Here is a 144,179-nt window from a genome sequence, read left to right as displayed (position 1 = left end):
ACACATAAATTGAAAAGAGGCGAGTGAAGAAAAAAACACCCAAGAGCAGCCTAGGCCTATTGCAGCAACTAAGGAATGGTTCAGGGTCAACTGATCCAGCCCTAACTATAAGCTTAATCCAACAGGTAAGCTTTAAGATTAATCTTAAAAATAGAGAGGGCGTCTGTCTCCCGAATCCAAGCTGGAAGCTGGTTCCACAGAAGAGGCGCCTGAAAGCTGAAGGCTCTGCCTCCCATTCTACTCTTAAGTATCCTAGGAACCACAAGTAAGCCAGCAGTCTGAGAGCGAAGTGCTCTATTGGGATGATACGGTACTATGAGGTCTTTGAGATAAGATGGAGCCTGATTATTCAAGACCTTGTATGTGAGGAGAAGGATTTTAAATTCTAGATTTAACAGGGAGCCAATGAAAAGAAGCCAATATGGGAGAAATCTGCTCTCTCTTTCTAGTCCCTGTCAGTACTCTAGCTGCAGCATTTTGGATCAGCTGAAGGCTTTTCAGGGAGCTTTTCGGACGGCCTGATAATAATGAATTACAATAGTCCACTCTAGAAGTAATAAATACATAAATTAGGTTTTCAACATCACTTTGAGACTGGATGCTTCTAATTTTATAGATGTGGGGCAAATCACAAATGTAAAAAAGCTGTCCTACATATTTGTTTAATATGTACATCTCCTGGTCAAAAATGACTCCAAGATTTCTCACAGCGTTACTGGAGGCCAAAGTAATGCCATCCAGAGTAAGTATCTAGTTTGACACCATGTTTCTAAGATTTGTGGGGCCGAGTACAAGAATTTAAGTTTTATCTGAATTTAGAAGCAGGAAATTAGAGGTCATCCAGGCCTTAATGTCTTTAAGACATTCCTGCAGTTTAACTAATTGATGAGTGTCATCTGGCTTCATGGATAGATAAAGCTGGATATCATCTGCATAGCAATGATGCCATCTAATAATACTGCCTGAGGGAATCATGTATAATGTAAATAGAACTGGTCCTAGCACAGAACCCTGTGGAACGTAGAGTCTGTTAGATAAATATGATCCAAACCACTGCAGTGCAGTACCATTAATGCCTATGGCATGCTCTAATCTCTGACAGCTGGGTCAAGTGATGGCTTTTTAAGTAATGGTTTAATTACTGCCACCTTAAAAACCTGTGACACATAGCCAACTAATAAAGACAGATTGATCATATTTAAGACTGAAGCATTATTTGATGGTTGGACTTTGCTGAACAGTCTAGTAGGAATGGGATCTAATAAACACACTGATGGTTTGGAGGAAGTAACTGAAGTTAACTTTGAAAGATCAATCAGAGACAAAGAGTCTAAACAAATACCAGCAGTGCTGAAAGCAGCCGAACATGCAGATAAGTCTTTGAGATGGTTATGAATAATGTCATGTATCGTCTGTGTGGCAGGCAGGAAGGAGGACCCCAATGCAGGACATGCCAGGCACAGGTAAAAGGTAATTCAACTTTATTATCAGGTGCACAACAAAAGGCCGGACTAGGCAGAGCTAGTGGCAAAACACCGAGCAAAATAAGAAGGCAGAACAGGATACACAGCAGGAGACATAGACGAATACGGGACCACGACGCGACAACAGGCACTGGAAACACAAGACTTAAATACACAGGAGGGCTAAAGAGGGAGGTGGAAACAGGTGGTAACACAGGTGACGCTGATAATACTGACTAGACCAGGGGAAGCAAACTAAACACAAGAGACTGGGACTGGACAACTATCAAAATAAAACAGGAAGTAACACGATGGAACAAAAACGCAGACCTGACACAATATAGAGAGAACACCAGGGACTAGAAATAATTAAACCTCACAACCAAAAGAAATCCCAAACAGAACAGACAAAACGAAGCAAAACAAAAACACACGGGGTCCTGTGGACCCCGGACCATGACAGTACCCCCCCCTCAAGGGACGGCTCCAGACGTCCCAACCGAAACAAAAAAAGCAAAACAAACCAGACCAGGGCGGGAGGAGGGGGAACCGGACGGAGGGACCGAAACAAACCAAACCCGGGAGACAAAACAGAAGTCAAAAACAGTTCAGGGGGTCTGCCAGGGAAGTGACAAGGTCCAAAACAAAACAAAAACACAGGGCAAACCAAAAATCGGCGCCACCAAGCCAGAAAAAAAACAGTCCAATAAACAGTTCAGGGTACGAGGACAAAGATGGCCGAAGCAGTCCAGGGAACCAAAACAACAAAACACAAGGAACCAGAAACAAAAAAACACAGGGCCCAAACAAAAAACAGCACAAGGCCAGAAACCAGTCCATAATGTTCAGGGGGCCGCCCGGGCCAAGGGGCAGAAATCACAGGCCAGGAAAAAGAAGGGTCCTCAGGAGGCCGACCACGCTCCCAGCGACGGCGACGATGGATGACCTCAGGTGGGCGGCGAAGAGACGAGACAGGAGGCCGGCCGCGCTCCCAGCGGCGGCGGCGACGAAGAGACAGGACTGGAGGCCGACCGCGCTCCCAGCGGCGGCGGCGACGAAGAGACAGGACTGGAGGCCGACCGCGCTCCCAGCGGCGGCGGCGACGAAGAGACAGGACTGGAGGCCGACCGCGCTCCCAGCGGCGGCGGCGACGAAGAGACAGGACTGGAGGCCGGCCGCGCTCCCAGCGGCGGCGGCGACGAAGAGACAGGACTGGAGGCCGGCCGCGCTCCCAGCGGCGGCGGCGACGAAGAGACAGGACTGGAGGCCGGCCGCGCTCCCAGCGGCGGCGGCGACGAAGAGACAGGACTGGAGGCCGGCCGCGCTCCCAGCGGCGGCGGCGGCGAAGAGACAGGACTGGAGGCCGGCCGCGCTCCCAGCGGCGGCGGCGGCGAAGAGACGAGACAGGAGGCTCGGACTGAGCGGGACCCTCCAGCGTGGGCTCTGGATGTGCAGGCTGGGGCTGCTCTGCAGGGCGCGCAGTCGTCCCCTCCGACGGCTGGGTCTGCTTAGGGCATTGTTTGGGTGAGTCCGATGGTGAGGTTGATGGTGACAGGGGAGCTGACTGGGACTCTGACTGGGAGACTAGGGACTCTACAGCAGCTGACGGGAGAGACTGGGGCTGAGACAGGGAAGCTACTGAGGCTGACACCAGAGGTGCTGGCAGAAGCTGAGGGGTAGTTGCAGCTGACCAAGACTGAGGGGAGACTGCTACAGCTAACATTGACAACTGTGAGGTACCTGGTAGTGCTGACACTGGGGACTTTGACTGCGTGGAAGCTAACTGAGTGCGAGGCAGAGCGACTGGAGCAGAAGCTGACTGAGTGCGAGGCAGAGCGACTGGAGCAGGAGCTGACTGAGTGCGAGGCAGAGCGACTGGAGCAGGAGCTGACTGAGTGCGAGGCAGAGCGACTGGAGCAGGAGCTGACTGAGTGCGAGGCAGAGCGACTGGAGCAGGAGCTGACTGAGTGCGAGGCAGAGCGACTGGAGCAGGAGCTGACTGAGTGCGAGGCAGAGCGACTGGAGCAGGAGCTGACTGAGTGCGAGGCAGAGCGACTGGAGCAGGAGCTTACTGAGTGCGAGGCAGAGCGACTGGAGCAGGAGCTGACTGAGTGCGAGGCAGAGCTACTGGAGCAGGAGCTGACTGAGTGCGAGGCAGAGCTACAGGAGCAGGAGCAGACTGAGTGCGAGGCAGAGCTACAGGAGCAGGAGCTGACTGAGTGCGAGGCAGAGCTACAGGAGCAGGAGCTGACTGAGTGCGAGGCAGAGCTACAGGAGCAGGAGCTGACTGAGTGCGAGGCAGAGCTACAGGAGCAGGAGCTGACTGAGTGCGAGGCAGAGCTACAGGAGCAGGAGCTGACTGAGTGCGAGGCAGAGCGACTGGAGCAGGGGCTGACAGAGACTGGAGGGAGGCTGGAGCTACAGCTGACAGAGACTGGAGGGAGGCTGGAGCTACAGCTGACAGACTGGAGGGAGGCTGGAGCTACAGCTGACAGAGACCGGAGGGAGGCTGGAGCTACAGCTGACAGAGACCGGAGGGAGGCTGGAGCTACAGCTGACAGAGACCGGAGGGAGGCTGGAGCTACAGCTGACAGAGACCGGAGGGAGGCTGGAGCTACAGCTGACAGAGACCGGAGGGAGGCTGGAGCTACAGCTGACAGAGACCGGAGGGGAGCTGGAGCTACAGCTGACTGAGACCGGAGGGGAGCTGGAGCTACAGCTGACTGAGACTGGAGGGGAGCTGAAGCTACAGCTGACTGAGACTGGAGGGGAGCTGAAGCTACAGCTGACTGAGACAGAGGAAGAGCTGCAGCTGCTGCTGCAGGCGGCTTGGTGCGTGGCTGTGGCTTGGGGCCTGCTGCTGCAGGCGGCTTGGTGCGTGGCTGTGGCAGCGGGGGCTCTGCTGATGCAGGCTGTGGCAGCGGGGGCTCTGCTGATGCAGGCGACGGAGACTGAAGCTGGGGCAGATGCTCTGCTGCTGCAGGTGTGGACGGCTGAAGGCGAAGGGTGGTGACCAGAAAGTCCTTTACTAACCCGTGTAAGGAATCCAGAAGCCAAGGAGAGTTATCAACCAGCCCTTGAAGCTTGGCTGCAATGGCTTTCTGTTCTTCCTCACACGGGTCAGACAACAGTTCAAAACACAGAGTGTCCACTCTCCGAATGATTATTGTTTTCTTTTCCTCAAATAGGGCAAGAGCCGCTGAGTCCATAGCTTCACGGTATGATATGGTTTCAGGTTTGTCCATGTGAGCCTTGCTAACAGTTTGTGGTTTAATAGTTCCTTTTGAACCCAAAACAGACTGACTCACTGTGTTGGTGGGCTGAGATACTGGTGGTGCAGACGGCGGGGAAACCTGCGGCAGCGATGGTGGCGATGAAATCCGCGGCTTTATACCGCACGGCGCCGGAGGGGATCCTCTCCACCGCTGCTGGGAGTCTAGCTGCCTGCCCTCCGGAACAGGCTGAGGCGGCAGTGAAGAGAGTGAACTGGGTGGCCAGGGACCTTTATATCCCAGGTACCGGGAAAACGCTTCCTCTGGCGTCATCCCACTTGGCTCCGGAGAAAACTCCCTCCGCTGCCGCCGAGAATTCCTCTTCCTCCGTTGTTGCTCTGACTGCGAGAGGGAAGAGGGGCGAGTGAGCGGAGAGGCAGGTGCGGGAGCGGCTGGAGCCAAAAACAGTCCGTCCCCACGATAAACCTGCGGCTTAGGCTGTAGAGGTGAGCGGCGTTGTCGGGGACCCTTCCAATATTCGGGTCCCCCCAGAGCCAGGCGAGAGCCGCTGTACACCTCCATATCCGCGGGGTCCATTCGGGTCGCGTCGTTCTGTCATGTATCGTCTGTGTGGCAGGCAGGAAGGAGGACCCCAATGCAGGACACGCCAGGCACAGGTAAAAGGTAATTCAACTTTATTATCAGGTGCACAACAAAAGGCCGGACTAGGCAGAGCTAGTGGCAAAACACCGAGCAAAATAAGAAGGCAGAACAGGATACACAGCAGGAGACATAGACGAATACGGGACCACGACGCGACAACAGGCACTGGAAACACAAGACTTAAATACACAGGAGGGCTAAAGAGGGAGGTGGAAACAGGTGGTAACACAGGTGACGCTGATAATACTGACTAGACCAGGGGAAGCAAAACTAAACACAAGAGACTGGGACTGGACAACTATCAAAATAAAACAGGAAGTAACACGATGGAACAAAAACGCAGACCTGACACAATATAGAGAGAACACCAGGGACTAGAAATAATTAAACCTCACAACCAAAAGAAATCCCAAACAGAACAGACAAAACGAAGCAAAACAAAAACACACGGGGTCCTGTGGACCCCGGACCATGACAAATAATTTTTTTTCGAATGTCTAAAATTTTATTTGTGAAGAAATCCATGAAGTCACTACTAATTAAAGTGAAAGGAATACTCGGCTCTACAGAGCTCTGACTCTTTGTCAGCCTGGCTACGGTGCTGAAAAGAAACCTGGGGTTGTTCTTATTTTCTTCAATCAGTGATGAGTAGTAAGATGTCCTAGCTTTACGGTGGGCTTTTCTATAGAGTAACAAACTCTTTTTCCAGGCTAAATGAACATCTTCTAAATTAGTGAGATACCATTCCCTCTCCAGCTTAGGGGTTATCTGCTTTAAGCTGCACATTTGTGAGTTATACCACGGAGTCAGGCACTTCATATTTGAGGCTTTTTCAGAGGAGCCACAGTATCCAGAGCTGTACGCAGTGAGGATGTAAAACTACTGACGAGATGATCTATCTCTGAGGGAGTAGAGTTTAGGTAGCTGCTCTGCATTGTGTTTGTACATGGCATTGAGGAAGATAATAATGGAAGAATTAGTTACAGCACTTTCAGAAAAACTTCTACTGTAATCAAATTTATTCCCCACTGCTGCAAAATCCATTACTGTAAGTGTAAACGTTATTAAGAAATGAATGACTACCATCAACCCATGTTTATCTCATTTTTATTTCATTTGGCTTTAAATCCGGATTTTTTAAGGCTACTATTAAACTTTTTTAACTTCACACCACCCTTTGAGTTCTCGGGGGATGAATAATCACACTTATGTCAAACAAGTGTGATGTTAAAGGTCCAGAGAGCTGTCAGTGTGTCAGCTGGAACCTGGACTGCTATTTCTGAGGCTCTGCAGCTGTGGAAGAAAAGTGGCAAGAAAGTAAGTTAATGATTTGTGTCAACTATATTTGCTTCACTGGAATGCGACACCAGTCACGCACGAGCATAAAAGTAGAATTTGACCCATGAACTCTCTGTCTGAGGTTAAGAAAGGCACTGTGGACAGCAAGCTCACACACAGGTGCCTGCCTGAGAAACAGACTTGGCTGAGCGTTACATGTTTCCAGGCATATTTCTGATACAAAAGGGGTAAATACATGAATACAATAAATGTCAGGAGATAAAGGAAAGTGTACAAATACAATGCCTGCTTTTAACACTGAAGAGGATTAAAGCTCAGCTGTTATCAAGTTCCTCCAGCCACCTCCAGGCTTTCTGTTTGTCTCATCAGCAGGTTTGGCTCAGCTTTTGATCCACAGAAACAGAGCTCATGATGCTCTCGCTCCCTTTTTATTCACTGGCAGCTTTCTATTTCAGTGTCCCACTCTCTTTTCAGGAGACAAAGGCCTGTCGCAAACAGATTTAATTACACCCTGAATTAAATGCAAACAAGAAACTGAACGAAGGCCGTTTGGTGCACATATTACATCAATAATGAAGTTTGTTTAAACCGGAAAAAAAGCAGTGAGGAGTAATTAATTTCAACTTGCTGATATTGCTGGTGAAAGTTTACATTTATTTATGATGAATTAATTTTGTTATTATTGGGATTCTTGAAGTTTTCATTCTTCTAAAAATATAGAACTACATATGGATAAAATGAAACTCATATCTTTTCTCTCCACTTTTTAGTGAAGGTAAAATGGCTCAAAAGTTCATTAAAAATATTTTAACATATAAATTGCTACATTTTGTATCAATATTCAACAATCTTACAAGTTCTTTAGTTTATTGTCTGACTAAAACATTTACTTTTCTGACTTTAAGTTCAGACTGTTTGACTTTTTTGGCCTGACAAACAAATGCATGTACAATATCTCTGTTAAATATTCAACATGACACTTCATTTTGCAGATGACTGCCTGCTGCAGATGTAGTAGGACAGAAAATGTGACAGCGCCCAGTTCTGCTGCTGCGCAGGAGGTCTGGACCTACAGACCACCGGGAACTGCTGAATGCTAGACAAGACCACAGTGCATTCTTCATCTTCTTATTAATTTTCAACTTCTTCTACTTCTTCCAATTTATAGTAGTATGAGAAAAGGTATTCTGTCATGTTATTTCCAAGTACATGTATGGATTATTGTAATGTTCTGTAGAGCATCTATAATTGGCTGTAGCTGGGTGAAATGGGTCATAGAGGGTGCTGCAGCAAAACTGTCCTTGTGATGCTTTAGTCACAAGCAGACTGACGTGGTCGCCTGTAATTTGCGTGGAAGACTCCAACTTGTGGCAAGCCTGTGCTAACTAAGAGCAGAATGGTAGTAAAACTTTAAAAAGTGCAATGCAAAGTATAAACGGAGCACATTTGCCTTCAACATGAAAGTTGTTGTTCTCTAGGCCTGTGTGAGTGGGATTTTATTCACTGGTCATGTGGTTAGTGGTCATGTGACTGGTTTGGTTCTGGGTTTGAGGCATAGCTAGAAGAAAATATGGATGCAGCCACTGTGACATCACCTACTGATTTTGGACTCCACACTTTGAAGCTACAACATTAGCATTACCTGGGAACCTGTTGGCCATGTCCCAAAGTTAATTATCTAATTGGTGGGCTCTCACCCCTCCCCCACAATTAATTGGATAGGTTTTCAAGAAATTGGATGGATGGATGGATATTTGATACTGAAAAAAAAAAAAAAAAAGAGGCTGTCATGCTGTATTTTGTTGAAGGGCAGTTATTGTCTGCATGATGAGTTGTTTGCTGAATGCACAACCCTAAAGTCGGTAAGCTTTAAGTTTTTCTTGTGCTTTTCAGTGGGAGGTGTCGGGGATTTTTCCAGTTCAGTTGATGACTTGCGGTGGTAGGCCATGAAAGGTCACACTCATGATCTAAAAAGTGTCCTCCGCCATGTTTCCTTGCCCTCACCTTTTTCATATTTGTTTTGAACACCTGGTGCTTTTCAGGACCCTGTTATATTAATAAAATTTTACTTGCTGCTGATTACTAATTTTCTTTTTAATTTTAGTTTTCCAAGCCAGAGAAAACGGGCGCTGTGGCTGTTGAGCACAGCAGCAGGGAACAATGCCAGTTCAATCTCTAATCAGTTTTAAAAAAAAAACAACAGTACAATATGACCTTACGACTCCCTAAATCAACCACCGATAAACTTTTTCCGGCATTGCAACAGCTTAACAACTTTCTGACAATTCACCCGTGTGCTGGAGCGATTGAAGAACTCTCAAGCTTTTCCTGTTTCTGCTGCAGCAAATCCTGCAATCCATCACTGGCTTCCTGTTTGTGCAGCGGCTCAGTTTACATGCTTCCTGTATAGGCCAGAGGACTTCCCTCACGACACTCTGGATGCTCCGAATCTTTCAACAGCTTATCTGCAGAGCACAGTGTGACACAAACACAGGCTCAAGATTCACTGGTGACAGATGCACACACCTCAAAAGAAAGACATGTTTAACAAAAGAAATGAAGAAGAAATGAGTACTGGTTCAAATACAGGACACTCATCATTATCCAGCATATGTTTTTGACAGAAAATAGTTTTAAAATGACCTTTTTTTTTTTAAGTCATAATCTGTGACGAGGCGCTAACAGATTCTCTCATTCATTCAACTGTTTATTCAAACCTGATTTCAAGAAAAACATCATCTTATATTCAGGACAAATGAATCACAAGCTTTCATTAATATTGTTGTGACCTCTTATTCTCTCCCACTGTCAGAGTGATTTCTCCTGCATCTGTTGGTGCTTTACCTCTGTGTTGACAGAACTCTTCCGGTTTGGGCTCTCTGTTTACTTCTCTCACTGATCACTTGCCATCAATTGGGACCCATCAGGAAAAGCTGCAGGCACCTCCACCAAAAACACACTCTGTCTGGCAAAGTCTCAGTGAGAACAAAGAGAGAAGAAAGTGTGCCAAAAGTTAGTGTGTGGTATAAAAGTGCTGATCTTGTTTGTTAATCGGGGGGGGGGGGGGAAGAAGTGCTGAGGGTGCTCATAAAGCCTAATGGTTCAAATCAGCCTCAGGATGCATGGTAGTGAGTTATAAATACCACATCTGCTAAGATGATGCAACTAAAGTGCTACCCCTGACTGTAAAGTTTTGAGACGCTTGTGCAGACGGACCCAGCTGGTTGTCGACTGATAGCGAGGTAACACTCCCTCTGGGCTTTAATGGCGCAATGTTTAATTCATCGAGAGGCCATGACTCCCGCCGATGCTTTCATGCTCAAGTTAAATGTATCTAAGCAAAAAAGCAACTGTCTTACTACATACCAAAATGTGTGTGCCTCAATTATTTAGGACTACAGGCTGATGACAAGAGTGCAGAGCAAAAAAGTCTGTTCAGAAAAAAAAATACTGTTAAGTTGACACCATTATAATGGTAGAGGGTTTTTTTGTACACTGTCCATGAGCACTGATGTTATTCAGCTGCTGCACTTGGCCTGAAAGCACGTGAAGTGGTGCTTCACACGGACAGGTGATCTGGCAGGTGTAGGTCTTCATCAAATTCCCAGGGCATTTGCCACACTTTTCAGGGAGGGGCATGTTCAGCCAGAGCATCACTGGATTGGACAGCAGCAACATGAATTTGGGAAATTCAGTTTCATTACTGATAATTTGGGCAACTTGGAGGCAGAAAACAAAGAGAATGACTGTTAGCCTTGACACTATTTTAATTTCAGGGCCTCCAGCTGTTATTTAATACAGCAACTGGCAGCAGTTCAGTGCTTTTGGAGCTGCAGGCAGGATGAAAAGCGGAAGACCTCACAGGAGGATCCTGGACGCAGTGAAGGAGAACATGCAGATGGTTGGTGTGACGGAGAAGGATACAAGGGATAGGTTAAGACGGAGGCAGACGATTGGCTGTGGTAATGCCTAAAAGGGAGCAGCTGCAAGAAGAAGAAGAGGAAGAAGAAGACACCCAAGCTATCCAGAAGAGAATCTCTGAGCTCAGCAGCAGACATCTACACCAGGTGTCACTTCTGTGAGCTAAGAACAGAAAACTGGGGCTACAATTCCCATGGGGTCACCAAAATTGGACAAAAACATTGCCTGGTCTGATGAGCCTTGATGGCATAAACAACATGAAAGCATGGATCCATTCTGCCTTGTATTAACATTCAGGCTGCTGCTGGTGGTGCTATGTGTGGGGGAAATTATCTTGGTAGTCCTTGTGCCTCTTAATACCAAGTGAGTATTGATTAAACACCACGGTTTGCATGAGTATTGTTGTTGACCATGTCCTTCCCTTTATGACTGCACTGCACTCATCTTCTGATGGCTGCTTCCAGCAGAACGCACCATGTCACAAAATTGACATCATCTCATGAATTCATTGTACTCAAATGGCCTCCACAGTCACCAGATCTCAATCCAACAGAGCACCTTTAGGAGCACACTTGGCATCATGGATGCGCAGCTGACAAATCTGCAGCAACTGTGTGATGCCATCATATAAATATGGACCAAAATGGAATGAAAACTCTGTTACTCAGTCTGTTCAGCCCCTCATTTCTTCCATTTTTGGTTCTCTGGTGAATGTTTTCTTTTAATCCTGTTGTTTAATGGCCAAAACTATCAGCCTTGTCACAGTGAATGCTGATGAACCTCTTGTCCTAACACAGTCCCCTCCAGTGTTACGGTTTGCAGAGAGGACCCAAATGCAGGACTCCAGGCAGGCTTCAAATTCAAATCATCACAGAAAGACACTAAGACAAAGACTGAGGGGAAAGACAGCACTATACACACAGACTGAATGCTAACTGGGAATTGGGAACAGAGGGAAACGAGATATGGGTGAAAGTAATCAAAACAATCACAGGAAAGAAGTAAAACTGAAGAAAAGACACACAGAGACGGCTCGCTATCAAAGTAAAACAGGAAATAAATCAAAAGATAAGCATGAAACACAGAGACAAGAAACTCACACTGAACATGATACGGAGGAACACCGAGGAGGCAGGAACGATAATAACCTAAAAACGAAAAAGCAAACGCAAAAGGTAATAACATCGCAAAACAGAAAAACATTACAAGGATAATAAAACCAAGGCAGGGACCCCACATAAAACTAACATAAGGATCCAGACTACAAATATTAGAAAACAGAAGAAGCTTCAAAACAGTCCATGGTGGTTACATCCATCATTTATATACAGCTTGTGGTCTCATGTAAATCCTGATCACAGTGTATTTTTTTCTGTTTCTTTAGTTTTGATTGGTGATTGTATTTTTTTCAGAGAGTTGCTGATAGGCTGATAGGATAGGTGTAACTGAACACCACTGAGGGGTGAAAGAAAATGTGCTTAAAAGCCCAAAAGCTGCAGTGTTGGGTAAAAATTATCATGAGTAGCTTCTGCAAAATTAATTAACCTTGTTTTTTTTTAACTTATTAATAAAGGGAAGAGCTTAATACCTTTGTGTTTATACTAGAGCACAGCATAAACTTATTTATACCTCTTTATGCTGTTTTAATGTTGCCTTTTTAATCAGGTCTCTGTTGGAAAGAGACTTTTAAATGTAAGGGGAAAAAGCTGCCTATTCAAATAATAACAGTGTAACTTTAAATAAATACTCTTATTATTATATTATTATCATCATGTGGCTTTCTTTACTTTTGGATGAATGCATAGCAGATAGCTTATGACCCTGCAACTCCAAGTTATATTCAGGATTACCTGGAATCAAGTTGATTTCAAAATTGCAGGTGGGGATTATGAGATCAGAGCATTATCTCCTCAATCCCAATTCTGATGTTCAGTATTTAACCTGCAGATTATAGGGACACGAGGCTAGCACGGAACCTGCAGTGAAGTGTATTCATCTGAGGTCAGCGGCCATGGGACCAGCAGTTTATAAATCTAATTTGCATCTGACACGCGATGTGGTTTCCTCGGGGAAAATCAAATCTGTCCCGAGTGAAACAAATGAAGACTTGAGGTACTCCCCATTTTGGGTGGGGATGTTTTGTAAGACATATGGCTGTTTCCCCTGATGAAAGACTTTTTCTTATGTTGTCAAAACTGCTGCACAGCAGCAGGGAGAAACCCCCCACCCTGCACGAATCCAGCAGGGATCAAAGGTCACTGCCCTTCCTGCCAGTCAGAAGAGAGGAGTGTTAACAGAGGACTCAGTCCATCTGTAGGCTGAAATCAAACCAACAGCTTATGCTACGACTTCTTATCCTCCCTCCCTGGTTCCTATTTATCAAACAGAGCTGCTTGTTTAGAGTGGCGGGCAGGTGCTACCCGGAGTCGCTATTTTTGAAATATTTCCACTCTGCTCTTCTTGTGATGGTTTTCCTGCAGAGATGCTTTGTGCTATAAGAATTTGTATATGAGGCTTGTGTTTGGGTGACAGCAGAGAGGAGGGGCTGAATGACAGGCAGAATACTGAGACATCTTCTTCTACCTCTCATCTATCTTTAGTTCATCTGTCGCCACAAAGCTCATAAAGACAGTTCATGACCCTCCCTCCGACTTTGGCTCCTCCATCTTCAGTTGTCTCGGCTCAGCTGGCAGATTTATACCCACTCAAAGTCATTATGTTCTTATTGCCCTAATTTCTTCCCACTTTTTGAGGTAGTACACGCAGGTTTGATCAGGAACTAGTTGAGAGATACAGTAGGTTTCCTGTTTGAGTGGGAGAGGATGTCCTCTACTTCTGTGGATGTAAGATATATCTGTATCTGTTCTTCTATCTAATGGTGTTAGAAACAGTTGCTAACTGCATTAAGGATATCCATCCAGAGATCTCACCTAATCACCTATATACTCATACGCACGCACGCACACACACACACACTGATTTGTTTGTGTGTGTGAGGCTGGCTTTTTGTAGGGTTACCAGGCAGAGTAAATGCATTACCTCATGGGTCATTATGAAGCCACCACAGTAACGGTTGGTTGTATTTATTCTAACTGGAGTCCACAAATGAGGAGCTAAAAAAAAGATGTGATGATTACGCATGATAAGAGTAATACCAGCTGTAACTACAAAAACAAAACAAACAAACAAAAAAAAAAACTTGGATAATTGCTAAAGGGAAAGTTATCGACTGACTCAAACAAACAAACAAACAAACAAGCAAACAGAGGCTGATTGGTCCTCAAATGACCACTTCAGGTTGGCTCCAGACAGGGAATCCCCAAAGACAACAACCTAAACACTGTAGTAGAAATGAAAATGTTTGCAGCCTGCAGCTAATTTTGCTCTTTGTAGGAACTGCACAGGGCTAAAATTTTCTTTTAACTCATGGAGCATTTTCAGTAAAATTAAGAATGCTTGCTGCATGATTAATCCTACTAATAAAGCACCTGTGAAGTCTGCGCTCCAGTTTTGGTGAGTATTTTCTTTGGTTGTTGCTTGTTAGCAGGTAGTTGTGTCTATGCATTCAACCCAAACCGTTTATGGATGATGCATGCTAATCCATGCTTGCTAGCATTAGCTGATAACTTGAGAGGACTTGTTACCTTCTTGTCCAAATATGGTCACTTCTGGCTCAAAAACAAACAAACAAACAAACAACACATGGCTGTGGCCAGATGTCATATTTCTGTCTGTGTTTTTGCAGACATGTGACCGCTAACCACATGTCATTAACGTCTGTGTAACATCTTCAGGAAATAATCATTCATATTCAGCTTGATCTCACTTTAATGACCCAGCAGACCAACATGCACACATAACACTGTACGAGCGGCAGACATCTTTTTTTTGGCACGCTTGTTCTACTCAAGAACACAGTTACAACAATGCTTATAATAGTCTCAGTCTGCCCCCTACTGGGCTCAATGTTACTGCAGCATTAACACATATTGCTGACAACATCAAATAACAAATACTCGTGCAGAAAGCAAATATGTAAGAACAATTAAACATCTACGATACCACATCTCCTCCCCTTCAAGTTGACAGCTTGTACTTGTCTGAAACGTTAAACAGTGGCAGTATAATAGACACCAACATAGAACAATATTATATATATTTTTTCTTTTTTTTTTTTTTACTACAAAGAAACATCTGTGAACTTAGAGCACATAACTTCTCCAAGAAAAAAGTCTCTATCTAACAAAGTCTTTGAGATGCACAGGTGAACGTCTCTCTCGCTGAGAACGTCGCACCTCAGGCGCAGCTGGTGCATCAGGATGCATCTGGATGTTTGGAGCAGGTGGCAGCTCCTGAGGATCACATGACAAGGCTTGTGAAGTTGTGTCCATTATGGTGGGTAAGCAGTTGTGGGAGCCCGAGTCTGTGTCAGGTCCCGGTTCCCCCTCTGTGTCTAGTTCACTTGGGACAGTGTCTTTTAATCTGGATCTCACCTGATCCACATGTCGTTTCAGGGTTTGACCATTTCCAATGGTGACAGTGTATGACACAGGACCTGATGAGCTCAAGATAACAGCTGGGATCCACTTTGGACCGTAGGAGTAGTTTCTGATGAACACCTTGTCTCCTGGTGCAAAACTTCTCAGTTTCTTCTTTGTGTCATGACTCTCTTTCTGTTTCAGTTGTTTTTGCTGCACTTTGGTTTTTACATCAGGCATGAGCAGGTCAAAAGCTGATCTGAGTCTCCGAGACATCATCAACTCCGCTGGTGACAAGCCTGTTGTTGCATGCGGCGTAATGCGATAACTGAACAGAAATCTTGACAGTCTTGTTTGCAGTGTGTCACCTTTTACTTTCTTCATCCCCTCCTTGAAGGTCTGGACTGCCCTCTCTGCCAGGCCATTGGAAGATGGATGAAAAGGTGCTGATCTCACATGATCAATTCCATTTCGCTTCATGAATGTCGCAAATTCAGCACTTGTGAAACATGTTCCATTGTCTGATACCAACATTTTCGGCAGACCGAACACACTGAAACTCTGTCTCAGTTTCTCGATGGTAGCCTGTGATGTAGGCGATTTCACTGGGTAAATGTCCATCCATTTAGAATGAGCATCCACAATGAGGAGAAACATTTCACCTAAGAATGGCCCTGCATAATCCACATGAATCCTTGACCACGGTGATTCTGGCCATTCCCAGGGGTGTAATGGTGCAGTGGGTGGTGATTTGTGGTGTTTTTGACACTCGTCACATGACTGTACCTCTCTTTCGATACTCTCATCCATCCCCGGCCACCATACATATGACCTTGCCAGGCCCTTCATCTTTGACATGCCTGTGTGAGTCTGGTGCAGAAGTTTCAGTATTTTGTCTCTGCCTTTGGTGGGGATAATTACTCTAGCTCCCCAGAGCACACATCCATCCCTCACACTCAGTTCCATTTTTCTTTATTGATATGGTTTGAAGCGAGTATCGGTCTGTGCCGGCCAGCCCTTTAAGGTATACTCATGAACTTGGGACAAGATGATATCCTTAGCTGTCCAGCGTTTGAGCTGTGTGGTGTCCACAAGTGTGTCATCTAATACATCCATCATTAAGACTTGTTCTGTCATCTCTTTTTCAGGGGCCGTGTCTGGTACAGGTAATCTGCTAAGCGCATCTGCATTTGCATGGTGTTTTCCAGGTTTGTACACAATGTGGTACTCATAGGCACTCAATGTCACAGCCCATCTTTGCACTCTTGGTGAGCCCATCTGAGGTATAGGCTTCTTCATGTTGAAAAGAGAAATCAGGGGCTTATGGTCTGTATAAATAGTGAAGACTCGACCATACAAATATTTGTGGAATTTCTGGATGCCAAACATTACAGCCAAACCTTCTTTGTCAAGCTGAGAATATCTCTTTTCAGCTGGAGAGAGTGTGCGTGACATGAACCCCAGGGGTCTTTCACTGCCATCATTCATCTTGTGTGACAAAACGGCGCCCACACCGTATGGAGATGCGTCACAAGAGAGAATTAACTCTTGGTCTGCTGAGTAATGAACCAACACATCTGCTGAGTTCAACAGAGCCTTTGATTTCTGAAAAGCTTCTTCTTGCTTCTTTTGCCATGTCCAATGCATGTCCTTCCTTAAGAGTTCATGCAGGGGGGCCAGCAGTGTTGCCAGATTGGGAAGGAACTTGTTGTAATAGTTTAGCAAACCTAAGTATGCTTTGAGTTCTGTGACACTTGTAGGAGTAGGAGCGTCCATGATGGCTTTAACTTTCTTTTCTACAGGGTGCAGCCCCTGTGCATCCACTTTGTGCCCCAAGTACTCCACGTCATTTTGCATGAAGACACACTTACTTCTTTTCAATCGTAAGCCTGCCTCTTTCAACCTGACCAACACCTCATCCAGGTTCTTTAGATGATCTGCCTCATTCACCCCGCTCACCAAAATGTCATCTAAATACACAGCCACTAGGGGTATCCCTTTCAAAAGGCCTTCCATGGTCCTCTGGAAAATGGCTGGAGCAGAAGCCACTCCAAAAGGCAGTCTGTTATATGTGAACAGCCCCCGGTGTGTGTTCACTGTCACATACTTTTTGGACTTGTCATCCAGGAGTATTTGCTGGTAAGCGTGGCTCATATCCAGTTTTGAGAACTGCTTTCCTCCAGAAAGTGCAGCAAACAGGTCCTCCACTCTGGGTATTGGATACTGTTCCAGAGAAGCTACTGTGTTTACAGTAAGCTTGTAGTCTCCACACAACCTTACTGTCCCTATAGGCTTCAGAATCGGCACAACAGGTGCCGCCCATTCAGCATATTTCACAGGTGAGATTATGTTTTCTTTTAGCAGTCGGTCTATTTCCTCATCTACTTTTGCTCGCATGGCAAACGGAACTGATCGTGGACGGAAAAATCGTGGGGTAGCATCCCGTTTTACATGAATGGTTGCTTTTGTGCCTTTCAGGGTGCCCAACTCCTCTTTGAACACATCCTCATGTTTGCTTAAAACTTGCTGTAGTGTGTTATTTTCTGTTGTCTTTACCTGGTGCACCTTCTTAGCTTTGTGTTTGTTTTTGATTTCTCTCCAGTCCAGGTGTATTTCCTCTAGCCAGCCTCGTCCTAGCAAGCTGGGGCCATCCCCTTCGACCACCACAAGGGGCAGTGTTTTCCTCTGCTGCTTGTACCTGACTCTGACAGCTGTTACACCAATCACCTTCACAGGATCCCCTGTGTATGATTCCAGCTTGATTTTGGCAGGCCTCAGGCTGGGGAGTTTGCAGCATTTCCAAGTCTGTTCATTTGTAACTGTTAGGCAGCATCCAGTATCAATTTCAAAGGTTAAAACTTGATCATTAAGTTCCATATCCACAGTGTAGGGGTCTACTTTTCTCAGGTGCACTGCACTCCGGCGCCCTAATCTGTACAGTTTACTCTGATGCTCTTGGATACACTTGATACAGTTAAGTGTGAATGAGTCCTCTTCTGAGCTCTCACTTTTACTTCCATCACCTATCTCATGAACTTTGTGAGAATGGTAGTGTGAACTCTGCTTTTTGTCTGTCTTTTCAGTTTTTAGTCCATACTTCTTCTGGTTCTGTTTAGCTTTGTTCCTACATGCTCTTGTTATGTGGCCTACTTTGCCACAAACATAACATTTTTCTTGTTTGTACTTACAGTTGGCTGCTGTGTGATTGGTTCCTTTGCATCGATAACACTCTCTGCTTTCTCCTTTAAATGTACGAGCCTCCTGCGACCCTCGGGTGACGCTGAAACATTTTGCTGTCGCACCTGAGGTCCGTAGGTCCTGGGCATTTTTATTTACGGTCTCCAGTGACACAGCGATTGACAGAGCCTTGTCAAACGTGAGGTCTGTTTCTGACAGGAGACGCCTCTGAATTCTGTCGTCATTAATTCCGCAGACGATCCGGTCTCTCAGCCTCTGTTGCAACGTGTTGCCATAGTTACAATCCTGCGCTAAGCGACGCAGCTCGGCCACGTACTCCATGACAGTTTCACTGGGCTTGCGGTTGCGGGAATCAAATTTGTACCTTTGCACAATTTCACTGGGCTTTGGTTCAAAGTGGTTTTTCATCAGAGTTACAAGCTCTTGGAAAGTTTTGTCCTTTGGCTTGGCTGGGCTGAGAAGGTTACGCATCAGGCTGTAGGTCGATGCTCCAACGACACTTATTAATATTGCCTTTTGCCTGTCTGCGTTAGTAATCCCATTAGCTGCGAAAAACTGCTCCAGTATTTCACTGTACTCATCCCACGTTTGGCTTTTGGGATCGTACGGTGCCAACGTACCGATTGTAGCCATGTTTCCTCTTCGTATCCCCGCTCTCTCTCCCTCTGTCTTTTAGCCAAACCTGTCGCAGGCTCCCGTCACTCTTTTTGTTTTACTTCTCTTCTGAGTAATCCTCGTCGTCAAAAAGATGTAACATCTTCAGGAATTAATCATTCATATTCAGCTTGATCTCACTTTAATGACCCAGCAGACCAACATGCACACATAACACTGTACGAGCGGCAGACATCTTTTTTTTGGCACGCTTGTTCTACTCAAGAACACAGTTACAACAATGCTTATAATAGTCTCAGTCTGCCCCCTACTGGGCTCAATGTTACTGCAGCATTAACACATATTGCTGACAACATCAAATAACAAATACTCGTGCAGAAAGCAAATATGTAAGAACAATTAAACATCTACGATACCACAGTCTGCTATTTTGGGCATGTGATAATTATAGTGATGCAAGATCAAGTGAATAAGGCCTCAGTCACAAAGGCCTAGAGACTGGTTAGTGACCTCCTGGAAACCACCGGTTTCTAAGGAAAAATGTAGATTCCCTTACTTGTTGACTAAAACCTCCTTGTGATTATTTTGGTCATCCATTTTCTTTTCCTTATCCAGTTCAGGGTTGCAGGGAGGTGGAGGCAGGGTAAACACCTATGGTCAATTTAGAATCACCAATTAACCTAACGTGTATGTCTTTAAACTGTGGGAGGAAGCCGGATAACCCAGACGGAACTCATGCAGAAACGAGGCGAACATGCAAACTTCACACAGAAAAGCCCCAGTCTGGATTTGACTCCCAGGCCTTCTTCCCGCAAGGTAACAGTGCTAACTACCACACCACTGAGCTCTGCCGCGATTGCTTTGGTTGCTACCAAGTTGCTGTGGTCACCTGTAGTGTGCATGAAACTTCTTGACTTGCCAACAAACACCAGCTACTCTCTGAGTTGTAAAGAAACTGTGAAAAGTGCGACACAAACCAAAACCATTTGCTTTCAAAGTAAAAGTTAGCCCTTTGAAAGATGCTGCAGTTCTGAGGTGCAATTTTTACTCTGAAGGTGAACAGGGTCACGCCCTATCCCAGCTGTCATGGGGTGAGAGGCAGGGCACACACTGGACAGGTCGCCAGTCTGGTGCAGGGGTAACACAGAGAGACAGATACAGTAATGATTCACAATCACAAATTAATCTAACCCTACTAACTGCATGCCTTGGACTGCGGGAGGAAACCCACGGGGAGAACATGCAAACTCCACCCAGAAAGGCCCAGGCGAATTTGAACCCAGGACTTTCTAACTGTTAGGCATTGCCGGGGGTGGGGGGCACTGACCGATCTATAGGCGTGTGTGACTGCAGCTTTAGCATTCATTTTCCTAGCGACCACCATCAAGGGAATACTCGTTTTTCCCTCACAACCAGTAGTTTCCAAATGGTTGCAGACTGGTTTCTAGGCTTGTGTGACCGGGGCCTTATTCGGTTGATCCTACACAATCATTGTTACACATACAAAATGGCTGATCCGTTAACATCACAAGGTCACGTGTCTACAAAACCTCAATATCTCCCACATCCTATGGGGACCTTTTTATAAAAGGAAGGAAACATCAGTTACACTGAGTGACACAAAAATAACACAACAGTTGTAAAACTCCCCTTTATTAACAATTAAACATTTACCCCCCTCCCCCTCAAGTTTAATTAAAGAAAAAAGAAAATCTGATTAAGTTCAGAAAAACATACACTGTTTTTATCTGAGTCTGATTCCCTGTATCTACTTGGTTTTTTTGAATCTCTTATGAGGATTAGTCAGAGTTACAATGATAGGGTTTCTGGTGAGAAACGTTGGTGCTGAATTTTAATGATGTAGTCAAAGTCTTTTTACTTTCACTGTGGAAAAACCTCAGACAATAAATCTCAGACTATCTGCATAGATAGCATCCACATCTTCACTGTTATTGTGGTGCGGTTGAATAGACCTTCCAAAGTCTCGTGCTTCACGTTGCAGAACAATAAGTCTGAGATGTGAACGATCATATTCATATTTGCGTGCCAAACTAAACATATCCACCTCTCAGTAAGATCCCACGCCAGCCACTATTAACTGTGCCCTCCTCCACATGCACATCCTGTCAGTGTGACACTGTTACAGATGTATATATGACTTGATAAGACAGCACTAATATTACCACAGCAGAGCGTGTCTGTATCTAAAGGAACGTGATGGAAATGTGAGACAGCACGGCTGACGTTTTCTTTGGGTGACTGGTAGCGACACACACTGTAAGGCCTCGGTGACTGAGATAACACATCATTATCTATTTTCAGTTGGCTTTACTGCCTAGTCTGTCATTATGTATGCAGCGTGGAGATGTGGAGGAGAAGGGTTATAGACAGGAATGTGACACAGTTGTAGTTGTTTGGTTGTCACAGAATGTTAAAACTCCACTTGAGTGTTGATCACATCATTTCTATCTTTACAGATTTATACAGATTTATATCAACTTTACAGATTTAGTCTGGACTATAAATTACTTTTTCATGACAGCAACATTTCTGACATACTGATTTGCCACTAACAGAAACAGCATGTCCTAAGACCAAACCTATTACCATATCCAGATGTAACTGAGAAAAAAAATCTGCTTTTTGCATGAAATTTTGTTTGTAATTTGAGCAAAAGTGACCTTTTTAAAATGCGTTCAAATACTTTAAAACAGTTGACTGATTTCAGCTCAGGCAGGTAAGATCTTCAGTCTTTTTAATGGCGGCTTTGAGAGCAGTTTGAAACTGGACACCCAGCGTTGCACTTTTGTCCCCTGACACAAATTCTCACAGCTCTCTCCTCCCGCCTCTTTCACTGGAGTTTCGCGGCACCCCTGTTTTATCGAATTTGTCTTCAAAATGTGGTAATAAAAAGTAGGAAAGCACCGTGCAGTTTCGGCTCCATTGTATGTGGGATTTGGGATCGGAGCCAGGCCTTCTCTCAACAGGGAGAAGCTGCACTAATAAATGGTTCTCATGGTTTATCATTGGTGGCACATGCTGCAAGCCGCTGAACATGGTTTGAACATGGTTTAATGTTTTACTTTCCCCCTGCTGTGAAAGTCTGCGTCCATATAAATGGAATGTGTGAATAACGCTGAGCAGCTCCGACTGTGACACGAAGGACGCCGGAGTCACTGCAGTGTGACATTAAGTGCGGTGCAAACTGAAACATGAGGTCAGTTTGCAAAGTACACACAACCTCATTAAAGCCTCTGAGGATTTCTGAAGTGTCCTTGAGCAAAGTTCTGCACCACTAACCCTGTGTTTGATCTCTTGGAAGAGAAACTAAGTTTGGGATACTGTGAAATCGTTTCTATTTTGAAATGAGTTGGAAGGCACCAGAGTGATAATGAATAACAGGTTGATGCATATTAATATGGCTGACATATTAAAATGAGGACATTTTGTATTAAATATTAAGAAACAAATGGTTTCTTTAACAAAGCACTATTTTTGTGTTTACAGTTGGGCAGAATAAGTCAGGTGTAACGTGAAAAGCTCTTGTTCTGTATTGTTTAGTCCCACAACTGCAAACTGGATGTTTTTTTTAATCACCATAAATATGATATTTATGTATTTGTTAGTTGTTTTTAATAACATCAGCAAAATACAAATCAAATATCACACCAGAACAAACTAAAATGCAAAAACACATACACTCACATACACTCACATACACTCACCGAACACTTTGTTAGGTACACCTTGTTATTTCTGGGTTGGACCACGTTTGCCTTCAGAACTGCCTTTGAATTCTTCATGCCATCGATTCAACAAGGTGCCGGAAACATTCCTCAGAAATTTCAGTCCATATTGACATGATAGCATCACACAGTTGCTGCAGATTTGTCAGCTGCACATCCATGATACAAATCTCTCATTTCACCACATCCCAAATGTGCTATGTTGTACTGAGATCTGGTGATTGTGGAGGCCATTTGAGCACAGTGAATTCACCGTCATGTTTAAGAAGCCAGTTTGAGATGATCTGAGCTTTGTGACATGGTGTATTATCCTGCTGAGAGACGCTATCATGAGGATGGTACGCTGTGGCCTTAAAGGGATGGACGTGGTCATCAAGAGTACTCAGGAAAACTGTGGCATTTAAATGATGCTCAGTTCATACTATGGAGCCAAGAAAATATCCTACACACCCTTACACCAGCAGCAGCAGCCTGAACTGCTAATACTAGGCTGAATGGATCCATGCTTTCATGTTGTTTCTGCCAAATTGTGACCCTACCATCTATATGTTGCAGCAGAAATCGAAACTCATCAGACCAGTCAGCGTTTTTCCGATCTTCTATCATCCTATTTAGATGAACCCATTTGAAAAGTTGTCCCAGGTTGCTGTTCTTAGCTGCCAGGTGTGGCAGTTGGTGTGGTCTTCAGCTTTAAGGTTTGACGTGCTGTGCATTCAGATGTGCTCTTCTGCATATCCTGGTTGTAACAAGCAGTTATTTGAGTTACTGTTGTCTTCCTATCAGCTTGAAGCAGTCTGGCCATTCTCCCCTCACCTCTGGCATCAACAAGGCATTTTTGCTCTGAGAGCTGCCACTCACTGGATTTTTTTTCTCTTTTTCAGGCTGTTCTCTGTAAACTCCAGAGTTGGGTGTGTGGGGAAAATCCCAGTGGATCAGCAGTTTCTGGAATGCTCAGACCTTCGAGTCTGGCACCAGCAATCGTGCCACATTCAAAGTCACTTAAATCAACTGATGCATGAATTGATTTGAACTTCAGCATGTCTTCTTACATGTCTAAATGCACTGAATTGTTGCCATGTGATTGGCTGATTAAATATTTGCATTAACAAACAGCTGAACACATGTACTTAATAAAATGGCGGTGAGTGTAGAAGTTCGTCTGCTCCACTACTTTCAGTTTGAGGACACACAGCTGAAACAATGAATGAGCCTTTGCCTTTTTCCCCAGATGCTACCTTCCCAGCACCAAACATAAGTCACCACCTAGTGTCGAGTAAATAGTGGAGTAAATATTGGACTTTTGCCAGAAACACGTGTCCAAATGAATTCTCATGTCGCTGTGCATCAACTTTAGAAAGCGATAACACGTTGCTTATTCATTTGTAGTCTGCAGCTGTTCCAAGAGGAAAGGTAAACTATGAGAAAGCAAACTGCAGCACATAAGCTGCGGTTTGCTCCTGATGAAATCCGTCCTCTCTTTTAGAGCGGGTGCTAAATTCCAGCAGCATTCCTCAGACTGCTTTAGTAAACGAGCAACCTCCTGCAACAACAAGTCTTGAATGTACATTGTGTTTATAGAGAAAACAATACGGGACCTCCTTAACAGGCCGGTCACTAGTCAGACTGCTGGTTGACGTCGCCTTGGTAAAGTGCCACATGAGCAAGATAATCCACTCCATGTGCTTGAAACCCGACACAATTACTGAGAGCGGACCTTTAGGTGATGGACGACTCCCCAGTGGCCCATCAGGGTGACACAACACTGCCTGATGGCTTAGATTATTATAGTTAAGCAAAATTAAACTAAAATTAGGAAGAAAAAATGTGTAAATGAAATTAAAAAAGCTGAAAGCCATGAAACTCGGTATTGAAATGGGGCATAGGCACTAAACTGCTTATGACTGTCATTCATAGTTGAGGCAGCGTTGAGGACAATGGGGCGGAGGAGGAGGTCACGTTTCAGTTCCCTGCAGCCTCCCTCTCAGCCGTGCTGCAGAGCTTTCCTCCTCCTTTTGGTTGTGTTGAGCAGTCCTTCACAGGGAGAGACTGAGCACATCTGGAGCCACAGCCATGGGGCCAAACACGGCGCCAGCCCAGCTCCCAGCCCAGCTCCCAGCCAACACCACACACACACACACACACACACACACACACACACACACACACACACACACACACACGTGTGTGTGTCCCACAGAGTGATGGCACTGAAGAGTTTGTTTCTCACTCATCGTTTGTGCAAACAGGCCCGGAGTACTTGATATATATTTTCATTAATGCGGGGAGAAGTTTTTATTCGGCTCAACAAAGCAGGCAAAGAGTTATTCTACTTAAAAAAAAAAATCCTTCCCACTGAACTGCCCTTTAAAAGCTTCTTAAATTAATCCAGAGAAATTAACATAAGCAGATACCATTCCTTTCTCATTGAGGCAAAGCAGACCCTCATGCACGTTAATTGTTCACAGCTTTTCTAATCCAGTCTTGCACATGTGGGACCTGATCCAGTCTGCCTGTTTCTGATTAAGACTAGTGGGACAAGAGATGCTGAGAGCGGGATCCAAGCTACATTTTTCTCGGTTTGTGGGATCCGATGCTATTGTCTTGATTGGTCAGCTGAAGCGTCTCTGCTGTGCTCAGAGTTGTGATTATTGCCGATTTAACCAGCTGAATGAAAATGATACGTGCCAAATAAAGCTGGGTAATTACATCTGTGGGCAAGGCGCACAATTGGTTGATTAAAGATAAAAAGTACAAAATACCAGGCCTGAAGATGTAAAAAAAGAATCTACCCTACAGCAGAAATATGTACAAAACGCTCAAAAACTAATTTATAGGGGGATTCTGCTTACACAGCATATTTGTGCAGAGCGAAACATCTCAACACTACGATGGATTGCCATTCAATTTTGTCCTCACATGATGATCTACTGAATTAACCTTACTTACCTGGTGCATGAGCAAAGGATATTTCCCTGCCTGGCCCACAGGCTTTATGCTGCAAGGATGCCAAAAAAAGGAGAACAAATTTTTTTAGGTTCCTGGCAAATTTCAGAAATAACTAAAAACAAAGCGGCTCCCTCTAGAGAGGAAAGGGGAAGCCCGTGCAGACGTTTCTTGGAAAACTGGGATGTTCTTGCGAAGCTGACTTAAAATTCCCACAGAGCCCCATATTAAAACAGGGAAACAAATGCATTTACATTGCTTGCATCTGCAGTTTTTATATAACTTGCCATTTGCGGTGTATGGAGACTTAAAGATATGCATAACTACAGGCTGCTTTGCTGCTTTGAATAACAGCTGGGGGTAGATTCATCTCCAAATATGCTTTTACTGCACTGGTAGCATGTTTGGGATCATTGTTATGGTGAAAAATGTAACTGTTGCCAGTCAGATGCTTTTCTCCTTGTTTCCCTGCCTTAAGAATGACGTTTCAACATCCACCCTTCCACTGACACCAATGAAGCTTTGATGAACAGTAGATGGAGCAACTGAAGGGCCAGAAACCATCCATCCATTCTCTTCCACTTATTCTGTTCAGACGAAAAGTCAGTTTTTTTTTTGGGCAATCTAAGTAAATTTGTATACCCAATTAAAAATTTTACCAGTGTGATTGGATTGCAAATCTGCAAACATCCATTTTTCTCTGAGACTGAATAAACTACCAAACCAGAGTAAAGTGGAATATTCTCATCTAACTGCCGCACCGACCTCGATGGTCATGAAGCAAATTTAAGCAGATCCTCGTTGTCTACATGAGCAGAGGGCTGTCAGGTGTGCTGTAAATCAGCCAAACTGGAAATGAATTGTTTTTATCATATCAACCCCCCCCTTATTAAGGACCAAATATTGCTGATTTACATATACAATTAGCAGCGCCTAAAGGGTAAATTTCAGCCTGACAGTTGTTGTCATGGTCCAAAAGAGTATGTAATTAGAGGCCATTGTTCAAGCACACCAGCCCTGCTCAATTACTCGTGTGCAGCTGACAGTAGCCGCCTGGCTGTTTGAGATGCACGACTAATGAATGACATCAGGACATGCTGCCACACTGCATTACTGCACAGCTGACTTTATATACACACACAAACACACAACGCAGAGATTTCTTTGCAGCAGACAAATGTTCACTCGTTTCTGCTGAACGAGTGAATTTGTATTTTCTTGGAAGTTCATGTGCAGCATGACCCAGTAAAATGAGAGCAGAAGCAACAAAGTTTTATATTCACATCCAGAGGGCTTTCATATGAAACTTCACTGTTTTACATGCAACGGGAAAAAACAAAACAAAAGAGTCTTTGCTGAATATGTTTCCCTGCTCACACCCAGCTTATTAAAAAAATAGAAATAAATGAGAATACTTAGAAGAAAGTGAAACCTTAGTGGGAAATACTGAGCTCATTGTTTTCAGCCCTTTTGCACAAAGTTGTCATCATGTAGCTTCACGCAGCCTGAAATCACAGAGGGACAGAGTTTTATTAAAAACAGGGAGGAGCTGTTTGTATGAACTGTTCTGATTTAATAAAGGATGCAGGGGAAAATAACCGTGTGGCACATATTACAAAACTGAAATGCACACTGTGTAGTTTTGTTTGACGTATTCAGCTGAATTTAAGTGATCTGTTATTTTAATAAAGAAAGGGTCAGAGCAGCATCTGTATACACTTAACAGCAACATTTGTAGCTGGTTGTTTCACGAGCTTTGATGATGAAAAGACTGCGTACCACAGGAGCTCCAAGCAGACGAGGCTCCTTCTTTCTTTATTTGGCAGGCAGCCATCAGTAATCAATAACTAAGTTTATGCTTACAGACAGGGACAGTTCAGCTGGTGCGTCTCTTTACGATGGGTGCAGTTCTCGCTGTTTTATTTGACAGCAGGGGCTCCGTCCGCTGGTTGAACTGGAAAATCAACTCAACATTTAAATAATTCGCCTAACAGCTGTTAGCATGTCCTTCCTGCCTTTAACAAAGGAGGTCAGGCCTTTGGTGCAGGGAAAGTTTATTGACTAAAGGTGTTTATGTTGTTTCGTCAGGCTTGAATACAAAGCAAAGTATGCCTAAAAACAATTACTAAACTGTACTGCAGATGAACTCTGAGTTACTTGGCATTGCTGTTATGTATTTATATTTTAGCCTAATTGCTAATTTACTGCACTGCTGCAAATCCCAAAAGATACATTTAGTGTTGAACAAAGAGCTTACAATACTACAATATACAGTACTTTGCCAAAAGTCTTGAGTCACCCCTCATTTCTTTATATATTGCAAGGAAAATGGGAAATAGGTGCAGCGTTTTATTGAAACATCAGCAAAAACACATGGAAATGCAGAATATGAGACAAAAGCAGGGTTTATACAATTCTAACGAGCTTTAAAGTCACCTTTATTTTTCAGCACAGCCTGAACTCTCTGAGGTGGCTTTCTTAACATTTCTTTAAGCAGACTTCAGGAATAGTTCTCCAGGCTTCTTGAAGGACATTCAAAGCTCTTCTTTTAGTTGCTTTTTGTTCTGTTCTCTGTCAAGATGATCCCACACTGCTCCCATCCAGATGCTGTGTCAGGTCTTTGCTGGGTTTTTTTTTCTATTTCTTAACCACATGACCTTCAGATACTGTTCATCTGCTGTAGACAGCTTTTTAGGCCTGCCACTTATTCTTTTGTTCTCCAAATGTCCGGTTTCCTTGCATTTTTTTAAGGACACACTGCACACCATGCCGACAAACACCACGTATTTTGGCTAATAGTGCTTTGGTAATCACCTTGTTGGTGCAAAAATACTATTTTCTGCCCATCAAACTGTGATTTTTTTCTTTCACAAATTCAGTTAAAGAATTTGGAACAAATTATATATTTGTGACAGGCTGCCAGTAACAAAATGCCTAAAGATAGAATTTGTTCTTTGCTAAGTTGCCTGTTGCATGTAGGCACAACACTGGTTCTTCACTTTTCTATGCTTGAATGATTCACAGGTCAGTGTTTAATGGCCCAACAAACAAACAAAAAATCCTCAGGTATGAGGATTGGACTGAAAATAAGTGAAAAAGCACTCAGTGTCCAAAGAAAAACTTTGAAAGACCTTCAAAACGCTAAAGTTGTAGCAAAGGTCTGTAAATCTCATAGTTATTTTGAGTGAATGCTGCTACAAGTATCTCACAGCTACAGTCACATTCGTCCATTTTCTCCCACTTTATCCGTGTTTGTCCCGACGACCTCAGCCCAGATTAACACTGTGGATTAACATTTTACATACAAACTATATGAAAACATTATAAAATAGGCCATTATATTGCAGATTAAATTACAATGACCTCTTAACCCTGAGTCGAGAAGGACCACGGGTAATTGATTTTATGGCCAAATGTGTAGTGAAAAAAACCACGCACACATACACATAAAGGTTGTTATCAAAATGTTTTGTTTTTTATTTGTTTTTTTTTACATGTTAATAAAACTTGTTTCTGTCCTTTTAGAGAGAGTTTTTGTGTGTTGTTTTCTTGATGGCTGAGAAAAATTCAATGCAATTCAGTTAAAATAGTTTAAATACACTGAATTAATGTACAATTTTGTTAGGTGTTTTTGTTTTGTTTTGTTGTTTTACTTTATAATAGTCAAGAAGTCCCATAAAAGCATGAACACCAATTCACTCAAACCATTTTCCAGAGACTCAAAAATAATATTATTATTTGTAGATCTATTTCCCAAATACCTGAAGTGCCCAGACTCTTGTTTACTCGTTATGAACTCCACTGGCTGTGCCCTAAAACAAAGCTAATCTTTTTGGAGTCTATGCAATGCACCGTAATAAAGGAAAATGTCGCCCATTTCAAGGTCCAATTCTGAGCGCTGTGATTTTTCACAATAGTGGGGCAAAATAAGTCTTTGGATGGATTGGCAGTAACTTTTATAGAGAAATAGAGGTTATAGAGAAAGTCGCCATATTCATCCTTCAAAACATGATTAATTTAAGAGACTTTCAAAATAAATGTTTAAGAAGTAATATAAACATAAAAGGTTTCTCTGTGTTACTCGTGTACAAAGTTTAAATGATTGAAATTTATCACCAAATACCCCAACCCCACAAAAGTGACTTTTTTTTTTAAATCTGAGATGTTTGCATTTAGATTGTCACCTGCAGAAAGCCATGTAAAAAAAATTGATGCACACTATGTTGGTAAATATAAGATTTGTCATCCTTCTACTCCAGGTCACTAAAATCCTGCTGACACATTATTCCAGTTGGGTATATTTTGCTGAAATATTTGACATTGCAGTTCTAAGAGGCTTTTACGTTAGTAATACATCACAGTGGTACAGACTATCTACTGGATAGTCCATCACTTGAATTAATTTCTATGCAGCATAAATGACCTTATTTACCACCTTTGCAAACCTGAGGGACAATCTTGTAGCTAATAAACATAGGCTTTGTATCAGGACAGCTTGGCCCGGCAACAAAACATCAATTGTTTCCAATTGGCAGAATCTCTTTTTCCTCAGTCGTGGCTGCGACCAATCAGAGGCTGGCTTCGTGGAAACGGAGCACGTTCACCGTGGCAACCGCGCCGCTCTACCTCTGCTCGCTGGCAGTCCTCACACCCTCCTCTCTGCCTCCATCAGATGGCCGAAATAACACCCACTGGTGCACTGACACCGGCCTTTCCAGCAGCTCAGGGTGAGGTAAATCCTAACGTAGCAGAGGACGGGGACATGTGTGTGTGTGTGCAAAATCCCACTAAAGCACACTATACTCTGCTTTTTTTCTTCCTTTTTTTTTCAAACCATAAATTCAAAGCTTAAATGCTAGTATTTCACATTAATAGGCAAGAGTATCTCCCAAGACTGAGGGTGGTGACTTCCAGTGAGTCTGCCTGCAGCAGATGCTTGTGGGGGAAGCAGTGATATTTGAACCACTGCACAGATGTGGGAATACAACTCAAGACAAGTGTGGGTGGTGCTGTGTGTTTCAATGCAGCCAAATACAAAAGACAAACCACACTTGTTTGAGTAACCCTGCGCTGACACCTGTACACGGGAACAAATGTACACAGCCAGAGAGACCTGCTCGACAGAGAGCGGCGAGTGTTTACTTTGAAATGAAGGTGATGTCGTGAGGAGCTGAGAGAGGCTGGGAAGCCACGTTTAGAGGATAATCTTGGTCAGACCCTCTGGTCAAGAGTCTCTGTGTATTTCCGATTTCCTGTTTTATGGATTAAAAAGACAAAAAGGGTCTTTTTTGTGAGGAGGCTGATTTTATTTGATTTAGGTCTTCAAATGGATAACTGAATGACATTTGTTAGAGGTCAAGCTTGTGTAGCATCTCAAGCCAGTGTTGAAATACTGTATATATATATAATCTATACTTAAAATATTACTGATCACTTCCAGTTGTATCGGCCCATCTGGATGCTTCAGCAAGCCCATTGCCCTCCCAGTATAATCGCTGTTGACACAGGAAATTTAATCTAGATATGTTGGTGATTATGAAAGTGGATGTAATAGGATTAAACTTGGGCTGACAGGAGTGTGACATCGCTACTACAGGGCACTACTTCATAAGTACACCACTGCTGATGGGATAAAATATGGCTCGGCTCAGGATCTGCCTCGTGCCCAGGGCTATACTGATGTGAAACTATAAATATATCTATTATATTTTTCCAATTTAGAGTTGATATTATGCCCCCAGGAAGTATAGGGGATGTGGGGGACATACTGTAACAATACAAGTATCTGGGTGAGAAAGGAGACAGAGGAACACAAGGAACAGATTTATTAAAATTAAAAATGAAGGAGGCCATCAAACTGCTATCACCACCGGAAATAAAGAAAGCCACAAGTCAAAAACCTACTCTTTCACAAACAGGAGTAAAAGGGCCCTTATGGTTGGTCTTGCACACTTACTCATAAATTTAAGTTTAGCATTATTAAGTCTAAAGTTTGAGATAATAACCTAAAATTTCAACTTAGCTATGCCTAATGTATAAGTTAGCATCACAGGTCCCATGTGAAGGTGGTGGCTTTTGTCTAGAAAACATTTTACATGTCTCACTCTCTCTTTAGTCATCATTGTTAAAACTTAAAATGAATGTACAGTAAAAATACACATGTAAATCCATACTAAAAATTAATTGCACATGTCTAAACGGACTACAGTGAGTGCTGTTACTGGCATTACTGTGCATGAGTTCAAATGTCCAGTCAGACCAATGCCTCATCTGTGGAGCAAGAGGTTTAGGATGAATGGATGTGTAAGAGAACAGCTTCATTGTGTTCAAAAATAATTTCATACGCCATTTTTAGTAAGACGATACCTTCTAGTTACAGTTGTGTGCAATTATACTCCAAAAATGGGAAATAAAAATAGCCCAAAGACCATAAAGTGTATTTTATTCTGGACTAAGGATTTGAAAGTCTTTTTCTCTGCTCATGTATCTGCCTTTGTGGCCTGTTACCATACGACCAGATTATGGGTTGCATGGTTCGACCCACAAAAAGCCATTACTTAGGAGCTAAAGGCTGGAGTTAACATTATCTGCAGGCCTCCAGGCCAAAGAGATTTGTTTCCACAAACACAAAGCATCAGTGTGTTTAGTAGTGAGAGGATTCTGGGGTTGCAGCAGTTAAATCCAAGATTAGGCTAATTCTGGCTGATGGGCATTTTGGTTGAATTTCTGTGGAGATCCAATAACACTGAATGTGTTTGAGCCTATAGAATTCAATCACTTCAGCACACTGCAACAGCTAGCTTTTAGTTTAGGTACAGCTGTCAGTCTAAAGGAAATTAATGAGCTTGTTGCTGGTTACAGGATGGTGGAAGAGATGGAGCATGAAATAAGTACAGTACACTTAAAGGCAGATGTGCCATGCTTTTCTTAGCGTGAAACACTGTCATGTAACACATTCCTTTTAAAAGCAAAGTGACCCAGCACCACCAACACCACCTGCCAGGGAGCGTGAAGGGGCCCCAGCAAAGGAAGAGAGTACAGACTGTGGCGTGTCAACGAAATTCAGCAACTTTTAGCATTGAGGTGGAACAACTGATAGCACTGATAGACTTAGTAAAGCCGTGACCACATATAAAGCGATTAGCTCTTTGCTTTGTAGCTGACAGTTAGTTGCTGGTGAACATTAGAGGCTAAGGGTCTGTCTGTCTATTTAGCTTCTGCTTATATGTCAGTCAGTTGGTAGTGGCTTCAAACACCTCAAAGGTGAGAAATGTTTAAATGGGACCTGCCCACTTCAATCGTTATTGCTTATTGCCACGGTGTCTGGTTGCTACTGCTAGTTTCTTCCTGTGAGGAACCCCATTAACATTGGGAATGAAAAAAAAAATTATATGGCGTATGATGGTGTGGTGTGTTGCATAACCCAAGCGTGCTTGTCCTTAAGGATTTTCTGGTAGAAAGCAGAATTCATGGTTCCATGATTCATGGTTGTCCAGGTTCTGCAGCAGCAAAGCAGCCCCAGACCATCACGCTATCACCACCATGTTTAACTGTTGGTATGATGTTCTTTAATGAAACGCCGTGTTAGTTTTAGCCCAGATGTATCAGGACGCAAACCTTCCAAAAAGTTCAACTTCTGTCTCGTCAGTCCACAGAATATTTTGGGGATCATAAAGACATTTTTTTTGGCAAATATGAGACAAGTCTTTGTCTTCTTTTTGGTCAGCAGTGGTTGTCCCTTGGAACTCTCCCATGGATCCCATTTTTGCCCAGTCTATTTCTTATTGTTGAATCATGAACACTGAACTGAGGCAAGTGAGGCCTGCAGTTCTTTAGATGTTGTTCTGGGTTCATTTGTGACCTCCTGGAGGAGTTTTGATGTGCTCCTGGAGTAATTTTGGTAGGTTGGCCAGTCTTGGGAAGGTTCACCACTGTTTCAAGTTTTCTACATTTGTGGATAATGGCTCTCACCGTGGTTCACTGGAGGCCCAAAGCCTGAGAAATGGCTTGTAACCCTTTCCAGATTTATAGATGTTAGTGACTCTGTTTCTCATATGAAGCTTAGGCGTAAGTTCAGTAAGGAAGATTTGTTTTCACTTCTCTGTTTGCTTTCCTGGGTATTTGGTTGCAACTTTAGTCTTCCCATCACTTCTGCTTTTCCATGCTGTCAAACTCAAAGGTGACATCATTGCTCTAGTCCAATCATCTTTCTGCCCGTGTACTCCAAGCCAATCAGTCTCCACTTTGCATACTTTAAATCTCACTGCTTATCTGTCATTCTTCCTTGCAGACTCATTCATGCAACCCACCTCCTCCCCATCTCCACCTCATCCAAATCAGTCACTGTGCCATCCAAGTCTACATCTTTATCTTTACCGCCACCAGCGTCTAGACTCCTGTGGGGTCCTGCCCTGATTCCTATCATTGCTGGAATTCCATTCTAATTAGATGGGCCATCGGAGTCTAACCACCCAATAGATTAATTGAATTCTGCATATCAATAAATAATCAACTTTTTCAAATGATCTCTCTTTATTGAACTGTTCTTGAGTTTCTTTAGATCTTTTAGCCTACTCCAGTTTGTCAGACAGGTTCTATTTCAGTGATTTCTTGATTCAGCTTGTCTGACAGTAATCAGGCCTGGGTGTGGCAAGTGCAACTGAACACAAAATGTGGTTAATCACAGTTCGGTGATGATTTAACAAGAGGGGCAATTACTTTTTCACACGGGACCAGGTAGGTTTGGATAGCCTTTTTTTCCCCTTCTTCCCCTCATTTTGTATTTACTCAGTTTATCTTTGTCTAATATTAAAATTTGCTTGATGATTGGAAACATGTGTGACAAGTATGCAAAAAAAAAAAAGTCATCAAGAAGGGGGGAAATACTTTTTCACAGCACTGTACATTAGAGCATCACAGAGTTGGCAACCGGGTGTCCACTAGTAACTAGCAATCAGCTACATAGCGGTGCACATCTCGTGAATTGCTTTACATGTTCATTAAAGTTGTCTTGTATGCTTCTGTCATAATTATAGTCTGTAACTAACTATATACACACACACACTTTACCTCAGTTTTAAAGTTTAATTATATATACTTAACTCTTTAATCACTCAAATTTGCCTGGGGAGTTTAATAACACATTTCTCTGCTAAAATACACTCAGAACACATTCATCACTGCTTTATACAGACCTTAAAACTACAACTGCATTAAAACTCAGGCTGGGTTTAGGACTGCCCACTCTGAATGAGGAACGCCCATGGGTATTCCTCCTGATGCTGACTAGCTGACACTTACTTGAAAGAAAACACAGCTTGTGATGCTTGTACACTTAACATTTAAACTATAGCTATAAAAATGTATGAGTGCAAATCTTTAAAAAAAAAAGGATTAAGTTGAATCTATGTAACCAGCATACTTGACTTTCATCTACTGCTAAAAATACCCCACTAATCACAAAGCCTTCTAACGAGCATTGTATTGCATTGTGTAATGAATGAAATTCAACAATAACAACAGTTATGCAGGACAGAGTCAAACAGTTTGTATTGCCAAAAATCCTGAGTAACCATGCATCATTGGCCTGGTGCACTGTGACTATGACGTTGTTTTTAATCCATTTTTGTAATTATTTCTGAGAACAAACTGTATTTGAGTGTTTGTCATATTCATGTTCTGCACGGGGTTTCGTTGTTGATAATTCTGCTTAAGTTACTCAGCTCTCATGATGATAAATCACAAATATTCCTCTATGTTCTCTTCTGTAAATGTGTTAATCTGTGGTTCATCACTACAAACGGCCCCTTTCACATTGCCCTTTTGTTATTAGAGGACTATGGCAGTTTTAAACTGCTTTATATTTTGCTATGTACGAGGCAATTTCTTGAGTGATAACCACATCTGATGTGCTTATCATTGTCAGTCGATATCTTCAAAGTGGAATTCTTTAAAAAAAAAAAAAAGTACTTTATGACTGCAACATGTTGAAAATCTGGAAAAGTCTTCTGTAAAATACGGTTACAGTAAAAAAAAACACATATTTTAGTCATTTTGTTCTAAAACTACAAATGTATGAACTGAACACAGACAGCTGTGTACTAGATTTGTAGCACATTTATATTCATCAGCCAGAGATCTCTCTCTTTGACACGAGTGGGTGAGCCCCTCTAGGTTCCTCATCCAAAAGCTCTTGTTTTATTTTCCAGTAATCAAGGCCAGTAATTGATCCACGCTTGGCAGCAGTGTACTACTGGAAGGTAGCCACAGTAGGTCTGACTGACCTTCGGCCCTGGGTCACTGCTCCTGGTTTTATGCAACTGGCTTTAAAAAGAGATGAAATCTATCAACCAGTCACCAGATGGATATTTATCAGATGTATATCTGACCTCTGACAGAGGCTGCACAAATGCAGGAGAGGCTGTCTTTTTTTTTTGCTCTCCACATACTAAATCATGCAGCTGTATTGCACTGGTTTATCAGATTCTGTTGTATCCAGGTCGTGGTCAGACGGCCTTATCAAAACATGCAGCCTGAATTTCAAGAAGAAGCCGGGAACATCATCACTGGATTTTTCACAGAAAAATACATTTAAAAGAAATCACACCTCCACAGAAATCTTACAAGCTGTTAATCAGGTTTACACATTTAGCTGCACATACAAATAATGCAGCAGGATTTAGCCAGAGTGTCTGTCACTGAATTGCATGAGTCATACGTGGTGAAGCTCACAGGCTGAGTGTTTTAAAAAATATTGTAATGGTTTGTATATGAGATGTGTGTTCGTTATACATTCGGAACAAGTCACAGGTCTGCACCTTTGCATTGCTTCCAATTTAAAGATAAGTGGGATTATATCAGTGACTCACAGAGGGAGGAAAGGGGTGGGGCTGCCTGCTTCTGATTTATAGAAGATTATATTATGGATTACCAAAGACAGAACAAGCATGAAGGTCAAATTAGTTATTCTGACTCTGAATACTCAATACTTCTTAGTCGTTCTTAATAACTGTTGGAGGGTATCTTTATAAAGGGTTTGCCCTGGAAATATTTACTGAGCTACTTATGAATTATTGGGTGCTGCAGCATACTTGTTTAGAATAATAAAAATGGGTGAAATCTGTTTGAGATTCTGATAAACTCTGACATTATATTATATGTATTTTAGGCTTGTTAATAACAAAACAACGTGGTTGCTGTCAGCTAATTTATGGTGGCTAATTATCACACATGCTAATGCTAATAAATCAGTCCTAGATGTTACCAAAGTTTAGCCTATTGGGCCTCTGTATTGTGACACTGGGTGCCAACAAAATATTGATGTACATTCTTGTTAAAATGCTTTCACAGGACTCCTGTGAAAATTTAAATAAACCCTGTGATTCAGTAGTTTGTAGAACCACCTTTAACAGAAATAACTTGAAGAATTGTTTTTTTGCATGACTTCATGAGTCTCTAACATTGTTGTGGAGTAATTCTGCCCCACTCTTCTTTGCAATGCTGCTTCAGTTCATTGAGTTATACAGAGTAATTAATGGTCGACTCAGTGACTGCAAGGTGCCCAGGTCCTGTGGCTGCAAAACAAGCCCAAGTCGTCACCCCTCCTCCACCGTGCCTGAAAGTTGATATGAGGTGTTTGTGCTGATATGCTGTTTGGTTTTCTCCAAACATGGTGCTGTGCATTATGGTCAAACATCTCCACTTTAGTCTCATCTATACAAAGGGCATTGTTCCAGAAGTCTTCAGATACAACTTTGCAAACCTAAGCCATGCCGCCATGTTCTTTTTAGCGAGAAGAGGTTTTCTCCTGACAACCCTTTCAAAAAAGCCATGCTCGCTCAGTCTTTTTCTAATTGTACTGTCATGAACTTTTACATTTAACATGCTAACTGAGGTCTGTAGAGTGTGAGATGCACTGTAGCTCCTGGGTTTCTTGCAGTTTCTCTAAGAACTGCGTGGTCTAACCTTGGGGTGCATTTGCTGGACTGCTCACTGCTGGGAAGATTGCAGCACTGTGTTAACGCACACCTGAATGCTCCAGACCAGCAAACTGCTTTTATAGAGGTGGTCACACTTTCTGATGATCATTTAATCAAATACATCTGATTAGCAGCACCGGGTTGCAGTAAGCAATAAGGGTGTCCTTTGTTTTTCACAGGACTATTGGAATTCTAGTCTCCTCAGTAGTAACGTTCTATACACAAATGTTTTACTTTATTTTTGTATTCTACAGCCCTTTGAAAAGTTTATAGATCAGCTAAAACATTAAAATCAATACTCTTTTTTGTGTCTTTATGCCAGATATAATGGTCTTTCCCTATAAATATTTAACAGAAGTTAAGGGTCTACGTCCTGTTCGCGGGTCAGTGATGAACTGTCATGCATACACAGTGAGAGTCGTGTCTGATGATTTATCTGACTCGTGAGGAAACTCCTGCTGTGGAGCTCAGATGTTTACTTCTGCTAGGAGTTTTTTTTTTAGCTGCTGTAGGACACCATCTTTCTCATGTACCACCCCGGTTCAGTTCCTGCACTGTGAGCCACGATTGTTTAACTTCAGAACGGGGCACGACAGCATGGCACCGCTTCATAAACCACAGCTCCTCTTTGATGTGTTATTTTTTATGGGCGAGGAAAGCTTCATGGGTTGGGCTCCTCTCCGCCTTCACCACAAACTCCTCCTTTGGCCCAGATGGCATCTGACTTTTAGCATGAGTTTACTAAAGGTTAGGTGAGCTCACCAAACAGGAATGACACTGGTGTATATGAAAACGTGAACGTACGTATAAATCATTAACCAAGGGAGGTGAGGGTCAAAGTGTGCTGAGCCAAAGGGCTGCACTGTACACCAAACTGCACATGAGTCTGTGCTTCATGGGAAGCATGGAGCCTGCTAACTTGTAATTAGCTGTTACTATTTTGATCGTGCATCGCCCTGAAGCAGCACAGTGTTGTTGGTTGTCCACTCTTTGCCAGGAAAGTCTGAGGCTGTCATATGGCTTTTGAGTCTTATAGTCCTCTGACATTATTTATTATTGAGGAGAGGACCCCTTCACTCTAAATGAATGACTCTATATCTTAAAACACTATCCTGAATGAAAAGTAAGCTTACTTAGGAAGTGGGGTTTTTAATTTAAGATTATTGGCAATTTCCTCAAAAAGGCACAGAAGCAAAGGAAACATCATGCTGTGCTCTTTAAACAGATGTTGTTTTCATTCTTAAGAGAAGAAAAAAATGTCGACTCAGACAGTTGATATTATGGGTTTTTAAAAGACTTTGGCCAACTCCTGTACTGTAAGTGGAAAGGAGAACTGTCCTCCTGAGGGACCTCTCAGTGACTTTGAGGATAAAAGCTCATTTTCCTCTTCCCTAAATCCTGCCGCACTGAACATCATCCAAACTGCAAGCTAATGCAAACGCCTGGCAGAACTTCAAAGCAGGGCTGGTGTCTGCCTCACTTCCTCTGCCCCCTTTCCTCCTCTGCTTTACCCCCCTTCAACTCCGACAAAGTAACAGCAGAGACTTAAAGAAAGACACTATCAAAACCAAACTGATCCCTGACCTAGAATTGAAGAAATGGCTCTGTTTGGACTGAAGTTCAGTCATGTTGGTTCTAATAAAAGAAGAACTGCATTTAAAAAGCTGAGGTGGATTGATGGAGTCCAATGAACAAAATTCTGCTGTTTTAGTTTTGAATATTGATGAGCAGAATAAAAAAAAAAAGACAGAAGGCGAGTTTGCAAAATGTGAATGTTGAGATGAACTTTATAGCTTTTTAGTGTCATTAAGTATTAATGGTGCTAATATATTTCATCAATAATTAAGCTGTTTTTAAAGTATGAGCATATTTTAAATGCAAACAGTATGAATCTTCATTCCCAAATCACATTAAACTAGAAAGACACTCAGAGGGTGAAGCGCTCTGCCAAGGTCAATGCACTTAATATTTCAAATAAAGTTTAATGGGTTTTTCCTTTGCCCAGTCTCCATCTCTCCATAAAGCTTAATGACATTCAGCCTAGCAGTTTTTTATGTAATTGTGCTGACAGACAAACAGACAAACCAACCAACATCTTCGAAACAGGCCAATGCTTTATCCCCAATTGTTTTTATTACCAAGAAAATGATCTAGAGTGTTTGCCAAGATTTTCTTCCTTTGGCCATGCTCCACCTCTCCACCAAGATTCATGAGCTTCAGCCAGTTCATTTTTGCATAATCTTGCTGACAGACTGATAAATAACACTGAAAACATGCTCCAGCTGAGACTCCAGAACTGAAACACACAATTTCGCTTTCAAATCGTAAATTCTTTCATTACTTGTTACCAAAAAAGGTCATTTCAATGCTGTAACTTACCAATCATGGATATGTGAAGAACTGGATGCAGAATTATTATGTGGCTCCCTTTCATTAATTGAAATGAAAGTAGCTCAGTGGCTTCCATAATACTAGGATGCACCACATGGTTCTGCTATTTTTGGGCCAACAGAGCATGCTCAGCAGCTTTCCTATTAGTCCATACTTAGCATGGACTAGCTGGCTGACTTAATATTGGCTCCCCACACATATGAACAGTGCTAAAATGAAATTATCAGTGGCTTTTCATGATGTTTCCAGATGTTATTGAACCCAATGGATGACACAATAAGTCTTGCTAATGCTAGAATATTTAAGTAGTCGCTGTGGAATAAATTCTACGCTCCAATCACGCAGGCCTAGAGACCAGTCAGTGGCCCTATGGTAATTCAGTTACTAAAATGTGCATTCCCCGACTGGTTGCTGATGATTGCTTGCTGTTGCTGAGTGAAATAGATTACAAAAAGGTAAACAGTACTGCACTAAAAACCTACTTGTGATTGCTGCAGTCGCCTGTAGTTTTTCTGGAAGATGCCAACTTGTCTTCCAACTACTCCCTAAGTGGTCGTGAAACTGTTGAGAGTACAATGCAAACCAGAAGTGGAGCAAAGTTAAGTAAAAGTTATGCCTCACCACTGCAGCCAACAGCTTTCAAAAAAGTTCACCTTTTACTTTGAAGGCAAATTGTTCTCTTTCCGATATGCATCACACTGCTGCTCACTGGCTAGTTAACAAGTGTTTGCAGACAAGCCAGATTCTTCTGTGCAAACTAAAGAAGACCGCAGCAATCAGCTAGCAGCCAAAGCAACCACAAGGAGGGTCATTGTACATTCTATATAATGACAATAAAGGCATTCTATTCTATTTTGGTGCAGACTGATTTCCCCAGGCGACAACCAGCAACCACTTACCAAATGGCAAGGAATACAATACAGTTTTCCCTAGTGACCGGAGGTCACCAAGGAGTTGCTGAACGGTTTCTAGGCCTGTGTGACTGAGGCCTAAACGTATATGGCAACCGTCACTGACTTTTGTTTGTAAAGATGTGGGATGGTCCTAGGTCACATTTCCAAACTTACCAGCACTGTTCTAACAATATATATATTATACCTGACAGAATTCTGAGGATTTAATTTAATAGATAAATGTGAGGTAAAGCAACTATAATATATGGTATTTTATTTCAGTTAAGAAATTGACAAGCACTCATCAGTCAACATATTGAAACATTTGGTGCCATGTGTGGAAACTCACACAACGGCTCCTTAAAATAAATACTTTTAAGAGGAAATAATACAGACAGAATATGTGAGGCTCACACCACACGGACAAATAAATTCTCCAAATGTCCAAGAGACGAAAGCGTCCGAAAGTTCCCAAAGTCAACCCCGACTCTCCAATGAAAGGTGTTTGTATAAAACAGTTAGGTATTTTTAAAAATACAGAATCTTACAAAAAGTTTTATCTTTTCACTTCTTTAAATCACTGTAAAATATCGGCTGGTATTATGACAAGAAATCAGGAATTATCTTCCATGTATAATCATAAAAAGACAGAATGTGCTTCTGCATTTTTACATTAGTATTCACATACATCATGAGTGAACTGCATCGAGAAAGTTGTCCACACCTCATATGGTGCCATGATGGAGACTAGTGTATAGCGCAGGGCCGCTCCTCACTGTTGCATTGTGCATCAAGCTCGCCGTCTTTTCAGAATACAGTACACCCTTCGTGCCCAGGCTACGTAAAACACACTTCACAGCCAAGTGTTCGTTGTCTTTATAGGTTATATTAAAAACAGTGTTCACATTTTCTGTATATAAAAACAAACAAAAGAAAAGTAAAAAACAATAATCTTTTTGACAATTTGTCATCTTTCCAATGGTCAAAAAGAAAGAGACAGAACAGCCATCAAGAGGAGAGGATTTTACAAGTTACAGTACAAAAATGTGATCCAGGTGGTGGCACATGAAGCATGCATGTGTTTATGTTGCCCTGCTCACCCCTAAAACCCTCATGCGAAGACATACTGTATAAAAAGGCCACATGGCTTTTCCTTCTCTGTTAAATGCACAGGTACTCTGACAGCTGGCCTCTTTGCTCTGCTCATCCAAAGACCAACAAAAGGTGATTTTATTTCTTATTATGAAGCCTCTTGGGGTCACTATGAATTATCTGTTTGGTTGAAGCTACTCACGATGGGGGTCAAACTAGCTAAAGATACAAAGTCATGAACAGGTCCTTCAATCGGGAGATAGAGCTGCAGTTTTATTGTTGGCAGGTGAAAAACTGTTTTTTTGGAGTTTGAAAGCAAACATTTCAGCACAGAAAAACCTTTGACCATCTTTTCTCAATGTCTTGGTGGTAAAGTGAAAGCTGCCAGACGATATGAACTTAAAGTCCTGAATGTCTTTCTTGGGACTTTGTAGTGAATGAAGATTTGTGTAGAAGAACTGTTTCATTTTATCCTTTTAGCAATTAAAACAACACAAATATTCTCGCTTGTGATGACAAGAAACTAATGAAACTGGTCAACATTTGGACTCACAACCTGTTGTACTGGCGGCTGTGGCTTGGCCTGCTGAGCTTGGATGTTGTGTGGTTGCCTGATCATAACCATTTCATAGCCACACAAATTTATCTGCTTGCAATAATCTGATCAATAGTTTTTTGCTTTGTAAGAGATGGTCTCACTGCACAACTGTTGCACATGCAAACAACCTCAACTGTTTTGAATCGGAAGATAATGCTGATATTTCAAATGCTTGCAGGATTTTTATTGTTAAAGTGGTTTAAATCTAACAGTTGATAACACTCATTTCTTTGTTACAGCTGGTCGATAGTTAGCTTATCAAGGGGAAACAAGAGGAAAAGCCTTTAAAAAGTGATGTATGAAAAAGCTTTAAAGGAATGTTACAGTTTCTGTGATCATGATAGGGTCTACTTGGTCCGACACTATAAAGCACCAGCTGCCCAGTTGCCCTTCTGGTGGACTTCAGACAGACTTCAAAATGACTACTCCTCTGTGGTGTCTGTAGCTGTATAAACCCCACAGGAGGGTTGGCTACAGTTGCTTGCAGGCTAGCAGGCTCTTCAACAAAGGCAGGCTAGCTGTTTCCAGTTTTCGATCGATGCTAAGATTGTTTTTTTTCCCTTTTTTTACAGACAAGAGCTGCGTAATATTTATGTAACTAAACATCCAGTGAGCCATTCATTTTCTTTTCCAAGCTTATTCCAGCTGACAATGAGAGAGAGCCAGTTCATCGTAGGGCTAACATAAAGAAACCATCATCCAACTCATTCTCACATTCACAACTACAGCCAATTTAAATTCACCAATTAACCTAACAGCCAATCAGGAGGTTCAAACCCAGAACCAGCTTTAATCATTACTCCATTAAAACATCAAAAATAATCAATACTTGAGCTGCAAGTTTCTCACCTGTAAACAATGACTTGCTTGCATGTCCACAAATCTCACAAGCGGTTCTTACTGGGGACTGTGTTCAGGGATCATATATACTGTATGAGCACATATACAAAAGGCAGTTGGGCTTGAGCTTGAGTCTGCCATGTTCCCTCTACTTTAGATCACCCCAGATAAAACGGGACATCTCTAAAACAGCTTATTTTTTTTTTCCTTTCTTCCTACTCTAAATGTAGAGGCTTGTGAAGCCCTTCACCTTTGTTTTATATCTGTTCCATAATGTTTTTTTTTTTTTTACCATTTGTATGGTGCAAACAAAAACAACAAAACCATAACTTAAGATAAACTCTTTAGGCACTGTTTGATTTCCAAGGCTTTCTGTTGTAGACTGTGATTAAAGGTCAACAAACGGAAATAAAAAAACAAACAAAAAAAACAATAAGAAAGAAACACCAGAGAGTGATGGCTCTGCAGACCAAACACTTGCTCCTCTGTGATATATCAAGGTCCTCCAAGTCCACTTACAGCCAGAGAGGCTCATTTCAAGCTCTGTGGTGGAGAGGCTGTGAGGGCAGAAAGTGTCTAAAGGGTAAGTGTGTAGAAGTTTTCAAGGTTAAGTTTCAGTTCCAGTCTTTAACCCATCTTTCTCCTTCATAGACAGAAATCAAAGCTTGGATCTTAACCCATTATCTTCTGTGGAATCTCTATAGAAGCCTTGATGAAGATGCAGTTGTCCCGGATGTAGTTCCTCTTCTTGATCTCCTCATGTGAGATGAACTTGGGATATCCGAAACCCAGGGTGCTCTCGTCCAGCGAGTTGCGGCTGCTGCAGGGCTTCTGGAAGTTCTTCCAGTTGGGGTCAGGGTTGAAGGTCTCCGTGATGTGCTGGGGTTTTGAAAGTGACGGGTCGCTCTGGTCCAGGATGGAAAATGTCACCTTGTAGGAGAAGGGCCATTCCAGCAGGTTGTCGTACTCTCCAGGTAGCACGCGGATGTAGACGGAGAGATGGGAGCCCTCACCACTGCCGTTACCATTGAGGAAGGCTGACACCTGCAGTTTGTAGCCATAACGGTGAGTGTAGAAGGGTGGGCTAAAGAACTCGTGGTTGCTTCTGAGTTTGGCCTCCTGGAGTTTCCGCGAATAGTCGCTGAGTTTCCAGATGAGCACGCCGTCGTGGCTTACAGACAGCTCCTCCATCTCCCTCCGCAGCTCCAGGATCTCCTGCCGCTGCCGGCCCACCAGGTTACACATCATAGTCAGGTGGGACTTAGTGGTGTCTTCCAGGTGACGACTGATAGCCAGCTTGGGGCACTGTAGAGAGGAAGGAGAAACTGATTATGATTGTGCAAATCTTAGCTATTTACAGTAGTTCCCTGAGCTTTTTTTTGCAACATAAGACAAGCTTCATTCTTGGATAACAAAGAATGATGAAAATTTGGCACACCTTAATAGTGGCATTAAAAGGAAAACACCTCCAGAAACCAGACGTCACCTTAAAGGTCAAATTATGCAGGTCAGCCTTACCCTGTGTTTGCAGCCGGCGTCTTTGAAGGGGCAGAGAACGAGGGCGCTGCCGCAGTTGTCCTTCATATGGTTAGCCAAGTCCTCTCGGGCAATGTTGGGTGTGCCGCACTGGTTTGGGCACTGGACAGGAAAGCGAGGGCAGTGGTACTGATGGTTCTGCAGAGGACAGACACTAAGAGTGGTAAGAGCACAGACTGCACAGCGGGGGTTCAGATTAATGGCTGTACAGGGAAAAAGAAGTCCTTGAATGTGCCCCCCAAAATACATGTGGGTTTTAAAATGAGGCTACAGAAATAGAAGACATAAAATTGTTTATGCTAAAGGAAAAAAAAAAAATTGATTTTTGCCTCTGAAATGAAGCATTTTTTTCTTGTCTTACATTATATTTTTAGATCTTTGACTCAATAAACAAGGTCACCAGCGGATTTGGTTAATTGTGATTAACATTTTTATCCATTTCTGATGTTTTATAGATGAAAGGGATGTGGGTTGATCTTTTCTTGATTAAATCAGTCTATAAAAGGCCTTCCATGCCTTCATGTGACTTCATGTGAAGCATTTGATTTTACATGACTGTATTAGTGTATATTTGCATGGCAAAAAAAAAAGCATTGTTGTTGTCTGAAATGAACAGCTGCCCTATAACAGACATGAAAAAATAGAATAACACCTGTCTAAGTAAAATTAGTGATATTGAGAGAAACTGAAAAAGGAGCCCTTCAGGTCTAGTGCACACTGCGACCAAGATTAGATTATTACATCTTAGCCCACAGTGTGGGGGAGGGGAGAGTGACACTGACTGCTCTGCCTCTGGCCAGATGTGTGCAGCAGGAGGTGCCTTCATATGAAAACGCAGACAGGAAAACAGCAGCTTCATGCTAAAATCCCGCTGCCACAAGACAGAGAAAGCCATGAATGACAACATCCTCAAGCTACAGCAGGTTCTCTGTGCCATCGTGCTCCAATAGGCCAATGCGTCTCTGCACTTCATCTTGCCAAATATAATTATTTCACTAATTTAAAAAAAAAAAAAATAGACTTAAGGAACCATTTGGGGAAAGCATCTGGTCATAATGTGAAACCGACCTGGATCGTGTCGAAGACAAACTCCTTGCCGCAGTACTTGCAGGGCTGCGTGCGTTTGGGACACTCGGCCATGCTGTGTTGGGACAGCAGGCGACGCATCATCCTCGCCCCGCACTTGTTCTCGCAGTAAACGCTCTCCTGAGGACACACACCCTGGTGATTCTGAGACAGAAAGAAAACACACGGCAGAGGTTTAGAGCAGGATTATTAATTACATCAGTTGCTAGCTAATATTGCAGTATGGATAAACAAATGAAGTTGTTAGCTAAAGTTAACAGATAAAATCTTGATATTAACATAATAAGCAGTTGTTAAATGGACAAGTAGCTTCAAGAGATAATAAATAGTCAAACTAGTAAAATGTGACACCTACAAGTGTAAGCGTCACAATTGTAATTTGCTTAGAAGTTATTTGTGGAAAGGCCAATGCTAATGGTAGTATTATGTTGAATTTGAGGAGATGTAATTGTGTAGTTTCGCCACTAGGGGGAAATAGCGCGGGTGGTATTCGGTGCTGTGGGGCTTCCGGGCTTCAGACGAGGAAGAGCCTGCAGACCGAACGCAACTGATGTCTCCCGTCTCTATTTCTTTCTGTGTGAAACAGGTTAGTAATCTGAGTTATTTCACCTCAGTACATGTTTACAGAGAGGCGATTGTGTTTAGATGCTCGTGATGTTGTGTAATGTTGTAAGTTGTGTGTTCGAACATAGAAAAGAAATATAAACTGTTTTCCGTCGACCGACGGGAGAGCAGCCATCTTATCGGTGGGTAATGGTACGAAATGGTGAGGCTTTACAATGTGTGTTTCATTTTGTTATGGATGTTGCTCCGAGATATACCTCTTAAATGCAAAGTATTGTTGTTGACTGTGTTTTTATATGATGATGTATTCTGTTTCTTTTGAGATTTTGATATAGATGTGTTTTAGTTGGAAAATATGGGTTTTCATATGTTTAGTTAGAAAGAAGTGTCAGCAAAAAAAAAAGGTAATAATAAGCAGGTAAATAGTGATGATATTATTACATGATAGGTTTTTGCAGCAGGATAGCTGTAGCATTTCGCTGTAGTAGCAGCGCACAAAAGAGACCCTGAATTATGGGGCAGTTATTTTGTATATTATATACAGTGGAGCAAAAGATGTGAGTTTGTTTCAATATTGTAGTTTGTGTTTAGAGATATGTTAGATGATATTGTGAATGAGAAGGATGATTTAACGTTTTGTAAATAAAGAGACGAGGAAGAGCCTGCAGACCGAACGCAACTGATGTCTCCCGTCTCTATTTCTTTCTGTGTGAAACAGACCCCACCAGAGGTCTGTAACATAATTTTGGTGGCCCGTACGGGGATCGGCATGCTACAAAGATGGATGCTGATCCTTTAATCAACGAACCCGCAGCAGACATCGCAGGCGTGCTGGAGTGGTAGACGTGCAACTGAGGCAGCCGTGGGACCAGAGGAAGGAGGGGACCCCTGCTGGAGGAGTGACGTGCTACCGGTTGAGCTGACTACGCTGTGGAGAGTGCTGCCAAGGGACAAGATGGAGGACAAGGAGCGAAAAGAGTTGACATGGAAGATCAAAAAGAGTCTTCATGAGCTGACAGCAGAGGAACTCTTTCAGATTGCAGAGGACATCACACGGCTGTCGGACTTGGACCCTGTGAGCTACAGACTTGGTGATGAGGAAAGTTGTTTTGATTATATTTGTGCATACCTTCATTGTAAAACACTCTTGGGTTTAGAAGATGCAGGAGTTTCACACCTACTGTCTTTAAGTGATGCTATTGTTCAGCTTATAGCGAATCATACTTGTGAAGGAGGTGCCCCTGTGGTGTCAGAGGAAGAGGGTGTTGTCTTTAGCCCGGCACTCGTGCATCCTCAAGCTACAATGTTCCATGAGTCTGTTGACCCACAAATAAATGAATATGATGAGTTGAAAGCTAGCTATGAAGCACTTGGTAAAAAACTAGCAGAGTTAAACCCAACACCAGCAGTACAGTACACACCTGTTCTGCCTGCTCCACAGATACCGCCACTTAGAAGTGCAAATGCAGCTAGCAGCCATGCAGTGAGAGATGTTAGACACCAGAGACCTGAGCAGGTGGTTTCTTTGAGGGATCTGCCATTTCTGCAACGCAGAGAGTTTAAGGTGCATGGGGGCCAGGTGGGAGACACCACATCTGACATCACCTACCACGGACTATGTAAACAAATGGAAGAGGGATTGAAAGCGAACCATACAGAGGGTGAGATCATCCAGGGCGTGCTTCGTATCATTAAACCTGGACAGTTTAAGGATATGTTAGTCAGTAAAGATGACTTGAGCCTTGGGGAACTTAAAAGTTTATTATGTTCACACCTCAGTGAGAAAAGTGGGAGTGAGTTATTTCAGGAACTACTGAGTACCAAACAACATGACCACGAGACTCCCCAGCAGTTCCTTTATAGGATGATTGGGTTGAAGCAGAAAGTCATGTTTGCTTCCAAACAGGATAACATGGATGTTGTGTATGAGACACGGACAATTCAAAACGTGTTCCTACGCACCATTCATCAAGGTCTCCTTCCGAAATATGGTGACCTGCGCAACGAACTTAAGCCGCTGCTCTCAGATTATAGTGTGTCAGATGAGACACTGATAAGACAGGTAAATAAGGTGTCGAGTGAGGAGAGTGAGAGGCAGCGGAGACTGGGGCATGTTGCTCGGCAAAAGGTAACACATGCCCACACTGCTCAGCTGGAACCGGCTGATGATGCGGGTAAAATGAAGAGTAGGAAGAAAGTAGTTGATGAATTGAGTGCAAAGATAGACGCGCTGACTAAAGTGGTGGAGTCTCTCACGTCGAGGCAGACTTGTGAACCAATGTGTCAGTGTGCGCACTCAAAACCAAAACCCAGGCAAAGCACAAAGCAGTATGGCTGTCCCAACTGTATTCAAAAGGGGGCAAGCACATGTAATCATTGTTTTGTCTGTGGGGAGGCGGGTCACAGAGCAATTGGTTGTCTCCAGCAAGGCCAGCCAAAACACTCTGGTTTGTCCCCTGCTGGTGCACCGTCCTCCAGCAGCCGTGGGCAGCCCAACCCCGAACCACCCCACCAGAGCCCGAAGGAGTTTGCTCATGTGAGAAGCAGTCAAGCAACCCCCCAACTCAAAACTAAAGAGACTGAGGGGAGTGAGAGAGTGGCACAGTTGGTGGGCAAGAAGTGTAAAATTAAGTGCTACATCCACAGCTACGCAGTGGACTGTGTGCTAGACACTGGTGCACAAGTGAGTCTTCTAGATAGCCAGTGGGTGAAGACTTACCTCCCTGACCACAAGCTACGACCACTGACTGAGCTCATCGGTGACAAGGCCTTCAGTGTGTTGGGTGTTAATGGCCAGCCATTGCCCTATGATGGATGGCTGGGGGTGATGGTGAGTCTACCAGAGAATAGCAACCCGGACCTGACTATTCAAGTGCCCTTCTTGGTGAGCAGCGTGCCATTGGATTGTCCCCTGATTGGGTTCAATGTGATTGAGCAGCTGGTCCTGGGGCCGGACGTGAGTGCGAACCTCATGCCGACCTTAGTGAGCCTCCTGCGGAGCGCAATGAACCTCCAGAATGACAAAGCCACAGCACTGGTCAATTTCATCCAGACCAAGCTTACCAGAGATAGTAGAAGCAGCCAAAGTGTACTCACAGTAGGACTGCATGATGTAGTTATCCCAGCTGGCCAGGTCACATATGTTAAATGTAAGGTCCCTTCTGCACTTGACATTTCCAATCCCCTCCTGCTCTTTGAACCAACTGAGAGCAACCCACAGTTGCAACAGCTGGATGTAGGCAACAGTCTCCTAACAGTTTATGAAGCAAAAGTCCCGTATATTAGGGTCCCCATTGGGAATCACACCAAGCATGATGTGACGCTCACCAGTCGGGTCGCTCTTGGGACTGTTGAATCGATTGCCGGGATTGTACAAACCGACTTACCAACCACCAGTTTGCCAAAGGCACCCTTGGGAGTTGGTCGCCTTGAATCCACAAGTGTTCCGAAGGGCAATGGGAGTAAAGTTGCAGAGGAATGGGATCCGCCTGTTGACATTAGCCATCTAACAGGGGATGAACAGAGAGTAGTGAAGCAAATGCTGAGGGAGGAGTCTGGGGCATTTGCACGGGATGAGAATGACATGGGGTGCATTCCTAGCTTGGAAATGACAATAACCCTGAGGGAAACAACCCCAATTCAGAAATCGTATACGTCCATCCCGAAACCCCTTTACAAGGAGGTTAAGGAGTATATTGAGGACCTCCTGGCAAAGGGATGGATCGTTAAGTCCAGATCTCCTTATTCTGCACCCATCGTGTGTGTGCGGAAAAAGGATGGATCCCTTCGACTTTGTATAGATTACCGCCTCTTGAACCAGCGCACGGTGCCCGACCGGCACCCCTTACCGCGAATTCAGGATCTCATTGACACTTTGGGGGGTTATAGTTGGTTCTCTGTGCTAGATCAGGGGAAGGCGTACCACCAGGGCTTCATAGCCGAGGGATCACGCCACCTGACTGCCTTCATCACCCCCTGGGGTCTCTATGAGTGGGTGCGGATCCCCTTTGGGCTGACCAACGCACCCGCGGCATTTCAGCGGAGTATGGAAGAAATGCTGGCTCCCTTACGGGATGAGTGCTGTATTCCATACCTGGATGACATCCTGTGTTATGCGAAGACTTTTGAGGACCACGTGGAAGGACTGAGAAAAGTCCTAAGAGCCTTGCAGGCACATGGAGTTAAACTCCGACCTGCAAAATGCGACCTGTTCAAGAGAGAAGTAAGGTATGTGGGACGTTTGGTCTCAGCTGAGGGGGTGCGAATTGATCCAAAAGACCTCGAGGCCGTGTATGCCTTGAAAGATAGGACACCAGCGACAGTTGGGGATGTAAGAAGGGTTACTGGCTTCTTGAGCTATTATCGTTCTTACATCCAAGATTTTTCAAGGATAGCGAAACCTCTCTATGAGCTCTTGCAAGCCCAGAAAAGAACAGAGGGACAAAAGGGAAAGGGTGCACAATTACCCTCAAAGACTCCAGTTGAGTGGACCGTGAAACATCAGGAGGCTCTGTGTAAGCTGATTGACAGGTTGACAGCTCCTCCTGTCCTCGCTTATCCGGATTTTGAGCTCCCTTTTGTGCTTCACACGGATGCCTCCAATGACGGACTTGGAGCCGTCCTTTATCAGAGACAGGGTGGGAAGCTCAGAGTGATAGGGTATGGTTCAAGAACGCTAACACCCGCGGAAAGAAACTATCGACTCCACTCAGGCAAACTCGAGTTTCTCGCTCTCAAGTGGGCCGTTTGCGAGAAATTCAGGGATTATCTCTATTACGCCCCGCACTTCACCATCTACACAGACAATAATCCCTTAACATATGTCATGAGCACTGCCAAATTGAACGCGGTTAGTTTCCGGTGGGTGGGGGAACTGTCTGACTTTAGATTTGACATCAAATATCGACCTGGAAGAGTCAATGTCGATGCAGATACACTGTCGAGAAACCCTCTTGATATCGAAAGATATATTGGGGAGTGTACGAACGGGCTCCCGAGGGAAGCGGTTGCTGCTACCTGGGAAGGCTGTGGAGCAGGCGAGCGGGGGGATGTAGCCTGGATCGCTGCTCTGACGCTAGCACAGCACAGCCAGGGCGAACCAGGCATCCAAGAGGTGGGTCCGCCCATCGAGTTAGCTGAACTAATCCAAGCTCAAAGATCAGATCCCATAATCGGTGTCATTTTGGGAATGAAAGAGTCAAGTCAAGTACTCACCCCTGAAATGAAGGAGAAGGTGAGAGGTCCCGTTAGAAAAATGATGCATGAGTGGACAAGACTGAGTATAGAGAATGGCATCCTGTACCGCAGAGCGAAAGAGAAGCATCAGCTAGTCTTGCCAACAAGCTTCAGATCGCTTGTCCTCAAACATCTACATGATGATGTGGGGCATGTCGGAGTTGAGAGAGTTCTCAGTTTGGTGAGACCTCGGTTCTATTGGCCATATATGAAGCGAGACATCGAAGCTTATGTCACCCGGCAGTGCCCATGCATCAAGCAAAAGAAGCCGGTGGCACGCATCCGAGCTCCCATGGCCAGCATCGTCACAAGCTCACCCATGGAATTGGTCTCGATTGACTACCTGCATTTAGAACCGAGTAGGGGTGGATACCAGTACATCTTAGTTGTGGTAGACCACTTCACTAGGTATGCTCAGGCTTATCCGACCCGCAACAAGAGTGGCAAAACTGCTGCTGAAAGGATCTTTAATGACTATATTTTGAGGTTTGGCTATCCGTTGAAGCTACATCATGACCAAGGGCGGGAGTTTGAAAATGAACTGTTCCGAGCTCTGCAGCAGCTGGGCAAGGTAGGACACTCCCGCACGACCCCGTACCACCCCCAGGGCAACCCAGCTGAACGTTTCAATCGCACCATCTTGCAGATGCTGCGGACCCTGGGGGACGAACAGAAGGAAAGGTGGAAGGATTACCTTCCACAGATGGTACATGCATATAATTGCACACGCCATGAGGCAACTGGCTACTCACCTTTCTTCCTGCTGTTTGGTCGCCATCCGCGGCTGCCAGTAGACCTCCTATTCCAACTGGAGACTGGAGAAGAGCCACAGACAGCAAGGAACTATGTGAAACAATGGAAGGAACGGATGACTGAAGCTTACCGGATCGCATCTGGAAACAGTCAAAAGTCAAGTGCTCGTGGGAAGAAGTACTATGACCGACATGTGAGGGGAATTGTGCTACAACCCGGAGATCGGGTACTGGTACGGAACTTGACTGAACGAGGTGGTCCGGGGAAGTTGCGGTCCTATTGGGAAAACACCATCTACGTGGTGAAGCAGCAGATTGGAGAAAGCCCAGTCTATAGGGTGGCTTCAGAGATGGATGGAAAGAAGGAGCGTGTGTTGCATCGCAACGTATTACATCTTGTCAATGAGCTCTCCAGGGACTTACCAGCCACAAACCAAGGAAGTAAGCCCCCAGGGGTCAAAAGAAAAGAATCTAAACCAACTCGACAAGAGACAAAGGCGCAACGAGACGACGAGTCAAGTTCGGATGAGGATGGGGGTTCCATTTATTATGGACTAGGATACGATCTGAGAGGTGGACATGGAGACAGTGCTGTGGATACCTTTGACTCTACTAATGTACCCTCAAGATGTGTAGTCCCGGCTGAGTCGGATCCAGATGTCAGCGAAGGGATGCCGCTGGACGCAGAGGGGACGCCACTGGAGGAACGCATGGTAATAGAAGAACAGGGGGGATCAATCGACACGGAAGCGGCCCTCACAGAAGACAGAGGGGGGGTTGAACTGTTGCCTGAAAAGCAAATGCAGTCTGCATATAACCTGACCCCCTCCAGCTGAGGTACCAGGGTTGAGAAGGTCAACGAGAGAAAGGCGACCAGCTGCACGGTTCACCTATGAAACACTTGGCCAGCCTTCTCTCCAGTTGCATTCGTCAGTTAGTTTCGCAGATGTACATGAATCGCCAAACACATCAGCTTCTAGTATGCCACTGTATCACTCAGTACCTTATTTCCTTTGGACACCACAGTCCATTCCATCATCTCATGGTATACAGAGATATATCCTCCCAGTATACTATAAAGAGTTCATTTACTGATGTTAGCAAGAGGGGAGGCACAAAGTGATCTGAATATTTGAGTAAATGTTATATGTTAAAGTTTAAGAGGTCAAATGTCAGGAGCCATTTTCATTTTGTTGGGGAGTGTGTGACACCTACAAGTGTAAGCGTCACAATTGTAATTTGCTTAGAAGTTATTTGTGGAAAGGCCAATGCTAATGGTAGTATTATGTTGAATTTGAGGAGATGTAATTGTGTAGTTTCGCCACTAGGGGGAAATAGCGCGGGTGGTATTCGGTGCTGTGGGGCTTCCGGGCTTCAGACGAGGAAGAGCCTGCAGACCGAACGCAACTGATGTCTCCCGTCTCTATTTCTTTCTGTGTGAAACAGGTTAGTAATCTGAGTTATTTCACCTCAGTACATGTTTACAGAGAGGCGATTGTGTTTAGATGCTCGTGATGTTGTGTAATGTTGTAAGTTGTGTGTTCGAACATAGAAAAGAAATATAAACTGTTTTCCGTCGACCGACGGGAGAGCAGCCATCTTATCGGTGGGTAATGGTACGAAATGGTGAGGCTTTACAATGTGTGTTTCATTTTGTTATGGATGTTGCTCCGAGATATACCTCTTAAATGCAAAGTATTGTTGTTGACTGTGTTTTTATATGATGATGTATTCTGTTTCTTTTGAGATTTTGATATAGATGTGTTTCAGTTGGAAAATATGGGTTTTCATATGTTTAGTTAGAAAGAAGTGTCAGCAAAAAAAAAAGGTAATAATAAGCAGGTAAATAGTGATGATATTATTACATGATAGGTTTTTGCAGCAGGATAGCTGTAGCATTTCGCTGTAGTAGCAGCGCACAAAAGAGACCCTGAATTATGGGGCAGTTATTTTGTATATTATATACAGTGGAGCAAAAGATGTGAGTTTGTTTCAATATTGTAGTTTGTGTTTAGAGATATGTTAGATGATATTGTGAATGAGAAGGATGATTTAACGTTTTGTAAATAAAGAGACGAGGAAGAGCCTGCAGACCGAACGCAACTGATGTCTCCCGTCTCTATTTCTTTCTGTGTGAAACAGACCCCACCAGAGGTCTGTAACAAAAACATTTATTGATAAACAGTTTGCTAATCATGTTTAATAAATAATAAGCTGAAAGTAATTGATAAAAGTAAATGGTAAGCTTGAGCTAACATTAAAAAATGTGAGGAAAAGTGTTAATGAAAGGGTCTTGAGGATTACGGGGCTATGGCATTTAGTTTCTTATTTTGTAGGCATAACCAAGTTTGTGTAAGTTTTAACAACCGATCTTCAGTCTTAGGAATAACTGAGTAGTCTCTGTACTGATCTGCAGCTCAAAGGCAGGTCCATACTAATCCTTACAAATAATCCTAATATTTAATGTAAGAGTAAAAAGGTGTATTTAATGTTCTTGTAATATTGGGGAGTGCAGAGTAAACAGAGGAGGGGCAGGCTGGCAGGAATGACAGCAGTGTTAGTGAGAAGCCTGAGGTACCTCAGCTGTGGAAAACACTTTCAGTATGAAAGACACAGTTATATATTCTTTCTTTCTGCCAACACAAGTGTTATTTCAAAATAGACCAGGAGTCTCTGAGGTAGCTGACACACGTGCATTAATTTTTCCTGTTGCTTTTATGAAAGACAGCTTTCATATAACCATGGAAATCATGAATCGTCACACGAGGCTGTTTACAGTGAGGGAGAGGAAAAAATAGAAATGCAAAAAAAAAAAAAAAAAAAAAACCTTTGGAGTGTTTACCTCATAGGCTTCACCGGTGAATTCACTGCCACAAAACTCACACTTGACCTTGCGCTTCGGGCAGTCGTGCTGCAGGTGGTCGGGCAAGTCGCGGCGCGTCAGCTTGACAGAACAGCGATTGGGGCAGGGTATCACATTGAAGGCGCAGGTGGAGAAGTGGCTCTGAGAGAGACACAACGGGTCATCAGACTCACCCCATATGCTGGGCACAGAAACAGGGGAAGGCGGCGGGTATCGGCTGCTTCTTACCTGCAGCTGCTTCATCTGGCCGGTCCAGCGGCAGCCCTCCTCGCTGTGAATGCATCGAATGGGCAGAGCCAGGATCTGCTGCTCCAGCTCTGGGTCTGGGTAGATCTGAAGAAGAAAAGCAGGTGGAGGTCAGTGTAGCAGGTCCCAGGATGTGTCCAGCATCTGTCTGCATGTGAATTTAACCAGTTTTTGCTGCATTTGGAAGGGCTGCCATTTATTTTAAGGGTAAGAACGATGGGATGGATGAGCCAATGGTTTAGCTGAATAAAGGGAAAGAATACAGACACTCACTGGCTGCTCCCAGTTGCACACAGTTGAGACTGATTTTGAAAGAGAGGCAAATTTTGCAAAAGGGTAAATGCAGCCCTCATCAGACTGCAGCACAGTGACTCAAGCCAACCACTGCAGTGATAATGAGTGAGTCTGTGGGTTTATTGGACATTTGAGAGAGTAGGAGAGGGGAAAGCAGAGGAAAAGATTTATTTATCCTTGGTCACTGAGTGATAGGGATGAATCAGTTTCCTGCCCAAACATCCCAAATCCTCCCCTTACAGTACACTGTCCAGAGGATTTACAGCTCCTTCTATGTGTCTCCATCCCCCCGTGCTGTCACACGAGGCACGGGCAGAGCACTGATCAAATAAGAAAAGCCACTTCCTCAAAATGTCACAACAGCCCTCCGAACAAATAACGGCTCACAGTAAGTGCCCAACTGCACTCACGTGTCTCTGCCAGCAAGTTAAAAATTCATTTGGAAAATGATCTGCAATGAAACCCTCATCATCCCTCTCATTGTTTGTAGCTGCTTTGTTAGGAGATAGATGCCTCTTCAAGTGTATTAAAGTATATCTGTGCAGTGAAAGGATATCTATAAGGAGCAACTCCATTTATATTGAAGGAGCAGGCAGTATTTCACTGCCATAATCACATTCTCTGAGGAGAAACAAAAAAGGGGGGAAAGTCCTCTAAAGCACACTGAAACACTTTCTCATTGTTCCCGTTTTGGAATTTGCAGGGGGACAGCAATAATGACCTTTTAATAAGTTAGTCCCAGGCAGATTGGGGAGGGGGGGTTAAGCTCTTTGGAGCTCCAACTTGGGGGTTTATTCTGTCTGCTGCAGCAATTGTTGGCCCTGCACTGCTGCTACACCAAGAGCAGTGCAATCCTTTAATGACTGCAACACTGTTGTTCTGTGAGAGCGAGGTTGTGTTTGTGCACGTTTTCGAAGGACAGTGTTCAGTGAGCGTTGCAATAACCCTGACAGGGACCACCAGGATGGGGTAATTTACCGGCGACTGGGAGCCTTGGCAAATAACAGCGTCTGACAGGTGTGCCATGAGCACATCCTTCCTGTGGGGAGTCCCTGCTATTACAGGCACCTTCATCCCTCTGAGCACAGCATGCACACCTACACTGCTGCCCTGCTGAGCCCGCTGCAGCTCGGGGTTAACCCCTGAACGTTTATCTTCATCTTTAATTCGTTTTAAGGTCATAAAAATCACCTTATTCATCATCGTCTGACAGTGTCTGCTTTCATTAAATCTGAATGATGATGAACTTCTACTGAATGCTCTTTTTTCCCCGTTTTTCTGCTGCTTTGATTAAAGATATTTTGTGCACGCAGCATAAGCTCAGAAAGAGTAAAGCTAACAAACTGCACGAGAGACGTAGCAAGTGATGCCAAATGCTGCACTAAAAAAGGAGATGATCCTTTTCTACCCCTATCCTTGTCTTCCAGTCTCTCATTTTGCCTGGGGGGGGGGCATCCTCTGACTCTGAATACAGTTAGTCATTATCTTTTCCCCCAGAGCACAATCTGATTAACTGCATTTAGAGTTCAGTTGAAACTTCTTCTGGACAGGGAGAGATGTATTAAAAGGGGTGGGGGGGTACTAGTTCTAATAGATTATCCTCTGTAATGAAATGAAATGCAATCTCTGACTCTGAGTTAAAACAAGGATTACTGACTTTACTTTTGGAAATTCAGCTTTTATTGCACCATTACAAAGTCAAAGCCATCATCCTAAAGCAGTTGTTTTCTGATAATTTGCATTTTCCATCCTGATTGATGACTCCATCTTTATCTACACTTGGTGCTTGTCTGCCATCTGATTTGCATGTTTTCCTGGTTGGACCAGTGTAGCCCAGTTTATTTACATTTCGAAGCAGCTGAATGCAAACAAAGCAAAAATGCTACCCTTTTACTGTTTTTATTTTGGTTTAATAAATTTCTTGTGCTTATGTTACTGTGTTACCATGTTACTGTGCTCTATGTTTACATTATTTTAGCATTTTTAGCATCATCTCCATCAGTATCAGCCGTTGCTGTATTTTTTTTTATCTGCCTGACACCAGCTCATTTTAAGCATTTTAGCACATTGATGTTACCTCACTGTGTTGTGAGCCGTGGCATGACCGATATCACCTTTGGCCTCTTGAAAAACTTCTTCCAGTGTAAAGACATCCAGAAGAAAGAGGAGCTTTGACATGTTCTGTTAACAATTTTGTTTACATTAGGTAATGTTGTTCAGTTTGGACATGACCAAAACTTCAAAAAGTGCAACACAAACTGGAAGTTGAGCACATTTGACTTCAAAATAAAAGTTGTGATGCTGCAGTAAATGTGTTGCAAAAGCTGCGGCTTTTATTTTGGAGGCGAACCGTCTCCATTTCCAGTTTGCATTGCACTTTTCACAGTTTCACTACAGCTCAGTGAGTAGCCAGGCAGTGTTTGCAGGCACTTCCATTCAAACTACAACCACAGCAACACGCTGTCACAATAAGGCAAAGCAATCACAATAAGGTTTTGACACCAGCTGTCGAATACACGTTTATCCCTACTGACAAGTGGTTGCCAAATGATCACTGACTTGTCCATATACCTGTGTGAATGGGGCTTTAGCAATCCTTTTCCCAGCAACCCCCAGCAACCTCTAACAACCAGAAAGGGAAAACTAATTTTCCCCTCATAAATGGTGGCTGGCAGATGGTTGCAGACCAGTCTCTAGGACTGTGTGACCAGGGCCTTACTCAATTGATCTTACACTGTTGAAATGATTATCACACATCCAAAATGGAGGACAAGTTAATGTCACATGGTTAGTGGTTACGTGTCTGCAAAACCTCAATAAAGGCAGACATAGATACTGTGACGACACCAAGTGGTTTCTATTCTGAAGCCTCCAGAGCGACGTTTTCATTGTCACAATTTTGGTTTAAAAAACAAAACAAAAAAAACCCAAACAGATGTGACGAAGACGCCGCTGACTGTCAAACCGTTTGCTCATTTGTTAACGATTTGTGATTGACATGTTGTTAGCAAATGAGCATACCAGTAATCCTCCACTTTGAAATACAGTATGACCCAGATTTACAAAACTGACTTCATTTTGTATGCAATGTGGCCCAAAACGAGAGGAGGAAAGTGTTTACAGAGGTCGAGGCGCATCCACACTGGCATCATTTTGCCAACCATCATTCCCCATAGACTGACGGCAGATGGTATTTTCGGTTGCTCCGTTATTTCCCCAGGGGTCACTGCACTGGATGGATCCGCATGTTTGATATGGCACAGATTTTACACCAGGTGCTTTTCCTCACATGACCCTCCCATTTATCCGGACTTGGAACCAGCACTAGGACTACACTAGCTTGTGACCCCGCTGAGGCTGGGTTTGCACGTGCTCCTGGGATCTGAACCATGCAAAGCAAATGTGTTAACCACTACACCACGGAGCCACTTGTTCCTCATATACTCCCATGTTAAAATACCCAACTTCATGGTAATTAAAGCGCGTGTTTACAACCTAATACAAAAATCCATCCATCCATCCATCCATCCATCCATTCTCTTCTGCTTAATAAATAAAATAAAATTGCTTGCTTATGGTACAGCCGCATCCAAAAAGTTTGTGCTTCACAGTCTGTTGCTTAGCATTAATTAGCAGATATGTACACTAGTGTGTAACACCACCCTCTCATCTAAATATGCTAATTTACCCCCCCAAAATAACATGGCAACAGACAAAATGTGAATGTTGAGGCTTTGAAATGTGTTCGAAACCACATCACAGTGTCCATGTTTTACAGATCTATGCTTTTTTTCAAGGGTCTAATTAGTAAATGGCTCTGGGGCTTGGTTTATGTTGCTTACCCTGTTATTTTCTTAATCTAATCTAATGTGTTTTTAAAAATACCCCCGTATGTGTGGACGTGGCTTTAGTTTGGGATCAGGAGTGTTAGTCGTACCTTGGCATAGTCTAACGGCAGCTGATCCTCTGGACACTTGAAGACGCCCTCACTGCAACAAAACAACAGAAAAGCTGGGTTAGTCTTGGACACAAAGAAGACAAAACAAGTTTAAAAGCATCTCTTCAAAGACAATCAGACATTTTTAAACCACGCTGACCCTCGGACAGAGTCAGAAGGCTCTTCTATTATAGTCTGAAAGAGCAGCGCTGCTCTGCCCTTGGTGCTACTCTGTCTCTTCACATACACTTTTAATCTGAGAAGTTCTCCGACTGATCACGCTGTGTGACGCACTCTCATGCACAGTGATGTCAGATCAGTGAGCCGCTGACTTTAATGACATTGGCTCTTCTGTCTTTGGCCCCTCAGAGGACACGTCTGCACAAATTTTTATTACTGCGGAGGACAAAGCTACACTGTACAGCTTCATCAGTTTGTCTATAAAAACATACAAGAGATGATTGTGAACCCCACTGTTTAGTTTCTTTTCTCTTTTACCCTTGTATCACAGCCTGCATAACAAGGTGCTTGTTTTAACAGGCTTTTGTTTTTCTCAGTACGCAGACTAAACCTCGCCTTCATGCTCCGGGCTCTTCCTCGGGAAGATTTGCTGATCTGCTCTCACAACAGTGAGGCTACTATTTTCTGCATTTTTCCCCTGCAGCAGTTAAAACACAAAATAAGACTTGAACTCCCATTTTACTACGTACCCCCTGTGCAGTTTTTGTGGCGCCACAGAAGTGCATTCACCAGCCCATTTAAGGGCCAAATGAGTGAGTGCCATGGCTCATTAGGGCAGCCCTCTCCCAAACTCCAACCCTAATGTTGTCATAAAATATTCACACTTGTAAATAATGGAGGCAGCAGCCACTAGGGGTAAGCTGCTATACAGCGCCGAGGCTCACAGCTGCACAGCAAACGCTTCCACACACACAAACTTAAACCAAAAAAAAAAAAAAAAATCACAGCTTATCTCCTGAGATGTTAACCATGTTATGATTTTCTCTGCTCTTTTTGAATCACGCTGGCATTGAAAGGTGACACCTGTCAATCTGTCTGTGGATGCTCATAATAAACATGACCACATGTTCATGCTCAGGCTCCAGACTGCTCGCTCTCTGACAGTTTTTCTACTCTTGGCCCTGAATGTTGTCAAGTAGAGGGGATGCGCCTAATATGGTCACCTCAAGCACGCAGCTGCCCCTCCCACCTGCATGTATTTGTGAAGGGCAGCCAATCAGACCAGAGCTGGCTTAAATGGAGGAGAGGAGGTAAAACAGCTTGTTTCTTACATAGTGAGGGGCTAGTATAAGATTATTTGAAACTATGAATCATGTAAATTTATTCTAGTAGAAGCCATGATTAAAAATACAGAAATAGGTCCTAATTTCAGCACTAATTTTGCACTAAACTACAAAAAAACAAAACAAAAAGAAAAAAAAGACACAGGAAATGTATTTTGGACAAAAGCCCTGAAGCTTGATCTGACCTGTGCAGAAGCCTCTTATAACCCCGACCACGGCCACATTATGTTTAATCTAATTAAGGGACAGTAGTATGCAAACAGTAAGTATATGCCCTTTGGTGCTTTAATTTGCTTGGCAGCGTCACCTGACTGCATCTCCCAGAGGCACAGGGACATGTGACAGGGCGGGAGTGCATGTGCACTTCACCCCCGTCTAACCAGCTGCTGTGAAACCAGAGCGTGAGCAGCGGGGGGAGCGGAGGTTAGGCCTGAGAGGGAGTGAGGGTTGATAAAAAAAACGGGGGGAGGTTAATGCATGACGAGACAGCAGTAATTCTCTTCCATTAGGGTCACTGTGTCAGCAGGGAGCTGGAGACCAATTAACAAGCCACAACGGGCTCTAAAAGAGGGTCAATCGATTAGAGGCTTCGAGAGCCCAGTCAGCATCTCGTGTGGTGTGAAATCATTTACAGTACTGTGCATGACCATCGCCGGTTTAGAAAGCGCCGCCCGTCCCACAACTGCAAAGCAAGAAGAGATGGGAGGCGACAGGCTCTCCGCTCTGGACAGGGGTGATGTAGGCGCATGTAGAGGGGGGGTTGGACAGCCCGAGGCCCCGTCCAGCTCGGACCCCGCATCTGACACACAGAGAGGCAGACAGGCGAAAAGAGCCTAGTCACAGACTGTCAGGATAATTCCTTCCCCGGACGCAGAGAAGCTCCCACAGCTCCCACACAATCATGTGTTCGGCCCCACTAGTGATAATGCTGCCCGACTCGCACGGGTCGCCCGTGAATCGAACTCTCTGTCGCTCTGTGACAGCACATTAGCAGTGAACGGCAGAGCCGATGTGAAACACAGCTCCGGTTCAATTCATCCATCTTCTCTGCCAAACAGTTTCTCTAGCTAGTGAGGGCTTTTTAGAAGACATAACATATAACCCACAGGGCTGTGACTACAGCACCGAATAATCTAATACTGGGTTTTTTCAAGCTACTTGTATACATTGGTACCAATTAATTTTTGCTGCTTTTTTGTAAATATATTTTTGGGGCTTTTGTTTAGTCTTTATTTGATCGGACAGTGGAGAAAGGACAGGAAACCTGGGAGAAAGACCAGGGGGAAGATATGGAGTAAATGTCCTCAGGATGGATTCAAACCCAGGCCACCCAAATATGGACCGTGCAGACACTGAATGGGACAAACGATTCAATCTGAAGACGTCACCGTGGGCTGTGGGGAACTGCCAGGTTTCACTGGTCCTTGACATTTTGTAGCACTTTATACAGTATGCAATTAGTAGAGCTATTAAAAAAAATAGTAGAGGATAGCTGCAGTCTGACTGAATTTACTATAGGGTAAACATTTTTATTACATAAAGCCTTGAGGGTAAACTCCAACTGTGCTTGTGGGAACTTGCACCTCACAAACGTCTTTCAAAACAAGTTTGTCATAAATTTGCATCACAGTCTAGATGCTGGTAAACAGTGTTTCAGTGTTGTGTCGAGCACCCACAGGGGAGCATCTTAGGACTGTACAGCATACAGTATAACACAATCACTTCATTAAAATTTTACCTCCTCCTTCTGTCCACTCAGCTGCTCTCAGGCGTGTTTAAATCACCTTAGATTCACTGCCAGGTGACACTACCACATCGTGTTAGGGGGTGGAAATCACATTCACTCCTCTGCAGGTGAGATCCACCCACCCACCACTCACCCCCTAAATCCCTCTACCCTCTAATTGCCCTCTCTCTCCCCCCTGTCCTTAAATCTTCTTTTCAGGCCCAGATTAAACAGCCGTCCATTCATCCAGCTGATACCACGAGGACAGCCGTCACAACATGCTTCATCACTCTGCGCGCAGCTCCTGACAGGCAGACGGTGAGGAGTACAAATCCCTCAGGTTTAATCTCACCGGCGCAGAACAGAGGAGTGTTTTTCCAAGAGACAGCGACCAGCCTGCAGGCCACACGGAGAGGACATGTTGGTGACAGTCTGCCTCGGAGTAACCTTGAAACCTGCTCTGTATTGACGAAGAGAGAAACTCCTAAACAAACCCTTCTGTGTTTGCCGTTGTGGCAGACAAGGACTGTCGAGACACACAAAACAAACTAAATCAAAAGCACGAGAGCTTCGGAGAGCGCCAGTCTGTGGCACATTAACTCTCTGAGCAGACTTTTGTTATTGAGTCAGATAGCTTCGGGAGCCTTGACTGAACTGCCCACTTATCTCCCGCTGGAGCTCGCTGCCAGCTTTTATGTTCATCCTCATGCTAAAGCCTTTTTGTCTTTTCAAGATATAACCAGGATTAACTTTAATATGCACAAACAAAACCTTAAATTCCACCATTGCGCTCCGTGAAGGCTTTGGGTCTCACAGCTGAAACCAAACTCTCTCCGTTTCCTCTCAGGAAGTTGAGGGAAAACAGGACTTTTGTTTTATCTCATCTGCAGTTACGATGATCCCGCAAATCCATCTGGTTTTGGGTTTATGTGTGTAAGAAGTCAGGACTTCCTTCGCCTGAGCCTTCTATTTTGAACAATAATGAGCACAGATTCCATAGAGGCGTCACAGATTATGTGACTTTTATGGCTGACCTTCAGCTCAGTTGATTGCTTAATCCTTAATTTACAATATAAGATTGAAATTATTGCAAGTTTAGGATGAAAAAAAAAAAAGAAGTGTTTTTTGCATTTCACACTAAATTTTCTGACATTTTTATTGTTCTCTGATGTTTTAGTTGCAGGGTTAGGGTTCAAAAATACAGGAAAACACCTTCTCAGCACCTCTTCACCCATTAACTAATCTCAAAAGGTCAGTTTGAGCCCTCACCTCTATTCCAACTGTTCAGCAGGTCTCGCCAAAGCGTGGCACCGCTTACTTGATGAGTCACTCTGAGTAGAGACGCAACCCTCGGGGAGCTGTTGGTTGCTAACAAAGCCCCAGAGTTCAACTGCACACCTCTGAACCTGAACCCCAAGCGATGCAACAGGGTGTGTCAAACTATATGCTCAAATGTAGCAGTGATGAATATAAGAAAGAAAGCAAAGCATTTCAGGAAGCTCAGCATTATTTTTTTTTTCCCTGTGGGAGGGAAACAAAACCATCTAGCATGGACTTTGAAACCAACAAACTACGTGAACATTAAAGTGCTAAAGCAGACTAAAGGAAAAGAAAGAAACCCAAAGAAGCAAAACGTAGGCACAGACTGTACTACAGCTTATCAGCCGTTTTCACACGTGGACTGCAGCCCTCGACCGTTTTATACGTTTCATGTGAGAATGTAAATACTCCTGCACAAAAGACTGGGTGATATCTGAGAGCGGAGGAGGGAATAGACCGGAGAACTCATAGCATGCGAGCACCCCCCGCATGTTTTACCAAGGCACCTCCCCTCGCCTAAACCAAACAAGAGCATTTCCTAGAATGAAAACGGCAAAGACAGCTACCTGCTATGTGTTGCATGTGAGCAAGAGCAACTTGGGACAGGGCCAGGAACCAATGCTCCTCATCACAATATATGGAAAGCAGAAGTCTACACACACAAGATGTCAGGGAAATTATGTGTGACATCTACTACCACTTTAATGAGAAGTTCACACAGAGAAAGCTGTTTTTCCAGAGATCTAACAGTTTATTATTACGTTTTTTCAACTGTCTCTGAAGCTGTCTGACCACAAACCACAATTCGTTGTAATGTCTTCCAAATGAGAGTGGAGGAGCAGCTTGCAGGCAGAATTTTTAGAACAATAGCCAAAGGTTACACTGCACACCACAAGCTCAAAAGGTACAATTAGTATGGTTAGTGCCGCAGCTCAAAGGTGCTCCTGAAAGCAGCATCCTGTCTCTAGCACGGTGTTCTCCCCCTCGGCCTCATGATCAGCTGCGTATCCCCTGAATAAGCCGGGTGATGTTTCCACCTGTGGAACCCGATAGACTTCACCCACATCTCATTTGGCTTTCCGCCGAGCTCTCCGCAGCCCTCTCATTTGTCTGAAACAGGAGGAGCAGCGCCTACTTTCACAGAGTGCGATGACACACCGGCCCACAGGTGGATTGACGGCTCCTTTGCAGGCTTTCTGTGTGGCACATCCACACATGAATGATGCTGTGACAGCTGCTTGTGTGGGATTTAATACCTACAGCATAAGCTGTCCATACCTGTGGTTTGTTGGAGATTATATTATGCATAAGCTCTCTGACGTTTGTGGAAGGCAAAGCTGCTGCCTACTAGGAAGCACGGTGACCTTTTAAAAGAGTTTGTTTGGCACTGAAAAGCTCTGCTGATCATGCTGATCAGCTTTTCTAATGAGTAATGTTAAAATCTTGGTGTAGATCATTTCTTCAAGCCAGTGCTGTGAAATGACTAACATAAAATAATTATCCTGAGACATTTTTTTTTCCAAATAAAAACTCCACACATTTTTTTTGTTTACAATTCTCAAATGTGAAAAACTCTTTTTTTTTTTTTCTTTCATTTGATAGTTTCAGATGTTTTTTTTTATACTGCTGTCTGATGATGATTTATAATGTTGTTATTACCTTCTAATCTCCTGTAAATTTAAACAGTCTGCACAGTTTTCTGCTCTGTCTTTACTTTGTAAAGTACAGATGTCATTACTGAACCTCACTCAGGTTTCTTTACCATATAAATGCTCCAAAACCCCAAAAGGATCCGGGACAGAATCTTAAACTGTGCACTATTGTTCACCATTTCCCTAAAATTATTTTTACAGTTTTTGACAGCCCTCTGGAACCTTTTTGTTGAGTTTAGCGGGACTCAGTCTGGAATATGACACCTGTAAAATCCTATCTGACTTTCTGTGCTGGTTACTAACAGCCTCTGGCAGCTGTTTAATGTGAAGTAACAATGGCTGACAGTCTGCAGATCATGGTCATCAGCAAAACAGAAACAAATCACATGTGACTGTGTGTCAGATGACGCTCAAAAGGGCAGAAAATGAAAGGGGTTTTTTTTTAGCTTTGTCGCATAATTTCCTGTAAATTAAACTTTTGCAGTCGTTTCAGCTCTCTATTTTATGCTTCCTTATCTAGAAAAGGACTATTTTTGTTGTGTTGCTTTGCGAAAGCAGGAATAAAATGATGCAAGTGGAAGAAAGGCACTACTACTACTAGAGAGAGTGTGAGTGTGTGTGTGGGTGGATGTCTGGCCTCGTTCCCTGGCTTCATCTCCTGCACCCCATGCAACACACTCGCTGAGACCAAATGTGGACCAAGATAGAAAAACCATTAAAAGGATGGTTTTACTATGAGCTACACAGACACCACCTATAAAAACCTGAACAAAAGAAGAAAAGTAGATTTCAAAGCTACTGGGATATTGTTCTGTGCCTACACGCGGGCAATTTTCTGACCACACACAAACACTGGAGATCAGGACACCTGAGGCCATCCCCGCTCATGCCGTCATCGCTTATGTAAAGCTATTCATTTCTCTGTGCAGTTCACCTCACCGTGTTGACATTTGTGAGCGCGAGCCATCTGTGAGAGAGTTCGCACATGTTCGCACAGCATCCAAAGGTTGACAAAAAAAATATCTGTTTGTTTTTCTTAAATGTCAGCTCAGCAGTAGCACCGGAAGCAGATAAAGGCGAATATTACCCTGCACTCCATGTTGTTTAGGAGCTCTGACTGAGCTTACTGAAAGTCTGACCTGACAGTAAGAGAAGGTTTCCAGGGGCTGTCCTTTAAATTTCCAATAGCCAATTTTCATAGCAAGTGATGGCTGATTTATTGCTTTATGCATGTGGACACCCACAGATCATCTTACTGCACAAGACCCAACTCCTGCTGAGAAGGCCTGCAATAAACAATATTAGGCGACATGCTTCATGAATCTGCACATACAACATGTAAACTATGTCACGGTCTGTTCTTTTGGCTGCTCTCTTTAGGGGTCGCTGCTGCAGCATCTGCCTCCATCTCACCCAAGCATCCCCCTCTGTCACACCAACACTCTGCATGTCCTCCTCCTCCCCTGTGGTCTTCCTCTGGCAGCTCCAACATCCTTTGTCTGATATGCCCAGTGACTAAAATACCTTATTCTGGAATAAGTACTGTGTTGGCCGTGTTAAGCCACACCGTTTAATTAGATTCAATTGTCTATATAAATAAAGGGGAAAACCTGTGGCAAAAACAGGTCTTGTTAATTTTTCTTCCTTAACAAGACAAAAACCAGACTGATCTACTACAACTATGAACCGATTAGCTTTCATTCAACATATTTGGCAGTTAACAATATAGCAATTCTGCTAACATCCTTAATTTTGTTGTATTTCTACACATAAAGGCTTGGTTGTACTTGTAGCATTACACAATAACCAACCACTGATGTGTTATTGGTTTCCAGAAAACACACCTACATTTCCTGGGCAGAAATACCCTTTTGTGCGATCATAAAAAAGTAGAACTCAGACGCTCGAGAGGTGGAATCAGGCAGTTGGTTTGAATTTGAGAGCAATTAGATGACGATGACTCATCCCATCAACCAGAGGTGCAGCTCAGACGCACAGCCGCGAGGTAAAAAAAGAAAAAGAAAAACACCTGCCAGAGGGCAAGCGGGAGAGGAGAGGAAGGAAGGACATATATGGAGGATCGGTGGGAGGAGGAGGAGCAGTTATGTGCTGGCTGAAGGCAAGCTTATGCGATGCATAATCCATCTTTTAAGTGTGTGAGGAGGGGAGAAGGCACATACAAGTAGTTATAATCCTCCCCCCCCCCCCGAACGCTGTCTCCTTCCATCAGCACGATCAGCCTCTGACATGGAGTCTTTATCAGAAAAGGGAGGGGGTATAAAAGGGAATGAATTCCAGCTCCTCCACTGACATCATGAATTTATAGCAGTCATAAACTAAAGACCTCCTCCTAGGTCGCACCTGGGATATTGTGAAATGAGCAGGGGCTTGATGATTGATAGCAATCATGTTCGGGATAAATATGAAGTCAGCTGCAGCAACTTGTCAGGGTAGCTCCAGTTCAAAGAGAGAGAAAAACGGCTTTTTGAAGGTTTCTGTACAGTTAAACGATAAAGAGATACCTGCAGCGTCATCGAGCAGCATGAGGCCGTTTGATTGTTTCCAACAGCAATAACTTCAAAAACACTCAATTATAAATGATCCTAGACAAGATAGATCAGCATCTAATAATCTAGAGAGTGGTATCACTCCTCTCTCTTGACAAAGAAGCCAATAAATGGATTTCCCAAATTGTCCAACTCTTGCACTAAAATGCTCCTAATCATATGGACGTCGGTGCCAGTTATGCAGTTTTATACCAACACAGTCTGTTTTGGAACTTGGCAGGGAATCAAAGAAATAGAAGAGCAAATATAACAGAATGCAGTAGGATCTTTTGTTTTCCTGGTCGATTTCATCCCCCTGATTAAACACTGGATGCAGGAGGTACAGGAAAATCAATCCACTTTCATTAACTGCTGCTGATCTGGGAGCAGGGTGGTGGAGGGGGAGGAGGAGAAAGAGAGAGAACGGTCCCATCAATTGTACTGGGAGCTGAGCTCATGCATGTGTGAGTGCAGTCACCCTCACCCACTCAGTACACAGCAAAAGCAAAAAAAAAAAAAAAAAAAAAAAAAAAAAAAAAAAAAGGAATGAAAGGAAACGAGAGAGACCACCATAACGGAGGCGTACCCGCACGAACAGGGCCCGCACCGCGTACATGAAAGGAACCGAGAGCTTGAAAGGAGATGCTTTACTTTTGATCTGGTTGAAGGGTGGTTTGTGGAGGGCCGGAGTGGGTGGAGGACTGCATCTGGAGATCAATGAAAGTCCTGAGCTTTAACATGTCACACATGTGAGAAGGACTTACTGCCATTGAAGAAGTGCTAAAAGCTGCAGTCAAGGTTGCAGCAGGTGAGAATCACCCCACTCTCCGTTTTACTACCAACTGTCACATATTTGTGAAGATTCAAATGCTGCAAAGGAGCTGGAGAGTGATCAGCTATAATTCAGCAACAAATGGAAGCAGCTACATGCTATAAATTTCTCCAGACACGTGTGATATTTAGCGGTTTTAATCACAGATGGCTGGTCTAATTTTAGTTCAGAAGGCAGATTTCTGCTCAAAAGAGCAATATGCAGCGATGATGGCTGGCTTTGAGGAGCCGCTGAGCTGCCACTCTAATCTCATGGAGTGCCTACACCGGACGGGGAGGCATTGCTTGGCCTGCTCAAAGGAGAGCTGCAAGCCAACTGTATGCATATGGCATTAGGGAAGCAGTAGCAGACAGAATCACCTCATTTTCCCCCCTCCCTCAAAACAGCATTAATGAATCAGCTATTGGAGTCACAATCACGGAGAAGCACAGCATGAAATCACAGCACTAATGCAGATTAAGTGTGGAAGCAGCAGCGTGCTTCGAGCTATTGTACAAGCTGCCTGTCAAAATAAGAGCGTTTTCGATCAGACGTCGGCAATAATAAGGCACGAGGTATGCTGCTCAAGAATAAGGAAACTTTAATCCAGGTGTTTAGTTTGAGGCAGACAGGAAACACTAAATCAGTCAGCCTGGCTCTTTCCAAAGGTCTCTGTACACTCGTGGGTGGATTTTTCTTTCTATAGGACAGAGCTAGGCCAGCATCAATGTTCTCCTGGTGTGGCTTCATATTTAAAGAAATAGTCCGTCTGCTGAATGAAGCCACGTCTACTGTAGTACACACTGGAAGGCTGAAAACAGGGGGAAACAACCAGCCTGGCACAGTCCAAAATCTGCTTATTAACACCTCTAAAGCTCACTAACTAACCACTTTATATCTTGTTTGTTTAATCCGTACAAAAGCCTTTGCACAGAGCCAGACTAGCTGTGCATGCTCCCACTATGCCGAGCTTCTAGCTGCATGTTCAGCAGAAGAAGTGTCCACACTCTTCTCCCTTTACAAACCATTTTCTTACGAACGCCTAACTGAGCCGGGATACTGCTGTAGGTCAGAATATCTGACAGATGGTTGACAGGGAGGTGAGGAGGTTAATGCCCAGTAAATCCAGAGATGAGCATATTCTGCATCATAAAGCATTTTTACTTTGAACATACTTTCTCTGATTAGTTGGGATAGTGGCTGGGAATACAGTCCTTCACACAAATACTGGATTAACTCAAGATTTAAATGCCAGGACAGTTCCTGCTCAAGCAAAGTGAGTGAGAGAAACCCCTGTCGGTCACGACAGAGCATCTCTGCCTCCCGCACAGGAATAAAAGCGCCCAGACACAAAAATCCCTTATTTAAACAAAAAAGCATTTTGCATGCAGAGGTTTATGCTTCTTTATGCAATTAAGACAAAAATTCATGTGCCCAAAATGCTTTTTTGTTTCTTAAAATCAAGACCATTTTATCTCCTTTGGTAGGATGATGACAAACACACCAGTGATTTGTTAACTGGTTCTAACAACACATTATTCCCGCGTAATGACCTCGTTTTGCTCTCTGTGAGGTTTGTTTTACGGCTTTAAAAACTGCCAAGATCTCTTTCACGCAGATGCCAAGAGGGACATTTCAACTTTACAGAGAATTCAGTCCAGACCTGGCCACCAGAGGCACAACATCAATCAAAAGCCACTTAGAGCTAAAGTTTCACTATTTAGCGCCTATAGACGCATGAGCTCATGGCAGCAGAAGAGGAGAGGAGAAACTGCTGCTGCTGCTTTGCGCGGTCTCGTCATAAATCACGGTTTATAGCGATTCATGAGAGTGCTTCGATTCGCTCGTTTATTATGGAGTCGACTCTCAATGCCAAGGCCTGCACCAGACAAAGAAGACTGTTGTTTTTACAGCAAGCAAATCAGCCGTATACCCGCAAGGAAACAGCCTCAGAGAAACACAGAGCTCATCGCCCATCAATTAAAAGCTATTCTTTTACTGCAGACTGACTGACACTCACTCTGGAAATATGTAGAGCGCAGTAAACAAGCCGAGAGGAGAAAAACACCAGACTAAAATGAAGAAATTCACACCACACACACACACTTCTCTCTCAAGTTTAGAAAGCAAATGATCGATGAGCAGATTCTTACATAACTTCTGCATCGCCTCTCCATTGAGAGACCGCAGCAGGTGGGCAATGCAGATAATCCTTCTGGCTTGTAACATCTTACGGACGATAGATCTTTTAATCGACTTGCACCTGTCAACCGTGTGCACGGCAAAAGGAAATCAGAACCAAGATCCACCTGCTTTTACAATTTGCTCTTAAAAACATTAAAAACGTGAAAGTAAATGTAATGGAGAAAGTTCAGTGAAAGCCACTCTTGTCGAAAGATGAATATAATTTCCATCCACAGTAATTTATATGTGAGTATGGCTCTGCTTTGAAGGAACCAGCAAGACCTCTCTTACAGGACAGGCAGCAATGACATCAGCATGGCTTCAAGGTGTAGGCAATCTGAAGGATATCAGCTGATCCATCAGCAGCTCCATCAGCTGATGTGGACCGGTAATCTGATGAGATGGTGGCTTGGAGGCCTGACTGAACCATACGAGACATGTAAATGTCACACACAAGTACAAAAATAGGCAGCAAATACAAATCAAGCATGAATGCCAGACTTCCATCGTGGTTACTGGGTCACCTCATTTTGTCAGCACTGGTTCAAAAGCACCTGATCAGCGCTGGGCAGCATTAGCCAGCATTTCAGTTTGCCAGCTGCACATTAGGAACAGGAGCCTGACTTGTGCAAAGAAAATGATTATTTACTATTGTTTCTTCACACCGGGTCAATGTAATGCTCAGCAACATGCATTAAATCAACAGCAGAAAGACAAACTCTGCCTTCAACAAACAACTGTCTTTTCTTTCCAGCCCTTCAAAGATAAGTACCACACACACACACACACACAACCACACACACACACTCACGGCTGACCTGCTATGTGTAAGAGAGATAGGAAGAGATGGCAGGTGTGGGCAAACCATTATCAGCTTTGCTGTGTGAAGAAGTTATTTCAGTCCGACCCCACAGGAACAACACAGAGGAAAAAAATGTGAATTGTTCAGAGATGGAGGAGTTTTTATGTCTGGATCCGATGAATTGCTACTGAACTTTGTTTTTGGTTTGCATGAACTTTTACCAGAGTGAGTCTGAGGTCATGGCAAACTAAAGACGGTGCAGACTAGAGTGAGGATAACGACTTGGATTTCGTCTTGTCAGAGTGTGCGATCTGCGTCGTTGTGATTCACCGTTATCGCGGCAGCAGAGCGCGGGAGGCACAGCCGCGAGTCTGATGTGTCATGAGTCACTTGTGTTCCTCTCAGGCAGAAAAACGGAGAACTTTTGCCTCTCCTCCTCAATCCCGCTCACCTTAAGGAACAGATGCCTCGCTTTACTGTCAGATATCAAGGAAATCAGTGTTACGCAAAGTGAGTGTCTGCTTCCAGCTCGTCTGAATTTCCACTGAACTGCGAGCAGAAAAGCTCCTTTTCCTGATGTGTCAGTAAGCTGATTCGGGCCTGAGAGGTGTGCACATCACTGGCAGGCAGTGACAAATTTAGGTCCTGTGCTTTTGTGTCCATGGTAACTAGAAGTAGGTGTGTTTGTGTGTGTTTGACAGTGAGCACACGCACAGATGCGTGTACTAATTCACAAAACCCACACACAACCCCTTCTCACTGCCCTTATTATCAGCTGCTGGAATCACACCTCAGACGGGCTGTGGCTCCGGCTTCTCCTTATCAGCCTCAGTCCCTACAAACCAGCACAGAGAGCCCCCCCCCCCGGCTTGTGCATGTGCACGGCCCCCCTTGTGCCTGATCTGTGAGGCACCTCAAAGCTGGGCCTCCTGCAGTTGTCCACTTCTCTGCCTGCTCTGTACACGCAGTTTCTTTGTTCGGCGAGATGAGGCGCTGACGTCAAATCGCCTCCTTTGTTTCAAAACGCCTCAGCTTGCATTGTTCCTCTAGCATGGATTCTTCAACCTGCTCCTGTTGCTGGGAGCAACAATGAGATAAATGACAAGATTTTTCAATCAGCGCATAAAAACAGGAGGGGGAGGAAAAAATAGAGGAATTAGCAACAAATACAGATGTCATCCATTCCTCGTGATAATTAATCCTTATTTTTGTCAGCTAAAACACAAGCTGCGCTGCTTGAGCTGCAGGATTACTTGTGTGTCTTTATGGTACTTTCCCCAGTTAGCTGTTAAAATAAACAGATGCGTTACTGCAGGGCTTCGTAAGCAAAAAATGACCAAAATTCAAGTTCTTCTCAATTATGAATAATAAACTCAATATCATTTGTTTGCCTGGTGCTTGTTGAAAGCTAAGTATCAAAATAGAGGCACACCCCCCCAATACACCTGATCCCAGTCTATAGTCCATGAGCCGAAGAGGTAATGTAAACAAGCACTCCTTCATTCTGAACAGGGTGACTGACCCATCTGGAGGTGCACCTGATAGCACGACTTCCTGTGCCGCCCTGTCGGGGTTGGCCCGTTCAGAGGGAGGAAGAAGGTGACCAGGCGCAATAACACTGTGTTGACATATCAGCAAATGAGCTGGGAGCGAGATCCTGAGGCAAAACACAAGGGAGCCATTGAGCTGTTTGGTTAAAGGACCGCCACAGTAAATAGATGAGAGGAAGATGAAGAGCCTTGGCAGGAAGGACAGCCTCATCACTGAAAAAAGAAAAAGGAGGGCGGACGGAAAGGCTGAGGGGCAACTGGGCAATGACCTTAACATTGACAGAGGGCCCTGTGGATAAACGACTATAATTCAGAGTGTGTTCACTTCAAGCGAGGGGCTTAACTGCTCCGCAGACACCTGTTCGGCTCGACAGAGTAGCCTTTCACTGAGGACAGGTGCCTCGGCAGAGAGCCGCCTACTTCCCGCTCCCAGCTGCTCTGCTTTCAGACCTCGGACACAGATTCCTCACATGCCTTCCTGTCAGCTCAGAAACCCGAAAGGCAACTCCCTGATACAACCGTGAGGCATTAGAGTGAAAGAGTGTGGTTAAAGTCACACGAGCTACACACAAAAAGCTGCATTAGAGCACATTTGTCGGTCTGTGATAGATTACAGATGTGTTGTCTAAAAGTATGCGTAGGCTTCACTTCCCTCATGATTAACAAGGCATCACCTTCAATGCCAAGAAGTCTGACTATGATTCAAGTAAAATAAACTCACAAACCTGCTGCATCATCAAAGTTACTTCTCAGAAATGTTTCCACAATCGGATCTTCTCAGTGGGAAACTACCAGTGGGTAGGTATTTTCTTTATTAGTCCAAGGTGATGCCTTCATCACTCTAACCAACAGTCCAAAACCTAAATATTCAATAGCATGAAAAGACCAGCGTTCAAGTTTTATCTGTAGATTACTTCATTGATTGGTTTTTCATTGCAGCTGTCAGCATTTTGGTCAGAACAGTCCACAAAGTCCAGCAAAGTGCTGACTGTCAAATACTAAAAAGAAAAATATGATTCAGAAAACTTCACAGTTCAGCTGCTGAAACTAGAGCTTCTTCAGTATTTTTGCCTGAAAAGAACTCGTTAATCAGCCCTAATTTTGGGCCTTGAGGCCGTCTGGTTGCACTCTCCAGATGCATTTCATGTTTTCTAGCTTCAAATCAAAACGTGTCCTCCTGGAATAATCTGTGTGAGAGCCTGAACATGTGTTCATCAGCTCGGTGGCCTGTACACAAGACAAACACACTGAATGAGCGGGCAGTCAATTAGCACGATAGGGAGCAGCTGGAGGCGGGCTGAAAACTCAAACCTTGAAGTATCTGCTGCTGAACCCTAAAATCAGGGATCAGCAGTGGGAATCGGCAGAAAGCATATATGTGGTTTGATAATACATACTCACATAGCATGCGTACCCAGGCACATGTAAGCACTAGTCATACTTTTCAGATCTGGGCCAGTTGGCTGTGGTCCAGCAGCAGGGCTGGGCTGAGCAGCTCGGTCTCAGCACGCTTGCTGTTCGAGGAGCAAGGTGCTTCGCTGCATAGCAGGAATGTTTTCTGTCTTTGTTTGGGCCCAAAGGGGCTGCGGGGTTCATTTTAAAGGAGCTCTTATAGACGAGGGCAAGTCGAGGCATGTCTATAATGGCCTCTCATTGGGCCTCTCAAACTGACTGTCAGACCTGTGGTTTACTTCAGGGATATGTTCACGGGCATATTCACAGAGTTACACACAGACCAAACATCTTTTAGGGAAAAAATATTTCTTAGTTTCACAGCCTTGGCTGCCATTTCTGTGGGTTAAAGTAAAGGCCAGTCTGTGGCTTTTCTTGTTTGTGTCCTTACAGCAAGAAGAGCTGCTTGTTTGTCATCTTTGGGTGAACAGCATTAAAAAAAAACAACAAAAAAAAACTGCGACCAGCCCTGTACACTGATGCGTGCAGAGGGCTTCATGCAGACCCTGTACTCGAGCACATAACAAAGCATAACGTGCAGAAACGTTGAACTGGTGTCATCTAAGAATGCAGAAATCTGTGTGATGGCACAGGAGCATCAGTCAATGACACGGGTATTAAACAAATTCCCTGCCGACCTTCAGGGACATTTTTCCCTCCAAAGCAACACAAATGAGAATTTGAAATAAATACTTCACAGTTTTGTTGAAACAGCCTTGTTTGGCCTGCTGTGTCCATTAACCTGCAGTGGCTAACGTTCGGTAAGCTTCGCACCAACCACGTATTGATGTTAATGAGTCATTTAGTTGAGTTAATATCTCCTTAAGCTTGTTACAGTACTTTAAGCAACACCACATAACTGTCAGGTGCAGCCACAATTAAAAAAAAATGTTGTCCAAAGACCAACTAATCCATTAATTGTCCATTTAAGTTCTAATTTCACCAACAAATAATTGTCCTCTTCACCTGCCAGACCTGTTTTCAGCGATGTGACTGCAGCCTCACGATGAACCAATAAAAAATAACCACAGCTGCAAAAACAGAAGCCATAGTGTAATAAACCTTGTCTTTATTTTAAGTACTACGACCCAAATCTGCACTTGAAAAAAGTCAAGATTTGCTTTTATCTCAACATACTTGTATTTATTTTTCAAGCTGATCTGCTGTCAGTTCATCAGGTAACGTGAATCTGTGATTGGAAGTCTTTTGGGCGGATGGAAGTTGACTCACGTTCTTTAAACCACAAATTAATCTTCGTCTAAACGTTCACACACAAACCACAAACAGAAGTGGAAACACACTGTGTGCAGTCACGCTCCGCGCAGAGGTCGATTACATCCTCTGAAGTCATTTAGGGTGTGTTCCTGCCTCAGCTCTCATACTCAGTTTCAGAGGCCTTTGAGGGGCGAGGAATTATTCCTGAACTGTCACAAGGCTCGTGAGAGAGGCGAAACATCGCCATTAGAAAATCCACCTAAGAGTCTTAAGTGGCACTGATTTTCATCCGGATGCAAGCGCCCACTCTGGTTTCTTTACATCTGTAAAATTATGAATTTCATAATGACATATTTCTGTACTGGAGCGCCTCTGCAGCTGTGTGAACTGGCCGGGGCGCTTTCTCTCAGCAATGTCATCATCGCAGCTGCATCTCTAAAGCCTCTCAGCTTCCTCCCAGGAGACAAGCGTCTTATCCTGAAACAGCCCGGCTGAGATCTATCTGTCAGTCTCAGGAGTGAACAACTTCCATAAATGTATTTTTGCTCTCTGCTGCACTACTTTTTTTTTTTTGGTTGCTTTTTTTGAGGGGAAAAAAAAAAAAGTGTTGGTTCACAAGAGAACAGGAGCATGTAAGCAAAGTCACATGCAGCCTATTGTGGTGGCAGCCAGAAAAACAAATATAATCTGACTGTGCAATAATTCACTCTGTTTTCTGTTTATAACAAGCGGAAAACACCAACATTAAAGCAGGTTGCAGATCGTTTCATCGTCTCCTGTCTAAACATGGATAATTACGGGCTATTAGATGTCAACATCCATTTCCTTACACCCATAAGACATAGTTATTTGAGGTTGTTTCCTTTTATTTGTGCGGATTATATTCTCAGACTCAGATTTTCAGCTTACGGGCAGCTAAGCTGAAATAACACTAGTTGCAACAGAAGTGAGTGATTAGTTCTTAGAGACAAAATAATGAATCAAGAACAGAAATGAAACCACTGGGTGGTTGCTACTGTCGTTCATAAAGCCCAAACTACATGAGTTAATGTCCATATTTTTTTCTTCCTGTCCGTCTCTCTGCGGCTGAACTCCAGTTTTTAGGAGGTAAACATTCTCCGTGTTAAACTTTAAACATCAGTGTTCTAATCATCTAATCATTATGTTCAAAGTCCGACTGTGTGGTGAGTTCAGGGACTTTCGGTGACTAACTTCCCTGGCAGTAATTGCTGCTGGAATTAGAAAGGTGTGGGTGTCACAGTTTCACAGCAGCTGGTGTTTGCTTCTTGACTTTACAGGTACATTTGGGTGGCACAGAGCAGCACCAGCTGCCCTTTCCCCAGACAAACGCTGCAGTGTCCTGCTGCATTTCTTTACTCTGCATGTGTCTTTATTCTCTGCATCAGTTTGTTAAAGTTTATGCGATCCTTTCCAGCTCTGTTACCCCGAGCGCAACAGCTGACAGTGGCTTCAGTGCGCAGCTCTGAGAGGCCTTCACAGACCCCAAAGTGTAGAGCGGAGGCCTGAGAGCTTTTGCTAAGCTAAACACAACATCTCTCTGTGCACAGCTCGCTGACCACTATTGTCGTCAGAAGGACGAGGCGCTGAAGCGCCCCCCCGAACTCTCCGGATCTGGACCCAGGAAGCCTGTACAGCCTCGGGACACCTGCAGGGGGACTGTGAATGTCTCTGTGACAGGACTGCAGCATGGAAATGGCAGTGAACACGCAGTCATTCACCAGTCATCCGTGGCTCTGCTCCCATTCAGACACAGACACCCACTGAGGCACAAAGACCCAGCTGCCTCGAGTGGCAAACTTACACACAACATTGAGCACTAATACAACACAGCTCCATTAAGCCCTTTAAGAAACGTCCTGTCACTGCAGCCAGAGGGCCTCTCTATACATCCCTTCGCACAGAAGGGAATTCATCGCAAAGTTAAAAGGGGACACATTTAGATCATCGTGCAGAAAACAGGCCAAACACAACTCAGATCACACCTGTTGTTTTGGTTAAATGGCCCAGTCCATCTGAATCCTGCCTCTGATATTATCAATTCCCTTTATTAATGCTGCATTATGATTCTGACAGCTGTGCATTACAAAACTGACATCAAACTCAAACTCAAACTGGAACTTTGCACACCTGAGTCACTCGCAGTCTTTTTTTCTGCTCTGTTCCTGTGACAAAAACTAAACGGGCCTACATTTGTTACACTATTGATCAGAAATCGACAAAAGACTCGATAAAGAAAAATGAGTTGTACCTTATCAATATCCATCCCTAGTTTTCAGACCTAGCCATTGATTAAAACAGCTTGGCACCAGCAGGTTCCTCAGCAGAACATGGATTGCTTATTGTTTTTGAATGAGAACAGCCCAAATCACTCAAAGGACTTTGCACTAAAACAGCAGCGTGCAGGCGTTCTCACAGCCACACCTGTGCCCTTAACTTCACCAGCACGTCTTTGGGCTGTGACAGGAAACCAGGGCACCTGTAGAAAACTCATGCAGGATTGGCCCCACGAAGGATTGAACCCACAACCTTTTAGCTATGAGGTGATAGTGCTAATCGCTGCACCACAGTGCTGCCCATGGTTCCAAGAATACCCAACTAAGAAGACATCTGGCAAATAATTCCCTGACACATAGGCTCGCTGGTCTGTTTTTTTATTATATGAAGACAAAGGAAAGTTTTGTATTTCACCCAGAAAATGCTCTAATGGGCCACTTCTCACCCTGAAAACCATTGCCAAACAGAAGGGAGCCAGGGTGGGCTTTATTGCAAAGTAGTAAAAGAGTTAAGTACTAAAGCAATTAATTTATTAATATAGGAGCCAATCATCAGACAGTCGACAACCATTTAGCCACTTGAATAATCCTTTAAACAGTTTATCGAGCAGAGATGCTCACACTAAGCCTTTAATAAGTCCACTGGCTTCTTATAAACACTTGCACAACTTAACAGTTTTCTACTACCACACTGCCCACATATTAGATCAGAGGATGAAGAGTGAAAGAGGTACGAGACGATATGTGTCTGTGCATCAGGACACTCACAGTGTAAAAACATTTGGAGAGCACAGCTGAAAAAAAAAGAAGAAGAAGAAGTATATCACCTACATCAGCGAGGAGGGGAAAAAACAGACAAACGCTGCACTACACACAGAGGACGTGTCAAAGTTAAAATGAATCAAGGTCCGCTCTAAAAAACACTGCCCTGGCTTGCGGACAGTGAATAATCGAGCCGTGAAAAACTCTCACATTAGCCCACTTTGGAGCTCCTCGTGACTCCGGGTAAGTCAGCAGTTGTGCTGTACGACTGCACGGAGGGCCTGTAGGAAGAGATGCTCGAGAGCTGAACAAACCAATTACACCCCTGTCAAGGCCGTGGCGCAGCACTGCATCATCCCCACACAGGCCCCACTGTTATACTGCAAGGCATTGCTCTGGCTCAGGAGTCCTGGCACAGTCCGTGAGGCCTGGCATGTGTGGCTCCACAATAAGCCCGACTATTAAGTGTTGATTCTCCCTTATTAGAGAAGCAGTGTGGCTAAAACAAAGGTCTGCTCTGGTCAGCACACACTGAACTACTGATGCATGTGACTCTTATTTGATTGCAGACAGTGGTAAAGCTGCAGGGCAGGACTGCTTTTACCCCATGACTCTCCCTTTAGAAGTGTGTGTGTGTGTGTGTGTGTGTGTGTGTGTGTGTGTGTGTGTGTGTGTGTGCATTGGGGGGGGGGGGGGGGGGGGGGGGGGCCTCCAAGACTGCTGCTGCAACTGCACATTCCTCCCAAAGCGGAAACACAGGCCATTAGCATCACATGCTAACAGAGGCGCTCAGACACAGCAGAACCACAACGGCTCATGTGTTTCCTCGAGTGCCTCTCAGGGACGTTTCACTTCACTGTGACGTCCTTTGAAGTGAAGATACAGGATTAAACTCTTCATAGTCCCTACTTAGCATTTATAAGCAGCATATGAACAAAATGAATGGTTTAAAAGTTGAAATAAGATTTTATGAGCATGCCTGTGTTATAGCTGCTTACAGCTACATTATAAAATGTTTATACAACATATTGGTGCTGTTACCTCATAACAAGAACGTCCTGGGTTCAAATCTCTCACTCCAGGTACCCCGGCCTCCCCCCACAGTCCAAAGACAGGCTAATTGCTAATTGTGTCTTAGACCTAGGTGTGAATGTGAGCATGAATGGACCTGTCCAGGTACCCCACCTCTAACCATATGACAGCTGGGATAGGCTCCAGACTACAATGCCAACTTATTGCACCTTGCATCTGACAGGTACCCCCATATTACAACTAAAACCAAAAACAATAGTTTTCAACAATAAAAACCAAGCTGAAATGTCATTTATTACCACCCGAGTTCTTCTCATGAGGCACGTTATAACTAGGGATGCGCCGATCCGATATTCAGTATCGGTATCGGTCCGATCCTGGCCTAAATTACTGGATCGGATATCGGAAAGAAATAAAAAATGCAATCCGATCCGATCTGACGTACATTAGCTGTATTACATTGCTCCGTCGTCTTCTTCTTCTTGTGGGTTTGCGGTTGACCAAACCAGCTTAGAGCTGCATTACTGCCACCTACTGGAATGGAGTGGATCAGGCAATAACCCCCTCAGTTCTCCGTCGCTGCGACGGATTCCCTTTGACACTGAGTGGATCATCGCTGACATGTTTTTTCTGCCTCCACCGCTCTCTGCGCGTTCGTGTGTTGTGCTCACTGTGCTGAGAATTTCAGCTGTTATTTTTTTCTCTACTTTAGCTCCCGGACATACTGCTAGCGAGCGCCACCATTAGCACTAGTGATCGTCCGGTACCGTCAAAATATTTTTTATACTTTAATCCCTGATTAGTGACTAAATATAGACCCGCAGTAGAAACGTATTTAGGAGAATGCTTGTGAATATAAAGCATTACAAGATTGCGCTCACGCAGCCCCCAGTTTATCAACATAAACACTGATGACGCAACAGTAGCAGTCAGCTGATTTACGTGCAGTCTGTCTCTACAAGCAGAAAGAGCCAGCGAGCTCAGATGGAGCGGAAGAAAGTTTTCTCCCTGTAAGCACCATTAAACCTTTATTGGGAAACAGCTGGAGGTCCTTCATCAACCACCTGATCAGTAAGTGAAGAAAAGAGAACTTTGTAGCTGCTTCATCCACCCTGTTTGTTTCACACAGGGAAAAACTGCAGTACAGAAGTTAAAATATGCAGCTGAACTGTTAATGTGAAAAAAGTATTTCTTATCCAGTTACTCGGGTAATTGATGGTATAATTGATTGAATACTCGATTACTAAATTAAGTGATAGTTGCAGCCCTACTGAAATTTGCAACATACCATAAGCCAGTGCATCATCTTCTCACATAGGAGCAACAGGATTCAGGTGATAGAGCGATTGTTGTAAGTAAGTAAAGTTTATTTATTTAGTGTTTTTCACAGACAGAAAGGCGTTTTACAATAATTAAAACACAATATCAAAAACCCAGATAAAACATAATGTTAAAAACATATTAACATTACCATATTAAAAGAAAAAGAATAAAAATAAAGTGAACAGAAAGCCTGGTTAAACAGAAAAGTTTTCAACTGTTTTTTTAAAGATGCCACAGAGTCAGCTGGAGCTGGAGTGGTAAACAGTTCCAGAGCTTTGGCACCACTGCCTGAAAAGCTCTGCCCCCCCTGGTTCTTAGTCTTGTATGTGGGATAACTAAAAGATTTTGATTTTGTTGTGTGAGAGATTGTTGACTTATGTAAAATGTACCCAGGCATTTGAAATCAATTGTTTTTTTGTTTTTTTTAAAAGATTGGATTTGTATCGGTATCGGCAGATATCCAAATGTAAAATATCGGTATCGTATCGGACCTAAAAAAGTGGTATTGTGCCATCCCTAGTTATAACCCAATTATATTGCTCCATATACGTTTCAGAATAATTCTCAGTGATGAGTATTTCTTGTGAAATGATGATTAACGCCACAGCAATGCCGTGCATTTGCTTTCTCGCGACTTGTTGCGACAGAGCAGCGGGCCTCCGGAGATGGTGACAGAGCTGTCCATGTGAAAGTGGGCAGACTGGGCTGGCAAGCCTGGACTGGATGTGACACAGCCTTCAGTAACTTCAGAGAAAGGATCAAGCGAGTTGCACAATGGGGCAATGCATTAGCTAACTACCGACTGTCAGCCTCAATAAACTTGAACCGTGCTCACAAAAGACACGCATGCTTGACGGCCTCGACTGGCACACTTTGTTAATTAAAGAGGTGAGAACGAAGCCTGTCGGCTGTTTCGTGACAACGGGTGAGCTGCTAAAACACTGTTTGCTGTTTATTTATTTATATATAAATGTTTATTTATGCTTTAATCTACCTGGGAAGTGAAGCAGGAAATCTCCTTTGAAGCAAGATCAGAGTTCCCACTATGAGACAGTGTGACCTTGTGCGTCATTTGATTTTATTATTATAAATCTGAATGTGGAAACAGCTCATTTAGAGAACTCAGCACCACTAACAGACTCCTCTTTATGAAGGGTTCAGAAAAAAAGCTTTATTAGTGGTTAATAACATTTATTTACTACATAAGAACAAATTTTGTTGAAATTTTGGCGTGAAAATTGACCTGGACAGCTTTACAATATATATATTATTTTGTGTCCACTTATAGCTGTTAATAAGTTAGTAATAAAGAGTTCTAACCTATAGACTGCATTTATAGACACTAATAAGTCAGTAATTATAAGTATTAATAAGAGTTTTGAATGTTAGTTACTGGTCAGTGCTGCAAATGCTTTTAATAACCTTGCAGCCTGTTCTTATTGATGGCCAGCAGCTGATCTGTGAAGCATTAATAACTATTGATAAAGCCACGAACCACAGTCTATAGCTCCTTTGCTCAGGATGTGCTGTTAAAAAGGAGAATGCACTCACTCGATGGCGGTCGTGCAAATTATACAGGGAGGACTCATATTATGAGGCATCTCCACCACGCAGGAGCACGATGTTGCTCAACTGAAAACTTTAAGATGTTGAGAAACTTTCGTCAAATTCAGTCTGTGGGAGTTTAAAAAAATGAGCATAAACCGGAGGACGAACACGGAGGCGGGCGGGATGAGGCAGACAAAGCGTCGGGCCAAACTCATTGATCAGCGGGAACACTGTTCCTCCCTCGCTCCCTTTGTTCAGCACTCTTTCTGCTTTTCAACCAGATGCAATTTACTGCTGTTTAGTAATCCAGAGGAGGCTTCCCGATGACTCAAAACACTGCAAAGCAGGAGCTCACGACAAACTAGTTAATGTATTCATAGCGTCAATCCACCTCTGTGCTGTCAACTCGTTCTGACACAGGAAGGCCGACTGAATAATCATTAAAGAAGACATCTGTCTTTCCTGAAAGCGAGCAGATCTTTCAGTGAACTTATCTGAGTTTCCCTCAGGGCGGCTTCATGTTTCATCAAGTAAAACTGAAGACTGGTCACAGCTAAAGCTGATTTTATAAGTGAGCCACACTGAGCTGAATTCTCCCCAGAAAGATGACAAACCAGGAAACCACAGTATTTTTATGACTCATAAAACTACGTTTTAACAATTATAACATGACGTTTAACTATAGTACAGACCTCACATGCATTAGAAACTGCAGACAATTGGCTTTATTGTTTCAGACAAAAGCAACTTTGTGTTTTGTCTTCCTCTATTTATCTTCTCATTTAATCACTGCAGCTCAGATTTGAATCATCACAGCAGCTGTCAACCATATACCATCCAGACTCCATAACATAAAAACAGTCTCTGCGAAGAGAGGAGATCCACTTTCATTCAAATCTGACGTGTGAATTCAGTTTTCAGCCTGCAAAGACGCAACTAATGATCCTATTTCCACCAATTCAAAAATTTAGCACAAAATACTACAAATGTTCATCAGTCCCATCCCATTCACTTTAATCTACACCAGCAAATTCTCACGTCAGGCTGGACTCAGAATCAGAATCAGAATCAGAATCAGAAGGTTTTTATTGCCATATGGGTGAACAGGTTCACAGCATTAGGAAATTGCTGCGGTACTTCGTGCTTACAGAAAAAAACAAATAAGTATAAAAACTATAAGACAATATACAAGTATACAAATTGCAAATATACAGAGATATTAGAGCTATAACTATAGCACAATATTACAAAATTACAAAATATACAGTGCAGAGACTAATTAAAAGATAAAAGAATGTAAACTATATTCCACTAATATGTACATCAGTGCAGTCAGACAGGTGCATAGACATAGGGTCATCAGCGTTTGTGGAGGGTGGTGGTAACAGTCTTAGGGTTATTGTTCATGAGTCCAACAGCAGAGGGGAAGAAACTGTTCTTATGGCGGGAGGTTCTGGTCCGTATGGACCGTAGCCTCCTGCCTGAGGGGAGAGGGTCAAAAAGTCTGTGCCCAGGGTGAGAGTGGTCAAGTGCTGCTGGCAGTTTTGCTCAAAAAATGACTTTAAAGGATCTGTTTTCTGGCAAATCGACAAATTGCTTAATCAGCCAGTTTTTCCAAAACAGTGTGAGTCACATTCAGAGAGCACGGTACAGATAAAAAAAAAAAAAGGAAATAAAAGCCAAGCCCATAAACACAACGCCCACAATCAAGTCTTTAGACCTTCAAGGACAGAAATATTTACTACTGTGGAGGACAAACCCTAAGCAGATTAAACTAACAGATGCAACTGTATTACAGAGATCAGATCTGTTACTTAATCAACTACTCTACTGAAAAAAAAAAGTTCTCAGTGTCTCAAAGCCCAAAACCAACAGGTAAACACACAGTCAGTTATTAAGTATTTGTCTAATTTATCAATCTGTTTGCTTGTTTCCTGTTTCAAATCTTTGTGATGGGGTTTTTTTGTGGGGGTATTTTCTGTTACTTTCCATTTTACAGACAAAACAATGAATCCTTTAACACTAGCAATAATCATTAGATGCATTCCAACTTCATAATTTCCAAAAGAAAATCAATTCTCACAAATCAAACCTGGTTTATCCAATCTCACTCCTACACGAGGAAGATTTTCTTCCAGCTTCAATGAGATTTAAAGAGGTAATAACACAAATGGAGATACAAGAGCTTCCACCTCCTCAGAGACTGAGCGGAGCTCTTTTCCCCACAGATTTATTGCAGCTAAACATCACAAAAAGACATAAATCAGAACTCAAGCGCACCATCTACAGAAGTTTACTGCTTGACATGGTGACACTGCAGCCAATCAGGCTGGAAAAGCAGCTCCCGATGCAGGTGTGTGATCTGCAGGTAAGATGCTGAGAGATTTTGGTGTATTACGTGAGAGTCCTGTAGCTGTTGTGTGATAATTAGCGACAGTGCCATCTTTAAAAAGGAAAAAAAACAAAGACTCTCTTTGTCGGAGTCTTAACACTGACTCCAGTGTTGAGCAGATTAGGAGGTGAGGAGTTCTGCCATACTGCTGACCTCTGAGTGAAAGGTCTCTCAGTGGCCCCCTGATGCCCCCAACCAATGAACCACTGTTTAATCCTGGACTCAAGACACACACACACACACACACACACACACGTACACACAGCCCACGCAGACTCATCCACCCCGGGCCAGAAACACAGACAGGATGGTGAGGCAGGGGCCCTCTGCAGGACACAATCACCACAGCATGAAAGATCAAAAATAAATAAATAAAAATGAAAATAAATCACTTTAACTCAAAGATTACACTGATGGAAAAAAAATAACCTGCAAATTAAATGATTCTAAGTGAAAACTGGCGCCACTGACGGAGTATTATCTTTCCTAATGCTGCACATGCAGAGAAGAAAATACACCTGACATAAAGAGGGTTCAAGCCAGGCATTGTTTACCAGGCCTCACATTGTGTTATTAATCTGAGCGGCAGCGGCACAAAAGACCCACATTAATATAAACCGAGGCAAGACGGAAGAAAGGTGACTAGGACACACCTTCGCGTGCTTTATTTAGTGTCGCTCGACCGAAACTACAGCAGTCATGTCCGGTATCGGCTGCAGAGAGGTGGATCCCTGCGCACACAAACACACACGCACGCACGCACACGCACCATACCTTAGAAATTCTTGCAGACAGGTGTCACAGAAGCGGTGTCCACAGGTGGACACTTGGACCGGCTCGCGCATCGCCTTGCTGCAGAGGGGACACTGGAAGCGTCTCTTTGGCTTCTCCAGGAACTTGTAATCAAACCCGGGCATGGCTGCAGGTTCTGTCGCTTTTCTCGGGCCTTCGGCTGCAGGTTAAAGGTACAAATGTCCTCTCGGTCCCCCTGCAAACGGGGCTGTTTAGCTGCGCTGCCGTGAAACCGATGAGAGGTTCATATCACGTCCCTTACGCCGCCGACGGATTCGGGCTCTGCAGCGCTTCCTCCTGCAGCCCCCGCTGTCTGATGCCAACAAAGACTGAACGGTCCGGGAGGCGCTGGAGACACGGTTCTCCCTCCGCAGGGTTTAGTTTGGCCGGCAGAGCTGCTACAGCTGTGCGGATGTCTCCTCTGATGATGCAGAACTGACACTGAGCGCAATGCAAGAGCCCTCCGTCTGTTTAGGTGCACCGAGTCCCGCCTCCTCTTCCTCCTCCTCCGGGCAGGAGGAGTCAAGGAGCTGAAACGCTCTGTTCACACCATTTTATCTCTGTGATCCCCCTCTATGAAGCTTTAATCGAGCCTTTGTCCGGCTGCAGCGGGCTCTCATCATTCTTTCATTTCACATTTGATAATTATTATAGCTTATTTATCAGTTTAAACCCCTTCAGGTGTGGACATAAAGTGGTGGAGATTTAAAAAAATAAATAAATAAATAAAAATAAACTAAACATATGTAGTCCCAGCTGGTGAAGTCACGTGTGAGGGAGGTTTTACTATAAAGATGTAAATCAAATAAAGAAAATTTGAATCCAACTCAGAGCATACAGCAGAGGGGAGAGGCGCCCTCTGGCGATGGAGCGCCGCAGCAGCCTGTCATTATTCCCGGTGTTTCACGCTTAAATGTTTCATATACATGCTGCATAAAATCACCTCTGATATCTGGTGTTATAGGCATAAAAAGAAATAAACATCCAGATGTCATTTTTGACAATGTCAACAAAGCGCACAGCCACACATCTGGATCGTTTTTCACCTGCTGTATTGCCACCGGATTACATCACCATTACATCATCACACAGGACAACAAAGGCAGCTGAGCCTTGTCCCCAGAAAAAGTGAATAAGTCTGGAGTAATCTTCACCGAGGAAGAAATACCCACGGATTAAAAATAACTCGGTGTGTTAATGATAATGAAGGGGAGGGGAGAGGATAAAGATAACCACTCTGTCACTGAGCAGGTTAGTTTTTTCCATTTTATGCTCATCTGTAATAAACAGTCTATCTTTTAAAATGTTTTTATATCAATAAAAGCTTTAACACAAGAAAATGTCACTGAGTCAAATTTAATGTGAATATAAATGTAAAAAGACATACATATTCAAAAGATTCACCTCCTTGAGCAGCAGTGGACACAAACATTTTGAGGCACTTGTACTTGACTTGTATTTGTATTTTATTATCCCTCTGTGTTTGGTTTGTTCACTTGCTTGTCAATGTGCAGGATCACTTAAAAGGTTATGGACATACATGCATTAAAATCTTTACCAGAGGTGGGTTTTAGCCCAACTTAGAAGTGACTACCTGTTGGAGCAAATCCAGCAGGTAGTCACAACTGATCAAAGAATTTTTGGAATGATATTTTAGCACTGTCAGATATTTGGTGTCATCAGAAATACCTATCAACGTGCAACCATCAGACATCACCTTGATGTTTACAAGAAAATATCACAAACTTCAGCCTTACACTGCCTGGTCCTGCTTCAGCTTTGACGATGGCACACTTTCACCATCATGTCGTTCCGATAAGCTCATGCACTGTCACATTTACTTCCACTCAGACCTGCATTCATTTTTTTCACCAAGATCTGGGATTGGTGATGGGAGGGTTGGACCGCTGCGCGAAGTCTTCTTCAGCACATCCCAAAGATTCTCAGTGGAGTTAAGATCTGGACTCTGTGGGGGCCAATCCATGCGTGAAAATGACGCCTCATATTTCCTGGTACTGTCATCTCGGAATATGCCGGTGCCATGAGGGAAGTGAAGACTGATAGAAAAACCTGCTCATTCAGCATATCCAGGTGATCAGCTGATGTCACTTTTTGGGCACATAACATTACTGATCATGCACCTCCAATCCAGTGGAAGGCTCTTACCCATGTCCTCAGTTAAATGCAGGTGTTGACTTTTTTTGTCCAAACAGTGTATTTTGTCTTTATTTACTTCAGTATAAATTTATATGGAGATTTTCCTCGCTGTGGTATTTCCATTGGGCAGAAGACATTAGTACCACGGAGGTCTCTGCATCGGAAACAGACTGGTGCCAGGTCCTGGTGCCTTTTATAGAAGTTTACAGAGGAGGCGAATTCGGTGAAGATGCCACCTGGTACTTCTCTAGACACTTCATTTGCATCTCTTAATTTACAGTTTTGAGGAGGCAGAAGTTAAAAAAAAATGGTACATTTTCTCAGTCTCAGTCTGGCCTGATGATCGAGAGAAGAAACATATTCATAACTGACTTGTTTGTCTCTGATCCACGGAGCCCGTGGTTGTTCACTTTGGCCTTACAGCTGTTATTTATTCTAAGGTTAAAACTGTTGTTACTTGCAGCTGTACTGCTGCACTCTGGACACTTTGGCAGCGTTTGTTTTTGGTCATCACACAAACATGCAGATTTCAATGAGTTGCAATGAGAATGCTGATACAATATTAAAAAAAAGCTGCGCCTGAAGTAGCTCCCTGTTCACCGTATGAAGCGCTTCATTAACTGTTCACCACTGTCTGCGAGTCCAAACTGTGAACTTTGCACGCTGTTCGAAGTCCTGCGCTGGAATAAAAACAGCACAGCACGCTCACCTCTATCTGCTACACTCAGTAAACAGTCTGAAATCTCCTTCACTCCTCTCATTGAACTGCTGTTTATCTTACAAAAGTGAACGAGCGAGTGCTTCACACACAGCTCGAGGGGTCGTTATGTGGTGGCAGCGCCGCTGTAATCCAATAAATCGCAAAGCGACCACTGATGTGACGGACATACATGTGTTCACTTAATTTGGCCGATGAACGCTCAAGTGGCTTCATTCTTTTCATCTCATTCATCCGTAGCTCAAGAGAGCTCAAAACAGTTTGACCTTTTAATGGTCTTTCTTGGCCTTCTTGTGCTCATGCTGCACATGAGAGCAGACAATGGCTCACCACATGAGCCCTGCCTAATGACTTCCTGTAATCCAGCTTCAGGATCTGTGTTGCAACATTCCTTTAAACGACCTGATGTGAGATAAAACCTGCTGCAACAGATAGGCTCTGACCTTTTTCTGTGCTTTGCTCCATGAAATCAAGCCATCAAATGAAAACACCTGAAAGAAAAAAATAGATAGAAAAGATCGAGAGTGAAAGGCTGAGGCTGCAGCTGCAGAGTGAATAGAAATCTTTCAACTTTGGCACAGATGGATATGTAGGCGGAAGCTGTCCCCCTCCTCAGTCCACTGCCGGGCCTCACGACGGCCGCTGAGTGGGTTATTTTTCAGGATATGATCATCTGGAGACAGGCTCCTCGAGCAGAGCTGAAACAAGAAGCAGAAACAGAAAGGATGGAAACGTCAGTAGAGCTGAATTGGCAACTATTGTACTCGTTCTATCTTCTGTTCTTCAAATATGACAGCAAGATGAACATCTTGCCACCTTGACCTAAAATCTTTGCCAAATTTTGTCACGTTGGAAAAAAAATCTTCATTCATCCCACAAAGAAAACAACTGGCAGGTTAATCAATCGGTTAATTGAACCAGCAGCAAATGACTCTTCTGTTCTCGTGTTGCACAAAAACTTTTAATCAAATAAATCAATTGGCTGATAATGAGGCTGACGGTTAAATGAATATCAATACAAGCTTGTCATGTTTTACAGGAGGCTTCCAATTACGTGTGCCACATGGTTAGACCTTCCTGAAGCACTGTGAGTAGTTCAGAAGTCAAATGGAAACCACAACCCTGCAACAGACTGAGTCCAGACATTTCATCCTCCTCTTTCTCTGTCTGCTTTTTCACTCTCGTTGGCTAATAAAGGCAGAAATACCAAAAAAAAAAAAAAAAAGAACTTCAGGTCTTTTTAGTTTCTGTTTTTGTTTGTTTTTATTTGAATCACAACATTGTATTGCACTTTAGAGAAGTGGGCAACAGTGCTACAATTTTTGGAACTCTTAAATCATAATTAACAGTTTAAAAAATAAGTTTTTTAAGCTGCTGGTTGAGAAGGATGTACATTTGCTTTTCACAGTGAATCTACATCTGTAAACCATTTAAATGGTCGTGTTTCTCTACATTTGTTCTTTTCATAATTTAAGGTAGTTATTAATTCCTTTTCTCTCTAAGAAATAACCGAAGTGCAGCTTTTTGATTTCCACTTTCAATTTAAACGCTCACTGCTGAGAACGTAAGTTCCTCGTGGAGGTTTGTGAATTAAGTTTGTGTTAATTAACTGAACTCTTTCGTCATTAAAAAAAAAAAAATTTGAAAATGTTCATCTTAAACTTCTTAAATAATTAAAAATCTTAAATACACAAGCATCAGCTCATGCAGACAAAACAATGATTTACACGAAGAAACTTTGCTGCTGTCAAAAAATCTATAAACACAATAATTTTAGATAGTAAAACATTGTAAAGTGTTTCATTAAAATTGGACCTGTTGTGCTCATTTCCAGCTCCATACTTTATTCCTGACTCTGACAAAGTGACTTTGCTTGATTCATGGTTCAAAATAATCCTTCTGTATATTATACTGGACCTTTAAGACCACCCTCCCTTTCTTCTGATTGGCTGCCCCTCACAAACACATTCATCATGACCAGCAGTGGGGCTGCTGTTCTAACAGTCAAAGTGTAACTGAAAGGACGGTGAGATGGTGATGATGAGGTACAACGACCTGGTGAAGCTTTGGCTGCTTTGGTTTGAGTTTCTTTTTCTTTTTGTTGTTCGCTGTCAAAGGGGTAAAGTTAGGAGGGTGAAACTCATTCACTCGGGCACTCGTGTAATGGTCTGTACTGCAATCATAACCTCTCACAGTGCTTGGTCTCTGTGTATCTCTTGCTCAGCTCAGGGCAGAGAAACATTTAAACAGCAGCCCTGCAGCCTGTTGCAGGATTACCAGCATCTCTGTTACTTATTAAATACTGATGCAGTTTAATCTTCTCTAATTCTGCAGCTGTTTTCAAATATAAAGTGTAATCCAGGCCTCAACTTTGCACCATCTCCATTAACACTGCCATTTTCTGTTCGTCTCAGCAGGACCTCTGTGGTTACTTTTAGTGTGCAGATAAAAACATTATGATTGCAGCATAAAAACTAGTTTGTTCATGTAAACCAACCCCTTGGCGCTCTGCCTGTAAAAGATGGAACTACCCCACATTTTTGGACGCTGCTGAGCTTTTAAATTTACAAATGAGTCCTTTCACTATTGTACAGACGAGCAGGCATCATTACTGACATTATCAGGGGGAGCTTGTCTCGAGTTAAGCCGGTCTTTCGTCTGAGGAGTAGTTATATTTCCCCACATCCCAGCATCTCACAGAGTTTGTTAACAGAGGGTAATGAGCGAAATATTACGTTTCACTGCCAGCAGGGTGTTGCCATGACAACAAGCCACCGATGTCACCGTAAACGGGTGACTCTCGTCGAGCTGCACCGGCTTCGGTATCCCAGAATCCTCCTCTTTTCTTCCCAGGCGGCCGCGGGCCCCCTTTCCCCATGTGTACACTTCCCCTTCTGCAGAGAACAGAAGAAGAAGAAGAAGAAGAAGAGGCTGGTCACCAAATTTAGAGTGAGAACCCCGGACACATTAATCCACAGAGGTCTTTAACCAGCGGTTCTGTCTCTCCTGCAGTGGCAGCACAATGGCTCGATCTGCAGGAAGTCAGAGTTGAACAAAGCCCGTTTTCAACAAAGAAAACCTACAGGCAGACAGGCTGGCTTCTCTCCAGGGAGCCAATCACTAATATGACATTTTACTGTCTCTCACACACACACACACACACTGTATGTTCCTCTTTTATATTAAAGCCCCTGCACAGTTCTTTCTTAGTGCTAACAATTATACTGCTCACATGATAACCAAGTGGTTTAACTTCAGGATGACATGAAAATAAACCTACAGAGATGTGAAACTTGCTGCAGAATCCTCCACAGCTTTATCAGCTTTATTTTGTAGTTGAATTGCAAACCTAATTCTGAAAAAGTTGGGACGCTGTGTAAATAAAAACAGAATGCAATGATTTGCAAATCTCATAAACCCATTTACAACATAACACAGAAAACAAATGTGTAAAATGTCCCATTTAAAAAAATATATTTTGAATTTTTTAATTTGATCATTGCAACACATTTCAAAACAGTTGGGACAGGGCAAAAAGATGGAAGCTGGAAGAATATTTTGCAACTAATTAGTTTAATTGGCAACAGGTCATGTGATTGGGAATAAAAAGAGAGACAGCTTTTGAGAAGTAAAGATGGGCAGAGGTTCACCGCTCTGCAATGAACTGCATCTACAAATTGTGAAACAATTTTGGAATAGTGTTCCTAAAAGTAAAATTGTGAATAGCTCATCATTGACAGTACATAATATCATCAAAAGTTTCCCAGAATCTGGAGAAATCTCACGGGACAAGGTAGAAAATCAGTATTGGATGTCCATGATTTTCGAGCCCTCAGGCCCCCACCTCCTAGCTCCGAACTTTTTTGGATTTGGATTGTACATTATGGCTGCGTAGTGACACAACCAATCATAGAATCAAACTGGAACAAGATGCCCATGGACAGCAGTTAAACAGCAGGTATCAATGAAATGTCTCTATCAGATTAAATCTTTGAAGATTTTTTTGGATTGTAATAAAACCACCAATTTCACATCATCCTCTTCAGAACATCCATGTGTGCTGCTAATCATCTGTCATCCAGGTATAATTTAAAACAAAACGTGGTCTATGACATGTTTTTCATCAGTTAGCTAATGTTACAGACACACAGCTGTGCTTTAATTTGGCTAATTTGGTTGATCAAATTCACAGAGTTCATTCTGTTCATGCTTGATGACGCTCTTGGATGATTAGCTGGTTTTTTACTCAAAAGCATTCATAAAAAAAAGACAAAACACTAATATTGTTAGGCACGCTAACTCTCACCGTTTGTTTATTTGGCACACCAAACAAGTATTCCTTGCCAGGAAAACAGATTTGGCCTGACTGCAGCTTAAGCTGTGCGTACACACACTTTTCTCCTTCTTATTAGTTCCAGTAATCCAGTGAACTCTCAAACTGTACTACATCCCTGGCCCATCTTCAACCTGAACGGCAGCCAGAAAAAACTGAGAGCCCCTGTGCAGGTGTGCAGGGCCTTCAACAGCATCAAGATATTATATTTACTCTCTTCTACTCATCAGCATGTTGACCCGATATCACACTTTATGTGAGACTGCACAGTATTTTTATCCTTTGCCGCCCATCCCACACATTTTGATGGTTCTAGTTTATCTCTTTTTTTCAAAACAGATTTGCTGATCTCTGGCTGAATCAGCAGAAATAGGAGCTGTAATTGTTGTAACATATTCGTTTATTTTGGTCACCCTACTCACCAGATCCTATGGCTAAGGTGAAGGCGTCCCCACAGGCAGCCATGGTGATACCCTGCAGGCCAGGCACCAGGTAGGGGACACGGCTGCTACGACGGGAGCTGGAGCCAACTTGACCGTGCTGGTTGCTGCCGAAGGTGAAACACTGACCATTTTCTGAGCGACAAAAATGTGGAGTCACAAACCAAGAGAATATTTAGGAATTACACAAGTAATGGTGCTGAGTGTTACTTTCTTAGCAGCTTTCCCTGACCTTGTGCCCATTAGAAAAACCTGTAGTTTTCCATGGAGTGTTGTGATATTATTGTCTGTACTAATGAAGGTCTGGGTCCCACTAAACCTAATGCCATGGAAGCAAGAGAGCTACAGCAGCCTTGTCAGGGTTAATCTCTTCAAGCTTTCTGGAAAGTTTTTCAGAAGCAAACATTAGCTTTCCTACGTCTAAGTGCTTTCTATCTAACATTCGATCGAGTTCAGTATCTTGCCCGGGGTTTTAAATTTGGATGCCTGTTAAGATGTTTTCCTGTTCTAGTGTTTTGAATCCTTGGTTTCTCTGCTTTCTGCCAAAGTAGTCCTGCCTTCTTCTTTGTCAGATGATCTGTTGTATCACCTGTTTCCCCTGTACGGTGCTGTGTATCTAGTTTCTGCGCCTTGCTGGATTTTTTGTAGTTTCTGGATTTTTGGATTAGTCACCCTATGCTGAATAAAGCCTGATTTTTGTTTTGCTTTGTGTTTGGATCTTCTTTTGGACTGAAACTTCAAGAATTGCATGGCTACAAACAAAATTTGACTTGAGAGAACAATTCTGTGAATTTGTTGAACCTGTAACAGCGACAGAATGCGCCGTTCCGATGTCAATGTAAACAATCTTCTCAGTGTTGAGCGGGGCCGATTGGACTGGAGCGTAAGAATGAACTTCTTCCACTTGATTCGCGGGATTTGGTTCCTCTCCAGCTGTGATCTTATCCAGGCCAAGCTTGTTGAACCTGAGCACAATAAAACAACAAAATCCAAACATATTTAACAGACACATTCATCCAAATTTGATACATTTGAGAATATCTGTAAATAATCTGTAAATAAACTGAACAGCAGCACTTGATGATATGTATTGTTTCTTTTTTGTCTTTTGGCTGTAAGCATTCAGTGGAATCCACAAAGAATCTGGCATTATGCGTTATGTAAAAATCCCCAGTGGCTAGACATTTTAATTTAATTCACTATGATGTGCATTCACTTAAGTTTCAAGATATATAAATGGTACCTCCGCCTGTTTTTTGGAACCACATTTGATTAATGTGCTACAAACTAAAAGCCCACACAGCTAGACACTGCTCCCGGTCAGTCGGCTCTCTGAAATGATTTCTCTGCCTCCTCAGATGTGGTCCCAACTCTGCCAACAAGAGCTTAAACTGCCCCCGACATCCTGAAATATGTTCGAAAGCAGCCACGATGCAGCTTCAACTCCTGGATCAAACCATGAAATTCTCACTGCGGCTGCTTTCTCTTGAGAGTTGGATGAACCCAGAACCTCTGTTTCTTCCTTCTCTTATTTAGAAACATCAGGATCTCATCACATTTTCACTTGATGGCATTTTTTTCATAGTGCGTTTTATGAGAGCAAATAATTCGCAACATGACAGGCGTGCATCCAAAAGACTTGGAATGTTGTTTTGTCGCACTGTGTCTGGTGTGTGAAGGCCTTTTAAGGATTTGAGCGAGGTTGACAAGGGTCAAATTGTGATGGCTAGATGAAGCATTTCCAAATCTGCAGCCCTTGTGAGGCGTTCCCAGTCTGCGGTGGTCAGTATCTATCAACAGTGGTCCAAAGAAGGAACAGTGCTGAACCAGTGACAGACTCGTGGGAGGCCAAGGCTCATTGAAGCACATGGGGAGCGAAGGCTGAGTGGTCCAATCCAACAGACGAGTTACTGTAGCTCAAACTGAGGAAAAAGTTAATGCAGGTTCTGATAGATAGGTGTCAGAACACGCAGTGCATCACAGTTTGCTGTGTATGGGGCGGCATAGCCGCAGACGAGTCAGGGTGCCCATGCTGACCTGTCAGCTGCCAAAAGTGGCAAAAATGGACATGTGAGCATCAGAACTGGACTACAGAGCAATGGACAAAGGTGGCCTGGTCTGATGAATCACATTTTCTTTTACATCACGTAGATGGCCGGGTGCGTGCGTGACGATTACCGGGGGGACAACTGGTACCGGGATGCATTATGGGAAGAAGGCAAGCTGGGGGAGTTAATGTGATGCTTTGGGCAATGTTCTGCTGGGAAACCTTAGGTCCTGCTATTCATGTGGATGTTACTTTGACACGTACCACCTACTTAAGCATTGTTGCAGACCATATACACCCTTTCATGGAAATGGTATTCCCACATGGCTGTGGCCTCTTTCAGCAGAATAATGCACCCTGCCCCAAAGCATAAATGGTTCAGGACAGCACAGCAACGGGTTTGAGGTGTTCACGTGGTCTCCAAATTCCCCAAATCTCACTCCAATCGAGCGTCTGTAGGATGTGCTTGACAAACAAGTGAGATCCATGGAGGACCCACCTCACCACTTACGGGAGTTAAAGGATCTGTTGCTAACATCTTGGTGCAGATACCACAGCACATCCTCAGGGTCTAGCGGAGTCCCTGCCTCAGTGGGTCAGGGCTGTTTTGGCAGCAAAAGGGGGACCAACACAATATTAGGCAGGTGGTCATGTTAAACTAGATCGGTGTGTATTTCAGGTCTGTAAGCCTCAAGACTACAGATAAAGCTGTTTGCTGCTCTTACTCCTTCCTAGCCACACATGCATCCTCCCTGAGAGAGAGGGATTAGCACTGAGTGAAAGAAAATATTTGTCATTTTATAGGAATGCTGTCTCACAGGTTGTGCACCAAGAAAGTACCTCTCTCTACCATCAACCCACATGATCAAGTTTAAAACCTCTGAGTGATAAAATGTTACGGAAAACATGCAGTGAAAACGTCTTCTCAGCGTTATGTAACGCGTGTCTCGCTGCTCATCATTTCCTCGTGTCTGTCACAATCAGAACAGTCACCTGTTGCTTCCACATGCCACAATGCTGTGCTGGTTGCTGATAATCATGGAGCAGTCAACTCCACACACCACCCTCTGAGCCTCGAAGTCGCCAGGCAAACACACCTGCTGTGGACAGTTGTGGGTGTCCTGGGTGCCGAGCCCGAGGCGACCTTTCACACAAACACCCAACAATTAAGCTCCGCGCTGAGATGCTGCTGTCATAAATCAGTGACATACAAACAAACACCAAAAAGAAGAAAAGAATATACTGGTTTGTTTACTATACCATTGTCTCCTCTTCCCCAGGCAAATACTTCTCTTTCATTGGTCACAGCGAGAACGTGGGAAGCACCGCAAGACACCTGAACGAGCTCATAGCCAAGGAGAGCCTCCACAATCTTGGGCTGAACACAAAAACAGAGAAAGAAGAAATAGTGTCGAGTATCAAAACTATGTAAGGACGCTGCATCCTCACAGCATTCACGTAATTGTATGAAACTGCATCATTCATGGTTCAATTCACGCCTCTCTCCCTTTGCTTCTCTACTAAACTTTAAATTTTTAAAATGTCTTTTTAATGATGAGCTTTTTCTCATCTTTTAAATTATTCATTCATTATTTAATTCTTAGCGATTCTGTGTTCATTTTCAGGCATGTTTGCTTTAATGTGGGCATTGCCTCATATTTTCTGAAACATATGAGGAAAAGCACATCAAACCACTAAAAGAAATGATTATAATCACACTCTGAAATTCCAAACCACACAAGCTTGTGCAGCAGAGTGTGTGAATGAGTCTAACCCATCAGGTCTTTAGGAAGATGCCCGTGCTATTTTGCGCCATTGTGCTAATAGCACAGCTAATATTGCAGTGCATTCACCACTTGCCAGTGGGCGTCATGTGTGCTGCGTCCTGCACATTATCTGGGCAGCTCTTCTTTCCTGAGTATTTCCTGTATGCGTTTAATGTGGATTAATTTCTGTTGTGGTAAGAAACGGCAAATGTGGATTCTTCTGAAACTGTTTGATCCATTAGCCATTTCATAAGTATATACAGTAAAAGTCAAGTAATTAAAAATAAAGTACATGAACATTTGATTCAAATTAATGTTTTTTTTTGGATTTGAATTTGACATCAATTGAAAGTCAAAAAATTACTCTTAACATACTGCAGAGGGACTGTATGTACACTGCTCAAAAAAAATTAAAGGAACACTTTTTAATCAGAGTATAGCATCAATTCAAATAAACTTTTGGGACATAGATGTGGTCTGTTAAGTAGCAGAGGTGGTTGTTAATCAGCTTCAGTTGTTTTGGTGTTAATGAAATTAAAAACAGGTGCACTAAAGGAGCAACAATGAGACAACCCTGAAAACAGGAAGGCGGTCACTGATATTTTTTTATATTTTGATATTTGGCTAGGGTCAGTGTCACTAGCTACAAAATGACCTCCAGCAGGGCACTGGTGTGATACCTGGACCCTACAGAGGTTCCACAGGTAGTCCAACGCCACCAGGATGGCACATAATTACCTGCCATTGCCAGAAGGTTTGCTGTGTCTCCCAGCACAGTCTCAAGAGCATGGAGGAGATCCCAGGAGGCAGGCAGTTACTCTAGGAGAGCTGCACAGGGCCATAGAAGGTCCTTAACCCATCAGCAGGACCGGTATCTGCTCCTTTGTGCAAGGAGGAACAGGATGAGCACTGACAGGGCTACAAAATGACCTCCAGCAGGCCACTGGTGTGAATGTCTCTGACCAAACAATCAGAAACAGACTTAGTGAGGGTGGCCTGAGGGCCTGACATCCTCTAGTGGGCCCTGTGCTCATTGCCTGATACCGTGGAGCCCGATAGGCGTTTTTCATAGAATACCAGAATTGGCAGGTCCACCACTGGTGTCCTGTTCTTTTCACAGATTAGAGCAGGTTCACCCTGACCAGATGTGACAGATGTGAAAGGGTCTGGAGAAGCCGTGGAGAACGTTATGCTGCCTGTAACATATCGCTCAGCATGACCAGTTTAGTGGTGGGTCAGTGATGGTCTGGGGAGGCACAGACCTCTAAAGTCTGGGTTTCTCTAATATGTACTCTACCTTCACTTCTCTAAATACATTGACACTAGTGGAATTTACTGCAAAACTGCTGCGTTTGACTGCATTGCTTTGAGTTAGGTGTATTTAATTTCTTACATACTTGCAGCTGAGCTTGAACTGAGTACGACAAATCATGTACCTGTGTTACATCATTGAAGTTCCCGTGTCCTAGACAGCCGTTGCTTCCACTTCCAAATGTCATGATAATGCCCCTGTCTGCAAATTGGAAATGAAAAGAAGGGATTAATGGTACTATTAGTTGATGAGTGTAGGTGTATTCTTACAGAGACCAACAGAATGCTTCTAATCCCCACCTAGGAAACACTAATCTGCTTCACAACAGTAAAAACTGATGAGAGAGAGACAAGAGCTAAGAGAAAGGGTCTTTAATCCTGTGTTATCGGCTTTGTGATGTTGGACGGGCTGACGACACCCTCCTAAAGCACTCTGTGAGTGTACCACAGTCTGAGAACAAGAGAAAGAATTGCTCCTAACTGCTAGGCAAGCATGAGGGTAGAAAATAAACACTGATTTCCTATAACTAAACAAACTAGCATGGCTGTGATCTCTCTGATGGTTATCCAAAGACAAATGGCCCACCAACCTGTCATGCAGGTGGTAAAGAGATCGCCGCAGGACACAGATTTGATGGTAACTCCAGACTGACCCTCAAGGAAGCGAGAAATGAACTGAGGCTGCATCTGCTCCACCACACCAGGAAGACTCGCCTCAGAGGACCCCACTGATGGAGCCTGTGACAAAAAATGTATTAGACTGAGGTGAGAAGACGATCTATTAATGACAGTAAAAGAGTAAGAGGAAATCATCAGACACTATCAGTCTGCAATGTTTAGGCCTTCTAGATATTACTTTCTTATAAACTATGCATAATACCCATGCAGAGATTTTCTACTTTTCCAAGAATGTCTTAAAACTCAAAACATGGACAGAAAAGTGCTCATTTCTTCAACCTGATGTTGGCTGTTTAGTTCTGCAGACTACAGAGGCAACCACAACAATTTTGTCCTATAATGTGGCTCTTTGAGTCTATGAAACCGAAACCAAGGACATTTAATTTTTATCAGTGATGTTTTCATGAGCTACAAAAACTACTGGCTTGTCTTTATTTTCCAGCTGTATCTGGATGTTTGTACAAACATCAGAAAGTCCCAGGAGTGCAAATCAGAGCTGCTCCTTTACACAGTGTCAGAGTTACAGGGAGGATTTTTACTTTAAGATTTATTACTTGAGGAAAATCAGCCAAAGTAGAACATGCACACACACACACACACACACACACACACACCTACCTCCCATGTAATCAGACGGCCAGACTTGGTTACTCCCATCTTTTGAGTGCGGCCCAGAGACACCTGAAGCACTTCCGTGTTGAGCATTGGCAGCCGGAGAGGCGTCGAGATGCCACTTCCCCACGTGTACACGGAGGACAGCGGGAGAGAATGCACCTTTGCTGATCCTAAACCGACTGATCTGTCTGTTTCAGCCCAAAAAAGCAAACACTGAGTTTTGTAACTGATGCTCTGATCAGTCTAGATCAGCCAGAACTATGGTCAAATAATTACATGCTTCACCTCTTGACCTGTTGGCAGGAACTCTCCCTCCTGGTCTACCCTGAGGACCAGTTTGCACAGTAGAGAGAGGTTTCTCAATTCTGGATGAAAAGAATATACCGATGAAGACAGAAGTCATTGCCTGAAACAGAATAAACCTCATCTCATAACACATCTTATTATTACTTAAGCATAAAGACTGTACCTGCGCATTTTCACATTGCCTATATCTGTGTAGAGGTTAAGCAGGGGCCTGATGCATATGGGGAGAGCCATTATTTCATTGAGTTGAGGCCGTTTGGATGGATCCAGATTGAGCATGTTGAGGATGAGCTGTCGGAGTTCTGGGCTGTATCGGTCTGAGATCGGAGCAAAAGTACCGCTCATGATCTTTAGAACGAGGGCGGGGAGATTCTGGAAGAAAAATGAAAGAGTGAAATTATAAGATGCATCATAGATAGATGTACAAAAATAATCCCCTGTCATCTACTCTAAATCCTTGTCAAAACAAGAAGTTTTCACAGTACTAAACCGCAGTGGAAATAGTAGTGAAAACAGACTTGAGCAAAAAGATCTGAATGAATTATTGATCTGTGCGGATATCAAAAGCAGTAGCAATCTGTTTGGAGCTTTAAAGTGGGACAACCTGCAGGTCTTCTTATGAAATATTCTGAGAAATTTTAAGAAGCCCCCACAGAGTACACAGAGTAGCTCTGATGGTTTCAATGCCTGTGCATGCAGCAAGAGTTTATAATTTATACATTTAAGAATAATACTAATATTGTAAAAACTAACAATAAGGCAGTGATATCATTACACCCAAAACGGGGTCACTATAAATGAAATGCTTTTGTTACAGCAGCCTCGAAGGCTCTCTTGAGGCTTGCTAGCTCATACAGCACACAGCCCAAAGCCCAGATGTCACTCTTCTGGTTATACGGCTTTCCCTCACACAGCTCTGGGGAGATGTAGCAAGGGGTCCCAACCACCTGCACAGTGCAATAAAGGAGGTTTTAATTCAATTTCAGGCTGCAATTTAGAGTATTTTCAGTTCCAAAACAAAGGGAAACCATCTCACTGTGTAAGCTTTGCTCTTGCTGACGAGGATTTTGGAGATGCCAAAGTCACCGATTTTGACGATCATCTGGTGCTTGTCGAGAAGAATATTCTGTGTCTTTAGGTCCCTGTGCAGGATGAGCTTGTTGTGAACGTGGTACAGAGCGAGCAAGATCTGCACAAAGAAGTGAAGGATGGTGTCCTCGTCCAGCAGAGAGTTACAGCGCTTCTGTATGTAGTCAGCCAAGGTCCCACCTGCATGAAGAAAACATGAAGGAAAGAATAATCAAGACAGATGATTTCTGGAACCATAATGAAGAAAAAGTTACTGGGATGGTTGAGTTGTACTGAAATGATAATATCATAGCCAATTAGCTCTGGATTTAAAAGCCGTAAGAACACAGTAGGTGCTCTTATTGCTCAAGTGAAATGTTGCTGTCAGTATCAGAGAAAATAATTCATCCAGCCATATAAATAAATCACAGTGTTCTAGCTAGTGGTTGATCGCCAGGCGCTGCGCCGAGCTGAGGATTTCACCACTTCACTTTCGGAGCTCTGCTGTCACTGCATTTAGCAAACAGGAGCCCGCCCTGCGGACTCCGCCCTGGCTAGATCGCTGCTTGCACCTGTATTATTATTTCACTGCAATTTGCAATCTACCACAGAGCACGGAAAGTTCACAATGTGCACGTTTGATCTCCCTAAGGTCGTGCGCGCGCTTGATTCCGAGGGAAATCGAAATGTTTGGTCGATTCGCGTTTCCCCATCAGATACTGTTTCCCTGGTGTCTCCTCGTCGCCCACGCGGCAAAGAACACACACACACACACACATTTTTTTTTTTGTTTGTGATTAATAGAAAATAAAAGCCTGTAATAGAAGTCTTATATTTTATAAGTCCATGAATGAGTGAGATCTGCAGGCATGAACACAGTAAACCTTGAGATGGCGTGTTGTGTGTGTCCCCGCATACACCTCAGAAATACGATGGGAGACGTATCAAAGGCATTCTGCAGATTTTGCAAGTGTGAAATATGTGCTCATTGTGCTGATTTAATTCAACATGCTAATACCAAGAAGCACACACAAAAAAAAAACTGTGCACCTGTGACACCTACAAGTGTAAGCGTCACAATTGTAATTTGCTTAGAAGTTATTTGTGGAAAGGCCAATGCTAATGGTAGTATTATGTTGAATTTGAGGAGATGTAATTGTGTAGTTTCGCCACTAGGGGGAAATGGCGCGGGTGGTATTCGGTGCTGTGGGGCTTCCGGGCTTCAGACGAGGAAGAGCCTGCAGACCGAACGCAACTGATGTCTCCCGTCTCTATTTCTTTCTGTGTGAAACAGGTTAGTAATCTGAGTTATTTCACCTCAGTACATGTTTACAGAGAGGCGATTGTGTTTAGATGCTCGTGATGTTGTGTAATGTTGTAAGTTGTGTGTTCGAACATAGAAAAGAAATATAAACTGTTTTCCGTCGACCGACGGGAGAGCAGCCATCTTATCGGTGGGTAATGGTACGAAATGGTGAGGCTTTACAATGTGTGTTTCATTTTGTTATGGATGTTGCTCCGAGATATACCTCTTAAATGCAAAGTATTGTTGTTGACTGTGTTTTTATATGATGATGTATTCTGTTTCTTTTGAGATTTTGATATAGATGTGTTTTAGTTGGAAAATATGGGTTTTCATATGTTTAGTTAGAAAGAAGTGTCAGCAAAAAAAAAGGTAATAATAAGCAGGTAAATAGTGATGATATTATTACATGATAGGTTTTTGCAGCAGGATAGCTGTAGCATTTCGCTGTAGTAGCAGCGCACAAAAGAGACCCTGAATTATGGGGCAGTTATTTTGTATATTATATACAGTGGAGCAAAAGATGTGAGTTTGTTTCAATATTGTAGTTTGTGTTTAGAGATATGTTAGATGATATTGTGAATGAGAAGGATGATTTAACGTTTTGTAAATAAAGAGACGAGGAAGAGCCTGCAGACCGAACGCAACTGATGTCTCCCGTCTCTATTTCTTTCTGTGTGAAACAGACCCCACCAGAGGTCTGTAACATAATTTTGGTGGCCCGTACGGGGATCGGCATGCTACAAAGATGGATGCTGATCCTTTAATCAACGAACCCGCAGCAGACATCGCAGGCGTGCTGGAGTGGTAGACGTGCAACTGAGGCAGCCGTGGGACCAGAGGAAGGAGGGGACCCCTGCTGGAGGAGTGACGTGTTACCGGTTGAGCTGACTACGCTGTGGAGAGTGCTGCCAAGGGACAAGATGGAGGACAAGGAGCGAAAAGAGTTGACGTGGAAGATCAAAAAGAGTCTTCATGAGCTGACAGCAGAGGAACTCTTTCAGATTGCAGAGGACATCACACGGCTGTCGGACTTGGACCCTGTGAGCTACAGACTTGGTGATGAGGAAAGTTGTTTTGATTATATTTGTGCATACCTTCATTGTAAAACACTCTTGGGTTTAGAAGATACAGGAGTTTCACACCTACTGTCTTTAAGTGATGCTATTGTCCAGCTTATAGCGAATCGTACTTGTGAAGGAGGTGCCCCTGTGGTGGCAGAGGAAGAGGGTGTTGTCTTTAGCCCGACACTCGTGCATCCTCAAGCTACAATGTTCCATGAGTCTGTTGACCCACAAATAAATGAATATGATGAGTTGAAAGCTAGCTATGAAGCACTTGGTAAAAAACTAGCAGAGTTAAACCCAACACCAGCAGTACAGTACACACCTGTTCTGCCTGCTCCACAGATACCGCCACTTAGAAGTGCAAATGCAGCTAGCAGCCATGCAGTGAGAGATGTTAGACACCAGAGACCTGAGCAGGTGGTTTCTTTGAGGGATCTGCCATTTCTGCAACGCAGAGAGTTTAAGGTGCATGGGGGCCAGGTGGGAGACACTACATCTGACATCACCTACCACGGACTATGTAAACAAATGGAAGAGGGATTGAAAGCGAACCATACAGAGGGTGAGATCATCCAGGGCGTGCTTCGTATCATTAAACCTGGACAGTTTAAGGATATGTTAGTCAGTAAAGATGACTTGAGCCTTGGGGAACTTAAAAGTTTATTATGTTCACACCTCAGTGAGAAAAGTGGGAGTGAGTTATTTCAGGAACTACTGAGTACCAAACAACATGACCACGAGACTCCCCAGCAGTTCCTTATAGGATGATTGGGTTGAAGCAGAAAGTCATGTTTGCTTCCAAACAGGATAACATGGATGTTGTGTATGAGACACGGACAATTCAAAACGTGTTCCTACGCACCATTCATCAAGGTCTCCTTCCGAAATATGGTGACCTGCGCAACGAACTTAAGCCGCTGCTCTCAGATTATAGTGTGTCAGATGAGACACTGATAAGACAGGTAAATAAGGTGTCGAGTGAGGAGAGTGAGAGGCAGCGGAGACTGGGGCATGTTGCTCGGCAAAAGGTAACACATGCCCACACTGCTCAGCTGGAACCGGCTGATGATGCGGGTAAAATGAAGAGTAGGAATAAAGTAGTTGATGAATTGAGTGCAAAGATAGACGCGCTGACTAAAGTGGTGGAGTCTCTCACGTCGAGGCAGACTTGTGAACCAACGTGTCAGTGTGCGCACTCAAAACCAAAACCCAGGCAAAGCACAAAGCAGTATGGCTGTCCCAATTGTATTCAAAAGGGGGCAAGCACATGTAATCATTGTTTTGTCTGTGGGGAGGCGGGTCACAGAGCAATTGGTTGTCTCCAGCGAGGCCAGCCAAAACACTCTGGTTTGTCCCCTGCTGGTGCACCGTCCTCCAGCAGCCGTGGGCAGCCCAACCCCGAATCACCCCACCAGAGCCCGAAGGAGTTTGCTCATGTGAGAAGCAGTCAAGCAACCCCCCAACTCAAAACTAAAGAGACTGAGGGGAGTGAGAGAGTGGCACAGTTGGTGGGCAAGAAGTGTAAAATTAAGTGCTACATCCACAGCTACGCAGTGGACTGTGTGCTAGACACTGGTGCACAAGTGAGTCTTCTAGATAGCCAGTGGGTGAAGACTTACCTCCCTGACCACAAGCTACGACCACTGACTGAGCTCATCGGTGACAAGGCCTTCAGTGTGTTGGGTGTTAATGGCCAGCCATTGCCCTATGATGGATGGCTGGGGGTGATGGTGAGTCTACCAGAGAATAGCAACCCAGACCTGACTATTCAAGTGCCCTTCTTGGTGAGCAGCGTGCCATTGGATTGTCCCCTGATTGGGTTCAATGTGATTGAGCAGCTGGTCCTGGGGCCGGACGTGAGTGCGAACCTCATGCCGACCTTAGTGAGCCTCCTGCGGAGCGCAATGAACCTCCAGAATGACAAAGCCACAGCACTGGTCAATTTCATCCAGACCAAGCTTACCAGAGATAGTAGAAGCAGCCAAAGTGTACTCACAGTAGGACTGCATGATGTAGTTATCCCAGCTGGCCAGGTCAAGTATGTTAAATGTAAGGTCCCTTCTGCACTTGACATTTCCAATCCCCTCCTGCTCTTTGAACCAACTGAGAGCAACCCACAGTTGCAACAGCTGGATGTAGGCAACAGTCTCCTAACAGTTTATGAAGCAAAAGTCCCGTATATTAGGGTCCCCATTGGGAATCACACCAAGCATGATGTGACGCTCACCAGTCGGGTCGCTCTTGGGACTGTTGAATCGATTGCCGGGATTGTACAAACCGACTTACCAACCACCAGTTTGCCAAAGGCACCCTTGGGGGTTGGTCACCTTGAATCCACAAGTGTTCCGAAGGGCAATGGGAGTAAAGTTGCAGAGGAATGGGATCCGCCTGTTGACATTAGCCATCTAACAGGGGATGAACAGAGAGTAGTGAAGCAAATGCTGAGGGAGGAGTCTGGGGCATTTGCACGGGATGAGAATGACATGGGGTGCATTCCTAGCTTGGAAATGACAATAACCCTGAGGGAAACAACCCCAATTCAGAAATCGTATACGTCCATCCCGAAACCCCTTTACAAGGAGGTTAAGGAGTATATTGAGGACCTCCTGGCAAAGGGATGGATCGTTAAGTCCAGATCTCCTTATTCTGCACCCATCGTGTGTGTGCGGAAAAGGATGGATCCCTTCGACTTTGTATAGATTACCGCCTCTTGAACCAGCGCACGGTGCCCGACCGGCACCCCTTACCGCGAATTCAGGATCTCATTGACACTTTGGGGGGTTATAGTTGGTTCTCTGTGCTAGATCAGGGGAAGGCGTACCACCAGGGCTTCATAGCCGAGGGATCACGCCACCTGACTGCCTTCATCACCCCCCTGGGGTCTCTATGAGTGGGTGCGGATCCCCTTTGGGCTGACCAACGCACCCGCGGCATTTCAGCGGAGTATGGAAGGAATGCTGGCTCCCTTACGGGATGAGTGCTGTATTCCATACCTGGATGACATCCTGTGTTATGCGAAGACTTTTGAGGACCACGTGGAAGGACTGAGAAAAGTCCTAAGAGCCTTGCAGGCACATGGAGTTAAACTCCGACCTGCAAAATGCGACCTGTTCAAGAGAGAAGTAAGGTATGTGGGATGTTTGGTCTCAGCTGAGGGGGTGCGAATTGATCCAAAAGACCTCGAGGCCGTGTATGCCTTGAAAGATAGGACACCAGCGACAGTTGGGGATGTAAGAAGGGTTACTGGCTTCTTGAGCTATTATCGTTCTTACATCCAAGATTTTTCAAGGATAGCGAAACCTCTCTATGAGCTCTTGCAAGCCCAGAAAAGAACAGAGGGACAAAAGGGAAAGGGTGCACAATTACCCTCAAAGACTCCAGTTGAGTGGACCGTGAAACATCAGGAGGCTCTGTGTAAGCTGATTGACAGGTTGACAGCTCCTCCTGTCCTCGCTTATCCGGATTTTGAGCTCCCTTTTGTGCTTCACACGGATGCCTCCAATGACGGACTTGGAGCCGTCCTTTATCAGAGACAGGGTGGGAAGCTCAGAGTGATAGGGTATGGTTCAAGAACGCTAACAACCGCGGAAAGAAACTATCGACTCCACACAGGCAAACTCGAGTTTCTCGCTCTCAAGTGGGCCGTTTGCGAGAAATTCAGGGATTATCTCTATTACGCCCCGCACTTCACCATCTACACAGACAATAATCCCTTAACATATGTCATGAGCACTGCCAATTGAACGCGGTTAGTTTCCGGTGGGTGGGGGAACTGTCTGACTTTAGATTTGACATCAAATATCGACCTGGAAGAGTCAATGTCGATGCAGATACACTGTCGAGAAACCCTCTTGATATTGAAAGATATATTGGGGAGTGTACGAACGGGCTCCCGAGGGAAGCGGTTGCTGCTACCTGGGAAGGCTGTGGAGCAGGCGAGCGGGGGGATGTAGCCTGGATCGCTGCTCTGACTCTAGCACAGCACAGCCAGGGCGAACCAGGCATCCAAGAGGTGGGTCCGCCCATCGAGTTAGCTGAACTAATCCAAGCTCAAAGATCAGATCCCATAATCGGTGTCATTTTGGGAATGAAAGAGTCAAGTCAAGTACTCACCCCTGAAATGAAGGAGAAGGTGAGAGGTCCCGTTAGAAAAATGATGCATGAGTGGACAAGACTGAGTATAGAGAATGGCATCCTGTACCGCAGAGCGAAAGAGAAGCATCAGCTAGTCTTGCCAACAAGCTTCAGATCGCTTGTCCTCAAACATCTACATGATGATGTGGGGCATGTCGGAGTTGAGAGAGTTCTCAGTTTGGTGAGACCTCGGTTCTATTGGCCATATATGAAGCGAGACATCGAAGCTTATGTCACCCGGCAGTGCCCATGCATCAAGCAAAAGAAGCCGGTGGCACGCATCCGAGCTCCCATGGCCAGCATCGTCACAAGCTCACCCATGGAATTGGTCTCGATTGACTACCTGCATTTAGAACCGAGTAGGGGTGGATACCAGTACATCTTAGTTGTGGTAGACCACTTCACTAGGTATGCTCAGGCTTATCCGACCCGCAACAAGAGTGGCAAAACTGCTGCTGAAAGGATCTTTAATGACTATATTTTGAGGTTTGGCTATCCGTTGAAGCTACATCATGACCAAGGGCGGGAGTTTGAAAATGAACTGTTCCGAGCTCTGCAGCAGCTGGGCAAGGTAGGACACTCCCGCACGACCCCGTACCACCCCCAGGGCAACCCAGCTGAACGTTTCAATCGCACCATCTTGCAGATGCTGCGGACCCTGGGGGACGAACAGAAGGAAAGGTGGAAGGATTACCTTCCACAGATGGTACATGCATATAATTGCACACTAGGGTTTAATCCCGGGATCCGGGATTCCCGGGAAATGCGATCAGAACCATTTCCCGTTTCCCGGGAAACGTTAGACGGGAAACCGGGAAAAAAGTCGCGCGCGTCGATTTGACTTTCAGAAAGAAAAGAAAGCTTCAGAATGTTAAATTTAAGGAAAGAGAAGGGTTCGTTTAATGCGAAAAGCATTACTCTTCATTTCAGGCACGTTCAGCCTCCGTTTAAGGCTTCAGCCTTCATCTCAAGCGTTTTAATAGAGGTATTACACAGTTGTACTTTTTTCCTCTTTAATTTGTTGAAATCGTAGGTAATGTGTTTGTATTTTGTATTATATAATTTTATATTATTATATATTGTTATATTGCATTATATAGCCTATAAAATATGCCTGCCCTGAACAATAAAGAAATATCTGTTTAACTTCGAGTGTTTCTTTTCCTCGTTTGCAGCCGCTTACTAACAATCATGAATTAGGATACGGGCCTAATGTGTGAAGAAAGTATCATGAAATAGATTGCTTTAACATATTTCGCTTTTAAAATGGAGTTGAGTAAAATGTATATTTTTTAGGCTATAAGGATTGGCCAGTTTTCAAAAGACGATTCACAGCGAACCTACTTTAACCGTCAGACACGGTGTTATAAATTTGTTGTTGCCAGAATGGCAATGACCAAGTCGTAGTGCATTACTCAAGGCCCTGTGTTATGTCATATTATAGTGTAGTACTGTAGTTAACTTTCAATGACTATTACAGCGTTCCACTGGTGGAGATATAGCGCAACAGATGTCGCCACGACAGCGTGGCTGAGCCTTTATCAATGCTGTGTGGAGATGAACCGTATTGTTTTGCACCAGCAGCTGTAAAATATCTTGGTATAATTCCATGTACAATGGAGGAATATTCGAATTATATTTGTTAAGGGAGTGTTGAGGAACGATACAACACCGCATAGCTCGAGCACTCAAATGTCGAGATGTAGGTTTTATTGCATTAATCAAGCCAACATTGCCCCCTACTGGGCATAACAGGACATAGCTGGAAAGCTACCTCTACAATATCACAATAGGTTAAGGCCGACACAGGCTACAGAAGGCCTAATTAAAATAAAAAATAAATAAACTTTTTCCCGGGATTCCCGGGAAATGGCTCGTCATTTCCCGGGATTTGATTCATGTCATTTTCGGGAAAATATTAAACCCTATTGCACACGCCATGAGGCAACTGGCTACTCACCTTTCTTCCTGCTGTTTGGTCGGCACCCGCGGCTGCCAGTAGACCTCCTATTCCAACTGGAGACTGGAGAAGCGCCACAGACAGCAAGGAACTACGTGAAACAATGGAAGGAACGGATGACTGAAGCTTACCGGATCGCATCTGGAAACAGTCAAAAGTCAAGTGCTCGTGGGAAGAAGTACTATGACCGACATGTGAGGGGAATTGTGCTACAACCCGGAGATCGGGTACTGGTACGGAACTTGACTGAACGAGGTGGTCCGGGGAAGTTGCGGTCCTATTGGGAAAACACCATCTATGTGGTGAAGCAGCAGATTGGAGAAAGCCCAGTCTATAGGGTGGCTTCAGAGATGGATGGAAAGAAGGAGCGTGTGTTGCATCGCAATGTATTACATCTTGTCAATGAGCTCTCCAGGGACTTACCAGCCACAAACCAAGGAAGTAAGCCCCCAGGGGTCAAAAGAAAAGAATCTAAACCAACTCGACAAGAGACAAAGGCGCAACGAGACGACGAGTCAAGTTCGGATGAGGATGGGGGTTCCATTTATTATGGACTAGGATACGATCTGAGAGGTGGACATGGAGACAGTGCTGTGGATACCTTTGACTCTACTAATGTACCCTCAAGATGTGTAGTCCCGGCTGAGTCGGATCCAGATGTCAGCGAAGGGATGCCGCTGGAGGCAGAGGGGACGCCACTGGAGGACCGCATGGTAATAGAAGAACAGGGGGGATCAATCGACACGGAAGCGGCCCTCACCGAAGACAGAGGGGGGGTTGAACTGTTGCCTGAAAAGCAAATGCAGTCTGCATATAACCTGACCCCTCCAGCTGAGGTACCAGGGTTGAGAAGGTCAACGAGAGAACGGCGACCAGCTGCACGGTTCACCTATGAAACACTTGGCCAGCCTTCTCTCCAGTTGCATTCGTCAGTTAGTTTCGCAGATGTACATGAATCGCCAAACACATCAGCTTCTAGTATGCCACTGTATCACTCAGTACCTTATTTCCTTTGGACACCACAGTCCATTCCATCATCTCATGGTATACAGAGATATATCCTCCCAGTATACTATAAAGAGTTCATTTACTGATGTTAGCAAGAGGGGAGGCACAAAGTGATCTGAATATTTTGAGTAAATGTTATATGTTAAAGTTTAAGAGGTCAAATGTCAGGAGCCATTTTCATTTTGTTGGGGAGTGTGTGACACCTACAAGTGTAAGCGTCACAATTGTAATTTGCTTAGAAGTTATTTGTGGAAAGGCCAATGCTAATGGTAGTATTATGTTGAATTTGAGGAGATGTAATTGTGTAGTTTCGCCACTAGGGGGAAATGGCGCGGGTGGTATTCGGTGCTGTGGGGCTTCCGGGCTTCAGACGAGGAAGAGCCTGCAGACCGAACGCAACTGATGTCTCCCGTCTCTATTTCTTTCTGTGTGAAACAGGTTAGTAATCTGAGTTATTTCACCTCAGTACATGTTTACAGAGAGGCGATTGTGTTTAGATGCTCGTGATGTTGTGTAATGTTGTAAGTTGTGTGTTCGAACATAGAAAAGAAATATAAACTGTTTTCCGTCGACCGACGGGAGAGCAGCCATCTTATCGGTGGGTAATGGTACGAAATGGTGAGGCTTTACAATGTGTGTTTCATTTTGTTATGGATGTTGCTCCGAGATATACCTCTTAAATGCAAAGTATTGTTGTTGACTGTGTTTTTATATGATGATGTATTCTGTTTCTTTTGAGATTTTGATATAGATGTGTTTTAGTTGGAAAATATGGGTTTTCATATGTTTAGTTAGAAAGAAGTGTCAGCAAAAAAAAAGGTAATAATAAGCAGGTAAATAGTGATGATATTATTACATGATAGGTTTTTGCAGCAGGATAGCTGTAGCATTTCGCTGTAGTAGCAGCGCACAAAAGAGACCCTGAATTATGGGGCAGTTATTTTGTATATTATATACAGTGGAGCAAAAGATGTGAGTTTGTTTCAATATTGTAGTTTGTGTTTAGAGATATGTTAGATGATATTGTGAATGAGAAGGATGATTTAACGTTTTGTAAATAAAGAGACGAGGAAGAGCCTGCAGACCGAACGCAACTGATGTCTCCCGTCTCTATTTCTTTCTGTGTGAAACAGACCCCACCAGAGGTCTGTAACATAATTTTGGTGGCCCGTACGGGGATCGGCATGCTACAAAGATGGATGCTGATCCTTTAATCAACGAACCCGCAGCAGACATCGCAGGCGTGCTGGAGTGGTAGACGTGCAACTGAGGCAGCCGTGGGACCAGAGGAAGGAGGGGACCCCTGCTGGAGGAGTGACGTGTTACCGGTTGAGCTGACTACGCTGTGGAGAGTGCTGCCAAGGGACAAGATGGAGGACAAGGAGCGAAAAGAGTTGACGTGGAAGATCAAAAAGAGTCTTCATGAGCTGACAGCAGAGGAACTCTTTCAGATTGCAGAGGACATCACACGGCTGTCGGACTTGGACCCTGTGAGCTACAGACTTGGTGATGAGGAAAGTTGTTTTGATTATATTTGTGCATACCTTCATTGTAAAACACTCTTGGGTTTAGAAGATACAGGAGTTTCACACCTACTGTCTTTAAGTGATGCTATTGTCCAGCTTATAGCGAATCGTACTTGTGAAGGAGGTGCCCCTGTGGTGTCAGAGGAAGAGGGTGTTGTCTTTAGCCCGACACTCGTGCATCCTCAAGCTACAATGTTCCATGAGTCTGTTGACCCACAAATAAATGAATATGATGAGTTGAAAGCTAGCTATGAAGCACTTGGTAAAAAACTAGCAGAGTTAAACCCAACACCAGCAGTACAGTACACACCTGTTCTGCCTGCTCCACAGATACCGCCACTTAGAAGTGCAAATGCAGCTAGCAGCCATGCAGTGAGAGATGTTAGACACCAGAGACCTGAGCAGGTGGTTTCTTTGAGGGATCTGCCATTTCTGCAACGCAGAGAGTTTAAGGTGCATGGGGGCCAGGTGGGAGACACTACATCTGACATCACCTACCACGGACTATGTAAACAAATGGAAGAGGGATTGAAAGCGAACCATACAGAGGGTGAGATCATCCAGGGCGTGCTTCGTATCATTAAACCTGGACAGTTTAAGGATATGTTAGTCAGTAAAGATGACTTGAGCCTTGGGGAACTTAAAAGTTTATTATGTTCACACCTCAGTGAGAAAAGTGGGAGTGAGTTATTTCAGGAACTACTGAGTACCAAACAACATGACCACGAGACTCCCCAGCAGTTCCTTTATAGGATGATTGGGTTGAAGCAGAAAGTCATGTTTGCTTCCAAACAGGATAACATGGATGTTGTGTATGAGACACGGACAATTCAAAACGTGTTCCTACGCACCATTCATCAAGGTCTCCTTCCGAAATATGGTGACCTGCGCAACGAACTTAAGCCGCTGCTCTCAGATTATAGTGTGTCAGATGAGACACTGATAAGACAGGTAAATAAGGTGTCGAGTGAGGAGAGTGAGAGGCAGCGGAGACTGGGGCATGTTGCTCGGCAAAAGGTAACACATGCCCACACTGCTCAGCTGGAACCGGCTGATGATGCGGGTAAAATGAAGAGTAGGAATAAAGTAGTTGATGAATTGAGTGCAAAGATAGACGCGCTGACTAAAGTGGTGGAGTCTCTCACGTCGAGGCAGACTTGTGAACCAACGTGTCAGTGTGCGCACTCAAAACCAAAACCCAGGCAAAGCACAAAGCAGTATGGCTGTCCCAATTGTATTCAAAAGGGGGCAAGCACATGTAATCATTGTTTTGTCTGTGGGGAGGCGGGTCACAGAGCAATTGGTTGTCTCCAGCGAGGCCAGCCAAAACACTCTGGTTTGTCCCCTGCTGGTGCACCGTCCTCCAGCAGCCGTGGGCAGCCCAACCCCGAATCACCCCACCAGAGCCCGAAGGAGTTTGCTCATGTGAGAAGCAGTCAAGCAACCCCCCAACTCAAAACTAAAGAGACTGAGGGGAGTGAGAGAGTGGCACAGTTGGTGGGCAAGAAGTGTAAAATTAAGTGCTACATCCACAGCTACGCAGTGGACTGTGTGCTAGACACTGGTGCACAAGTGAGTCTTCTAGATAGCCAGTGGGTGAAGACTTACCTCCCTGACCACAAGCTACGACCACTGACTGAGCTCATCGGTGACAAGGCCTTCAGTGTGTTGGGTGTTAATGGCCAGCCATTGCCCTATGATGGATGGCTGGGGGTGATGGTGAGTCTACCAGAGAATAGCAACCCAGACCTGACTATTCAAGTGCCCTTCTTGGTGAGCAGCGTGCCATTGGATTGTCCCCTGATTGGGTTCAATGTGATTGAGCAGCTGGTCCTGGGGCCGGACGTGAGTGCGAACCTCATGCCGACCTTAGTGAGCCTCCTGCGGAGCGCAATGAACCTCCAGAATGACAAAGCCACAGCACTGGTCAATTTCATCCAGACCAAGCTTACCAGAGATAGTAGAAGCAGCCAAAGTGTACTCACAGTAGGACTGCATGATGTAGTTATCCCAGCTGGCCAGGTCAAGTATGTTAAATGTAAGGTCCCTTCTGCACTTGACATTTCCAATCCCCTCCTGCTCTTTGAACCAACTGAGAGCAACCCACAGTTGCAACAGCTGGATGTAGGCAACAGTCTCCTAACAGTTTATGAAGCAAAAGTCCCGTATATTAGGGTCCCCATTGGGAATCACACCAAGCATGATGTGACGCTCACCAGTCGGGTCGCTCTTGGGACTGTTGAATCGATTGCCGGGATTGTACAAACCGACTTACCAACCACCAGTTTGCCAAAGGCACCCTTGGGGGTTGGTCACCTTGAATCCACAAGTGTTCCGAAGGGCAATGGGAGTAAAGTTGCAGAGGAATGGGATCCGCCTGTTGACATTAGCCATCTAACAGGGGATGAACAGAGAGTAGTGAAGCAAATGCTGAGGGAGGAGTCTGGGGCATTTGCACGGGATGAGAATGACATGGGGTGCATTCCTAGCTTGGAAATGACAATAACCCTGAGGGAAACAACCCCAATTCAGAAATCGTATACGTCCATCCCGAAACCCCTTTACAAGGAGGTTAAGGAGTATATTGAGGACCTCCTGGCAAAGGGATGGATCGTTAAGTCCAGATCTCCTTATTCTGCACCCATCGTGTGTGTGCGGAAAAAGGATGGATCCCTTCGACTTTGTATAGATTACCGCCTCTTGAACCAGCGCACGGTGCCCGACCGGCACCCCTTACCGCGAATTCAGGATCTCATTGACACTTTGGGGGGTTATAGTTGGTTCTCTGTGCTAGATCAGGGGAAGGCGTACCACCAGGGCTTCATAGCCGAGGGATCACGCCACCTGACTGCCTTCATCACCCCCTGGGGTCTCTATGAGTGGGTGCGGATCCCCTTTGGGCTGACCAACGCACCCGCGGCATTTCAGCGGAGTATGGAAGGAATGCTGGCTCCCTTACGGGATGAGTGCTGTATTCCATACCTGGATGACATCCTGTGTTATGCGAAGACTTTTGAGGACCACGTGGAAGGACTGAGAAAAGTCCTAAGAGCCTTGCAGGCACATGGAGTTAAACTCCGACCTGCAAAATGCGACCTGTTCAAGAGAGAAGTAAGGTATGTGGGATGTTTGGTCTCAGCTGAGGGGGTGCGAATTGATCCAAAAGACCTCGAGGCCGTGTATGCCTTGAAAGATAGGACACCAGCGACAGTTGGGGATGTAAGAAGGGTTACTGGCTTCTTGAGCTATTATCGTTCTTACATCCAAGATTTTTCAAGGATAGCGAAACCTCTCTATGAGCTCTTGCAAGCCCAGAAAAGAACAGAGGGACAAAAGGGAAAGGGTGCACAATTACCCTCAAAGACTCCAGTTGAGTGGACCGTGAAACATCAGGAGGCTCTGTGTAAGCTGATTGACAGGTTGACAGCTCCTCCTGTCCTCGCTTATCCGGATTTTGAGCTCCCTTTTGTGCTTCACACGGATGCCTCCAATGACGGACTTGGAGCCGTCCTTTATCAGAGACAGGGTGGGAAGCTCAGAGTGATAGGGTATGGTTCAAGAACGCTAACACCCGCGGAAAGAAACTATCGACTCCACTCAGGCAAACTCGAGTTTCTCGCTCTCAAGTGGGCCGTTTGCGAGAAATTCAGGGATTATCTCTATTACGCCCCGCACTTCACCATCTACACAGACAATAATCCCTTAACATATGTCATGAGCACTGCCAAATTGAACGCGGTTAGTTTCCGGTGGGTGGGGGAACTGTCTGACTTTAGATTTGACATCAAATATCGACCTGGAAGAGTCAATGTCGATGCAGATACACTGTCGAGAAACCCTCTTGATATTGAAAGATATATTGGGGAGTGTACGAACGGGCTCCCGAGGGAAGCGGTTGCTGCTACCTGGGAAGGCTGTGGAGCAGGCGAGCGGGGGGATGTAGCCTGGATCGCTGCTCTGACTCTAGCACAGCACAGCCAGGGCGAACCAGGCATCCAAGAGGTGGGTCCGCCCATCGAGTTAGCTGAACTAATCCAAGCTCAAAGATCAGATCCCATAATCGGTGTCATTTTGGGAATGAAAGAGTCAAGTCAAGTACTCACCCCTGAAATGAAGGAGAAGGTGAGAGGTCCCGTTAGAAAAATGATGCATGAGTGGACAAGACTGAGTATAGAGAATGGCATCCTGTACCGCAGAGCGAAAGAGAAGCATCAGCTAGTCTTGCCAACAAGCTTCAGATCGCTTGTCCTCAAACATCTACATGATGATGTGGGGCATGTCGGAGTTGAGAGAGTTCTCAGTTTGGTGAGACCTCGGTTCTATTGGCCATATATGAAGCGAGACATCGAAGCTTATGTCACCCGGCAGTGCCCATGCATCAAGCAAAAGAAGCCGGTGGCACGCATCCGAGCTCCCATGGCCAGCATCGTCACAAGCTCACCCATGGAATTGGTCTCGATTGACTACCTGCATTTAGAACCGAGTAGGGGTGGATACCAGTACATCTTAGTTGTGGTAGACCACTTCACTAGGTATGCTCAGGCTTATCCGACCCGCAACAAGAGTGGCAAAACTGCTGCTGAAAGGATCTTTAATGACTATATTTTGAGGTTTGGCTATCCGTTGAAGCTACATCATGACCAAGGGCGGGAGTTTGAAAATGAACTGTTCCGAGCTCTGCAGCAGCTGGGCAAGGTAGGACACTCCCGCACGACCCCGTACCACCCCCAGGGCAACCCAGCTGAACGTTTCAATCGCACCATCTTGCAGATGCTGCGGACCCTGGGGGACGAACAGAAGGAAAGGTGGAAGGATTACCTTCCACAGATGGTACATGCATATAATTGCACACTAGGGTTTAATCCCGGGATCCGGGATTCCCGGGAAATGCGATCAGAACCATTTCCCGTTTCCCGGGAAACGTTAGACGGGAAACCGGGAAAAAAGTCGCGCGCGTCGATTTGACTTTCAGAAAGAAAAGAAAGCTTCAGAATGTTAAATTTAAGGAAAGAGAAGGGTTCGTTTAATGCGAAAAGCATTACTCTTCATTTCAGGCACGTTCAGCCTCCGTTTAAGGCTTCAGCCTTCATCTCAAGCGTTTTAATAGAGGTATTACACAGTTGTACTTTTTTCCTCTTTAATTTGTTGAAATCGTAGGTAATGTGTTTGTATTTTGTATTATATAATTTTATATTATTATATATTGTTATATTGCATTATATAGCCTATAAAATATGCCTGCCCTGAACAATAAAGAAATATCTGTTTAACTTCGAGTGTTTCTTTTCCTCGTTTGCAGCCGCTTACTAACAATCATGAATTAGGATACGGGCCTAATGTGTGAAGAAAGTATCATGAAATAGATTGCTTTAACATATTTCGCTTTTAAAATGGAGTTGAGTAAAATGTATATTTTTTAGGCTATAAGGATTGGCCAGTTTTTCAAAAGACGATTCACAGCGAACCTACTTTAACCCTCAGACACGGTGTTATAAATTTGTTGTTGCCAGAATGGCAATGACCAAGTCGTAGTGCATTACTCAAGGCCCTGTGTTATGTCATATTATAGTGTAGTACTGTAGTTAACTTTTCAATGACTATTACAGCGTTCCACTGGTGGAGATATAGCGCAACAGATGTCGCCACGACAGCGTGGCTGAGCCTTTATCAATGCTGTGTGGAGATGAACCGTATTGTTTTGCACCAGCAGCTGTAAAATATCTTGGTATAATTCCATGTACAATGGAGGAATATTCGAATTATATTTGTTAAGGGAGTGTTGAGGAACGATACAACACCGCATAGCTCGAGCACTCAAATGTCGAGATGTAGGTTTTATTGCATTAATCAAGCCAACATTGCCCCCTACTGGGCATAACAGGACATAGCTGGAAAGCTACCTCTACAATATCACAATAGGTTAAGGCCGACACAGGCTACAGAAGGCCTAATTAAAATAAAAAAATAAATAAACTTTTTCCCGGGATTCCCGGGAAATGGCTCGTCATTTCCCGGGATTTGATTCATGTCATTTTCGGGAAAAATATTAAACCCTATTGCACACGCCATGAGGCAACTGGCTACTCACCTTTCTTCCTGCTGTTTGGTCGGCACCCGCGGCTGCCAGTAGACCTCCTATTCCAACTGGAGACTGGAGAAGAGCCACAGACAGCAAGGAACTACGTGAAACAATGGAAGGAACGGATGACTGAAGCTTACCGGATCGCATCTGGAAACAGTCAAAAGTCAAGTGCTCGTGGGAAGAAGTACTATGACCGACATGTGAGGGGAATTGTGCTACAACCCGGAGATCGGGTACTGGTACGGAACTTGACTGAACGAGGTGGTCCGGGGAAGTTGCGGTCCTATTGGGAAAACACCATCTATGTGGTGAAGCAGCAGATTGGAGAAAGCCCAGTCTATAGGGTGGCTTCAGAGATGGATGGAAAGAAGGAGCGTGTGTTGCATCGCAATGTATTACATCTTGTCAATGAGCTCTCCAGGGACTTACCAGCCACAAACCAAGGAAGTAAGCCCCCAGGGGTCAAAAGAAAAGAATCTAAACCAACTCGACAAGAGACAAAGGCGCAACGAGACGACGAGTCAAGTTCGGATGAGGATGGGGGTTCCATTTATTATGGACTAGGATACGATCTGAGAGGTGGACATGGAGACAGTGCTGTGGATACCTTTGACTCTACTAATGTACCCTCAAGATGTGTAGTCCCGGCTGAGTCGGATCCAGATGTCAGCGAAGGGATGCCGCTGGAGGCAGAGGGGACGCCACTGGAGGACCGCATGGTAATAGAAGAACAGGGGGGATCAATCGACACGGAAGCGGCCCTCACCGAAGACAGAGGGGGGGTTGAACTGTTGCCTGAAAAGCAAATGCAGTCTGCATATAACCTGACCCCTCCAGCTGAGGTACCAGGGTTGAGAAGGTCAACGAGAGAAAGGCGACCAGCTGCACGGTTCACCTATGAAACACTTGGCCAGCCTTCTCTCCAGTTGCATTCGTCAGTTAGTTTCGCAGATGTACATGAATCGCCAAACACATCAGCTTCTAGTATGCCACTGTATCACTCAGTACCTTATTTCCTTTGGACACCACAGTCCATTCCATCATCTCATGGTATACAGAGATATATCCTCCCAGTATACTATAAAGAGTTCATTTACTGATGTTAGCAAGAGGGGAGGCACAAAGTGATCTGAATATTTTGAGTAAATGTTATATGTTAAAGTTTAAGAGGTCAAATGTCAGGAGCCATTTTCATTTTGTTGGGGAGTGTGTGACACCTACAAGTGTAAGCGTCACAATTGTAATTTGCTTAGAAGTTATTTGTGGAAAGGCCAATGCTAATGGTAGTATTATGTTGAATTTGAGGAGATGTAATTGTGTAGTTTCGCCACTAGGGGGAAATGGCGCGGGTGGTATTCGGTGCTGTGGGGCTTCCGGGCTTCAGACGAGGAAGAGCCTGCAGACCGAACGCAACTGATGTCTCCCGTCTCTATTTCTTTCTGTGTGAAACAGGTTAGTAATCTGAGTTATTTCACCTCAGTACATGTTTACAGAGAGGCGATTGTGTTTAGATGCTCGTGATGTTGTGTAATGTTGTAAGTTGTGTGTTCGAACATAGAAAAGAAATATAAACTGTTTTCCGTCGACCGACGGGAGAGCAGCCATCTTATCGGTGGGTAATGGTACGAAATGGTGAGGCTTTACAATGTGTGTTTCATTTTGTTATGGATGTTGCTCCGAGATATACCTCTTAAATGCAAAGTATTGTTGTTGACTGTGTTTTTATATGATGATGTATTCTGTTTCTTTTGAGATTTTGATATAGATGTGTTTTAGTTGGAAAATATGGGTTTTCATATGTTTAGTTAGAAAGAAGTGTCAGCAAAAAAAAAGGTAATAATAAGCAGGTAAATAGTGATGATATTATTACATGATAGGTTTTTGCAGCAGGATAGCTGTAGCATTTCGCTGTAGTAGCAGCGCACAAAAGAGACCCTGAATTATGGGGCAGTTATTTTGTATATTATATACAGTGGAGCAAAAGATGTGAGTTTGTTTCAATATTGTAGTTTGTGTTTAGAGATATGTTAGATGATATTGTGAATGAGAAGGATGATTTAACGTTTTGTAAATAAAGAGACGAGGAAGAGCCTGCAGACCGAACGCAACTGATGTCTCCCGTCTCTATTTCTTTCTGTGTGAAACAGACCCCACCAGAGGTCTGTAACACACCCTTCTCTCCTATGAGGCTAAGAATCATGGGTTTCACTGCTCCAAAACACAATGAGACAAAACAATAAATACTGCTATAGAACTATACTGTTTAAATGTGGCCTCAGTTTTACACAATGTGGTGGGTTGCCAGTTGGGCTTTTTTGGAGCTTGTTTTCATAGAGCTGGTTGCTTGTTTCTATTGAGATCTGGCAACACTGGGTGCGCTCAGGTGGAGAGAAAGGAGAGGTCCAAAGCAGCAGGGCTTACTCCTGTAACCACCCTAAAACATTTACTGGGAAACAGCTGGAGGTCCTTAATCAACCACCTGATCAGCAACATGAAGAAAAGAGAACTTTGTAGCTCCTCCATCCACTGCTGTTTGTTTCACACAGAAAAACTGCAGTACAGAAGTTAAAATGTGCAGATGAATTGTTAATACGAAAAATTATTTCTTATTTCTGCAAACCCATTAGTGAAAGTAAACAGCACTTGATCTTGGACACATTAAATGCATGATATATGTGTAACTCTTCTGGATTATATGCAAAAATTATCACTCTCGATCTAATAAGGCCTGGTTTAGCATTCTGCGTCGGTCCTACGTACGTTAACATGCACCTTGAGAAATGTAACTACACGTCCACAAACACTGTGATTACTGCCTAGGCTTCAGAGGTGCTTTCTGGTTACATTTGTAGAGCCCGTCACTCAATTAACAAGTTGGAGCAGCTTTTAGGGGTTAGCATTAGCTTGCTAATTAGCATTAGCAACACCCCTGCGCTGGGCTGAAAAAAATTTCTGGCTGAGTCTCACACACACACACACACACACACACACACACACACTGAATTAATGAACCCTGAATACATTAAGGTTACTGGGGTAAAGGTAAGGCCTGTTATAGCCAATACTCATATATGCTTGAGACCTTGGTGGTTGGATGCAGGAACATCTTTGGGTCACATGACTTTGTAACCTCATGTTGTATTTTAGGAGGTTTTATGACAGGCGGGCTCCAAAAGTGGAGTTCTGCAGTTGTGTTTATATTATGTGTTTATTTACCTCAAGTGCGATGCTTTTGTGTTTGAGTGCTGGGGACTCGTGGTGTGCTCTGAGGATGAGGATGCTTTGTTTGGTAAAATCAGATTGTTTAATAGTGACAGAGGTTTCTGGAGTGGGGATATTAATGTTGCATCCTACGTTGGCAGCCACACCATGTGCGTGTGAGAGTTTCATGTTAAATTCATATGATTTGAGCAGCATTTGGCGCCTGCAACAAAATATGTTAGCAAAAAAACAGCTCCCACAGTAAATTACACATTCACCTTGGTCAATATTGGCGCCGCGCTGAAAACAATTTCTGGCTAGAACCCTGAATTATATCTTTTTTTTCTGCAACAAAAAGACTTTTTGGATGTTCACAGCCTCATATTAGAGGTTGGAATCACCAGACACCCCATGATATTATATTATCGCAATACTTTCATTCACAATACGTTATTACTGCGATTTTTTACATTTTGCGATATCCTGAGTATTGCAATAATATATCTTCAGATTTATCATCTTTTTCAATTGCGGGGGGGTAGGGGGTGGTGGGGGTGGAGCCGATTCAAGCTGTCAAAGGGCAAGAGATAGGTACACCCTGTACAGGTTGCCAGCCTGTCACAGGGCTAACACAGAGAGACAGAAAACCATGCACCCTCCCATGGGCACACCTATGGGCAATTTAGAATCAACAATTAACCCAACCCCAGTAACTGCATGTTTTTGGACTGTAGGAGGAACCCCACGCAAACATGGGTAGAACATGCAATACAATGACATACAGGCTTTATAAAAACCAAAGTACAATAGTTGGACAATGCCAAGGAAAAGCTATTCCAATAAGAGCGGGGAAAATAGTTGTAAAAACATCAAAAGATGTGAGGTTTTATTATCTGTATCCAGGGTTATTATAGTTAACGAAAACGATCGAAATAACGAAAACTGAAATTGAAAAAACATTGTCGTTAACTGAAATAAATAAAAACTACAATTAAAAGGAAAAAAACGATAACTAACTAAAACTGTATTGTGAGTTTAAAAAACTAACTAAAACTAACTGAAATTATTGTAGATTGATCATTTTTCCGCTCTCCGAGTTTAAGCTGGGAGCGCGTCGGGCAGCTGTGTGCGTGCGTGTGCACGAGAAAGCGGCAGAGTCGCTCTGAACCGACCGGGTTCAGAGCGGGTCCACGCTGCCGCAACGCTGTGATGAACCTGTTCAGTTCTTGTGCGTTTCCGTCTACTTTATCAGTGAGAGAATAACAATCAGGAATAATAATCAAAGCATCAGTATAAGGACTCACAAATGTCAGCAGATTCCTGGAGGGAGACTGCTGTCGGAATGGACGTGAGGAAATGAAGGAAGTGGAAAAACAGGGACAAATATGTTTGCAGCCAAAAAACTGAGCACAAAGAGCGAGGACCAAAAAAAGTCCCAGCTGGCACCGCAGCACACGACCACAAGGTAATTAACACACACAACACACACAGCTACACAAGCATAAATGCGGACATGAGGTCGGACACTTCTGCAGGTTGTGTACAGAGGCTGCAAAGACCCTGCAAGTTTAATCAGCGAGCATCTAACCAAGCTAGCTCCAAAACAGAAGCAGCTTCGGGTGGTGGAGAACATCAGGATGCAGCTGGATTTGACCTTTGACCCCTTCAAATAGTTTGTTTTTGTCAAACACCACATGTAGCTGTTGTTAATCTACTGCACTGACACTGGAGTTTATTGGGAGTTTATTGTAGAATTTATTGAGTTTGGGAGTTCATGTTTTTCTTTGTTTCTCCCTGTTGATGTTCATGTGTGTCCTAATTATTACACATTTAGCATGTAGTGCTTCTGTCTTGTGAACCGTTGGTTGTTGAATATATTTCTTTATGGTATCTTTTGTTGAGTTTTTATTACACAATAGTCACTTTTGCGCATTGAATTTTGCACCTGACAAAGTATGAAAATACTAAAACTAATACTGAAACTAACGAAAAAACTAATAAAAATGAGCAAAACCACTCTGAAAACTAATTAAAACTAACTGAATTCGAGAAACAAAAGTAAAAACTAACTGAAACTAAACGATAATGTAAAATCCAGAACTATTATAACCCTGTCTGTATCTACAGTAAATGTCAGTGCATCAGTATCAGTAAGTTGTGGCACTTCCACCTGAAAATCAAACTTAATCAACCACTAAAATGAGAACCTGTCATTTATAAATGCAGTGCAGTGCTTTGGAGGCCTTGACGGCAAAGTCTTGGTCTTTAATCTAAAAATATAAAGATCCAAAAGCATCTAGCCTGATGATTTCAGTTTGCTGGGTGGGAGCATTTTTGCAGAATGCTGATCTTACTGATGGTGATCGATATTTCTTAAATTATAAGTAGACAGATTACATCACTCTAATGCTGTCACACAGCCTCATGTGGTATTCCCAGGCCTGACATGGGAACAAGGAAAGGTATGGAGCCCTACAGCACTAAACTATGGGAAAAGTGCTGTACAACGAACAAACGGGGGCTGTGTAATAAGATATTGCAGCGAGGTTACCTGGAGCATATTCCATTGCTATCATGAGGGCCTTGTCTTCCAGGAAGTTCTCATAGTACTCTATAATATTTGGATGGTTGAGCAGTTTCAACACCTGACACTCGTTCTGAGCTGCCAGACGCTCGTCTCGTGACATCTGCTCCACCGGGATCTCCTTCAGGATGACAAAGGCCCCGTCGCTGCGCCTGCGGCACAGGTGAACAATCCTGACAGGAGAGCAGAGTGAAGAAGAATGAGATATCCTGTTTCTTGAAAAAATACGAGCAGGGTGATTTGCTGCAGTTTGGATTTGATGATGTTAAGCTTTGGCGCTGATTTGTTACACACTACCCTCTGGGGAAGTGATAATGTGAACCAAATGAACACAGTAACACAGTGGTGTAAAATAACTTCAGTGTTTAACTTGAGATTTTTTAAGATAAAATGTGCCAAAGTTTTAAAAGAATAAAGTTTTCAGAAAAACCGCCCCTATCACAGTGTTCTGCATTAACCTTTAAGAACTGCTCCCACACACTGACCGGTACAGACTAAACAGGGAAATAAACAGACCAACACAGTGCATGCATTCTTATCATGTAACCCTTCTGCACACATTTATGTAGAAAAATATTAACGCTTTATCAGTGGACTTAACAGTTGGGCTCAAAAATGACTCTGACATGCTGTGGGACCAACATTGTGGTCTTCTCAAAAAAAAAAAAACTGACATAAAAGTACAGCTGTGCAGATCCGGACCCCGTGACTTCCCACCTCTGATGGATTATTTAAATAGTTATAAATAAACTGCAAAATGAGCACAGCAGCTCAGGCTTAGGATAAATCCATTTGCTGTGCATTATTTATGAGATGTAAGCAGCACAATCCCATGTCTCATTGTGCAAACATCAAACAAGCCATCTTTAAATGACAGATTTAGCTTTCAGATGTGAAGTATTACCAACAGCAATCAAAAGTGATATGAATGGACAGATTTCTTTTTAATAGACTGCTTTTGGCTGCCCCTGTGACCTTTTGATCATGAGTTTGATTTTATTTATGACAGATAGAATTAAAATGATAACTGTCCATGTTACACATCACAGATCAGTCATGTTTAACCCTCCAGCATGTATTGGTGAAATTAGTTTAGTGTTGTAATCCTCCTCAGAAGACATCAGAACCTTTCTGAATCCGTGTGCCGGAAATGCATCTTTGATTTCTGTCACAGTCCTGAGTTTTCTGACATCTTACTGAGGCTTGGTTCCTGCTTTGATTTTATGTTTCAGTCTCTGTATCCCCATCTCTGTTAGCATGCATCGTCTTGTCTTGTTTATCATATGTCTTTGATGATTGTCTGATTTAGTTTCACAGTTGGATTTCTGGTCTTGTTTCAGTTTCACTTTTTACCTCGTCTGTCTTCACCTGGTTTTGATTCCTTTCACCTTGGCCTCATTCTCCACTGCCCTCTCATTCCCAATCAATATACACGCTGCAGAAAGTCCAAAAAAAATTCTTTATCTTCACCTTGATGGTCAGGTGTGATGGAGACTTTTTAAGGAAAAGAGAAGCACGGTGCTCAGAGAATCCAACTCTACTTACTTTACAAAGCTTCTTAATAATGTGACAGCGGGTGTTGTTGACGTGGGTCTGCTGTGGTGAAACTACAATAATTAAAAACAATAAGTGAATCTTAGATACTTTGCCCAACATGTTTGTATTGTGTACTTTTACTCAAAATCATATAAAAGAGAACTACCAGCTCATCCTGTCCACTCTTATTTTCTGATGATCCAGTGAAACGGCGCAATATCCCTCATGATCTTTATTTATGGAGCTTGTCTTACTAATAAATCTGCATTCTTCATGTAAGGCAACAGGCAGATTTATCCCAACCGCATAATGATGATCATTTTCACATAACATATAAGGGTTCAGTGTATTAAATGGAAAATGAGCTAATAATCAACATTTACATGCACTGTGTCACTTGTCAGTAATGCTGAAAGAAAGAAAGAAAGAAAGAAAGAAAGAAAGAAAGAAAGAAAGAAAGAAAGAAAGAAAGAAAGAAAGAAAGAAAGAAAGAAAGAAAGAAAGAAAGAAAGAAAGAAAGAAAGAAAGAAAGAAAGAAAGAAAGAAAGAAGAAAGAAAGAAAGAAAGAAAGAAAGAAAGAAAGAAAGAACATTTGTTAGTGTTTAGAGAATTCAGCCAGCTCTGATTAAGGCCGTCATCCTGATTCTTGTGGGTCACTTCAATCAGAAACACTCTTAAGCAAAACTGACTCTTTGACTCCTTTTTTTTTTCAAGTTTCATTCAATAATTAAAGGGTTAAATTTTTAAGTCTGGCGTGTAGAATAGTTACAAACTGTTTCCTGTGATAGCTCATCTTACCCTGTCCACTGGACCATCTTACATGGGTTTACAGTAACGCTTTTCTCAGGGGGCGATACTGACTTCTCAAAGTGCATAACTATGAAAAACTGAATTGAAACATGAAGTACGAAGTGCTGCATCCATGACTTGAAAGACTTAACACGTAAATACGGGCCCTTGGCTTTTTTGAGAGAAAATTGTGGGGTTTTTGTGTGTGTGTGTGTGTCAGTGTGCTGTTCTGCACCAAAGGATGTTCCCACCACTGAAAAAAAATATTTTTTCATTAGCAGAGCTACATTAAAATTTTTTGTTATTATCTAAAAATTGACTGAGATGGTCCTCTGGCTGTATTTTGTATTTTGGTGACTAGGTGCTCCACTTTACATGGGACAGCACAGCTTTTTTATATACTGTATTACATTTTAATTAGCTGCTGGGTTCCAAAGTCAACACTGCAGGACAAACACTCTTTCAGAGTCTGGCTTTTATCCAGTGGTTGTGAAAAAGCAGAAAAGGAAGCTGTTATGCTCTAAAGAGAAAATTTCCAACAGTCACAACAAGGCCACAAGATACAGATGAAAACGACCAAAAATGAAAGAAATACAACAATAAAGATTCGAGGAAACGCTTACAAGTATTCCTTGCTTTTCAATTATGCACGTGAGAGATTAATGAGAGATTAATGTCACAGTGCACGTGATCCTCACAAAAAAAAAACCTCAGAGATGTGCCACAGCACAGCTGAAACCTGAATTACATTAAGAGTTTTAACAGAGACAGAAGAGCACCAAACACACTTCAGCTTCCTGTAATTATCTGAAGAGGCAGCTGGGAAAGTTACATTTAGATAAAGTACTGTTTATACATATTAAAAATGTCAGACCACTGGTCCCACACAAACTCTTCCTGGTCGCCCTACACGGAGCATATTTGTGTTAGTGAGGCACACTGCTGATGTTTCAACCAACAGCCGACGTCATGAAGTTGTGTTGTTTGCATTGTTTTTATTCCGGCCTCATTTCTAATAGCTATATGTTGACTCTTCTCCACTTAAGCAGAATAACTGAGACGCTGCTTCCTCCACTGCTCGCTCTTTTATTTGTACCCGATCGGTATAGTTAACCGATCAGCCCACCTAGATGGGTTTTGCCAACCGCGACACAAACTATTATCTGGAAACAAACAAGCTCCGAGTGGCATTGACCGACTTTAATGCACATCTGACCTCCAACTGTCTTTAAGATAGCTCTTTTATTTATTTTTTAAACAAATCAATCATGTTCAGTGTTCCGTTACTTCTGCGCACACGTCTTCTTCTTCTTCTTATGCGGCGCATAGTTAACTTTCCGTTACTTTTTAAAAACAGTTTAAAACAGTTTTGCTTTTATTATCGTCGCTCCTGACAGCGCCGTGTTTTCAAACAGACCGATGTGTGTGACATAAAACTACTTTTAAAAAAAAATAAAATAAAGTGTAAGTAAATCCAGACGTTACCCGAAAGCTCCTCTTCCAACAACTTTGATTTTCTCGTACTTCTCCATCGCTGCTGCGCCCAAACGTTTCCGCCGTCTCCAGGCAACCCGTCCTGCACCACGGCAACCAGCGAGGGACAAAACAGGATCCGCGAAGACAACAAGAGGAGACCTCTTTATTATTATATTTTCAGCCACCGGGAACATTGTTTTATGTTTATACTTACAGGTATACTGAAGTACCAGGAAATGTGCTTATAGTTTAGGTTTAGAGAATCATTTCATAATACCATCGACGTATGGTCCAACCATCCATTTTCTCTCGCTTATCCGGGCCGGGTTGTGGGTGGCGTGGCTTCCAAATATTTGCTATATAATTTTTCTGAATTTGTGTTTGTGTTTGTTGTTTGTAGCTACCCAAAATACATGCTGTATGTCCAGTGAAACAAGGGAGTCACAATTTTAGGTTTTAAAAGTGAAAATAAATCATTTACACTGTAAAGCATGCAAGTATTTTAAAGTAATGAGTAGCATGACATATTTGAATACAAAGAAGATACACAATATACTATTAATTCTATATTATAGTTTTTTTTTTTAAATCTGAGTACCTTCTTGTATTTTAGAAGAAAGGACGATGTTTACCAATCTCAAAAGTAAAGCTAAAAGGTAGCTATTAAGAGCAAGGGCTGTATTATAGATTATATCGACCTGCCCTTATTACTCTGTAATTACATAATATTTGGGGGTGACACTATCCTAACCTCTCCCTGCTTACATTTCATAAAACTGGGACTATAATTTAGCTTCTGAAATTACATTTATGGTAAAAAGTTATTACTGATTTCCAGTTAATTTTATTTTATCCTTTAGGTATAGGGCATCACACCACAAATGTTTTCAAGGCTCAACCATGTTGTCCAGGAACCATGTTGTCCCTTCTGAATAACTGAGTACGCCAAAGCTACATCTGCACCTGTAAAAGCACATTCAAACTCATATGTAATTGCAATTTAAGAGGGGGAGGTTGGGGTACTCGATAATACAACCCAAATAATGAAAATACAATGAATATACAAGTGGAAACATTGTTTGTTCTTTCCTCCAACATGTCCTACAGGTATTTATTACATTAAAATATTTACAGTCTAATTTGTTTCTTTTTCCTTTAAAACTGCCGATTGTCATTCCGTTGTCTAAATGTACCCACCAGCGAGTATTAGTAATAAAATTACACTCTAATTTTGCGTGGTGATTGTTGGGAAATTGCACGATCATGCCATCTGGGAGTGTACTGTGAAGTGCTTCCTATTTTGGTAACACTAAAAAAGCTTCTTGAACTTTGACCGCTATTGCGCTCTTACGTCCAGATACGTGGTGATTATAAATCACCTTCCCCTTGTCTGAGATAAGCAGGAGGGGGGGGCTGAATGAGCACCATTTCCCCTTTCTGCCTCAGTAATAAATGCTTTGTGCTGTGACAACGCTTGTTCGGTGTTGTACTGAAGTACATACCGTCACCGTCATCTTCAATCTGAAATAATGATACATTACCACAAACAGTCATCTGCATGTAATTTAACCTTCCCCTGCAATTTGCAGGTTTTTAAATGGCACTAAAGGTGGAGTAGAAATAGGTGAGTAGATAGTCTGAAAAACAATAGTTTGCTCTTTCTCAGGAACATAATATTTCAACAAAGCCACACATAAGGAGCCCTGAAGTGTTTATGCAACTCCTCAGACCAGCTAGGTGGCATATTTGGCCCTCTGTTAGCAGCAGATGTTTGAGACTCAGTGTCCAGGAATGCACGGTGTAGGACAGTGAAACTGTTGCTAAGCCCCAGGTATGAAACCTCACCTGAGGCGCATTATCTGCCCATAATCTTCAAAGATCTCTCAAGTCATGTGATGGGAAATTGTGTGGGAGTTAAGTTGTTTAATCACAGAGATACATCGTTAACATCCTGTCCTGTTCACGCATCATAACCTTTCACAGCAGCTGAGTCAGGACTGAAATGTTGCCTGTTGTGAAAAAGGTTGTGTTGACACGTGTCTTTGTGTCTGTGAAAGGAAGAGCATGAAATCTCATATTAAACTTTAGCAAAAAATGATGAATTGCTTGTGAATACTCATTTAAATATCTTTCTTCATTCTGTTTTATGGAACTGTTGTACTCCATGAGGAAGTCAGGAGTGGCAGAGAGGTATATGAGGGTGGTGCAGGACCTGCATGAGGACAGCAACACAGTGGTGAAGCATGCAGGAGGAGTGACAGATGCATTCACGGTGGGAGTGGGATTACATCAGAGATCAGCTCTGGGCCCCTTCTCTTTTGTGATGGTGATAGACAGGCTGACAGATGAGGTCAGGCAGGAGTACCCATGGACTATGATGTTTGCAGATGATATTGTGATCTGTAGTGAAAGTAGGGAGCAGTTGGAAGAAAGCTTGGAGAGGTGGAGGCATGCAGTTGAGAAAGGGGTAATGAAAAATAGTAGAAACAAGACAAAATACATGTGTGTGAATGAGAGGGAGACGAGTGTAACAGTGAAGCTGCAAGGAGCAGAGGTAGTGAAGGTAGATGTGTTTAAATACCTGGAGTAAACCATCCAAAGCAATAGACAGTGTACAACAGAGGTGAAGAAGGAAGTGGAAGCAGGGTGGAGATGAGTGTCACGGGTGATTACAACACAAGGATAGCAGCAAGAGGGAAGGTTTACAAGATGGTAGTGAAACCTGCTATGATGTATGGTTCGGAGACAGCAGCACTGGTGAAAAAAACAGGAGGCCGAGCTGAAGATGTTAAGATTTTCACTGAGGTGACCAAAAGGAGCACAATTAGAAATGAATATGCACTGCTGTGAAAAAGTATTTGCCTCCTTCCTGATTTCTTGTTTTTTTATTTTGCATTTTTGCCACACCTACATGTTTTAGATCATCATTAGACAAAGCTAACCTGAGTAAATTTTTTTTAAAATGCTGTTATTAAATGTTGATGTCATATAGCTCGATAAATACCGAGGACTCAGTGAAGAGCTAGAGAAGATGTGGAAGGTGAAGGTAACAGTGACCTCCAGCAGATTCCAGGAACGGCGTCCGAGAGCGCAGTCCTGGGAACAGCCGTGCAGGACCCTCAAACTCATTCATAAACCTTCACTTTACAAGAACCTTCAGTACTGCAACAGCAAAATCAAATCTCTTCTTTATTAAGACAGATTTGTTTCTGTTTGGCTATTCACAATGCACTCGCTGGAATCAATTGACCTCTAGATTTTCTCTCTGCTGGCTGCTCACAGTCTCCACTGTAGCTGTTTCTCCACAACCCCCCAGGAGAAAGAAAAATCAAAGATCAATATAGTTCAGTTCTGAGCCAGACAGAAAGATTCTCATCTAAAATAGATCGTATAATACCAGGAGACCTTCTCAAGACAGCAAGAGAGCAACAGCAGCGGCTGCTCCTGTATGAAACCTCATTAGTATTTTCTCTGGAAACCTTAATCTGAGGAATTACAGGTTCCTGTGCTTTAAAAAAAACTATGAGAGCAAAAAAGGCTTCCAGCCTCTCACACTGCAAAAGAATAACAGGGAGGCGACCAGGAAACACAAACAGTGGTGTTAAGTTACATTTCTGTTCTGCCTCTAACTGCAGGGTGTTTGGTTACACAGAGCCTTGTACTCTTTGGGTATAAGCAGATTAATTATATGGTTCATCTTTCGCGTTTGAAGTTTGTTTTCCAAAGGTAAAAATGAGCATTTTGTGGATTCAGAAACATCCAGACATTACTTTTATTTACCAGAAAGAAATGTGCATTTTGGAATCACTCTATTAATGCAGATTATGAAAAACGAGGAATTTTCTAGCACGTCTCAAGCGGTTCTTGTACACATGTCGGTTCAGGGTTTGGAGAAAAGTGCCCCCTAGTGGTCTTATAAAGCCCTGAGAGCTTCTGAGCTGAAAAAACATGTATTTGGCTGCGATGTTTGGTCATCACGTGAGCTTTTGCCTCCATCTCCTGGTGTGTGTTCATACTGCAGCATCTCTGAAGATGGAGGCATGCAGTAAACGCCGGAGCTTCTTTTTATTTGGGCGTATTTGCCATAATTTGATAGCTGAGACTGGGCACACCCACAATAATATTACTAGCTACTGTTTAGTGATGTGATAGTGTTCATGGTGTGATCAGTAAAGAAAAACATGCATTATCACATCAAATGCATGAAATGACTGAGGCTCAGTGTGAATAAAATTCGACAAAACTATAAATAAGCCATAATATAATTTATATAACACGAGACTTTTAACAGTGATTTTGCATTTAGCTGGAACTGCGATTGGATACTTATTGATAATATTGATCTGTGGTCAGCAGATTGATCTTTTTGCATTTGCAGCCCCAGTGTGTGAAACACACTGCGTTGGGCATAATTATTTAAGACAGATGGTGTTTTCATTCAGAAATTAAACGGGTTTACGCGCACCGCGTTATTTGCGCATAAAGGAGCGGCGCTGTTAGCTGTAATCTCCTGCATAGCTGTGTCATAGATTTATATGCGTATTTTTTTTTCCCGACAGCACCAGCACATATTCGCATTTCATCAGCCCCCGTTTGCTGTTGTGCTCCTTGCGAAATATAATCGCAGCCTCTGCCCTCCTGTTTCTTTGGTTTAAGGGCGCAGCAGCGCCGGCGCCACCCACCCCGCTCCCTCTCCACCACTCCCCCTTCACAATGCACAGACAGGCGGGGTGAGAACGGCGGCACATAACGTTATGAGGCGCTGCGTGAAGACAAACACCGTCGCGTTGGAATGAGCTGTAACGGGAATCCCCTCCAAGCCCTCCTGTTCAGGCTCAGATCGCTGAAAACGTGAAACGACAAAAGGCTGTAGCATCTGTTGGATATCAGCTCTGCAGAGATTTGGGGGGCGAAAAAAAGCAGAGGATCATCTCCTGCAGCTGCAGCTGCGTCTCCTTTCTCTGGCCTGGACAGCGCTCCCATCTTATACCGCGGACATTTGTTAATCACCGGGGCCGAGGAGACACTGACAGGGGCGTCAAAAACCGTCAGGGGGGAAAGGACCAAGAGAGGGAGCTCAATAAGAGCAAGCGCCCAGAGACAGCGGGGTGGGTAGGAGAGGATGGAGGCCCTGCTTCCTGTGCTGAAGAGTCACCCAGGCCCGTCAATACTGGTGTGCTCTTTGATTTTCAGGGTGGCCCACCGGCTGCTCCAAAGGCTGCCCGTGCCCAAGGTGGTGAAGCAGGATGCCTTTCGCTCCTGGAAGTGGAAGAACCTCTCCGTCTCTATGGTGCACTCCCTGCTGACTGGGATTTGGGCCCTGACCTGGTATGTGTCCTTCCAGCGCACAGAGCTGCCTGTCCATCCACACTGGGACACCATTGTCTATTGACAGTGTACATAATGTGTTGTGTATAGGGGTGCGTGTGCAACAGTGACAGCCTGTGGCAGCCTGTGGCAGCCAGGAGAAGGAGGGCATGTTCACATAGAGTGAGGGACGGGGGAGAGAATGGCATTTTTAAGTGGGGAGGGAATTGTCACTGTACAGTATGACACACACACACACACACAGAGCTCTCATTGCTGTTTGTATCATTCATGTACAACTCAGAGTTTTGCAAGGAAACAAATCAATTCATCCTCAGCCGGCAGTCTGCTGATATATCAACTGGAAAAACCTGCTGGCATAACTATTCTTGTGAAAGCATTTTGAAAACAAGTTTTGTTGGGTGGGACTGAACTCATGACTCATCCTTTAACATTAAGAAATGGGATCAAGGTCAAACTTTGAGGCTCTCAGCTCTTTCAGTTTGCTCACCATGTGACAGTATGAATTTGCAGTCATTTGACTTCTTCTGTGGGGTGAAAGAAACAAGTTTTCCAGTTCAAAATTAAGGGTTTGGCAAGCTGCTTTGCATGTCAGATAAGGTCTGCCACTCATTTATTAACAGTAATTTATTCAAGGAGGGGAAACAGAAGCATTTGCTTTTTTTGAGGTGTGCCCCTTTATGTCAAATGGCAACAAAAAAGTCACAAAGAATGAGAAAGAAACCAGAGAGTAAAATGATACAAATTGAAATTTAAAAAAGCAATAACAGCTGATGTGGCGGTACAGTGGTTAGCACTGTTGCCCCACAGCAAAGAGGTCCTGGGTTTGGATCCACCATCTGACCAGGGTCTTTCTGTGTGGAGTCTCTCTCCCGGTGCTCCGGCTTCCTCCCACAGTGGAAAGTTAGTGGGGTTAGATTAATTGGTGATACTAAATTGCCCATAGGTGAGAATGTGAGTGCAAATGGATGTCTGTCTCTGTGTGTTAGCCCTGTGACAGAGTGGCGACCTGTCTGGTGTGTACCCCGCCTCTTGTCCTGTGGCAGCTGGGATAGGCTCCAGACCCTGAATTGGATAAGTGGAAGAAAACAGATGAAATAACAGTTAATGTTTCTGCTTAGTACAGCTTTTCTCTCCAAGAGTGAGCCCATGTATGTCTGAGTGAGGTGAATACAGAGTCATCTATCCATAACATGTATCCTTCTCCAGTGTGGTGGTTTGGCCAGAGACGCTGAGCGACATCCACTCGTACCACACCCCTCTGTCCTACCTGCTCGTCTGCGTCTCCACAGGTCAGTAAACACAACGTGGGGAAAAAAGAAAACCAAATCTTGACAAGTTATTTTGTCTAATTGTCCAAAGGTCAAATAGAAATAAAAACAAACACATAAAAAGCATTAAATCTTAATTTTGAGAAACTGACAGAAGTAAAATATAAGTTAAAAAAAAATAGTTGCAGATAAATTTTCTGTCGAGTGAATCTCCAGTTTTTAACGCTTGAGAGAAACGTGGGAGAAGTGTTGATTGACGAACAATGCCTCTTCCATCATTGGATTGAACGGAATCTCCTCCTCCTCCTATTATCCCGGGGCGTAAAACTGCCGCTTTGCCAGTCATTAGAAAAGCAACCAGCAGATCCTCTCCTCTCACCTGCTTCCAAGAACAGGCACGTGGGCGGCTCCACTCAGTTACCTTGGATGCCAAAGACAGTCCCCTGAGAACTTGTTGGTCAGGTTGAGCTCTACTCGCTTTCTCTGTAATTATTCTATCATTTTTACTTTACTTGTTTGTTGTGATTTGGCACTATATAAATAAAATTGAACTGAGTTGTATTGAAGTTACTGCAGATCTCTGCAGTAACGTCTGCAAACAGCTACTTACTCCACTGAGGCCAGTCACACCAGATACTGGAGGTCATTTTCTTTAACAGAGGGGCTGGTTGTGTGCCTCCATAGCTGCAGAGTGCCAGTCATACCGAGGCACAAAGGGACCTTTAGTCAGTAGAATACCTCCAGCTGAATGAGGTTGACACGGTTTAATAACTGCAGCCATGTCAAGAATTGTTTAGCTGGCGTCTTCTAAAAATAATGATGGTGAGAGACGTAACTCTGCTGTCATATTAGCTTAACACTGATTGTTCCCGTCTCTGGATCACCTTGAGCGGATGGAAGGGAAACCCTGCACTGTGATTTTCAAGACTAACTTCTAAGAAGCTGCATCAGCGCATGATGCAAGAATTAAGTGGTGGCTTTATCTAATCCATTAAACGATAATTGACACAGCGTTTCAACTGTTTTGTGCTAAAGCAAGGCTGATGCAAATGTCAGGTAACAAAAAGCAACTGCACATCTCAAAAAAGACATGTATTAACTCGCCGGGCTGTTGTGTACTTTGACCTAAACAAGATCTTCTTTTTGGGAGCAAAGATTATTCTCGTTCATGTGTTCTGTTCTTCTGATTAGGTACTCGGTTTCATGGTCACTTGTGTGGTGCAGTGAGGTTAAACCACGTGTTTACTGTGGTGGGAAACCACACATTTGTATAGGTAGTTGAGTCGCTCTTGTCTGATTTCAAACAGTGTGACCTTGTCACTTCAGGAAATACTAGAGCGACTGTTTGGTTCATGTCGGTGCAGCAGAACACAAAAGGGTTTGATGAGGTGAGCAGATGTGCCATCACGATTTGACAGCAGGAGCTCAGCAGATTAAAAAAAAAGTCATCTTGCTGTCTGGATGTTGCAGAGCTGCAAGATGTGATCACACAATGGAGACAGAATATATATATATATATATATATATATATATATATATATATATATATATATATATATATATATATATGTGTAATATATATGTAATATATATATATATATATGTAATATATATATATATATGTAATATATATATATATATATATATATATATATATATATATATATATATATATATATATATATATATGTATATATATATATGTATATATATATGTATATATATATGTATATATATATATGTATATATATATATGTATATATATATATGTATATATATATATGTATATATATGTATGTATATGTATATGTAATATATATATATATATATATATATATATATATATATATATATATATATATATATATATATATATATATATATATATATATATATATGTATATGTATATGTAATATATATATATTAGTCTTAGAGTTAAACATTAAGCCAAAATATGGCAGAAGTGGGCGCTGGCGTGTTGCTCATGACTAATCTGTGAGGTAGTGGAAGCAGATAGAGATACGATAACGATGTCCCCCCTCCTGCTTGATCCAACAAATGTGAGGACACACCTTCTGAACTTCATGCAGCCCAGCTGTAAACTGTACGTACAGTGCTGTGCAAAAGTCTTGAGCCATCCCTCATTTCTTTATATTTTAAATGGGTGCAGCAATTTATTGAAACGTGCAAACGTAAATAGAAATAAAGTATAGAAGGCAAAAACTATTTTAATGAACTTGAAAGTCACTATTTGCTCCAATCACTTTTATTGTTCAGCACAGCCTGAAATCTCTGATGCAGCTTTCTTATTTCTTTAAGTAGACTTCATTAATGGTTCTCCAGGCTTCTTGAAGGACATTCAAAGCTCTTCTTTGGACGATGGCTGCCTTTTGGGCTTCTGTCTATCAAGATGATCCCATGCTGCGTCAGTAATCTTGAGGTCCAGGCTCTGAGGAGGCCAATCCATGACTGATGGTGTTCCATTGTGTGTTTTTCTGTCCAAGTTTGCTTTTACTACTTTGGCAGTGTGTGTGCTGAAAAATGAAGCTGTTGCCAGTCAGATAATTTCCAGATTGTATGGCATGGTGTCAGCCAGTTCTGATGTAATTTGGCATACCTCAGCGTTTTCTCCATTTCTCTTCTTTAAGAATGGCTTCCTGACAGTTCCTGTTCCACTAAGACCACTTCTGATGAGGCTTCAGTAAACAGCAGGTAGATCAACTGAGTCGCCCCCTGCTGACAATTAGAAAAAATGCAGGTCTAAGGGACTTCACAGTGGCTTCACTTTTCAGACCTGGAGACTTTGTCCATCTGCTGTGCAGTTGCTGCAGTCCTGAGTATCTCGCACTATCGCGGATGTTTTTCTTGACAGAAAATTATTAGTAACACCCATACATTTACCCAGAGACTCTTTTAGCTCGGTAGCTATAACACTAGATTTATAATTAAACTACCTTTCAAAACACAAATGAAAAACCTGCAGAAGTGAAACCAACATGGAAATGCTCAAAACAGCAGCTCATTCTCACTTGAGGCTCGGTCCAAAAACAGGTTAACCCCACAGATTCCCATCTTAAAATGGGAAAGTTTGCATTATTAGGGACTGAAAACTGGATGCTGACACAGGTGGCTGTAGTTGATAGGTGTCTGCCAGGCTTAACCTGAACTAAGTGGAGCTATGGAAAACTGTATTTCTAGTATTTGTGCAGTTTGGAGCATTTCTAATCCAAATATCGGTCATTTCTGGTTTCAAAAAATCAAAACGGTGACAGTATTATTACTAAAATGGATGATGATGATAGGTACCTTTATGGCTGACAAATGGGGCTGAATTTATGATGATGATGATGCTTTGTCTTTGCTTCTGGGAAGCTAGTGTGTCCTCTGTTTTACAGTCATTTAAAAACCAAGACATAAAAGATGAAAAATCTGCAAAGGATTCTGGGAGAGAGGTCATGACACACAGTGATCTGACATCTCCTGCATAACAGGGAGAATACTTAATCGACTGGTGTGCTGTGTAGACGTGCGTGTGACTGTTCTGTTGCAGACTGCTGTGATCGGCACATATTTTAATGAAGGTAACCGCAGCGGACAGTCGTGCATAATGTGTCCCGCTGCCTTCGGATGGCTGCAGACATTTATTGAACTGAGACAGAGCACGACTCTCCCAGCTTTGCACATAAAAGCCTGATATCTTTGCTTTCCTTTTCAGTCAGCAGTTTCAACTTGTTTGCATTCTTAGACACGATAAAAGTCTTTGTATATAAAATGTGCTGGTGGAAACTGCAGTAAACTGATAAGCTTTGCATGTGATGACATATCATGAAAAAATGTTATCAAACAGCAACAGATATCCGATCACCGTAAGCGCTGTATAAGAAACCGCCAACTACCGTGAGTTATTATGTGTTTGAATATACTGTACATCAGTAGATGGAATCATTTCTATGTGGGGGTCAGTCACATTTTTTCTAATTTAAGGTTGGTGCTAAATTTCTAACAAAACTACCCTGTAATTTAAACACTTCATTTGTGCAAAATAGACCAGCCAAACACTTTGAAGAAACCTTAAAAATCAATAAACTGAACAGTAAAACATATCAACCCTATAGGCCTCATACCACATATGGCGTCTTATTTATTTATTTTATTTTTTTATTTTCAGGTTACTTTGTGCACGATGCAGGTGATATTATTCTCTCGGGACATGCAAGAGGATCGTGGGAATTTTTACTCCATCATGCACTGGTAAGGCGTCATGCCTGAGTTCTTTTGTGTTCTTAAATTGATCAAAGTTTCCTTTCCTTTAGTTAAGATATTAAAGTAATCTTGACACAACAGAGCATGCAGACAATAAATTTTCTTGCTTAAGCTGCCGGACAAGACAGGTTTAAAAATATATATATATTCAAGCCATTATATTAAACTCTAATTACCTGTACCAATCACTGACACTAAAGGTAGTGTCAGTGATAATTGGTACAGGTTACATGTTTTACATTCATCCGTAACAAAACAGACAAAAAGAGTTTATTTTTATTGGATGTGGGGTAACGGGAGATTCACATCCTGGATGTGCAGCCAACAAATTTGAGGCTATCATGTCAATGTGGGCCAAAAACCCTGAGGAATATTTCCAGCACCTTGTTAAATCTATACCACTAAGAATTAAGGCAGTTCTGAAAGCAAAAGGGGATCCAGCTTGGTACTAATAAGATGCACCTAATGAAGTGTCAACTGAGTGTAAAATGTACTCTGAACAGGCTTATTGTAGCTTCTTAAATTAACTACTATCTTATTCAAACACTGAGGAATCTTAAATCCTTTAATATTATCTGAGGGTTACTTTCAAGGTAAGAAACATTCTGTTTTTCCTCTGAGGATAACAGCTGTACTTGGATGGAATCTGGACATTCCACTAATAAAGTCCCAAAGCAAACAATAAAAGCAAATTAGTTGGAAACAAAAACAAACAATGAGATCACAAACCACAAGAGATTAGCTGTTAACGCAAACACCTGCACCTCCCTCTGTGTCTGTCTCATCCTCAGGTGATTTGGTGTTTCCTGTACGCCCTCTACACTCAGCTATATGTAGCCGGCGCTGTAATCGCCCTCTTTGTGGAGATCAACAGTGTCACCCTGCACCTGAGGCTTATGCTGAAGCTCGCCGGTGCTCAGTCTTCCTCCATGTACCGCATCAACAAGCTTGCCAACCTGTTCACCTACGTCATGTTTCGTCTGAGCACCCAGTTCTACCTCACGTGGTTCATCATCCACAACTATTCCTGGCTGGACCACGGTGGATACTTTCTCGTCAGCATGATGGTGATGAATATTATGATCCTGATTTATTTCTACCGCTTGCTCCGTGCGGACTTCTTCCCTCGGCGCTACGCAGGACAGAACGGGATGCATAATAACAACACGAAAAAGTTCATCAGTGATTGACTGGGGAATGGTTTACAAGTATTTTATAGTTTACAGGTTTTGTCATTTTGTAACTGATGCCATTCCTTGTAACACCAGGTTTCCTTGTTGTGTCTCACTGCCAAAGAACAAACTGCCCCCAAAATTCTTAAACTTAAGAAATTTCTCAAACCCTCTGGATTTTATCACTATTAGCATATTTAAAATAGCTTCTTTGTATCATAACTTTTCAAGGATAGATTGACGTTTGACCCTTTGTGGTTTACCCTCCAAGAGTCTGGTGAAAATAAATCACGAAACCAGTGCTTTCATACCTGTACAGTAAAAGTGATGCTATAGCTAGCAGCTGGTTAGCTTAGCCTAGCATGGAACCAGAAGGAAACAGTTTGCCTGGCTCTGTCCAACAAACAAAAATTAAATCCTCCTATAAATCAGAATTTAAAAAAAAAATAAATTATTTTAGTCTGTACAGATAATGACATTTAATTTGATTTACCTTATTTATAATTTTAATGTTACACTAAATAACAAATTTAGCTTACAGATCTGAATAAATTTGTTTGTTTTTTATGTTAAACCATTGCTTTAATGTTAAAGTCATGTAAACAAGTCTGACATTTTGAGTAATATATTTTTAATCAAAACTGATAAATCTGCCAAGCGGCCATGAAACTTCAGCCAGCAGCAGATAGCTTAAATTAGCATAGAGATCAGAAATGATGGGAAAAAAGTTATCCTGCAAAAGCACAACTTGCCGTTTTTACACTTGGAATTTTACACATTAAATACACAAATCTACTTGTTGGTGGGTTATACAGGAGCTGCTTTATTAGTTTTGTTCTTTGGCCAGTCAGTATTAACTAGCTTTATAATTAGCTTAGACATAAAAGTAATAATAACTTTTTTAATGAATTCAAGATAAAACTATCACTTGTATGCTTCAGATCTTTAATATTTAAAGCAAACTTTGTAGTCAACTTGAAATATTTTCAGGCATTTATTTAAAGAAGTCTTTCTGAAGAATTGTTTAAATTCTAAACAGCACCATGATATAAAAACATGCATAGCAGCTGGTCCAGTCAAAAAAGATAAAAATTATGCTGACTGTGCTCTAAAATGAGGTTTTTTAAAGCTTATTTGTTTCCCCAGTTAAATAAATTTCTACCACAATCTTTGCTGTGGTAGATTCATATATTAATTAATTTTACAAATGTCTGAGAATAAAATGAAGACATGAGAATAAAATGAAGTCAGAGGTCATCTTCACTACTGGATAATCTGCACTAACATTTGTGTGGCTGTTATTTAGCGCCATAACTCAGAAGACTGTGACCATTTTCCCCCACTAGCTGATAAAGAATTGGTTTTGCTAATGTTTGGCACCTTCTTTGAAACTGTAGTCATATTTGAAATACTGTCATGCCTACAATGTTGGGTTCTATTAGAATTACCTTTTAAGCTGTGCTTTTAAAAACCTGCCCAGTAAGACCTGGATGGTATTTGTTTTGGCCATGGATGAGTGGTTTTCTCACAGCTTCAGCTTGGGGGATGCATATGTAGACGGTGCCCTTGTAGTATAGTGTCTTTGCAGTGAAGTCCTTGTGGTCATAGCCAATTGGAGGCATCTATGCCACATCATGTGATCCCTGTGACGACCAAATACGTGTCACTCAAATAAAAGCAGATCCTCGTGCACTGACAGTTGCATAAAGTTCAACACCAGGTTGAGCTGGCCTGCTGGAGGATGTAGCTTAGCAAGATACAAGAGTGGTGTTGATCTTCTCTTTTAACTCTTGACACATTTTTCACAAGAATGTCCTTTGACAAATAAAAACGGGAAATTGTATTTTGCAGTTGCTAACATTCTTAGCAACAACCTTGCTCTGTGTTGTCATATGTTTGAGATTTGCATGGGTAGCAGTGTTGTTTTTTTGTTTTTTTTTTAATGTAGGGAACATTAAATCTCGATCAGTTTTCCTCTTGCTAGTGGGAAATTAATGATCTTGGACTTTGAATTTTAGCAGATTTGAATAATATGTGTAAATACAGCAGACCTCTCGCTCTGTCTTTATGAGGCCATCAGTGGCTGAAGAGATGCTAGACTGTGAAAAGACAAGTGTATAAAACACAGTGTTGTCAAACTGAAGTGGTAATACACAACAACGTGGGATAATTTATGGTACTCTTGTGGTTCTTGTATGAAATCTGTTTGTATATGACTCAAGTGAAGCTGGATCTTCCTTCTAACAGTTGCTCATCAGGAACTGAGGAAGGCTCCGTGGTGAGCAGGCAGCAGCACAATCACAGACAGATGTATCTTATTGCTTGTTTGCAAAATAATACTTTTACAGAAAAGATCCCCTTTTAAAGACTTAGAAACAGAAGATGTGTTTTCTCTTCCTCTATGTTCCTAACTATATATATGTATATATACATATATATGTGTGTGTGTGTGTGTGTATAGCACTTTGTATATACTGTTCTTCAGTGTGCATTCCCTTTTGATATATTTTAAAAGAAGTATCCATAGTTGTTGACCATTAGTGGATGTGGAAATGCTCATTTTCTAATAATGTCATCAATTGTAAGTGCTGAAAGTGACATTTGAAAGCCTAACAATAATTACATTTCATTTTCTATTTCAACTGATGCCAAGAAAGTCCAAACAGACGTGGACAGAGTGTCTGAGCTGTGCTACAGTGCCTTTGCCACCGTGCCTTTACAAAACTAAGCAGAGAGAGGGTGTGAATAAGGAAGTATAGATATACTGCAGAGTGGTACATAGTATAGAGACAAGCATACAGAAAATCCATGTCACCATGACCACAATAATGTAAATTATATCTTGTATTTAAGCAACAATTTTTTTTGTTGTTGTTTTTTTTAGGAGCTCTGTATTTTGGATTGTTGAGTGATACCATGAAAATAAAGATTGTATTTAAAATCAGAGGTGATGATGTATCATTTCATCCTTTAATCATTAACGCTCAGTCTGAGTCTGAAGGCTTTCTCCAATTGGGCCTCCTCATCTCCTCTGTCCTGGCTGTGACCTGGAAAATAATTGCAAAGTGTTATGTTGAAGGACGTCTCGGTTCCTAAAACATGTCTGGAGGAGAGAGGACAGAGGAGCTCTAATTAAGGATGCACTGGTGTATCGTTTGCAGAAGTGCTTTTATCTTGTCAAAAACAGTGAAGATAAAAACATTTGCTTTAGGATTAATTTTAATATTTTATTGTACGTTTTCAAATCTTATGTCCTTCTAAGACCCAGCTATTCATTTTTGTCCTCTATTGGCTACATGAGTCTGAGACCTCTACATCAAGCACCATTTATGCAATCTATATGAGTCCTACTGTACTGACAAGAGGACATCCTGGGCTTTCAATTGATGCCACATTTGTGGGGGTTGGTCTAACAGAGCACATGGACTTTATTTTCAAAATGATGGGAATTGCAGCCTCCACATTTTATGGCCACAAGAGAGGTTAAGTGA

General features: G+C 43.2%; 3 protein-coding genes and 1 pseudogene across 6 annotated transcripts; 1 reads left to right on the top strand and 3 right to left on the bottom strand.

Moving 5' to 3' along the window:
• Positions 1–14,793: 14,793 nt before the first annotated feature.
• LOC115790410 (uncharacterized protein K02A2.6-like) lies at positions 14,794–19,060 on the bottom strand (annotated as a pseudogene).
• A 22,021-nt stretch (positions 19,061–41,081) lies between these two features.
• On the bottom strand, positions 41,082–86,973 carry traf4a (tnf receptor-associated factor 4a). The gene is made up of 7 exons (XM_030744124.1): positions 86,531–86,973; positions 59,844–59,895; positions 55,595–55,699; positions 55,346–55,507; positions 45,935–46,096; positions 44,849–45,004; positions 41,082–44,635 (listed from the first exon to the last, which is right to left on the bottom strand). The coding sequence occupies exons 1-7, from the start codon at positions 86,671–86,673 to the stop codon at positions 44,003–44,005; spliced, it is 1,413 nt and encodes a 470-aa protein (XP_030599984.1). The 5' UTR covers positions 86,674–86,973; the 3' UTR covers positions 41,082–44,002.
• A 935-nt stretch (positions 86,974–87,908) lies between these two features.
• Positions 87,909–128,745, bottom strand: nek8 (NIMA-related kinase 8). 4 transcript variants are annotated; one of them, XM_030744481.1, is made up of 15 exons: positions 128,663–128,745; positions 124,820–125,025; positions 101,956–102,188; positions 101,735–101,866; positions 101,083–101,291; positions 100,899–100,978; positions 100,617–100,801; positions 99,911–100,058; positions 99,446–99,522; positions 97,504–97,621; positions 97,237–97,387; positions 94,998–95,161; positions 94,179–94,331; positions 92,159–92,317; positions 87,909–90,121 (listed from the first exon to the last, which is right to left on the bottom strand). In XM_030744481.1, exons 1-15 carry the CDS (start codon positions 128,707–128,709, stop codon positions 90,093–90,095), a joined length of 2,091 nt encoding a protein of 696 aa, XP_030600341.1. In that variant the 5' UTR covers positions 128,710–128,745; the 3' UTR covers positions 87,909–90,092. The 4 variants fall into 4 exon arrangements, with proteins under 4 accessions (XP_030600341.1, XP_030600342.1, XP_030600344.1 ...); XM_030744482.1 differs by lacking the exon at positions 92,159–92,317; XM_030744484.1 differs by lacking the exons at positions 92,159–92,317; positions 97,237–97,387.
• A 4,644-nt stretch (positions 128,746–133,389) lies between these two features.
• Positions 133,390–143,610, top strand: tlcd1 (TLC domain containing 1). Its single transcript, XM_030745495.1, has 4 exons — positions 133,390–133,981; positions 135,191–135,273; positions 139,422–139,504; positions 140,308–143,610. Exons 1-4 carry the CDS (start codon positions 133,776–133,778, stop codon positions 140,704–140,706), a joined length of 771 nt encoding a protein of 256 aa, XP_030601355.1. The 5' UTR covers positions 133,390–133,775; the 3' UTR covers positions 140,707–143,610.
• Positions 143,611–144,179: the final 569 nt, after the last annotated feature.

The sequence above is a fragment of the Archocentrus centrarchus genome, chromosome 13 (assembly GCF_007364275.1).
Source record: "Archocentrus centrarchus isolate MPI-CPG fArcCen1 chromosome 13, fArcCen1, whole genome shotgun sequence".
Taxonomy (NCBI): Eukaryota; Metazoa; Chordata; class Actinopteri; order Cichliformes; family Cichlidae; genus Archocentrus; species Archocentrus centrarchus.
This window is presented reverse-complemented; position numbering and strand designations above follow the sequence as displayed.

Coding starts and splice junctions, on each gene's coding strand:
- traf4a (XM_030744124.1), bottom strand. CDS start 86,673: ATGCCCGGGTTTGATTACAAGTTCCTGGAGAAGCCAAAGAGACGCTTC. Junction 59,896..86,530: donor TGTCTGCAAGAATTTCTAAG/GTATGGTGCGTG, acceptor GTTTTGTTGCAG/TGAGGGCGTCTTCAAGTGTC. Junction 44,636..44,848: donor ACGCCGGCTGCAAACACAGG/GTAAGGCTGACC, acceptor TCCTCTCTACAG/TGCCCCAAGCTGGCTATCAG.
- nek8 (XM_030744481.1), bottom strand. CDS start 128,709: ATGGAGAAGTACGAGAAAATCAAAGTTGTTGGAAGAGGAGCTTTCGG. Junction 101,867..101,955: donor GCAAGAGCAAAGCTTACACA/GTGAGATGGTTT, acceptor TGCACTGTGCAG/GTGGTTGGGACCCCTTGCTA. Junction 95,162..97,236: donor GTGGCATGTGGAAGCAACAG/GTGACTGTTCTG, acceptor TATTGTGCTCAG/GTTCAACAAGCTTGGCCTGG.
- tlcd1 (XM_030745495.1), top strand. CDS start 133,776: ATGGAGGCCCTGCTTCCTGTGCTGAAGAGTCACCCAGGCCCGTCAATA. Junction 133,982..135,190: donor GGGATTTGGGCCCTGACCTG/GTATGTGTCCTT, acceptor ATCCTTCTCCAG/TGTGGTGGTTTGGCCAGAGA. Junction 139,505..140,307: donor TTTTACTCCATCATGCACTG/GTAAGGCGTCAT, acceptor TCTCATCCTCAG/GTGATTTGGTGTTTCCTGTA.